This window comes from Ylistrum balloti, unplaced genomic scaffold, assembly GCF_031769215.1.
Source record: "Ylistrum balloti isolate Yb309-2 unplaced genomic scaffold, AGI_CSIRO_Ybal_v1 Utg369672, whole genome shotgun sequence".
Classification (NCBI taxonomy): domain Eukaryota; kingdom Metazoa; phylum Mollusca; class Bivalvia; order Pectinida; family Pectinidae; genus Ylistrum; species Ylistrum balloti.
The window spans coordinates 1,930-146,108 of NW_026781917.1; the positions used below are offsets into that span (position 1 = coordinate 1,930).

The following is a 144,179-nucleotide window of genomic DNA, read 5'->3' on the forward strand; positions in this document are numbered from 1 at the left end:
TAGGGATATTAAGTAAGGTCAGATTCTGTGTCTCTATGGTGTTGTTTATTCTGTGTCTCTATGGTGTTGTTTATTGTAGGGATATTAAGTAAGGTCAGATTCTGTGTCTCTATGGTGTTGTTTATTGTAGGGATATTAAGTAAGGTCAGATTCTGTGTCTCTATGGTGTTGTTTATTGTAGGGATATTAAGTAAGGTCAGATTCTGTGTCTCTATGGTGTTGTTTATTGTAGGGATATTAAGTAAGGTCAGATTCTGTGTCTCTATGGTGTTGTTTATTGTATGGTGTTGATATTATTCTGTGTCTCTATGGTGTTGTTTATAGGGATATTAAGTAAGGTCAGATTCTGTGTCTCTATGGTGTTGTTTATTGTAGGGATATTAAGTAAGGTCAGATTCTGTGTCTCTATGGTGTTGTTTATTGTAGGGATATTAAGTAAGGTCAGATTCTGTGTCTCTATGGTGTTGTTTATTGTAGGGATATTAGGGATATTAAGTAAGGTCAGATTCTGTGTCTCTATGTGTTGTTTATTTAGGGATTTAGTAAGGTCAGATTCTCTGTCTCTATGGTGTTGTTTATTGTAGGGATATTAAGTAAGGTCAGATTCTGTGTCTCTATGGTGTTGTTTATTGTAGGGATATTAAGTAAGGTCAGATTCTGTGTCTCTATGGTGTTGTTTATTGTAGGGATATTAAGTAAGGTCAGATTCTGTGTCTCTATGGTGTTGTGTATTGTAGGGATATTAAGTAAGGTCAGATTCTGTGTCTCTATGGTGTTGTTTATTGTAGGGATATTAAGTATGGTCAGATTCTGTGTCTCTATGGTGTTGTTTATTCTGTGTCTCTATGGTGTTGTGTATTGTAGGGATATTAAGTAAGGTCAGATTCTGTGTCTCTATGGTGTTGTTTATTGTAGGGATATTAAGTAAGGTCAGATTCTGTGTCTCTATGGTGTTGTTTATTGTAGGGATATTAAGTAAGGTCAGATTCTGTGTCTCTATGGTGTTGTTTATTGTAGGGATATTTTGTTAGATCAGATTCCCCATCTCTCTTTAATGGTGTAGGAATATATTATACTCCATGTAGGTTATAAATCCATTTTTTTCTGTGGTTGATCAATTTGTGAGAATGTCCAATGATTCAGAATCTGCTCTCGTTTCATTTAGCATAACCTCACAAAAGCATCCATTGTATGACCAATTTGACACACTGCATTTACACTATTCATCATATTCTTAACAATGTTTGTAATGCCACACATTCAGAGAGAGATTTTCTCAAGCTTTCTCATAAATCAGACTACATCCATATTCAACATGGATCTCAGTACATTTTCAGCACAATGGAGGTAGAAGCAGGATGTATCAGGGGACCACTTTAGATGATTGTTATAAAATGGTAATCTTTTGTCTCTACATGACGTCCCTAGGAAGCGGATAATTGGCGCCACTCAGTTACAAACCTGGAAAGGGTCATTGTATGTGGCAATTAAGGAGTGTCCATTTTGGATATCCTAGAGGAAAATACATGAGATACTTGAAGGCTAACAAGTGTCATTAGATCAGTACATTGAACTTCAGTGGATGACCAAGTCCATCTGCTGTCCAGTTCTGTATCTCTGACTCTAATTATTGACTTTTATCTGACCGGGGCTGAAGGGTCACAAACATATGAGTCGTATGTTACATTCCCTGCTCAATTATCCCCATGTCATCTCCCTATCAGTTTTCATTAAACACTTTTTCATGAGAAATCAAGGAAAATATCCCAAAGTCCAAAATAATTAAGACGAAGGCACTTGGTTATCAGCTCAAAGTTTGTAGTCAATATTCAGTATTGCTCTTTTAAATTGCCAGAATTTTGAAAAAATTAACTTGCTCATCTTTCAAAATTTGTTTATTTCAACAAGTTGATCAGAAATAGATTTATGAATTCTCTTTTCTCAAGCTCATTTTTGAACATCATTTTTTAATGTGGCACATTTCAAACTTATTCAGTTGAACAACTTCCAAGGTCAAAGGGATAAAATATGCAGAAAAAAAAAATAAAAAATTTTCTGTAAATATTTTTGTACCTTAAAACAAAGAGTAATGATATATTGTGTCTTGTTTGAAGATTGAAAATTAGAAAATATATTAGTTACTATTTCTTGTCAGAGGGATTAGATTTACAGAAAAATGTAACATTTTTCTAAAAGTCTGACAATATTTCTGTAATCTAGCATAGTGAAATTCAGATTTAAAATTTTAAAGTACATATGATAAAGATTAATTAAGGGCTGTAAAAATGTTTGTTTCTGAATAGATGTTGCAGTAAATAACCTCACCATATTCTCAAATTAGACCACTATTCTCTTAGATTAAATCAAATGGAAAATGTATATATAGATTTGAGAGGAAATACAGTTAAAATAACCCCTTGTTCCTGAATCCGTCTCCACTAGTGACGACTATGTCTTTAACGACAAATACATCTTGTGTTATTCTAGATTGGATTCTATGTATCAAAATCACGATCTCCGTGACATTTTTTTGTTTTAAAGTTCAGTACAATCTAGATTAGTTGGCTATAATTGGTAGCATTGTACTGCACGGTTAAGTCATTAGCCCTCTTCAAGTGTTAGAGTTCATGACATTCTGAAGCCTCCACATTCTCGTCGCTGGTAACAGGCGGACTTCCGATCAATGTCCCTAAGCACACCATTTTAAAACTTCCGGGATAAACAGCTCCATTGTAATATTCTCATGGAAGTTAACACCTCACTGAACAGCTACTGTGATAAATTGGTTACAAACAGCTTCAGTGAGGATGTATAATTCATTATTCAATTGTTTCTATGGCAACCAATATTCATTTTCAAAATTGAAGCAACTTTTGAAATTTTAATATTGCATTTTATATTATGTCTAAAATATTTAATTTATAGAATTGACCATTCCAATACATTTCTTTCAATTTTTCGTCTCCATTATCTTCAAAAGGCAGCAGTGACTCATTTGGTGGAGAGTACTGACCTGTGTAACTTTAGGTGAAGACCCAAAGTACATTGCTCAATGCTCACTACCCATGAAGTTGTGAATTGGACTCAGCTGTACTGACATGGTTGTGTCCTTGGGCAAGACACCGTATACTGATTGCTCTGGAGAGCATGCGACAGGTGGAGGCTGAAATTTGAAAGGTCAAAGGCCAATTAAGGTCAAAGTTAAAGGTCAATGTCTTTCAATCTTGTGTAGTGAAAGTTATGATTTCCATCATAATTCACTATAAAAGAAATGTACAGAACTTCAAAACCATGAAGCTGATCAAAAAAGTTAACAGTTAAATCAACAGTTAAGTAACGAATTTTAGAATTATTTTTTGAAATAGAAAAAGAGATACAAATAACATTACTGATGTGACATTTTCCTAAAATTAAGGCAATACTCACCCTTTTCAGGAGTGATTATATAACAGCATTTTATACCCGCTATATCATTTAGTCACCATTTCTATAGTGTGATGACATCGTAGCTCACCATATCATGTAGTCATCCTTCCCATGGTGTGATGACATTGTAACTCACCATATCATATAGTTATCCTTCCCATGGTGTGATGACATTGTAGCTCACCATATCATGTAGTCACCTCCCCTATAGTGTGATGACATTGTAGCTCACCATATCATGTAGTCAACTTTTCTATAGTGTGATGACATTGTAACTCACCATATCATGTAGTCACCCTTCCTATAGTGTGATGACATTGAAGCTCACCATATCATGTAGTCACCTCCCCTATAGTGTGATGACATTGTAGCTCACCATATCACGAAGTCACCTCCTCTATAATGTGATGACATTGTAGCTCACTATATCATGTAGTCACTTCCCCAATGGTGTGATGACATTGTAGTTTACCATATCATGTAGTCACCCTTCCTATAGTGTGATGACATTGTAGCTCACCATATCATGTAGTCACCCTTCCTATAGTGTGATGACATTGAAGCTCACCATATCATGAAGTCACCCTTCCTATAGTGTGATGACATTGAAGCTCACCATATCATGAAGTCACCCTTCCTATAGCGTGATGACATTGTAGCTCACCATATCATGTATTCAACCTTCCTATAGTGTGATGACATTGTAGCTCACCATATCATGTAGTCACCCTTCCTATAGTGTGATGACATTGTAGCTCACCATATCATGTTGTCATCCTTCCCTATATTGTGATGACATTGTAGCTCACCATATCATGTAGTCATCCTTCCCATGGTGTGATGACATTGTAGCTCACCATTTCATGTAGTAACCCTTCCCATGGTGTGTTATTTGTCGCTTTCCTTTAATTGTCATATCACTAATAAGGCCTTCATCACCACATACCTGGTGTGATATTTACTGATGCTTCCTAGTACATTATCAATTCATTGATTGCTGTGGTAATTAGTAAACTATCTATAATATCAGGTACTATTGATAAGGCATGGATTGTAATAAACTGTACGTGTACATGTAAGGATGGGTCACATGATTTACATAACAACTGACCAGGTGTAGATTGACCCAGGTAAGAAGGATATAAATATCATGTGATGAAGGTAACAAGCATATCTCAATATTCAAGTATTTCACAGAACAGACCTCCAGCCTCAGTTGTTAACGGTGCTATCACTATTAATATGGAAAATATACTCTGGATCCAAAATTTACAATGATATCAGTTCTGTCCTGAAAAATTGTCAGAAAAAACTAAATACAGATATAGACAAACTGATACAGATATAGATACACTGATACAGATATAGATACAGATATAGATACAGATATAGATACACTGATACAGATACAGATACACTGATACAGATATAGATACACTGATACAGATATAGATACACTGATACAGATACAATGATACAGATATAGATACAATGATACAGATATAGATACACTGATACAGATACACTGATACAGATATAGATACAGATATAGATACACTGATACAGATATAGATACACTGATACAGATACAATGATACAGATATAGATACACTGATACAGATATAGATACACTGATACTGATACAGATATACTGATACTGATACACTGATACAGATATAGATACACTGATACAGGTATAGACACTCTGATACAGGTATAGACACTCTGATACAGATATAGATACACTGATACAGATATAGATACACTGATACAGATACACTGATACAGATATAGATACAGATATAGATACACTGATACAGATATAGATACACTGATACAGATTCAGATATACTGATACAGATACACTGATACAGGTATAGACACTCTGATACAGGTATAGACACTCTGATACAGATATAGATACACTGATACAGATATAGATACACTGATACAGATACACTGATACAGATATAGATACAGATATAGATACACTGATACAGATATAGATACACTGATACAGATACAATGATACAGATATAGATACACTGATACAGATATAGATACACTGATACTGATACAGATACACTGATACTGATACACTGATACAGATATAGATACACTGATACAGATTCAGATATACTGATACAGATACACTGATACAGGTATAGACACTCTGATACAGGTATAGACACTCTGATACAGATATAGATACACTGATACAGATATAGATACACTGATACAGATACAATGAAACAGATATAGATACACTGATACAGATATAGATACACTGATACTGATACAGATACACTAATACTGATACACTGATACAGATATAGATACACTGATACAGATTCAGATATACTGATACAGATACACTGATACAGGTATAGACACTCTGATACAGGTATAGACACTCTGATACAGGTATAGACACTCTGGTACAGATATAGATACACTGATACATTGATAAGTACACTATTTCAGATCTTTGGCTCTTATTATATTTCAGGTGTGCTGTCATTGACAGCTGTATGCTTTTGTTAGAGTGGCAGAATGAGAATGACTGTGGAAGGCTGTAGCTGACTACAGTCACCGAGTCTTTGTAGGAGTCAGCAGTGCTGAAGCATTCATCCTCGTGCTTCAGGACGAGAGATAATCACGGTGATAATGGATGTTACCATAGAAGAAAAGTGTATCTACTTTCTACCCCCAGAGTGAAGGATGGGGTGTACATCTTCTAAAACCGTTGCTCCAGAGGAATCGTCTACTAAATCTGAAAAAGGTAAGAAAATATAGAATTTACCGGGAGATCTTATTGACATAGGCAATATTTTATACAAGTGCTAATTCTTGGATTTTTGTATGTTTCCGGATCAAATATCATTACAGATTTATCAGCTTTATTCACCATCTGAAACATTCATCATCTGAATTAGTGTCATTTAGCAGAGCTATTTTCACAGTCCTGTTTAACCTTTTTTCTGTCTAGTTATTAATCCCGCCTGAAGATGGTTCAGGGGAGGATATGAAACTCAGACTAATTACTTGAAAGAAAAATACTTAGGGGGATATGATAGCATATGTAATCTGTGACTCCTTCCAAAAGAGTTCCCATAATAGGTATCTGGTAAATTAATTTTATCGATGATAAATAAGATCTACTTTCTTTTTTTTTTAATTTGATTTCTATGTGTTGTTTGATTTATTATTTTTGGCATTTATTGTTGAGTGTTTTTTTTTTTTTATTATTGTAAATAGAAACTCATTCTCAGCTACAAATTCACAGTTGCAACATATGTAACAAGCAATAGTTTAATAAGTTGAAGGAATATTGACATACAGTGTGATTGTTACTACTTTTGATGGTTAAAATGTTTTGTGGTTTAATCAAAAGCTTAAAGCCAAAAACCTGTATTTTTCACTAAAGTCTTGAAATAGGCAATGGAATTCTGTATCAATTTCTTTTTTGGGTGATCTGGTTCACAATTCTTAAATTTATCCTTGGAAATGGTGCAAAATACATTCCCTCAAAAATTACAACATTTGCATCATAGAGAATGAATTTCCTTTTGATTTAATGATAAAGTATTACCTAGAAAAACAGTTCCCATTCAGTTTATCAGGTAAGTAAAACATATTTTAAAGTGGTGTATTGTTAAAGTTTTACCCTATTTAATTCTTGACTTCTTAAAGAAGCACTATTCATTTCATAGCTTTTGCTTGTCCAGTTTCATTCAATTTATTGCATAATATAATCTGTAACAGCTTAAATTGAGGCTATCATCATGGTACTTTATGTATGAATTTCATCATTTTTCACTTTAACACTATAAAATCTTAGCTTTGATCATTTTCAGAAAGTTGAATGATACACTAAATACAAGGAAGATAAATTATCTTTCACATGAAATTATGATGCGATATTATCACTCACCATCAGTGAAATTTAACAAAAGCAGCTGTAAAGAGACATATCTCAGCTGTAAGGAGACATAAGATATGATCAACATGTTAAAGTTTTAAACCAGTATTTACATCGAAACTGTTGCAAAATACATTTGTTTTGTCAGTATTTGCAAAAAAATTTCAGTTGTTTTTATTTTTTTTTTTTTTGGTGGGTAGGGGGTGGAGAAGGGGAAGGTCGGTACTGTAAAATCATATATTTTTGTGGGATTGAATTTTTGTGTTTTTTCAAAAAGTTATTATTTGATGGAGCCTTGCTTTTGTGGATAATTATAGCTCAATAAGTCTTTATACTTAATTTACCAGTTTGTGGGTATATTAATTCATGGATTAAGAGTCACTATGAATTAATGAAAATAAAGCCCCTACGAAATCAATGATTTAACAGTATGTATCATCATAGGGCTTGGGGAAAAAAAGAAAAAAAAAAGACAAACAGTGGATTTATTCTGCAAATACTTCTGATCAAAACTGGATTTTCAAGCTTTCTTTTTGACATTTATGTAGATATAAATAAACTTGTCAAGGTCAACTTTTCAATTATAAAGGATTGGATTAAGAGGCAAAAATGCCCCAGTCAATATATCAATATTATTATTCTGAAATGAATCTGGAATTAGTTTATCAAAAATATTTTTTCACTACCCAAGTATATAATTTTTGACACCGGTGCAATTTCATGATTTTTTAAAGACTCAGATAAATACACCAAACATGGCCATGGTGATTTTACTTTTATGAATGATAATTGAAAATGACATTATAAAACCATACAAAGTACTTCCTACCATACCTTTAGGGTTCCAGGTAATACTCAAATACACTAGAGATCTGCCTCGGCCATCATCATCAAATGCTTGTGTTTCAATGGCAGTATAATAGACTGTTTGATGAGGAAATTAATATTGATATAAAATTTGTTATTTATTATGGGATTCATTATCTCTCACTACAATGTCAGCTTCATTTCTGCACTATCACATGGAGGCTTACACAAACACAGCCTCCTTCAAAAACACACGTTTAGTGCATAGGCACTCACCTCACATACACCAGGAGGGCACCCTTCAATGATCCCAGCTGTTAATAGGTCATTAAATACTATAAACCAAATTTCCAAAAATAGACAGGTACTCTGAAGATAAAGTTTACATTTTAAAAAAGTGCTGTCTGTTGTATGACTTCTGCTAAAACCACTTCCTTTTTGCTTTAAGCTTTTGGTGAAAGTGCGAAAATAAGCCTGACATTACAGTATTAAGGTATGCGAGGAAGAAGAAAAAGATAAATGACAGGGACTGTGAGATCTCTAGAGTAATTACTAATTTCTGAATCATTAGTGTCACCTACAATACATGACAATAAAGCCCTTTTTATTGTGATGCAGAGTTACTTCCCTTTTACACAATAATTTACCGTACATACATGTTCACTTCCTGTACAGCAACATATAGTTCAAGAAAAGTGTAGAATTTTAAATGGATTAAGGTAAAGGCTCAGAATTTGAATTTGAAATTTAGAAATTCACTATTTTTTCACTTCTAATTTTGACACTGTAGTATCTATATTTGTTTCCAGAGCTCAAATCAAGCTTTTTCATAAAACAATTGCAAATACACTGTGTACCCATGATATAGATAATTACAGTGCTATTATCAAGTTTGAGGGTATCCTACCCAAGTACATTATGTCAAAATTGTTTTCCTCTATATCTAACAAAGACATTGCAAGAAAAACTCTGATTGATACTAATTTTAATCTATTTTATTGTGAAAGTTTTGTCTGAATTAATCTATATGTGGATGGAACATGATTTCATTTAATGCATATTGCATGTCCAACTATCATTTGTCATTTACTGAAAAAAAAAAAATTGGTATCAATAATACCAGATCAGACTCTTGTTTATTTACACTGTTCCTCATCTGTTAATGATAAATGGTGTTTGTCCTCAGATATTGAACCTTTACCTGAAAAAGTGCAGGTATGAACCTGTTTACTCAGGATTAGTGCAAATCACGCTTTTTTCTGAAAGTCAAAATACATGGGGAAGTATATTTCAAGTACTTGGTTAAGGTGCTTTCAACAACTAGCAATTTTGATGTATGGTGAAAACAAGCACTCATTTGCTTCATTTTTGTACATCTAGCTGGTAATTCTGTGCTGAACATCCAGTAATCACTACAGTCAGTCATCGAAGACAGCTTTAGATGATCCAATTAGATCTAAATTGGTATAGCTAGACACAGTGTGGGATGTGAAAACAGTGACGAAGGTCTTAGTGTCTCTCACCGAATCTCATTAAGTGGCACTGCCATGTCTCCTGAATTAGCAGGGTTTGTGTAAGTAAATACAATAGCTAATAAAAGACAGAAGGGGGTGGTATTATGGAGGTTCCTGGGGAAGAGGAGGTGGGGGAGGTGGGTTCAGTTTCAATCACTGCCATATCACTCTATTCATCAGGTAATCAGTCCATATCTGGCAACAAGATCGCATCTGGTAATAAGACCATGTCTGGTAATAAGCCCATAGCCTGACCAAGGTAGAATATAGTCTGTTGATGATGGCCTGACCAGAGTACAATATGGTCTGTTGATGTTAGCCTGACCAAAGTACAGTATGGTATGTTGATGATGGCCTGCCCAGGGTACAGCATGGTATGTTGATGATAGCCTGACCAGGGTACAGTATGGTCTGTTGATGATGGCCTGACCAGGGGACAGTATGGTCTGTTGATGTTAGCCTGACCAGGGTACAGTATGGTCTGTTGATGATGGCCTGACCAGGGTACAGTATGGTCTGTTGATGATGGCCTGACCAGGGTACAGTATGGTCTGTTGATGATGGCCTGACCAGGGTACAGTATGGTCTGTTAATGTTAGCCTGACCAGGTTACAGTGTGGTCTGTTGATGATGGCCTGACCAGGGTACAGTATGGTCTGTTGATGATGGCCTGACCAGGGTACAATATGGACTGTTGATGATGGCTTGACCAGAGTACAATATGGTCTGTTGATGATGGCCTGACCAGGGTACAGTATGGACTGTTGATGATGGCCTGACCAGGGTACAGTATGGTATGTTGATGATGGCCTGACCAGGATACAGTATGGTCTGTTGATGATGGCCTGACCAGGGTACAGTATGGTCTGTTGATGATGGCCTGACCAGAGTACGATATGGTCTGTTGATGATGGCCTGACCAGGGTACACTGTGGTCTGTTGATGATGGCCTGACCAGGGTACAGTATGGTCTGTTGATGATGGCCTGACCAGGGTACAGTATGGTCTGTTGATGTTAGCCTGACCAGGGTACAGTATGGTCTGTTGATGATGGCCTGACCAGGGTACAGTATGGTCTGTTGATGATGGCCTGACCAGGGTACAGTATGGTCTGTTGATGATGGCCTGACCAGGGTACAGTATGTACATGATGGCCTGACCAGGGTACAGTATGGTCTGTTGATGATGGCCTGACCAGGGTACAGTATGGTCTGTTGATGATGGCCTGACCAGGGTACAGTATGGTCTGTTGATGTTAGCCTGACCAGGGTACAGTATGGTCTGTTGATGTTAGCCTGACCAGAGTACAGTATGGTCTGTTGATGATGGCCTGACCAGGGTACAGTGTGGTCTGTTGATGATGGCCTGACCAGGGTACAGTATGGTCTGTTGATGATGGCCTGACCAGGGTACAGTATGGTCTGTTGATGATGGCCTGACCAGGTTACAGTGTGGTCTGTTGATGTTAGCCTGACCAGGGTACAGTATGGTCTGTTGATGTTAGCCTGACCAGGGTACAGTATGGTCTGTTGATGATAGCCTGACCAGGGTACACTGTGGTCTGTTGATGATGGCCTGACCAGGGTACAGTATGGTCTGTTGATGATGGCCTGACCAGGGTACAGTATGGTCTGTTGATGATGGCCTGACCAGGGTACAGTATGGACTGTTGATGATGGCCTGACCAGGGTACAGTATGGTCTGTTGATGATGGCCTGACCAGGGTACAGTATGGTCTGTTGATGATGGCCTGACCAGGGTACAGTATGGTCTGTTGATGTTAGCCTGACCAGGGTACAGTATGGTCTGTTGATGATGGCCTGACCAGGGTACAGTATGGTCTGTTGATGTTAGCCTGACCAGGGTACAGTATGGTCTGTTGATGTTCTGTGATGAGCCTGACCAGGGTACAGTATGGTCTGTTGATGATGGCCTGACCAGGGTACAGTATGGTCTGTTGATGATGGCCACCAGAATAGTGTGTAGGGGACAATTATCTGATATATTAAGGGAAGGTACGTTTATGATGGCCATCAGAATAGTGTGTAGGGGACAATTATCTGATATATTAAGGGAAGGTACGTTTATGATGGCCATCAGAATAGTGTGTAGGGGACAATTATCTCATATATTAAGGCAAGGTACGTTTAGGATGGCCACCAGAATAGTGTGTAGGGGACAATTATCTGATATAGATGTGTGTGTGGGGGAGGGGGGTGGTATGTTTAAGGGCCACCAGAATAGTGTGTAGGGGACAATTATCTGATATATTAAGGGGAGGTACGTTTATGATGGCCATCAGAATAGTGTGTAGGGGACAATTATCTCATATATGATGGCCATCAGAATAGTGTGTAGGGCGACAATTATCTTACATATTAGGGGGGATACATTTATGATGGCCATCAGAATAGTGTGTAGGGGACAATTATCTGATATATTAAGGGACGGTACGTTTATGATGGCCATCAGAATAGTGTGTAGGGGACAATTATCTCATATGGATGTGGGGTGGGGGGGGGCATTTATGATGGCCATCAGAATAGTGTGTAGGGGACAATTATCTCATATAGATGTGGGGAGGGGGGGTTATGTTGATGATGGCCATCAGAATAGTGTGTAGGGGACAATTATCTCATATAGATGTGGGGAGTGGGGGGGGTATGTTTATGATGGCCATCAGAATAGTGTGTAGGGGACAATTATCTCATATAGATGTGTGTGTGTGGGGGGGGGGGGGGAGGGGGGATGGATGCATTTATGATGGCCACCAGAATAGTGTGTAGGGGACAATTATCTGATATATTAAGGGAAGGTACGTTTATGATGGCCATCAGAATAGTGTGTAGGGGACAATTATCTCATATAGATGTGTGTGTGTGTGGGGGGGGAGGGGGGATGGATGCATTTATGATGGCCACCAGAATAGTGTGTAGGGGACAATTATCTCATATATATGTGGAGGGGGGGGGGGGGGTTACATTTATGATGGCCACCAGAATAGTGTGTAGGGGACAATTATCTCATATATATGTGGGGAGTGGGGGGTATGTTTATGATGGCCATCAGAATAGTGTGTAGGGGACAATTATCTCATATATATGTGTGTGTGTGTGTGCATTTGTGATGGGAATAGTGTGTAGGGGGGGGAATGTTTATGATGGCCATCAGAATAGTGTGTAGGGGACAATTATCTCATATATGTGTGTGTGTGTGACAATTATCTCATATAGATGTGTGTGTGTGGGGGGGGGGGGGCGGGATGCATTTATGATGGCCACCAGAATAGTGTGTAGGGGACAATTATCTGATATATTAAGGGAAGGTACGTTTATGATGGCCATCAGAATAGTGTGTAGGGGACAATTATCTCATATATGTGGGGCATTTATGATGGCCACCATGGCCATCAGAATAGTGTGTAGGGGACAATTATCTCATATAGATGTGTGTGTGTGGGGGGGGGGGGGGGGGAGGGGGGATGGATGCATTTATGATGGCCACCAGAATAGTGTGTAGGGGACAATTATCTGATATATTAAGGGAAGGTACGTTTATGATGGCCACCAGAATAGTGTGTAGGGGACAATTATCTGATATATTAAGGGAAGGTACGTTTATGATGGCCATCAGAATAGTGTGTAGGGGACAATTATCTCATATAGATGTGTGTGTGTGGGGGGGGAATAGTGTGTAGGGGACAATTATCTGATATATTAAGGGAAGGTTTATGATGGCCATCAGAATAGTGTGTAGGGGACAATTATCTCATATAGATGTGTGTGTGTGGGGGGGGGGGGGGGGGGGAGGGGGGATGGATGCATTTATGATGGCCACCAGAATAGTGTGTAGGGGACAATTATCTCATATAGATGTGGGGAGTGGGGGGGGGTATGTTTATGATGGCCATCAGAATAGTGTGTAGGGGACAATTATCTCATATAGATGTGTGTGTGTGTGGGGGGGAGGGGGGGATGGATGCATTTATGATGGCCACCAGAATAGTGTGTAGGGGACAATTATCTGATATATTAAGGGAAGGTACGTTTATGATGGCCATCAGAATAGTGTGTAGGGGACAATTATCTCATATAGATGTGGGGAGGGGGGGTATGTTTATGATGGCCATCAGAATAGTGTGTAGGGGACAATTATCTCATATAGATGTGTGTGTGGGGGGGGGGGGAGGGGGGATGGATGCATTTATGATGGCCACCAGAATAGTGTGTAGGGGACAATTATCTGATATATTAAGGGAAGGTACGTTTATGATGGCCATCAGAATAGTGTGTAGGGGACAATTATCTCATATAGATGTGTGGTGATGGGGGGGGCGGGCGGCTGGGCTGCAGGCAAATATGATGGCCACCAGAATAGTGTGTAGGGGACAATTATCTGATATCTTAAGGTAAGGTACGTGTATGATGGCCATCAGAATAGTGTGTAGGGGACAATTATCTCATATATTAGGTGGGGGGGTACGTTGATGATGGCCATCAGAATAGTGTGTAGGGGACAATTATCTCATATATGCATTTATGATGGCCACCAGAATAGTGTGTAGGGGACAATTATCTGATATATTAAGGGAAGGTATGTTTATGATGGCCATCAGAATAGTGTGTAGGGGACAATTATCTCAGATAGATGTGTGTGTGGGGGGGGGGGAGGGGGGATGGATGCATTTATGATGGCCACCAGAATAGTGTGTAGGGGACAATTATCTGATATATTAAGGGAAGGTACGTTTATGATGGCCATCAGAATAGTGTGTAGGGGACAATTATCTCATATAGATGTGGGGAGTGGGGGGGGGGGGGGTATGTTTATGATGGCCATCAGAATAGTGTGTAGGGGACAATTATCTCATATAGATGTGTGTGTGTGGGGGGGGGGGGGTTACATTTATGATGGCCACCAGAATAGTGTGTAGGGGACAATTATCTGATATATTAAGGGAAGGTATGTTTATGATGGCCATCAGAATAGTGTGTAGGGGACAATTATCTCATATATATAGTGTGGGAGGGGGGGGGGGGGGGGTATGTTTATGATGGCCATCAGAATAGTGTGTAGGGGACAATTATCTCATATAGATGTGTGTGTGTTTGGGGGGGGGAGGGGGGATGGATGCATTTATGATGGCCACCAGAATAGTGTGTAGGGGACAATTATCTCATATAGATGTGGGGAGGGGGGGTATGTTTATGATGGCCATCAGAATAGTGTGTAGGGGACAATTATCTCATATAGATGTGTGTGTGTGTGTGGGAGGGAGGGGGGATGGATGCATTTATGATGGCCACCAGAATAGTGTGTAGGGGACAATTATCTGATATATTAAGGGAAGGTACGTTTATGATGGCCATCAGAATAGTGTGTAGGGGACAATTATCTCATATAGATGTGGGGAGGGGGGGTATGTTTATGATGGCCACCAGAATAGTGTGTAGGGGACAATTATCTGATATATTATGTTTATGATGGCCATCAGAATAGTGTGTAGGGGACAATTATGTTTATGATGGCCATCAGAATAGTGTGTAGGGGACATATATTATCTCATATATAGTGTGTAGGGGACAATTATCTCATATATTAAGGGGGGTGTTTATGATGGCCATCAGAATAGTGTGTAGGGGACAATTATCTCATATAGATGTGTGTGTGTGTGTGATGGCCATCAGAATAGTGTGTAGGGGACAATTATCACATATAGATGTGTGTGGGGGGGGGAGGGGGGATGGATGCATTTATGATGGCCACCAGAATAGTGTGTAGGGGACAATTATCTGATATATTAAGGGAAGGTACGTTTATGATGGCCATCAGAATAGTGTGTAGGGGACAATTATCTCATATAGATGTGGGGAGTGGGGGGGGGGTATGTTTATGATGGCCATCAGAATAGTGTGTAGGGGACAATTATCTCATATAGATGTGTGTGTGGGGGGGGGGAGGGGGGATGGATGCATTTATGATGGCCACCAGAATAGTGTGTAGGGGACAATTATCTGATATATTAAGGGAAGGTACGTTTATGATGGCCATCAGAATAGTGTGTAGGGGACAATTATCTCATATAGATGTGGGGAGGGGGGTTATGTTTATGATGGCCATCAGAATAGTGTGTAGGGGACAATTATCTCATATAGATGTGTGTGTGGGGGGGGGGGGGGGGATGGATGCATTTATGATGGCCACCAGAATAGTGTGTAGGGGACAATTATCTGATATATTAAGGGAAGGTACGTTTATGATGGCCATCAGAATAGTGTGTAGGGGACAATTATCTCATATCTATGTGTAGGAGGTGGGGTTACATTAATGATGGCCATCAGAATAGTGTGTAGGGGACAATGATGGCCATCAGAATAGTGTGTAGGGGACAATTATATAGATGTGTGTGTGGGGGGGGGGGGGGGGGTTATGCATTTATGATGGCCACCAGAATAGTGTGTAGGGGACAATTATCTGATATATTAAGAGGGAAGGTACGTTTATGATGGCCATCAGAATAGTGTGTAGGGGACAATTATCTCATATAGATGTGGGGAGTGGGGGGGGGGGTATGTTTATGATGGCCATCAGAATAGTGTGTAGGGGACAATTATCTCATATAGATGTGTGTGTGTGGGGGGGGGAGGGGGGGATGGATGCATTTATGATGGCCACCAGAATAGTGTGTAGGGGACAATTATCTGATATATTAAGGGAAGGTACGTTTATGATGGCCATCAGAATAGTGTGTAGGGGACAATTATCTCATATATGTGTGTGTGTGTGTAGGGGGTGTGTGGATGTTTATGATGGCCACCAGAATAGTGTGTAGGGGGGGGAAGGTACGTTTATGATGGCCATCAGAATAGTGTGTAGGGGACAATTATCTTATATTATGGGAAGGGGGTATGTTTATGATGGCCATCAGAATAGTGTGTAGGGGACAATTATCTCATATTGATGTGGGGAGTGGGGGGGTATGTTTATGATGGCCATCAGAATAGTGTGTAGGGGACAATTATCTCATATAGATGTGGGTAGTGGGGGGGGGGGTATGTTTATGATGGCCATCAGAATAGTGTGTAGGGGACAATTATCTCATATATATGTGGAGGGGGGGGTTACATTTATGATGGCCACCAGAATAGTGTGTAGGGGACAATTATCTGATATATTAAGGGAAGGTACGTTTATGATGGCCATCAGAATAGTGTGTAGGGGACAATTATCTCATATAGATGTGGGGAGGGGGGGTTATGTTGATGATGGCCACCAGAATAGTGTGTAGGGGACAATTATCTGATATATTACGGGAAGGTACGTTTATGATGGCCATCAGAATAGTGTGTAGGGGACAATTATCTTACATATTAGGGGGGATACATTTATGATGGCTATCAGAATAGTGTGTAGGGGACAATTATCTCATATAGATGTGTGTATGTGGGGGGGGGATGGATGCATTTATGATGGCCATCAGAATAGTGTGTAGGGGACAATTATCTGATATATTACGGGACGTTACGTTTATGATGGCCATCAGAATAGTGTGTAGGGGACAATTATCTCATATAGATGTGTGTATGTGGGGGGGAGGGGGGATGGATGCATTTATGATGGCCACCAGAATAGTGTGTAGGGGACAATTATCTGATATATTAAGGGAAGGTACGTTTATGATGGCCATCAGAATGTCATGGAGATCGTTTAATTGTTACAGATTGTGATATAACAAAGAGCAATGGCGTACATTTATGATTGATTTATGTGTAGGATGAAAATGATTGGTAATCTGATGTGATATCTCTGTAAACTGCTCTTATTTTGATGATGCAGGTGCTGAATTCAGCCCTAAGTGACCAGGCTGGGACAGAGTGTTAGAGGATTTGTCTTGCCTTGTTATGGTTTTGTTTCTTTACGATACCAGTTGGTAAAAGTTCTTAATTCAGTTTGTATTCCGATATGAAATTGCATTCAGATATCACTTCGAATGGAGTTATTTTGAAAAATTAACGATTAGTACCTATTATGCCCCTCTATCCTCCTCATATTTTGTGAAGACACTGAAGTCTGTAAAAAGTACCTGGTAATGACAACTTCAAGACAACCTAGAGGAGGCATGATTTGAGTTTTTGAAATCTCATTTCTGTCTTTATCACAAGCCACAGGACCAGCATCTACAGAAGGGACACTAAGATATTGTAACATGTAACGCTGTTAACGTTTTAAAAATAATTTGTTTCCTTATGGTAGATATGTAATGATAAGGTCTACCATCGAACGTCAGTAAAACAAAATATCACAAGTAATTGAATTTTACCTTAAAAGTAAAACAAAATATCACAAGTAATTGAATTTTACCTGAAAAGTAAAACAAAATATCACAAGTAATTGAATTTTACCTTAAATGTTATTAGAAGAATTGATCACAAGTCTGGAAAAACTTTAATAGAAAATCTCCACGAACCATTGTCCAATAAACGAAAATAATTGATTGAAGAGAGCTCTTTATACCATTGGGAATTATCCTGACACCTAGTAGATAAACCACAACTTGACAGGACGTTGGTTACTCGGGAAATTCTCCAATTTTACTCATTCACGGAATAAGAGATGTTGAAATCTGAACACAATGAGAAGCGGAGTTGATATTGATATGATAGTAGAGCAAACCTTTGCGGAAGTGGGCCACATATCAGAAAAATTGATATAAATACTGCAGTCAGAATAAACAGCATGTTTGTGTGAGAGACACATAATTCTATTATACACCTCCTGTTTGTGCCTAGCTTTGTCTATATTCTACATCAAATTGTGCATGGAATAAAATCCAGTGATAAAAATCCACTGGTGTAGTTGTAATATATAAGTATTGATTATTTATGATCTACGTTCGGTGCCAAAATGATTTCTATGCAAACTGTTATGTCATAATTAGGTAGTGAAAGGAAAATTAATAGATCACATGCATCATTATGTTAGACAATCCAATCTCACATCTGATGCTGGAGTTCAGACTTTACTAAAGCAGGACAGCAGGTGGAGCTCAGAGTAAACTAAAACAGGACAGCAGGTGAAGCTCAGAGTAAACTAAAGCAGGACAGCAGGTGGAGCTCAGAGTAAACTAAAGCAGGACAGCAGGTGAAGCTCAGAGTAAACTAAAGCAGGACAGCAGGAGGAGCTCAGAGTAAACTAAAGCAGGACAGCAGGTGGAGCTCAGAGTAAACTAAAGCAGAACAGCAGGTGGAGCTCAGAGTAAACTAAAGTAGTACACCTGGACAGCTGAAAGTGGAGTTTGGGAGTAAACTAAAGTAGGACAGCCAGACAGCTGATGGTGGAGTTTGGGAGTAAACTAAAGTAGGACAACCAGACAGGTGGTGTTGGAGTTTGGGAGTAAACTAAAGTAGGACAACCAGACAGCTGGTGGTGGAGTTTGGGAGTAAACTAAAGTAGGACAATCAGACAGGTGGTGTTGGAGTTTGGGAGTAAACTAAAGTAGGACTGCCAGACAGCTGGTGGTGGAGTTTGGGAGTAAACTAAAGTAGGACAATCAGACAGGTGGTGTTTGAGTTTGGGAGTAAAATAAAGTAGGACAGCCAGACAGCTGGTGGTGGAGTTTGGGAGTAAACTAAAGTAGGACAACCAGACAGCTGGTGGTGGAGTTTGGGAGTAAACTAAAGTAGGACAGCCAGACAGCTGGTGGTGGAGTTTGGGAGTAAACTAAAGTAGGACAATCAGACAGGTGGTGGTGGAGTTTGGTTATAAACTAAAGTAGGACAGCAGGACAGCTGGTGGTTTAATAAGGAGGAAAAAGTAGGACAGCCAGACAGCTGGTGGTTTAATAAGGAGGAAAAAGTAGGACAGTCAGACAGCTGGTGGTGGAGTTTGGGAGTAAACTAAAGTAGGACAACCAGACAGGTGGTGTTGGAGTTTGGGAGTTAACTAAAGTAGGACAACCAGACAGCTGGTGGTGGAGTTTGGGAGTAAACTAAAGTAGGACAATCAGACAGGTGGTGTTGGAGTTTGGGAGTAAACTAAAGTAGGACTGCCAGACAGCTGGTGGTGGAGTTTGGGAGTAAACTAAAGTAGGACAATCAGACAGGTGGTGTTTGAGTTTGGGAGTAAAATAAAGTAGGAAAGCCAGACAGCTGGTGGTGGAGTTTGGGAGTAAACTAAAGTAGGACAACCAGACAGCTGGTGGTGGAGTTTGGGAGTAAACTAAAGTAGGACAGCCAGACAGCTGGTGGTGGAGTTTGGGAGTAAACTAAAGTAGGACAACCAGACAGCTGGTGGTGGAGTTTGGGAGTAAACTAAAGTAGGACAGCCAGACAGCTGGTGGTGGAGTTTGGGAGTAAACTAAAGTAGGACAATCAGACAGGTGGTGGTGGAGTTTGGTTATAAACTAAACTAGGACAGCAGGACAGCTGGTGGTTTAATAAGGAGGAAAAAGTAGGACAGCCAGACAGCTGGTGGTTTAATAAGGAGGAAAAAGTAGGACAGTCAGACAGCTGGTGGCTGAAGGTTTAGTTTACTGAAGAATGGCAAAAAAAAGATCCCTAGCAAATCTGATGACTGAGAATGAAAATGTTAAACCTGAGCACAATATTTCTAACCCTCAACTCTCTCTCTCATCCTTAATTTGGTCATATGAGCCTATAATATAATATCTTTCTGTCTTTTTTCTTGTTTTGTTCCGTTGATGACTCAGAGCTTCAAACTTTTTTGTAAATCTAGATGTTCAATGATATTCCATTACTCTGTTACAAATTATTTGATGGATTTAAGCAATGTTTTTTGCTGTCTGGTATTATATTGAAAAATACAAGCTATAACTGGAAATGAAATATGGATGGTAAATTATAGAAACCAGAGGACATTTCTGTAAAGCTCTGGATTTCTGAGATATTCTGTTCTATGTGTTAGGATCACACTACTATCTAAACCTTCGCTGGAGAAACATTTTATCAATATTTTACATCAGTGGTATGTATGTACTTATATATGTGATGTCTATAGCCTTGAAATACATGATAATCATTTCAGACCTGTACTTCAGATCCATAGTAATTACTGTAATGATGCTGAAAGTTGCACCGTTAGACAGCAGCTGATGTATGAAACTGACGTGTGATGTTCGGTGAGGGTCACATGATCTTATTTGTGAATGACATAGTACACATAACCTCCCTCATTAAATCCATTGAACAAAGTGGAAAGGTGAAGTTTGGGTTGTTGTCATGACAACTGTTTGTAAATGTTTTGATTGGAAGACCACGTTATTTGTGGTACTTCTGTTCTTCCCGACAACTATAGAGTATAATGTTTCATGTCTTCCATTCATATATTGTGACAATGTAAATTATTGTAAAAGTTCTAGTAACAAATAAATGGCTGAAGAAATAATTTGGTGATAAAATGTGATAACATTACTGACAGCCTAAGACAGAACAGGGATGTCAATTTTTGTCTTGTAAACATTCATTTCAACTGGTCATAAGTGTTTTCATCAGGATGACTGACTGGCATGCTCCTAAATTTATCAATGATGCATGTCTTTTAAGCAGTCTTCTAACTGCTCTGTGTCTCCTGTATATGGGTTCTACCCTGCTGTAGCATTTCTTTAGATTAAATTGTGTGTCCAACCTATCAACTATGAAGCATTAGTGCTACATTTTAGCTTGTCACACTCCTGGTCAGTCCTGGTCAGTTCTGGTCAGTCCTGGACAATGAAGACACTTGTCACACTTCTGGTCAGTCCTGGATAGTGAAGACTACAAGACTACTTTCCACACTTCTGGTCAGTCCTGGACAGTGAAGACACTTGTCACACTTCTGGTCAGTCCTGGACAGTGAAGACACTTGCCACACTTCTGGTCAGTCCTGGACAGTGAAGACACTTGTCACACTTCTGGTCAGTCCTGGATAGTGAAGACACTTGTCACACTCCTGGTCAGCCCTAGATGATGAAGATCACTTGTCACCAACCTGGTCAGTTTTTAGTCAGTGAAGATCACTTTTGTCAGATACTACAATTTTGACTGGATTTTGAAGTGAATCAACAGCACAAAATTCTCCCTTTCATATCTGTATTTTCAAACCCAATTTTATCCCAGATGAAACCTCACAAATGCTGGGATGAGACATGTTTACAGTTGTGATCCTTCTGTCTGTCCAAATGTAATCAACTTGAGTTCTGTAGCATCAGCTTAATTCAAAATACGATAAAGGTTTCCTTAGCTAAAGTACATGTCTGGTTACATATAAGCCTGAATAAATATTGATAAAGATTCTTGTTTTTCTAAATTATACCTACTAGTTCTTGCTGTCCTGTTCTTTTTTTTAACTCCTTTCTTAATTTGAAAAAATTAAAATTAAGATTTTGTAGAGTTAGTAAATTAATGCTCATTTCTTAATCAAGAAAATTTGAAATCACGATTTTAGTCACCAGACATAACTCCAAAATTTTGTAACAATTGCTCAAAATTACATAAAAATTTGTTTAGGATATTGCTTTCTTTTGTCAAAAGATTGAAGTCTATGTTAAGAATAGATTGATAAAAAAAACACACTTCCTGTCACATTCCTTGTGCCATGCTAATTGATTTAATTCACAGAACATTATGACAGGACTTCCTGTCCGAAGAGTCACTTATTGCCTTTAAAGATGATGTGTGTTATCATATATAGAAAGAGTGCAATCCGTCACTTTAAAACAGCCTATACATGCTTGACCAATTAGAGCTTGACGTACATTATTATTCATGGCCACACGTAAAGCGAGATAAAAAGATTATAGATACCAAAACTCACCAGGATCTGATAACCTTTCGAAATATTTCTTTCAAAAATGCAATGCATATATAAAAAGGATATATTGCTGTTTACAGGAAAGAAATATTGGTTTAAATTATTTTATACAGATATTTGCCATTGTGCTATACATATGATATTTTTCACAATCACTGTATACAGAAAGTATAAATAGTCTCATAGTTACTGTGTACAGGAAGTGCAATGTCCATGAAGTTACTGTGTACAGGAAGTACAAAGTCCATTAAGATACTATGACCAAGAAGTACAAAGTCCCATTAAGTTACTGCTTATAGGAAGTACAAAGTCCATTAAGATACTATGACCAAGAAGTACAAAGTCCCATTAAGTTACTTCGTACAGGAAGTAAAAAGTCCCATTAAGTTACTGCTTACAGGAATTACAAAGTCCATTAAGATACTATGAACAAGAAGTACAAAGTCCCATTAAGTTACTTCGTACAGGAAGTAAAAAGTCCCATTAAGTTACTGCTTACAGGAATTACAAAGTCCATTAAGATACTATGAACAAGAAGTACAAAGTCCCATTAAGTTACTGCTTATAGGAAGTACAAAGTCATTTTAAGTTACTATGAACAGCTATGAACAGGAAGTACAAAGTCCCATTAAGTTACTATGAACAGGAAGTACAAAGTCCCATTAAGTTACTATGAACAGAAAGTACAAAGTCCCATTAAGTTACTATGAACAGGAAGTACAAAGTCCCATTAAGTTACTATGAACAGGAAGTACAAAGTCTCATTAAGTTACTATGAACAGAAAGTACAAAGTCCCATTAAGTTACTATGATTTGGAAGTACAAAGTCCCATTAAGTTACTGCTTACAGGAAGTACAAAGTCCTTTTAAGTTACTATGAACAGGAAGTACAAAGTCCCATTAAGTTACTGCTTACAGGAAGTACAAAGTCCCATTAAGTTACTATGAACAGAAAGTACAAAGTCCCATTAAGTTACTATGATTTGGAAGTACAAATCCCATTAAGTTACTGCTTACAGGAAGTACAAAGTCCCATTAAGTTACTATGAACAGGAAGTACAAAGTCCCATTAAGTTACTATGAACAGGAAGTACAAAGTCCCATCAAGTTACTGCTTACAGGAAGTACAAAGTCCCATTAAGTTACTGCTTACAGGAAGTACAAAGTCCTTTTAAGTTACTATGAACAGGAAGTACAAAGTCCCATTAAGTTACTATGAACAGGAAGTACAAAGTCGCATTAAGTTACTATGAACTGGAAGTACAAAGTCCCATTAAGTTACTATGAACAGAAAGTACAAAGTCGCATTAAGTTACGATGAACTGGAAGTACAAAGTCCCATTAAGTTACTATGAACAGAAAGTACAAAGTCGCATTAAGTTACTATGAACTGGAAGTACAAAGTCCCATTAAGTTACTGCTTACAGGAAGTACAAAGTCCTTTTAAGTTACTATGAACAGGAAGTACAAAGTCCCATTAAGTTACTATGAACAGAAAGTACAAAGTCGCATTAAGTTACTATGAACTGGAAGTACAAAGTCCCATTAAGTTACTGCTTACAGGAAGTACAAAGTCCTTTTAAGTTACTATGAACAGGAAGTACAAAGTCCCATTAAGTTACTATGAACAGAAAGTACAAAGTCCCATTAAGTTACTATGATTTGGAAGTACAAAGTCCCATTAAGTTACTATGAACAGGAAGTACAAAGTCCCATTAAGTTACTGCTTACAGGAAGTACAAAGTCCCATTAAGTTACTATGAACAGGAAGTACAAAGTCCCATTAAGTTACTATGAACAGGAAGTACAAAGTCCCATTAAGTTACTGCTTACAGGAAGTACAAAGTCCTTTTAAGTTACTATGAACAGAAAGTACAAAGTCACATTAAGTTACTATGAACTGGAAGTACAAAGTCCCATTAAGTTACTGCTTACAGGAAGTACAAAGTCCTTTTAAGTTACTATGAACAGGAAGTACAAAGTCCCATTAAGTTACTATGAACAGGAAGTACAAAGTCCTATTAAGTTACTATGAACAGGAAGTACAAAGTCCCATTAAGTTACTATGAAAAAAAGGAAAAGGTCCCATTAAGTTACTATGATTTGGAAGTACAAAGTCACATTAAGTTACTATGAACAGGATGTACAAAGTCTCATTAAGTTACTATGAACAGAAAGTACAAAGTCGCATTAAGTTACTATGATTTGGAAGTACAAAGTCCATTAAGTTACTATGAACAGGAAGTACAAAGTCCCATTAATTTACTGCTTACAGGAAGTACAAAGTCCTTTTAAGTTAATATGAACAGAAAGTACAATGTCACATTAAGTTACTATGAACTGGAAGTACAAAGTCCCATTAAGTTACTGCTTACAGGAAGTACAAAGTCCTTTTAAGTTACTATGAACAGGAAGCACAAAGTCCCATGAATTCCTACATACAGGAATTACAAAGTACCATTAAGTTACAGTGTACAGGAAATACAAAACCCAATTATTAAGTGAATTTGTACAGGAAATACAAAGTCTCATAGTTACTGTTTACCAGAAATACAAAGTCTCATAGTTACTGTTTACCAGAAATACAAAGTCTCATAGTTACTGTTTACCAGAAATGCAAAGTCTCATAGTTACTGTGTACCAGAAATGCAAAGTCTCATAGTTACTGTGTACCAGAAATACAAAGTCTCATAGTTACTGTGTACCAGAAATGCAAAGTCTCATAGTTACTGTGTACCAGAAATACAAAGTCTCATAGTTACTGTGTACCAGAAATGCAAAGTCTCATAGTTACTGTGTACCAGAAATACAAAGTCTCATAGTTACTGTGTACCAGAAATACAAAGTCTCATAGTTACTGTGTACCAGAAATACAAAGTCTCATAGTTACTGTGTACCAGAAATACAAAGTCTCATAGTTACTGTTTACCAGAAATGCAAAGTCTCATAGTTACTGTGTACCAGAAATACAAAGTCTCATAATTACTGTGTACCAGAAATACAAAGTCTCATGGTTACTGTGTACCAGAAATACAAAGTCTCATGGTTACTGTGTACCAGAAATACAAAGTCTCATGGTTACACCATACAGGAAATGCAAAATCATATTAATATTGTATACAAGAAGTACAAAGCCTCGTAGTTACTGTGTACCAGAAGTACTAAGTATTACTTTTAAACTGTAAACAGTAGTACAAATAGTTTTTTAATGTATGTATGCAGGAAGTACACTGTATCATTATTGTGTACAGGAAGTTCAATGTACCATTATTTCTGTATAGAGAAAGTACATTGCATCATCTTTATTGTATAAAGAAAGTACAAAGTCTCATAATTAATGCATACTGTTAGTGAGGAGATACAAATTTTCATAGTTACTACAGGAAGTGTAAACTTTACAGGAAATAATAAGTCTCATTTTTGTACTGTAAACAGGAAGTACAAACAGTCTTATAGTTTCTGTATACAGGAAGTGCAATGCATAATTATTATTGTAGACAGGAAGTCTACAGGAAATATGAAGTCTCATAGTTACTACAGGAAGAACAAAGTGTCAGAGTTGCTACAGGAAGCACAAACGCTTATAGTTGCCACAGGCTGTACATTTTGGCTTATAGTTACTGTATACAAGAAAGGGGCAACAATGGCTCCTTGGGTAAAAAAGCTTGACTAGGTAACCTAAGGTGAAGGTCAGAGGTGTGTAGTTCCTTGCCTGCTGCCTGTCAATGTTGGTTTTGTTCAAGAAACTGAGAAATGGATCAGTCCATGTTGTCCTTCTGCAAAACACTTTACCCTAATTGCTCTGGATGGCTTGCAATGGGCCTCCCATATACTGTTCACTGAGGTAGTCACAGCTACTACATGGAAACCCTGCTCAAAATGACCCCCTTCATGGGTCGATAAACCCTGCAAACCAACAAACTGCCTGAGTGAGTATACAAGTGGTATACACTTAGTCTTACATTTATTGTGTACAGGATCTACATGCTGCTGATTCTACTTAGACTGATACAGAATAAGTTTCCCAACGAGAGTATTTTAAGATGTATAGTGCAAATAAGATTCTAGAATAAACATTCATGTGTGATTTATTACAGTTTTAAGTATACTTAAAAAAATGATATTTTTTTATAAAGTCAAGGGACAGACATATTTTGGGAACTTTGCCATGATTACTCAGGTTACCAGTTAAGCTAAACAACAAATGTCAATTGGAAGCCATTCAGGAATTTCTTTCATAATTTGGAATTGATTTCCCAAAGTGATCTGCCTCTGATTACTCACATTTTGATGAGGGGGGGACACTCAAATAATTTCCTAATGGAGTATTGTCTCGTTCCAATTGGTTCATAAACATGTTTTAGAATTGACAGTAATGTCTAAGGGATACACAATACAATATACAATATTGATTAAAAGCTTGATATCATTTCACAATTAACTTGGATTAAACTATTTTTTTAAAGTTAAATCTGCAACCCAGGTGTCGGCATTATCACCTGCTCCGATGTCTATAGCGTCTGACAAAGATAATTTTCTGACAGGTAAGTTGGTGTGATACAGACTCCTTTTGTATCTCTGCACACACATACTGAAGTATACCATGACACATGTGTACAATGTCACATATGTATAATATCACATATGTATAAAGCCACATATTTATAATGCCACACATGTACCAAATATCAAATCACATATTTCACCTGTTGCAGATATTTCTTTGATCAGACATAGTTACAATTTCATTTGTCATTGTATACGTTAAAATGGATAGCATAGAGGATGAAAAAGTAATATGATGGTGTTATGAAAAAATAAAGTATGATTTTACAGATACGAACTTTTGAAAAAAACAGGTAATGTAAAAAATAACGAATATAAATATTTTTAATTTTTTGATGGAACACCTGAGTGAATTATTAATATTTTGACTGGAATTCCAAGCTTAAGGTTGAATATGAAGTCATCATCCCTGGTTTGAGATATTTGTGTGTATTATCCTGGGTATAGAAAACTTGTGCTTAATTAGTCATTGATCCAAGCAGATGTTTCAACACATCGTTTAAATATCACTCTATATAGAATGTTATTGAGTATTAGAAAAGAACAGAAAACGTCAGGAAATATAAACACCATTATATGTTTTAATCACAATTGCAACTTCAAAGCACAATAAATATTAGCACACTATTCAAATACCTTATTCATAATTATTTCATGCCTTATATAGCATGTTAGCATACACTAATTAATCTGCAGTTATTGTGAGTTGTCACTAGAATCTTGTCGATATAAAAACCTTAATAGGGTTGACAGAGATATTTTTTTTGATGTATGAGACTAAAATTGTTGTGTTTGATCACTAACGAGAAATGATATTAATGAATTAGTCTGTTATGTACGATCATGTGATTTCTCCACAAGTACACAAGTAACACATGATGCTGTTTGCATCTATAATTAGTTGTGATGCTATTAAGCCTTGTTAGATTGATAATGAGTTTATGCAAATTTTTAAATCATAACTTGTAAGAAAATTTAGAGAAAAGTTGAGAACATTCTGCTGTTTTGTGTTCCAAACTTTGATCTTCAATAATTATACATGCATTTTTATTATGGAATGTGAATATTTTCGTAAATACAGTAAATTTCATTTTGACATGCATAAGTGGTGAAGCTTTGAATATAGAACTCTTTGAAACATAATGAAACAAATGCTCCGAACCCTCAAACTCATGAAGAAAATATTACAGATTAAAATCACATTTACTTAAAAATGATAATTGAAAATTTTTTTTTTTTTTAAAGTGATAAGAAATCAATTATACTAATAACTAGCTTTCTGTTGCACTTGGTCTCATGGTGTTTGGTTCTAATCTTAAAACGCTTCCAGAATTTTAGGATTGGTTTATAAGATATTTGCTAGAGTGTAGTTTTCCCATGACATTCCTAATAAAACTAAAAGAGGATTTTGAACTTGAGGGTCATCCCGTGTTAATAAGTACAGACCATGATTTTCGTCCTCCTAGAAATGTTTATACCAGTTTGATTACGTGAATTGAATTGAAGTAAATAACATAAAAATTTGTTACCATTAATTGTTGCTGAAAAACCTTGATATTACCATTGTGAGTGGAAAACATTTTGTCTGATTCAATAATATATATTCTATACTTGTATAACTGTCAACAGTTTTCCTATCAATATTTTTTTCAAAGCATTCTATAAATTGATTCTACCTGATATTGCTATCTCATTTGGACTTCAGTAATAATTAAATCCTTTCTAGGGATAATCTACCAATAAGGTGTTGTCAAGAAACACAAGAGATATTTAGTTAATGGATAACAGTTAACAGTGAAACACTACAAGAGCTGTTGGAATGTGGAGGCAATACATTTTAAAGACTGTAAGAGATATTCTATCTAGAAATATCAGAACGAAAAAAAATAGCATGCGTTCACATCTTACAGACATCAACCACAACCTGAAAAATTGTAAGAGATGTCAAAAACTAAAAACACTGATGTTGGAAAAAGAAACCAAACGCATGTAATATTAAAAACTCCAAACGATATTTAAATGAATAAAATTATTTCAGTCAAATATTTTAAAAAAAATAACATATCTAGATACGTTGAAAATTTAGAGATATCAAAAGTCAAAATCTTAAGAGATATTCAAATCAAGAGACAACAAAATCAAAAGCAAAATATATAAATTTGATTGTTAAAACAGAGCATTCAAATGCATAGAGATGTTGAATATAAAAAGCTAAAGATGTATTCAATTTTAGAGACATCAAAAGGCAGAAGCTAAAGATATGTTCAAATTTAAAGACATCAAAAGTCAAAAGCTAGAAAATTCAAATTTAGAGACATCAAAAGTTAGATATGTTCAAACTTAGAGACATCAAAAGCTAGATATTTCAAATTTAGAGACATCAAAAATCAAAAGCTAGATATTTCAAATTTAGAGACATCAAAAATTAGATATTTCAAATTTAGAGACATCAAAAATAAAAAGCTAGAAATATGTTCAAATTTAGAGACATCAAAAGCTAGAGATATGTTCAAATTTAGAGACATCAAAAGCTAGAGATATGTTTAAATTTAGAAACATCAAAAGTCAAAAGCTAAAGGGATGCCACAAAATGCAAGAGAGAAAAGCTAAAGAGATGCCACAAAATGCAGGAGAGAAATTACCTCCTATGAATAAATATCAACAAATGCCATTTAAATCTAAGACGTCTATGATGAAAGTCATTGATGACTCACAACATGGAGAGTACTGCTGTGTTTATATGTGGCTTCCACCTTGTCTGACAAACGATTTGAAAAAAATTACATTAGTACATTTGTGTATTGATGTCAATGTGACAGGAGCAGAAAGCTTATCATATTTTCATTTCTCCACTCAACTGAATGTGACAGTTTTAGAATGATGTTATAAAAACTTGTTATTGTTGTCACTAAAGATTTCTAAATTTGAAGAATGGGATCCTGTTGTTTGACAGGCTGTTAAGGAACTGTTAAGAATCTTTACTTGGATGAACAGGGTTGGCATTTTCTTGGTAAACAGTTTTGTTTTTCTCATACAAATATTACAACACTTCTTGTTTGTCCCTCAAGTCTTTGAAACAGATCTGTATTGAATAACAAAGCATTTTTGTGGGTAGTATTTCAAATGGAAGGAAGCCGACAGCTAATCGTCTTTCAGGAAGTTCTGTACTTCGAGGATATATGTGATTAATAGTGGTTAAGACACAAATAAATATGTTTATTGCAGTTGGCTCAGAATGACATATAGTTCATTGATTCTGATCTTTCAACTGTTGCTGCGGGCAACCTAAAACCGTAGTCTGTGTATGTCTCATTTTCTTATGAAATTTTACATTGAAAATTAACCTTAAAGTTATTTAACAGGAACCATCTTTGAATGGGAAATACAGGAAACAGAATGAAGTTAAAATCAATGTTTGAGAACTTAGAAACGTAATCTAAAAATTTAACAAAAGAAGAAGATATGTCATTGTCCAATGATTTTACAATCAAACAGTATGACAAAAGAGAAGATATATAATTGTCCAATGACTTTAAGTAATTTTTTTAACAAATTGTTCATTTTATCAGATATAAATTGATTGTTTTTATCAAAGAAGCATTTTGCAGTTTTCTTTGCATGATCACATACACGACCAAAGCTTGCTGAAGGATAACTGCACTTTGGTGACATTTGCAATTTTTTTTCTTGCTTGATCAAAACAACTTTGCAAGTCAATCAATATTTTTTCATTGAATTTAGAATAAACATCCAACTTTGCTAAAAATCAAATAATTTTTTTTTTAGATAATACTTGACTGAGATAAGTCTTTATTTTGCTTTTTTAGATAATACTTGACTGAGATAAGTCTTTATTTTGCCTTTTTAGATAATACTTGATTGAGATAAGTCTTTATTTTGCCTTTTTAGATAATACTTGACTGAGATAAGTCTTTATTTTGCCTTTTTAGATAATACTTGACTGAGATAAGTCTTTATTTTGCCTTTTTAGATAATACTTGATTGAGATAAGTCTTTATTTTGCCTTTTTAGATAATACTTGACTGAGATAAGTCTTTATTTTGCCTTTTTAGATAATACTTGACTGAGATAAGTCTTTATTTTGCCTTTTTAGATAATACTTGACTGAGATAAGTCTTTATTTTGCCTTTTTAGATAATACTTGATTGAGATAAGTCTTTATTTTGCCTTTTTAGATAATACTTGATTGAGATAAGTCTTTATTTTGCTTTTTAGATAATACTTGATTGAGATAAGTCTTTATTTTGCTTTTTAGATAATACTTGACTGAGATAAGTCTTTATTTTGCTTTTTAGATAATACTTGACTGAGATCAGTCTTTATTTTGCTTTTTAGATAATACTTGACTGAGATAAGTCTTTATTTTGCTTTTTAGATAATACTTGATTGAGATAAGTCTTTATTTTGCCTTTTTAGATAATACTTGACTGAGATCAGTCTTTATTTTGCTTTTTAGATAATACTTGACTGAGATAAGTCTTTATTTTGCTTTTTAGATAATACTTGACTGAGATCAGTCTTTATTTTGCTTTTTAGATAATACTTGACTGAGATCAGTCTTTATTTTGCTTTTTAGATAATACTTGATTGAGATAAGTCTTTATTTTGCCTTTTTAGATAATACTTGACTGAGATAAGTCTTTATTTTGCTTTTTAGATAATACTTGATTGAGATAAGTCTTTATTTTGCCTTTTTAGATAATACTTGACTGAGATAAGTCTTTATTTTGTCTTTTTAGATAATACTTGATTGAGATAAGTCTTTATTTTGCCTTTTTAGATAATACTTGACTGAGATAAGTCTTTATTTTGCTTTTTAGATAATACTTGATTGAGATAAGTCTTTATTTTGCTTTTTAGATAATACTTGACTGAGATAAGTCTTTATTTTGCTTTTTAGATAATACTTGATTGAGATCAGTCTTTATTTTGCCTTTTTAGATAATACTTGACTGAGATCAGTCTTTATTTTGCTTTTTAGATAATACTTGATTGAGATAAGTCTTTATTTTGCCTTTTTAGATAATACTTGACTGAGATAAATCTTTATTTTGCTTTTTTAGATAATACTTGACTGAGATAAGTCTTTATTTTGCTTTTTAGATAATACTTGATTGAGATAAGTCTTTATTTTGCCTTTTTAGATAATACTTGACTGAGATAAGTCTTTATTTTGCTTTTTTAGATAATACTTGACTGAGATAAGTCTTTATTTTGCTTTTTAGATAATACTTGACTGAGATAAGTCTTTATTTTGCCTTTTTAGATAATACTTGATTGAGATAAGTCTTTATTTTGCCTTTTTAGATAATACTTGACTGAGATAAGTCTTTATTTTGCTTTTTAGATAATACTTGACTGAGATAAGTCTTTATTTTGCCTTTTTAGATAATACTTGATTGAGATAAGTCTTTATTTTGCTTTTTAGATAATACTTGATTGAGATAAGTCTTTATTTTGTCCTTTTTAGATAATACTTGACTGAGATAAGTCTTTATTTTGCTTTTTAGATAATACTTGATTGAGATAAGTCTTTATTTTGCCTTTTTAGATAATACTTGATTGAGATAAGTCTTTATTTTGCCTTTTTAGATAATACTTGACTGAGATAAGTCTTTATTTTGCTTTTTAGATAATACTTGACTGAGATAAGTCTTTATTTTGCCTTTTTAGATAATACTTGACTGAGATAAGTCTTTATTTTGTCTTTTTAGATAATACTTGATTGAGATAAGTCTTTATTTTGCCTTTTTAGATAATACTTGACTGAGATAAGTCTTTATTTTGCCTTTTTAGATAATACTTGACTGAGATAAGTCTTTATTTTGCTTTTTAGATAATACTTGATTGAGATAAGTCTTTATTTTGCCTTTTTAGATAATACTTGACTGAGATAAGTCTTTATTTTGCTTTTTAGATAATACTTGATTGAGATAAGTCTTTATTTTGCTTTTTAGATAATACTTGACTGAGATCAGTCTTTATTACTGGATCAAGGTTATTGTATCTATAAACTTCAGTAGGATCATGGACACTATTGAACCTTCAATAACACAAAAAACCGTTGTGTCCAAATGTTGTCGATGGTAGGGGCATTTGGTAGATGTTTTGTTTTATCCTTATTTTCATCTGAAAATTTTGTGAAATGATTTATAAGTAAATTTAGACATTATAAATGCTGCGATAATGTTTAATGTGTATAGGAAAGTCTGACACATTCTTGTATTAAAAACAAATTCTCCATCTTTCCTTTGCACTTTTACACCTGTGACGTATACATCAGAGTCATTTCTCCCTCTGTATGTGAATCTGTGTGTATCTCCTAACTTGCAGGTATGTGTTATGGTGTTGTCATGGTGATTCAGAAGATCTGGTAAATCTGTGGTCCTGTCACTGGATTTAGGTTAAAATGGGTCAGAATACTCGGGTGTCAAATTAGATGACAAATATATCCATAGTTTTATATTTCAATATTTGTTGATCTACCCTCTCCCCCCCGCCCCCCCCTCCCAACCGAACCCACCACCCCTCCTTCCAAGTGAAAGGGGGGAAGGAAACCACAAAATCAAAGCAAAATAAAACTACAGCAGCATATTTTACCATAAGCTTGATCCATTTATATATAGTATTCAACCAATTCTGATATAATTGTCGATTTTCTTATTTGTTAAGTCCCTGGGGAAACAAGTTGTCAATCACCATAATCTCTTGAAAAGTTTACGTATATATAAAAAACATTGATCATTTAATACCAACAGATTGCTTATCAACAGGAGACATTTCTATAATAATATCTTTCATTTTTTATGGTCTAATCTGTCAACATAAATATGAGTTCTTAAGAGGTCCTATAGCATGAAAGTCATGTTTTCATGGTCGTACAAAGCCTGGCAGGGAAAGTTATTGTCATCAAATAAAGCCTGCAGAACATTGTTATTTTTCCTGCCTCAGCTGGAGACTGAAAAAGATAACTGAGGGCTGCGTATGCAGTCACTACTTCTGATCATGTCCATCAATAAGCCCATGCTTGGTAATAAGACCACCCCTCAACTTCAGCAGTTTCAGTAGAAATGCCAAGAATCATTATTTCATTGTTTTTTGCTAAGACAATTTCAATAATTTGAATGTCGGAGGATTTGTGTTGGCCCCCTTGGGATTGCTGTAGATTAAATATGTTGTTTCATCATGTGTGAACAATTAGATATTCGTAGATTGTCTGAAAAGGAAATTCCTCAATTTCCACAGTGCCACAAATGTACTTAACACTACCTCTGGAAGTAAATTCCATTAAACACTCCATGTAAAGCACAAATTTAAGAATTAAGTCCATCTCTCTAGACTTTTCACTAATTGTATTGAAAGAATCTAGAGAGAGCTAAATGTATGGTTTCAGAACATTCTATGTTATGTTACCTTGACAACAGCCAATCAAGTGTTTGTCCCTGGTGGATCCCTCAGGATAATCTCACCTTAAAAATTCTGTCGTGTCTCACAGGCATATGTTGGAGATAATTTTGTACCTCTTGTCTGTCCTTGATTCCAATTAAATATTCAATGAGCCCCAATGATGCTAAATTATGCATATATATATATATATAGCAGATTCCCCTTAGAAGCAATCAGATGGAAGAATTGTTCTAGGTATGTCTGGTCAATAATGACATGTGTTGACTACTCATACCATAATTTTTCTGTATTTGCCTTCCATCATATCATCAAAACGCCGTAATGGGCAACTAAACAATAGGAAAGTTTTTGTATAAAGATATATAGTATATTTTTTTCTCTGGACGGTTAAGATTTTTACATGTTTACCAAAAACCTGAAGTAAAAGGATGTATTTCTTATAGTGATATCATTCCATTCCATTAAATAACATTTACGGTATATAAATGGATACAAATGAATGATTGACAGATATTAAGAGTTCATTATAAGGAGATACTTTACAATCATTAATTTTCATGGTTGATTTATTTGTGTTGCTTTTGTGGTACACTTAATACACAAATATATGTTCACTAACTGTAACAATGTGAATAAGTACACCTATTCAGTTATCATAATTCATGAAATCAATTGTCTGCTGAAAACGATGAAAACTGAGCCCCACAAAAATAAATCCTTTTACAGTAATATATATATATATATGTATATAGATTTCTTGTTTGTCTCTACCTAGCAATAAGTGTATCCACATCTATTGCAGTATAAGTTTGTCTCTACCTAGCAATAAGTGTATCCACATCTATTGCAGTATAAACACTGACATGTTATTTATTGTCCTGCATCATGCCCAGCTCTCTACTGCAATAAGTGTGTTGATCTTCAGGGCTTACTGACGGAAAAAAGGTTATTTATTTTATAAGATTGTAAGAAAAGCTCATAAGAGAATTGAAAAATTCCAAGTTTGTTTTGAGATTTTGTATTTCAAAATGTGAACCAAATGAATTGAGATGTTTTGTTACAGGATTCAGTAAATTGCTGGTGAATTAGGAAATGTGAGAATTAAATCCCGAGACACTGAGTGTGGTTCAAACTGATTCTTTAATTAAACTTTGAGAAAGTTTCAAAATGATCCTCAAACAGTAACCTTGTTGCTATGACGATTCTTAATTCTTTTAATGAACACACTTTTCCAAATCAAAACATCCTAATGGCAACCTGTGTGAAATTGATCAAAAGAATTTAGGGAGAAATATAAAAATTTTACTAGAATTTACCTGTTGTAAAGAAAGATGGTTATCATTTCTTATTTTCTGGGACAGTATAGCTCTCTTTTTCAGGTATAATGTTGACTGTCCTCAAGGAAGATGACTAATGCCCCTAGTTTTTCAGGGAGTATAATTATCTCCCCTTATCATCTGGAAATATTGCTACTTTACATCATACTTTAGTGGATATGGTTACTTCCCTTTATTGCTTGGTAAGATAGTCACAAGAATCCACTAAGTGACTTGAAATAATTTTCAGGAAATTTTATTACCCTGATAACCTCCCATCATTGTGGGGAAATATAGTTACCTCCCCTTAATATAAGGGAATGTAGTGATATCTTCTCACTATCAGGGAATATTGTTACTGTACCTCCACATAGAGTCAGAAAGTATAAAGATATCATCTCAATGTCAATGAATATTGTTACTATATACCTCCCCTTAAAGTCAGGAGATATTGTGATATCCTTTAATATCAAGGAATAGTGTTACCTCCCTTTAATGTCATGAAATATATTGATATCTCCTTTCTTTCATGGAATATTGTTATTTCCCATTAATATCAGGGAAAACATGTATAGTGATATCTATTTACTACCAGGAAATGTATTACCTCCCCTTAGTGTCAGGGAAAACATGTATAGTGATATCTATTTACTACCAGGAAATGTATTACCTCCCCTTAGTGTCAGGGAAAACATGTATAGTGATATCTATTTACTACCAGGAAATACACTTTATATTACCTTCATTTTCAGGAAGAATGATTTTTATCTTTGCAGAGGAATTTGTCTTTGATTATTTTTGTCATGAAATCATGCTATGATAGTTAATGTATCCTCCCCTTAGTGTCAGGGAAAACAGGTATAATATAATGTTGGTTATTATGTAGGCAAAGTAAGATATAAATGGACATCATACAGTTGCTGTAGTAGATATAAATGGACATCATACAGTTGCTGTAGTAGATATAAATGGACATCATACAGTTGAAAACTGTATAGTGATATAAATGGAAATCATTACTTAGTTGCTGTAGTGATATAATTTACTACCAAGAAATACACTTTATATTACCTTCATTTTCAGGAAGAATGATTTTTATCTTTGCAGAGGAATTTGTCTTTGATTATTTTTGTCATGAAATCATGCTATTAGTTAAATCTCTTTATCACTTAGGGAGGTAAATATAATGTTGGTTATTATGTAGGCAAAGTAAGATATAAATGGACATCATACAGTTGCTGTAGTAGATATGTATCATGTTTGATAAATTTTCTTTTAATTTATAGCTAATATCTCAGAACTCTTGCATTTTACAAAATTTTCAGTGATACGCTCAGCCATCTTGATACAGAAATGGTATCGTCGCTATATGGCACGCCTGGAGATGCGACGACGATGTACTTGGAATATATTTCAGTCCATTGAGTATTCGGGAGAACAGAACCAGCTCAAGGTCTGTGTGAATATCTATGTTTTCTTGGAACTTGTTGTATTCTTGTGCTTTGACATACTGTAAAAGTAATAATTTTGAGGGATTTTATTTTTCATAAACTCTGAGGAAGGAATGAGACCACAAAATTAAGTACATCAAAAGGAAAACTCACAGAGAAATCCATCATCATGTCTTAAGTTTGGGAAAAATTACATTCTATTTCTTTTAAGCTTTCGGTAAATCTCAACACAATTTCTAAAGCATAGAAGAAAACCTCCACTTTACAATAATGATGTATTTAAAATGGCAACAATATGATATCAGCCTAACGCAACATGCCAAAATAATCTGAAAAAATTATGATGTTTTGAAGAATTTTTAGATTTTTCACTTAACGAACAATACACACTTTCATTGAATCTGTATGATAACTGTGAAACAACAATGTTAAAACAAGGGAAAGAATAGCATAGTTTACTGAGTTTTCTTTACTTTCTTTTGATATTTGTGAGATCCATTTGTTTGTAAACAGATGATGTTTTATTCGTGTATTTTTTTTCCCAGCTGTACAACTTTTTCACAGACATGTTGAAACAGATGACTCCAGATGGGACTGGTCAGCCGAAAATTCTGCGGGCTTTGTCAGACAGCAGCAGGCGTCCAATTAACTGTGGTCAGTATATACTCTTTCTTGTCAGTAATTTTTCATTGAAGATGATTTTGAGACTTTGTCAAAACAGATTCTCCGCTCCCTTCTAAATTCTGTTTCCGATACTTTAGGAAATAAAATTCAGAGAAACTGTGTTTGCATGCTATCTTTTTCTTTTGGATGCAAATACTGAGTTTCAGCGTATTAGAACATAATCTTTCAAATTAAACTGCTTTCTAGTGAGATGCCAGTAAACACTCTGCTGGTATTCTGACTGACTGAGGAGTGACAAGGTGATGTTACTTCATTTACAGTCCAATGGCACTAGCATGACTTCATCTCTGCTGGCAGCTTCCTCAATAGTTTTATGTATGGGATTTGCATACTTGATTAGAAAAAAAAAATGCAGTAAAAATGTCTGATTACTTTTTAACACAATTTTATTAACTTTTTTTAGTTTTAAAATTACATTTCCATGACAACAAATGAATTTAACATGATGAGAAAATAAATTATTCACATTATTCACAGAATTCTTCATCAAATTGGCATTCAAGCTGACAAAAATTTACAATATTCCTAAAAAAAATAAACCAATAAAGATAAGAATGCTCTAAGTATTTCCTCTTCATCAGTAAATAATCATTTTGAAATGATCCAACTACCAGTAGAAAGAAAGGGCCTGCAGCTTTTTATTGTGAAATGCAGCATCAAACACTGTATGATATTGCATTGGTAACTTAAAATTGCACATACATCAAGCACCTCAGATTTCTGAATAAAAGCATATATGTCATAGCATTGACCAATAGTGGATTTTTTATGTTTTTTTTTTTAGTTTCCTTTGCCATCTTCACACAAAAGTACACCATACTAGTACAAGTTTTCCCAGTCAAAGCACATTCAGTAATCTTATAAACAGAACGGATTTGATTTGAATTCTGTCTGGATTGCCTGCACGCTCTATATTGTCCGTCGTTTAATAATATCATACTGGGTTTAATGTCAGGAAGGCTCATAAATAGAGTATTGAGTTTGTGGTCGCGTAAACTATTAACACAGAGCAATATCTTCTATAGTCAAACCTTCAATGAAATGCCTGCTTATTTTGTCCCCTCCAGCTGGAGTTTGAAGTAAACCTGCTGTTTATACAATTATATATATAGATATACATACATATATGTTTTTTTTAAATTCCTATTTGAATTTGCACATGCTGTACAATCTGTTTCTATACCGAAATGATACTCAATTAAAAATAAAATATGTTTTACATATTTTTTAATTGAAATTTCCATACAATTCTTTATGAATTTTGCGCCTGTCTTGAGGACAGCAAGACACACATATCATTTGCCACTGTTCTATCTCTTTGGCTTCTTTTGCCTGCTACTATCTAAGCACTTCCTTTCCTGGCCTGTAGCTATGAGATTTGTTCTGTACTGCCCGTAATTATCAACTGAATTAAATCCTCCCCACATGAGTAAACTGCTGATGATTACAGCTGACAAGGTGGAATTCTAAAAGGACAATCGTGATCAGAACCTCTCGACAGCATGCAGAGATATCAACACAACCTCCACATTGATATTACTAATTGCTCAAGATTTCATATCTACCTTTACAATCACATGAAAGAGCTGATTGGATTAAGATAAAGGTGTAATTCTCGAGGTGACAAAGAGGAAGCCATTCAATTTTTTTTTTTTTTTATTTTGATCAAAATCTGATCTCTTTTCATTAAGTTCTATATTAAGGATATCTGAAATATTCTGTATCAACCAATCAGATTGGTTCTCTTTTGAACATTTGGATTTTTCGAAAACAAGATGACAATAATCTTTGATACATTTTTCAATGTGTTAAGTAAAAAGTAATGAGCATTGTTCTAAGACGGTAACTCTGAAGAAAGAGTAAAATGGTTAAGCACAGGCCATGTTCATTGAAAAAGAAAAAAAAATACAATTTAAAATCATGCTCTTGTCACAACAAAGTTATCACTTAAATTATGGTGCTGTTAACTGTACAGATATCATTTCTCATGGCAATCTCATAGCTTGATATGTATTTCATAGTAAGATCTCATCTGTTGTATCTTTTTACATTTCAATTTTCTTTGATGAAAAATATGGTCACCCTTACTATAAATAGAAATTTGGAATCATAACCTTTTAATACATATTCCTGAGTTTTTATCTTATTGTCATGAAATTAAACACACATGGTCGCTTTTCCCTTGTACCATTACATAAACAATGTTATGTTTTAATGTTCTTGAGAAAAGAGAAATTGCTTTTTAAAATGTTATGGTGACTTTAGTTTTGTTGTAGGTAAATGGTTAAATGTGATTTTAGGTTTTTATTTTAAAATTTCACATATATCCACAGTAAGCTCTAATTCCTTCTAACTTCTAGAGTCAAAAACAAGGTCGCTGCTACTATAAATAGAATATTGATGTTTTCGTTCAACAGATATCTTATTTTATCCAATTAATATCAATCTTCTATTCATAACCATCATCCCTTATATCCTCTGTATGTGTACATATTACCAATTAGAGGTTGGTGATTTTTGTCAATGTGTGTTGTACTTTCACTTTCAAGCGTCAAAAACAAGGTCAATGTTACTATAAATAGACATTTGATATCACCATCTGGGATTTAAAGTCATTGCTACTATAAATAAAGATTTGATTTCGCTTTTTAAGGTTTAAAACTGGGTTAATGTTACTATAAAAAGAATTTTGGTTTATGTTCATACAAACCTATTGTCTGCAAATCACATCTCAGTCACATGTTCTATACATTTGTCATCTGTAAATATTTCAATAAGTGAAAGTATGTCTAGCATGTTATCTGTGATGTACTGTTGTAGGTTAGATTAAAGTTTTATGACAGTGTCACCTGCATGTTCGCCTGCGACACTCCTTTTACGTGTTACTGTATTAGATTAGAACAACCTTGATAGACTGGCTTTATAACAAAATTTGTCATGACCTGCATCTTCATCACAAGTATTACAGTCTTTTAACTGACTGCTTGAAACTCATTCGAAGCAAACATTATTTAATTCAGGTTCAAAATTGGATTCCACACTTGTATAATATCAGACTAAATTTCCGTTCTCTTGAATGACCTTGACCTTGTAGGGCCTGGTCTTGCTATCCTGTTGGTAATTTGGTTCATTCCCTCGTTCCTTTGTTCATTCCCTCGTTCCTTTGTTCATTCCCTCATTCCTTTGTTCATTCCCTCGTTCCTTTGTTCATTCCCTCGTTCCTTTGTTCATTCCCTCGTTCCTTTGTTCATTCCCTCGTTCCTTTGTTCATTCCCTCGTTCGTTTGTTGGCATGTTCGTTAATTCATTCTTTCTCTATATAACTCAATCCTAGCTGAACTTCTATAAAATCATATATTTTTGTAGGAACTCACTTTATGTTGTTTTTTTTTTTCAAAAAACATTCATGGACACTTGTTTTCATGGATAACTTAAGCTCAATGAGTATACTTAAAATGATTTTAACAGTCATGGATATATCAATAAATGGATTAAGAGCATCCACGAAATAAATGAAAATTACTCCTCACAAAAATTAATGATATTGCAGTATCTCTATGTGGAGCCATGCCAATGGATGTCAATGTCGTGTTGAGGTGTGTTTCACATGTACATGTTTTATATTTGTAATTATCTTTTGTATTGCCTGCTATTTACTCTATAATTAGTGATTCAATTTCTCTTTATGGATCAAGAAAAAAATTGTCTTATCTTGTGGTTTCCCTGAATACAAATTTTTTCCTGAAGTATTTCTGAGGATTTTGTTTTTATGATTGAATTGATTTAAAAGGATACAGGATGTTATCATAATGCAAAACTCATGTTTTTTTATCTGTGTTTTGATAGACAGATGGTTTTGTCTCAAAACGCCTAGAGACATTCATGTAGTGAAGCAAGCTTCTTATGTACCATTAAAGACTGATGTTTGACACGCCACACCTTTGCTATATATATAGAAGAAAGGCTTGAACACACAGAGACAATTCATAATTTTATCCTGCTTGAACAAAAATTGTAAGAAAGTTTATTTCAGTATATAAAAATCATTTTTATTAGCCGAGATGAAAGTGTGTGAGAGGTCTTACTGTATGTTGAAAGTGAGACAATGCATGAGATTTGCATAGTCACACAGGTGACCCAAATGATATTTTCATGGCACACAATGGGATCAAAACCACATGACCAAGGTGAAAGTATTTAGGTTACTACAGCACATGCTAGCCAGACATTAGCAACCACCATACTTCTGAGCAATGAGAGAAATTGAACAGTAGACTTCAAATGGGTGACAGAACATTCTGTCTCCAAATAGGTGACAAACACTCCAGGATATTGACCGTCATACTTTAAACAGGTGACAAAAACACAAAAATATTAAACATCATTCTTATAATAGGTGACAAAACACTCCATCATATTGAACAGTATATTTAAAACAGGTGACAGAACACTCCAAGATATTGAACACTATATTTATAACAGGGGACAGAACACTCCAAGATATTGAACACTATATTTATAACAGGGGACAGAACACTCCAAGATATTGAACACTATTTTTAAAACAGGTGACAGAACACTCCAAGATATTGAACACTATATTTCAAACAGGTGACAGAACACTCCAAGATATTGAACACTATATTTCAAACAGGTGACAGAACACTCCAAGATATTGAACACTATTTTTAAAACAGGTGACAGAACACTCCAAGATATTGAACACTATTTTTAAAACAGGGGACAGAACACTCCAAGATATTGAACACTATTTTTAAAACAGGGGACAGAACACTCCAAGATATTGAACACTATATTTGAAACAGGTGACAGAACACTCCAAGATATTGAACACTATTTTTAAAACAGGTGACAGAACACTCCAAGATATTGAACACTATTTTTAAAACAGGTGACAGAACACTCCAAGATATTGAACACTATTTTTAAAACAGGTGACAGAACACTCCAAGATATTGAACACTATATTTATAACAGGGGACAGAACACTCCAAGATATTGAACACTATTTTTAAAACAGGTGACAGAACACTCCAAGATATTGAACACTATTTTTAAAACAGGGGACAGAACACTCCAAGATATTGAACACTATATTTCAAACAGGTGACAGAACACTCCAAGATATTGAACACTATTTTTAAAACAGGTGACAGAACACTCCAAGATATTGACCACTCCAAGACGCTTTCTCTTGCTGTTGACTGCATGTATAACTACACCAACAGATCTATAATCTCACACAACAAAACCAGACTTTATTGACAATTACTGGCTGTAACACAGTGTTTGGAAGGATAATTTGAATTATGGCCATTGCAATGTTGAGAAATCTGTATTGTGATGGTTTTCTCATTTAGAAGTCTGTAACAACAAATTTTCATGTATATTGAAGTTCAGAAATCTAGTCTGGTGCCTGAAAGCACAATACAAGTTTGCAATAGACAAACTTGTTAAAAGTGATTGTCATCATCACTGAATAAAGTGAAACATTCATTCACGTGTTGTTAGGAAAAAGTTAGGTAAATGAGGAGAGGTGGAAGATCGACAAAATAAAAATAAAAACATGTAGTGTTTATCATAGAGCACAGGGTCATAATTCAATTTTTTTTTCTTAACAGTTCAAATCTCTCTGGTTTTATTAAAGATTTGAGGTAAATAAGATGTGTTTTGGAAAAAAAAGAAGATAAAATGGACTATTATTGCTTTTTCTCAGTCTAAATTATCAAGTTATTTGTATGTATGTAAAGATGGCCACACATTGTATACATCCTGGTATGATTTGTTTCAGACAGATTAAATTCAGGCTGATGAAAACTGTGTGGAAATCTAAAAGCCACCGTCATAACCTCATTAGGAAATATGTTTATTTACATGATATGAAGTTTGACATTTTTACTGCTTATCTGTGCGTTGGTTTCATTGTTGCGACACTACTTCTGGACTTCTGATTGTTTCATCATTTCAATCTGATGTAGATTAACATAGGAGAGACCATTGATGGTCTCCATGTGTCCTTGAACTTTTCCAATGGTATATATATATAAATGGATATCCCACGAAAGATATAGACATCTACCAATCAGCCGACACACAGCAGGATGCAACGACGGCTTTTTCCAAATCTTCCCCCTGTATACTTTTTCATCTGAAACCAATCGAATACAAAGAGAAGCCAAGGAGTCAGAAATTATAAACATTTTAAAACCAGACTTGAATATTAATGTTTAACCGCATTGTAAAGTTTGCAAAATATAATTATGCCCCTTTTATATTATGACGTCATCAACAGATAACATGTTGTGACGCCACACCATTATGTACAGTTACTATGCACCTGAAGATCTAATACAGTGAAAGCACTAGTGCAAAATGTAACGTCTTTCTTCTTTTGTCAAAAATCATTTTTATATATATACATGTATATATATATATACATATATTTATCACATCATTCGCCTTTTGTCCAATGAGTTCACCCATGTAATATTTTTTGCACATATGCCACTATTGTTATATGCCCTGGAGCGTTTTCATTGGCTACACCTATCAGAAATCAATTAAGACATAATAAAATAGACCATAATGCTCCATCAACAAAATGGCTGCTTACATTTGAATTTGTCCTTTACAATTTTTTTCTTAAAACCATGTAATAAAAAGTATCTTAAATTTGTTTTCATTTCATATGAAATTTTTATAAGCCAAGGCTCGCAAAAATGAAAAACTTTTAAAGTTTGTTTCATAAAATCTCATATGAAATAAAATGTCATTGAAGATTTTATATATATATATATATATATCTCAATGTGTAATTTGGTCATAATCACCAATGTATCAATAATTCTTAACAAAAATCTTCCCCTCTTCCCCTAGATCAACATGGTGGGTATCATAGACAAAGCTGACAACACCTGGCCTTGGTATCCATTTAAATCTTTAATTTGTATACATTTACTTCCTTGTTCATCTATTTCGAGTCATGGTTCACCTGTTTTGATATTACAGTCATATGTTGTTTTTATCAGATGTCCGAACTTTGGAAGCAGAAGATGCCGGCCTCCTCCTTCTGAGTAATCCCGATGATATTGAGGTCGGGTCACATTATAATGGCATACATCTCACGTTTCCTCTTAACCAATCACAACTCCAGGATCTTATACAGTCTTTCAAAACAAAAAAGGTGAGATTTTATCAACAGCTTAATTTATGTCACTCTTACAGTTATGTTCTAACATCATGACCTGCAAAGTATTAAATTCATCACTTCAACAGAATAACAAAAGGTAACATGACAATTCTGACCCAACTCTTATCAAAAGAATCATCATACCTTGACAAGAAAATAAAATAATAATGCACCATCTTCAGAAAACTTGATAGTGGTGGACATTTTTCTTGTAATCGTCAGTAAATTAAAATGAATTGGTTACTTGGACATGAATAAAGATACTGCAAAATCACAATTTTTTGTGGAGGATTAATTTTGTAAGTACTCTCTTAATTCATAGATTCATATGTCCACAATTTGTTAAATTACAATGTAGTTTTAAGCATGTTTACTGAGCACTATTTATTGATGAAATCAATTGTCCATGCAATAAAGATATTTTGAGAAACCATGAAATTTCGGTTCCACATACATGTTATATACAACTTGACAGTAAGAAGTGTTGATTAGTGCAAAAGGGTACTTATATCATCAAATAGTCACTAATCATATGATTTCCTGGCCTGTGGTTGCAATTGTGTTAGCTTTCGCAACCTCAAATTTCATTTCAGAATATTTTATTGTCTTGATGTTGGTGACATATGGAATTGGGCAACAGGCAGAGCCTATGAAAGCCCTCTCCATACAACTTAAACAAGTACACAGACACATCAATCAAAATTTAAGACATTAAATAATAATGATAGCATTCCAAGAAAACCTCAACCTCAACCTCAAATGCAGGTTGGAGGTGTGTGGTTCAATGATAACTATCTTTCCCAGGAAGTACAGACAAATTAAAGAACCTTAGGCAATACACTTAACCCCAATTGCTCTGGATGGTATGCAGTGGGCCTCCTGTATGGTGTTCAGTGAGGTAGCCACAACCACTGAATTCCTTGCTGTTCATGAGGTGATAAACACCGCTACCAAAGCACAGGCTTATTACTGATAAATATGGTATGAACCCCTCAAGGACGAAGTGGATGAATTAAATGAGGATTAAAGGCAGCAAAATTCACTCAGCATCCATAAGATCATTTTGTCAAATAAATAAAAAAGTGAAATAAAAAATATAGCTTGAAGACATGTTATATGATAAGAGAGCATGCAATCTGTGATCCTTTATATAAACAAGAATACAACAAATGGTGTTATGTCATGTCATGTATACATGCAGTATGCATAGCTTAGCTCATCGAGAGACATGTGTTATTTACTGTACAAAACCGTAAAATAAAACCACTGTTAATTTGTCAACATTCATGCTGACCTAAATCTCATTTTGGATATCAAAACAACTTCAAACCACATTTGGAAATAAAAGAAAACATTTGTGTTTAAAGAAACGAGAGCACAGCATGGATTCGGTATTCCCAATTTGATCAAATGTAATTGCTTTCGAGAAAGCCATACAATGACTATTCCTTGAGATTTTTTCGGAGATGGAAGACGGAGATGGAAGACGGAGATGGAAGACGGAGATGGAAGAAACATGGCACTGAAAGAAATCAGGTTGTGGTTTCTCAATTTACAAATAAGAGAAAAAGAAATTGTAAGATTCTTATTACAATTGAGCAAAATAAGTAAATGTTGGAGATTTTCATGTTCCTTGCTGTAATCAATATCATCCAATTTGGAGATGTACATGTGGGTGGCCCCGAGGCTGAGGGTCTGTGCAGTTGTCGTATGGTGTACAGAACATGTGACCAACTTCGTATAATTACCTGGTTTGACACTAGTCTGAGCAATTGAGAAAGGATAGATCAATGTCATTTCTGGATCTGATCATTTCTACAGCAATCGGGGAAAGTGTATTATAGATTGAGACACAATTTGATCTCGGAAAGCTGGCATTATATAGACACATGCAAAGCACACAAAGCTATCTCCATGTCCCCCACTCTCTCATTGTAATATAACTTTAATTGAAACAGCTCATTTCTGTAAGTATGTCCTCTATATATTTACAGCTGTGATGCATAACTCTACATCCTCTTAATAAAGACCTTAGGCAAAGTCAGTAAGCTTGCTTCAGATTTAACGCAATTTTAATTAATCATTTTATCTTCATCCTCTCCTTGGGAGATCAAATAAAATTTTCAATACCGTGTTTATGATGAAGATATTTTTTATCTTGTATAATTTTTTTTATCGTATTAGAATTCAGATCTAAATTGAGATGCTAGAGCTGATTCTGTTCAAACTGAAAAGCATCAGAGAGGTCAGTACTAGTGACCAGTGTTTCAAGGTCTCATGACTAAATGTGGCCCGGACATTTGACATTTTAAACTGATATTTGGTATTAAAGGATATTCATTATGATTACAAAGTTTGCTGCTATTGAGCCAGAAGAAATTTGGAAAAATGAGAAATATGGAATATTTCTTCAAGTTTGTCAATGCTTTTAATTTTTTTCTGTGACAGAGAAATCTTTAACAGGGTCACTGTCACTATTTTCAAGAAAATTGATATTTAGCTTTTTCAGAGAATAAAGAAATGGAAGAAAAATACCATAAAAATAAAATTATATCAGTATAGAAAATCTTCCATCAAAAAATCATCCTTTTTGTTTCAAGCTTGTGAAAATAGTAAAAAATTAACCATAAAAACAAATAATCTTCACAGTGTGCCGATATTTCTACTTCTTACGACAGAGAATGAAAAATTCATATCAAGATTGAAACATTTGCTATCAAACTAAGAGCAGAGACGAAATACTGTAGATTTGTTTATTTTTATTCGGGATTTATTTTATTTGGTTTTATAGGTTCTATCAATCCATGATTTCATATGTTCATGAACAGTTAAAATTAGTACAAGTTATTCATATTCATCCACAAAATGAAATGTCCACATAATATCAGTTTTTCTTACACCACGAAAATTGTGTTCCACAAAAATGTATGATTTTACAATACTGTGATCTGGCAGAAACAACATTAATCAAAATCCACAAAAAAAATCCTTAAGCAGAGTTTGTAAAACCAAAGTCAGGCATACTGAGGGAAGTGACAACATCGGAAAAGGAAATCGCACTCGTTGATACATTGTGCTAATGATGAATGTGCAATACACACTGATCTCGTTAATGGGGGAGGCTGCCATCGCATCACACAAAGGGATTAGGGACCAGTCTACGTTAACATAAGCACGATCTCTTATAATTGTACAACCAAATGGCAACACGTTTAATTGTACTCTGGTTTTGAGCTGTAGCAAAAATACCTAGCCTAAAAACAAACATTTGTAACGTAGTGACCATATGTAACAAAAATCTGCCCACTAGATCTCAAATACTACACCAGTGTCACAGACTGAAATGTTCTCACCAAAATGTGATTTCCTGTCCATCTCTGTACAGATTCTGTTGAAATTTGCACCATAAGCCTTATAATGATAGTTCTACCTACCTAAACTAAAATTTAAAATGTTCAATAAGGTTTTGCTAATTCTTTTTTGAAAAAAGCAACAACATCATAATATATCTCAATCATTATTATCAAAATTATGGAAAACCTGAAATTCTCACCTCATAATTAATGAAAATTTTTGAATTTTTATCAGAATTTTTTTAATATTACCCCCAGGTCTCAACAGACTTACTCTGGTAACTTTTGTTGTGTAAGGTCTACTGTATTTGTGCTATTTTGCCTTTCTCAACAGTCTATATTTGTAAGTTTCTCTTGATCATAGTGAGCTACAGCCTAGGATTTACTTAGTTTGATAACCCAGTTATTTTGTTAGTGTCACCACAGGATGGAACAGCTTATATGCCAACTCTAGATATGAATTGTCCTATTGAGTTTAGTAATCAGAGAGCTGGGATTGAGCGAACTAGAACTAGCTGACATATTATACAGACATTGTGATCGTTGAGTTTGGTATAAATGAACTAACTGACATAGTGAACAGACTTTGATTATCAGTAAGCTGGGATTAAGTGAACTAGCTGATATAGTGTACACACTTTTGTGATGAGTAAGCTGGGATTGGTTGAACTAGCTGATATAGTGTACAGACTTTGATTATCAGTAAGCTGGGGTTAAATGAACTAGCTGATATAGTGTACAGACTTTTGTGAAAAGTGAGCTGAGGATTAAGTGAACTAGCTGATGTGGTGTACACACTTCTGTGATGAGTAAGCACGGATAGGTTGAACTAGCTGATATAGTGTACACACTTTTGTGAAAAGTGAGCTGGGATTAAGTGAACTAGCTGATGTGGTGTACACACTTCTGTGATGAGTAAGCACGGATAGGTTGAACTAGCTGATATAGTGTACACACTTTTGTGAAAAGTGAGATGGGATTAAGTGAACTAGCTGACATAGTGTACAGGCTTTGATTATCAGTGAGCTAGGATAGGTTGAACTAGCTGACATACTGTGTGTTCTGTAGTGATCAGTGAGCTGGGATGGAATGAACTAGAATTGACATAGGGTACAGGCTCACTCTGGTTGTATTTCTTGGTACAAGTCTTATGTCAAATGATTGAAATTTACTCCATTTTTTGGGAACACTTTTTGAAAAGCCTTCTTAGATCTGTGGAATCATGGTTTCAATATGCTATTGAAGAGCAGGTTTTTTTCTCTTGTCTGTAACAGTGAAAATGAAAATCTCTAAATTCATGTGTCACCCTTGACTCCTTAGCAAATAAAAGATTGAGGTTGGGGAATATCAGTGTGAGCCCTTGCTCACTTTGTTTTTTTTATTTTTGAGGGGTTTTATTTTGTTTATTTTTTAGGGACAGATTAAAATTGTATAACATAGATCTATTGAAAATAAAATTTAAGGAGAGAAGCATAAATATTGTATATCACTTTAGGATTTTCATGAAAAGTACATCCTTCCTGCCTCCAGATTTTGATAAAACTCTAAACCATTAAAAAACCCCTTCATAGATAACTATACCAGTAGTAAACTGGAGGTTTCACATTTTTTATCTAAGTATTGACTTCAAATGACCTTATCCAGCTGTTTTAGTATCAAAGTAAATCCCGATACTCCATGCCGTATAGAATGCGTGCCTTTAAAAGTGGTAGATGTTGTTTGGACTTCAGACTCTTGTTTACATCTAATATTAATACATAGCTTCATACAACACATAACGAGGAATTCAAAGAGAATATTTGTTAAAAGATATATATTGTCTTTATGATCAATAGATTGGGGAAGCGATGAAAAGCTCCACAAACCTTTGTTTATTTGTGTGGAGTAGTTGTCAACAGTTCATGTGAGCCTTAAGGCTTTACCTGCAGATCAACCATATTGAATTCCTCTCCTCTGGGAACCATTGACTGACGATAAAATGGATTTTTATCACAATCTCCACCATTTAATGCTGCTTTCGTTACTTTGATGACAATAATTGTCACTTACATGTAGATGCAATTTTTTTTAGCCTTACATAATGTGAAACAGGTCCCAATAACCAAGTCATTTTGACTACGAAGGGTTTGACTGATCGACGTTAACATAGTAAAAAAGCTTTTATGTAAAAATGTACAACATTTTGGCTGCTTAGCGTCTCAATTTGTGCTCTGTATATGTCTAGAAAGGACATCATTCCTCAATAACTACAGAGACAGACGGATTTTGATGTAACCTTGACTCAACCAAACTCTAACATGAAACATACAATCTAAACACATAAAACAGTTTTATTGAAAAAGGTCCCCTGTGTTAAAGGTCAAAGGTTACTTATTCGGGCACTGGAAGAGTCGGTCATATTTACAATGGATCAAAACCACTGTCCTGGAAACAATGAAGTTGGGTTTTATTAATGCTATAATGAAATACAGAGAATGTCATCTCATGGTAAAGAGATGGATATGTACATTTCGTATTGGAATGTCAGCTTTCATTTCTGTTTTTGTATTATTGGAATGTCAGCCTTCATTTCTGTTTTTGTATTATTGGAATGTCAGCTTTCATTTCTGTTTTTGTATTATTGGAATGTCAGCTTTCATTTCTGTTTTTGTATTAGTATTATTGGAATGTCAGCTTTCATTTCTGTTTTTGTATTATTGGAATGTCAGCTTTCATTTCTGTTTTTGTATTATTGGAATGTCAGCTTTCATTTCTGTTTTTGTATATAAATGGATAAGTTTAACAGATTCAATTCATTTAAGGTATACCAATTGATAATCACTAGAGAAAGACATATTACAGTTTATATGAAAATATCCTAGCCTTGGCTCATTGATATTCTCTTGTTTGAATTTATGTAATAAATGATGTGAAAACAGGCAATTATTACAAAAAGAGAAATTACCAAAAAAAAACAAAAAACAAAAACACAAAAAATATAATGAAAGTTCTGACCTGGAGAAGACATTGTAGTAAATAACAACTTTTCAAAAAATTAATATTCAAACATCCTACTATCTATAATGGGATTTACCATACTTGTTGTTTTCATGCTGTAATATTAGCCTTTGAGCTCTAAGCTAAGAGTCAGTGACTTTAAGTGGGCGAGTAGGGCAATGTACTAGTATACAGAACAATACAGTATCATAGGGGTGTGACATTTCTTCAGAGTGGGAGTAGATATGGGTGGGCTTATTATCAGACAAGGACCCTTACTGCCAGATAATTACAGAAAAAAAAGGTTAAATATCCCTATCATTTTTCTTTTCTTTTTACATTATCATTTGCATCTATTAAGAAGCCCTTATACTGTAAACTAATTGATTTTGGTGGCTGTTAATTTTCACTATTTTAATTTCCAAGACTATTTCACAGCAAAAAATGGCTGTTAATTTTCACTATTTTAATTTCCAAGACTATTTCACAGCATAAAATGGCTGTCAATTTTCACTATTTTAATTTCCAAGACTATTTCACAGCAAAATATTTTTGAGAACCTTGATTTTTTTATGATTGTGTTTTAAAGATACTGTAAATAAACTTATTTCAGTGGTGATTTTTTTTAGCACTTTTGTGCAATAATTGTGAATTTTACATTTTGTTTGCAAGCAACTATTATGGAGGTGCAACTTCCTCAGTGCAACCTTTTGTCAAATGTGATACTGCTCTAAAATTTGAATGCAATATATTTTGTACATTTCACAATTCATGAACTTTGCGAAAATTAACTGCTCACAAATATTTGTTGGTTAACAGCATTTTGTATTTATATATTGCAGTGTCTACATGCCAAATACTTGTTACAACTTCTTCATGAAACTCGAGCCGCGCTCAAGCAGAAGAGCAACATCAATCATGCGACCATTTCCATCTCCAAACAAATTACCGTGTGTGGTGACCTCCATGGCAAACTTGACGACCTTTACATGGTCTTTCATAAGGTAAAAACATGTTAAAAAATACAATCTCCACTTGACACAGAATGTGAAATATGCAGGAGATATCAAACATGTCATCAAGATTTTCCGTATTATCACGTCCGTTTTAGTACTTTAATTCTAAGAAATTCATGGGCATAGAATCTCATTTGAGCCTTAAATTACACTAGCTATGACTTTCTAAATTTTTCGTTATTAATTTGATCCTAAGTCATATCCTGATATTAATATTTTGCTTTGACGTTGTTTGATGAATTAAGAGTAGTGGACACTTATCTCAAAAACAAATTTTATAAAGCATGTAAGACTAATCATAGCCTCTGCTGAAAATCTGAGGTGGTGGTTAGATCCAAACCCCGCACGGTGTGTGTTTCACTGGTGGTAGAGAGGTTGTGAAGGCCAAACCTCTTTAGGCTGACATTGACACCCTCTCCTTCCACCCACCCCTGGATTCTGAGTCTGAAATAAAAATATTAGAGAAGTGTAAAAGTATGTGATGTAATACATTCTAAAAGTTTTTGGGAGGTTATCCATTATTGTGTTATAATTGTCAAAAATTTTATTCTTTTTTCTCTTTCAGAATGGTCTGCCTTCAGTTGACAATCCATATATCTTCAATGGAGACTTCGTAGACAGGGGGAATAACTCTGTAGAGATATCTGTGATACTTTTTACATGTTTTTTGTTAAATCCTAATGAGGTGTATATAAATCGTGGTAACCACGAGGACCACATCATGAACATACGGTATGTATATGGTTCACTGTTAAAAATTTCACCTGTCAAATCCATTATATAATCTGAAAACAAGGGCTCACTCTGCCTCTAAATTTCATTTCACCAAATTTTCTAGTCACTGAAACAGCGCATCCCTGGTGTATCATGGCAATTTCATAATTTCCAAAATTGCCAAAATTATTCCATTTTTAGCTATTTGCAATGTTGATGACCAACAGTATGAGCCCTGGAAAGCAGATATTTAAAATATCTTGAAAACTGGAAAATTCTGATATCCACTTACTTCTTAAAAAAATAACTATAAATGATATTTGGTACTGATGATACGCCATTTTGCTTCTTTGTACATTGCAGTAGAAGTACTTAAAATATAAAAAAAAAAATATGTTTGAAAAGATCCTATTGTTGGGAGATTCAAACTCGCCGCAATCTATTTTGAGAAAATTCATAACCTAGAATGTCAAACACTCACTTCATATTAATTTCCCCTAAAATAGTCATAAAAACAGGTCATATTTAAGTGGAGCTTTAAACACAATATTTTGTTAAAAATTCTATTGGGATCAATGAATTTCAATTCAAAGTGTAGCACTCCATGGATCACTCACAAATGTACAATAGAGGAATATTAGTAATTTTTAGAAAAATCTTCCTCTTTGGAATGGATGTAAAGATTTTGAATACATTTGGTAAATAACGTTCTTAGATTAAGGAAGATATAGGTAAACCTCTGTTTTATATGGTAAGCTAACCCCTAGTAGCAAACAACTTTAAATGGTTAATCATCCCCTTTTTGTTCCAGGTACGGGTTTGTAAAAGAAGTAAACAAGAAGTACTCAGTGAGTATGTAAATTCAACACTGTTGTAGTGTATTGTATATAGGTATAATGAGTACAGGTATTAATCCAGCGATTGAAAGAAACTGGCATCATATAACCAAAGTCCTCACACGACAATATCATATGCTGCATACTGTAATACCATTAATTTTTGTGGGTTCTTTATTTTCCTTGATGTTGTTGGTACTCTTAATCCACAAATTCATATATCTATGTAATGATAAAACTGACAAAAAGTTTTTGGTGTTTGTAAGTTTCGTGAATAATAATTATCCATGAAATTCCATGCCTGAAAATTTGGCCCCTAAAAAATATGGTGCTACTCTAAAGTATGCACTATTCTTTTCATAAAGACTGGCCTTTAATGTCCAGCATCTTTCCATAGATTTTGTTCAACATGATATTAACATTGTAAGGACAATAACAAATAATATAGGAAAGAAAATGTCAACTTACAATGGAATTTGCACTTAAACTATGGACATTTTTGAAAGAAAAAACATTTATAAACTCAAATATGAAGAAGCATTGAAGACCTCTGGTACATGCTAATGGAAATATTCCTTATAGTATTTTGACTGAAATCAGTTGGAAATATCAGGAATGTTATTGATAAACAGAAAGTGTTTTAATGGATTCAAATGCATTGTTTACACTTTAATCTTGATGGTATGACAAAACACCAGTAAATATATCCAGTTTCTGCAGGCATGTTCTGTTAAAACAACATGTTTCATATCTAAGAGGCAAAAAGCCCAAAGAACCAACACATTACATACCGATATTACACACTGTCAAGGGATGGGCTTATTACAGGACAATGACCCAAGGGACACACCACATTACATATTACTCACAGTCAAGGGATGGGCTTATTACAGGACAATGACCCAAGGGCACAACACATTACATATTACACACAGTCAAGGGATGGGCTTATGGGTTTGTGATTTACTACTGTTAAGGCTTTGTCGTGTTGTGTTGTATTGATGAAGGGGTACCATCTGTATTCTGTCTTTCTATCTGTCTGTGACTCTAAATAAGCCTTTGTTTAGTTTCATTCCTTTGTTGCTTTGCATACATTACTGTTATAAATGGTTGTTGTAAATTATTTTTTGTTGTTTCCTCAGCGGAAATTATCGGTCACTATGACGCGAGGTTTGACCATATTGATCCTTTAAAAGGCCCATGGGGCCAATACAAAATTCAAATCCAAAAAAGATGATGGGCTTATTGCAGGAAAATGAAACTGCATCCATAGGCATTTGATTTATACTTCATCAGAGATGGGTGGGCTTATTACCAGGCATGGGCTTAATATGAAATATGGTAGCTCAGGTTGAGTAGGCTTTGTATCTACAGCAAAATTGAAATTTCAGCATATATGTTACAAATATTTTTAGAATCCATATCAGGTCTTCTGACTTGAACTTTGTAAAACTAGGTTTCTTTTTTTTTTTTTTTTTGCTTCCATTTCTTTCTGACCTAGCACTCTGCCGGTAACTTTGTGTATGTGGATCAGAATCATTTCTGAAGTCCAGAAAACTGAATTTTGTCAAGTAGAAAATATCAAAGGTTAAAGTATTTAGCAGGAGACTGCAATCCTAGCACTTGGAATTAATTAGTTTTTTATCTCGTTAGCCTTTGCTGTTCACTTCCGTAGGTAACTAATTATCAATAAACAAAATTCTGCCTACTGACTTAATTCTATTGTTACCCAAACTACTTGTTGTATTGGTTGTTGGAAATCAATCCATCAATTTATTAAATTAGTTTATCATTGATTGCATGAAACCTACACCACCAAACAGTACTCAATGCCACTCAGTACTCATTGTACTGCTCATTACACTGTACTACTCATTACGCATAATCACTCAGTACTCAATGCCACTCAGTACTCATTGTACTGCTCATTACACTGTACTACTCATTACGCATAATCACTGAGTACTCAGTGCCACTCAGTACTCATTGTTCCACTCATTACTCAGTATCACTCATTACGCATAATCACTCAGTACTCAGTGTCACTCATTACTCAGTATCACTCATTACGCATAATCACTGAGTACTCAGTGCCACTCAGTACTCATTGTTCCACTCATTACTCAGTATCACTCATTACGCATAATCACTCAGTACTCAGTGTCACTCATTACTCAGTATCACTCATTACGCATAATCACTCAGTATTCAGTATCACTCATTACTCAGTATCACTCATTACACAATACCACTCATTACTCAGTATCACTCATTACACATAATCACTCATTACTCAGTATCACTCATTACACATAATCACTCATTACTCAGTATCACTCATTACTCAGTATCACTCATTACACAGCACCACTCATTACACAATACCACTCATTACTCAGTATCACTCATTACACAGCACCACTCATTACACAATACCACTCATTACACAATACCACTCATTACTCAGTATCACTCATTATACAGCACCACTCATTACACAATACCACTCATTACACAATACCACTCAGTACTCAGTATCACTCATTACACAGCACCACTCATTACACAATACCACTCAGTACTCAGTATCACTCATTACACAATACCACTCATTACACAATACCACTCAGTACTCAGTATCACTCATTACACAATACCACTCATTACACAATACCACTCAGTACTCAGTATCACTCATTACACAGCACCACTCATTACACAATACCACTCAGTACTCAGTATCACTCATTACTCAGTATCACTCATTACACAGCACCACTCATTACACAGCACCACTCATTACACAGTATCACTCATTACACAATACCACTCAGTACTCAGTATCACTCATTACACAGCACCACTCATTACACAGCACCACTCATTACTCAGTATCACTCATTACACAATACCACTCATTACACAATACCACTCATTACTCGGTATCACTCATTACACAGTATCACTCATTACACAATACCACTCATTACTCAGTATCACTCATTACACAGCACCACTCATTACACAGCACCACTCATTACACAATACCACTCAGTACTCAGTATCACTCATTACACAGCACCACTCATTACACAATACCACTCAGTACTCAGTATCACTCATTACACAATACCACTCATTACTCAGTATCACTCATTACACAGCACCACTCATTACACAATACCACTCATTACTCGGTATCACTCATTACACAGCACCACTCATTACACAATACCACTCAGTACTCAGTATCACTCATTACACAGCACCACTCATTACACAATACCACTCAGTACTCAGTATCACTCATTACACAATACCACTCATTACTCAGTATCACTCATTACACAGCACCACTCATTAAACAATACCACTCAGTACTCAGTATCACTCATTACACAGCACCACTCATTACACAATACCACTCAGTACTCAGTATCACTCATTACACAATACCACTCATTACTCAGTATCACTCATTACACAGCACCACTCATTACACAATACCACTCAGTACTCAGTATCACTCATTACACAATACCACTCATTACTCAGTATCACTCATTACACAGCACCACTCATTACACAATACCACTCAGTACTCAGTATCACTCATTACACAGTATCACTCAGTGTTGTTTATTGTCTATTGTTAATGTGAATTGTGTTTTTCCCAACAAAATCTGTATCTAAAGCAATATCTTATACATTATACTATATATAATGATGGAATGTGTGCAACTGTATCAAAATTTTCAGTTTTCAAACTTTTAAAAAGGAAGAAGGAAAATATGACAGTTTTGAATGTCTTTTTCCAAATCACAATCATTATGATGTATGTCATGTATTTGAGAGGTTCAGTGTTTTCGTTGTCTCAAAGGATGGACTGAAATTGCAATTTCAATTGTAATTAATTGCAAGAATAAATGAATAAAGAAAAAAAATGCTTTGAAAGAAAAAAGAAAGAAAAAGAAATAAAAAATGTGTGCCATGACTTCTGTGAAGAACAATGTGTATCCTTTTGGTTTATACTTTTGATAAAAGAGTAAAAAATTGGAATCGATCGAGGAAAAATATGTACCATATGTAAAGTGATTTTACACTGGAGATACACGTGACTATCACATATCAAAATTAGAGTCTCACACCAATATTTTGTTACTATATGACAGCCATGAGCTTGAGACATATCTAAGAAGGCTTGAGTTATCTCCCTGTAAGAATTACAAAGTAACTTCTATTCGTGTTTCATTTTAATCTTTAGGCCCATGCCAATTGCATCCTTAGACTCTTTGAAGACCTGTTCAGTTGGTTGCCTCTGGCGACCATTATTGACGACAAGGTACTGGTGGTCCATGGTGGCTTCTCTAATACAACAGATCTGGATGTCATAGCAAAGATTGACCGACACAAGGTAAGGTGTAGTAAGACAAGGGGAGTAACTCCTGATGGGTTTAAGTTTTAGTAATACAAGGGGAGTAACTCCTAATGGGTTTAGATGATGAGTAATTCTGATCTGGACTGAATTGCCTACAAATTTAAGCCTAGCTACATAACAACTAAATTGTCTGATGTCCATCTGTCTTCTAACCATTCTTTGATTGTGAATTTACTTTCTGAAAGATAAGTGACTGAAATAACTATATCTGAAAATAAATAAAATAAACTTTAGTTATGATGCCTTATTTGAGAAATAACTATCTTGGATGAATTTCTGTCATTTGTTTATGGTGAAGTTGGTTAGTTCCTTACCATCTTGTCCACTACGTATGTCAGTGCTAGTATTTTCCATACTGGTCATTATTTGTCTGAAGGTGACCTAGTAGTCATCAAAACGTCACACTCTAATTTTTTACTGGTTATGTAATAAGAACTTCTATTCTACTGACGTTACTAGCCTGCAGAAAATGTTTTAAAATGCTGTCATTTGCGATCAGTTATGTAACCTTGAAACTTAATCGAGGTCTCTGAAGGGTCAAATATACTAAAAATCATAACGAAATTTTCTACAGTATCAAAAGTTCTATCATCATAGAATCTGTAGGTCTTTTACCATAAAGTGGTTCCAGATCATATTTACATTGTACTTTCAATTATCAAATTTCTGATATGACTCTATCTAATGTAAACTTAAAAAAGAAGATCACAATTTGACTGCTCATAAAACAAGTATGGCCAAAAGCAAATGCGTTAAATTCCTAACCAAGTTTTCCCCTATTAACCATGGGGCAATAGAGGAATGATGTTGGGTCTGTAGTTTGTTGGCTATAGAAGCAGTACCATATTCAACCCGTGTCCATATCCAATAAGTGATCAATTCCCCTGTTATTTTCTGGTCAGATGGTACTCACAATCATGCACAAGAAAGAAAACTTTTGAATCTATTTAAGCAAATCTGGTTCCCCAGCAGCAGAAGGACACTAATTATTACCACTGGTTTTTACAATTTTATTGCCCCCTTTAATGAAAAATTTTACTGGATCTGCTACATCTTATTAATTCATCCTTTCAATTCTGGATCTTTAAGTGCCATTGATGTTTAATGGGTCAAATACAGTATAATATGGTAAAATATGATATCATGTTGGATCAAGCAAAAACCACCGCATATATAATGATCATAATATCATCAGATTTATCACAAAGTCCAAAATGCATAAATGTTGATTCTATTTTTTTGCAGTTTCTGTCAACATTACATCCATCCCGGGGTTTTGATGATGAAAATCTGACAGAAGTTGAATTGCAGGAATGGAAACAGGTATAGTATCACTCTTGTCTGAAACCAAAATGAATGAATATTGTTTGAGATGTTTAAACTAACCAATGATTTCATCTGATACTTAACCATACAAATACTACATAGGGTGATGTGTACACATCACATGGTGTGTATTTAACAAACACTTTGCAGAACAAAACTAGATTATTTTTAATATATTTACATAAATTTATTAGGAAAGAAGAGTAATGCTCCTTTGTTCTTTAAAATTAAATTTAAAAACTGATGATTTCTACATATTGTTATTATATAGTCACCAATAGCAGCCATTAATACCATAGTCAAAGTTTTGAAGTAAGGCCATACCTGGTAATAAACTCCCCATACCAGTATCTTACTTTGTATAGAAACACAGTTCTACTGCAATATCATTAATTTTTGGGGAGTGTTTATTTTCGTTGCTTTTGTCGGTACTCTATATCCACTTATTCATATGGCTGTGAACTGTTAACACCAGTTAAAGTAGATTTATTCAGCTAAATTTATCAACGAAATCAAGTGCCAAAGAAATAGGATTTTTTTGAAACACCATGGAAATTGAGTCCCATGTAAATATATCGGAGTATATTGTTGTCACACAATCAGAGCCCTCATTCTTACTCTGAGTCACTCAGATGTTATATTTGCCAGAGGTATCACTATTACTATATATTATTCCTATGCTTTGAATTATTACACTGTTCTGAAGATGGAATACCTACTTTGCTCACATGTCCACTGATAAATTTTGCTGATACCTTCCTGTGGATGCTGTCCAGTCATCACTACCTCCATTATCTATACTTAGTAGGTTATATATCATCAATATGTCCATCAATCTGTTTCATTATCAACTGATGGTTTGGTGGCATGGGTTTATATTTTTTCTCTTTAGTTTCATTCGCTAACTTTTTAAAAATATTTTAGGTCCTTGATCTTCTTTGGAGTGATCCTCGAATGCAAGATGGCTGCCTCCCCAACACATTCCGAGGAGGAGGAAGTTACTTTGGTCCTGATGTTACGACAATGATCCTAAACAAACACAACTTACAACGACTCATTCGATCTCACGAGTGTAAGGTGGAGGGATACGAATATACTCACAATGATAAGGTACACCACCCTCATTCCAACGTCAACAACCTCAGAAATTTGTTTGAAGAAACATTGCAAATTCCTTAAATCTAATTCACTGCAATAACAGAACCCATAGTTTCCACAACCTGCAGATTAATGATGTTCTTAAGGCAGTCTCTTACATATTAAGTTGACAAAAATAACTACAATGTAGAGTGACATTTTCTGTAGATAGCTAGGTGATTCCTTATTACAGCTTACACATAAACATACTCCTTGTGTATAATGCCTGCTTCTGTTTTCTGATAGGTTATTGTGTCTTGGATGTGAACATCTGTACACAGTACTCAAATTGTGTTTGAATTATCTCCCTTAATTTGTGTATTTAGAACTGTTTGACTTCTCTCCCTTTGTAGTCAGCTAAACTTCATGCATTTATAAAGGATAAATTTCAGGTTGTAAGGTCACCATCAGTATTTCTTGCCTGAGTGGCCGATTGGCTTCATTCCTCAAGGGAATTAAATCAAACGTCGCGCACTTGGCCAACTTCTTTATTGTACATAATTTGAGGAGAAAACATCAGGGAATTTGTATCCATAGCAGTGCCTTGTTTAATATCAAAATCATTTCATGTACTGGCAAAAATGTTGTCATATTTATTGTCATAAATTTTAATATCATAAATACCTGTTTATTTTGTGCTGGAGTATTTGTCTTTGGTGGGGCTGAATCATTGCTACATAGATTTATACAAACAAGAGATTCATGATTTCACATCATGAGATTTGGTGCTATGTTATGATTTTAAAGATAAGTTTATTCTATATTCCAGGTTCTGACAATATTCTCTGCCTCTAACTACTATGAGGTTGGCAGCAACAAAGGTGCTTACATCAAAATGACCGGCCCTGACCTCTCTTGTCACATTGTCCAGTATATGGTCAACAAACAGTCCACCAAACGCAAAATTACCTTTACCAAAAGGTATGTCAATCATTTTTGGCTGAAAAGTATTACTGCTGAAACATGAAAAAATTAAATTTGGTCTGAAGCATCCATGTGTGAAGAGGAAACAATCTTGTATTAAAGCTGGTCTCCGTCTCTTTTGGCTGGGCTCAAAGCAAAAAAGGAAATAAAGCAAATTCTTTAAAATCATTCTTCTTTTGTAGGAATGCCTCGATTTAGTTCCAGTTTAGTCTGAAGCATCCTTGGGTGAAAGGGAATCAATTTAGCATATATGATAGCTTTGGCCACCTGGGTCAGGAGTCATAATCAATATGGGAAACAGATACATTTAAATCTTTCTTATTCTGCAGGAATCTCAAGATTCTATTCAAATTTGGTCTGAAGCATCCATGGGTGAAGATCACCAGTGTGTATAAACACAGGGTCTGACCCCCTGGGGGCAGAGGGACAGGTTCTGGTATGGGAAATAGAAAAGTAATTTTTAAATCCTTCTGTAGTAATCGGTTAAAGTTAGCAAACAAATTTGATCTGCAACATCAAGGGAAAGAGGAACTCAGTTTTGTATAAATGTTGGGTATGAACCCCAACCAAGAGGGAGAGAGGGAGAGGAGTAGAGTGACAGGGGAAATAGAGGAATCACATCAGAAAAAGGATAGATAGATGTCATCTTTGAAATCCATTTTCTGTTACAATGAAAATGTTTTGATCAAATTTTACTTCAAATATTCTTGGGGGAAGGGGATTCAGTTCTGTGTAAACCAAGATTCTGCATAGGATCAGTGCACAATTTGAGGTAAAAGTTCCAAATTATTCTTTTACTTCTTGGATGTGGGCATTTTGTCAGGTTTTTGTTTCAAACTCAAAAATTCCTCACCTTTTGGGAAAAAATGTAACAATATAATTGTGAATAAAAATATTATAAGGGAAAGCTGAAATATCCAGGTGAGCAATACAGGCCCCATGGGCTTATTATTCTCACCTGACCTGGAAGGTACATAAACTGAAACTCATAATCACTGTAACCAAGAGATACTTCAATTATTTTTTACTGCACTGACGTAGAAGATGCAGGTACTGATGTCTTCGTGCCATGGCTTCATTGTCAATGAAGCATAAGCCTTCTGGCTTGCATTTTTTTTCTTGAAGAACTTCTACACTTTTGAAAAGAACTTCAGAAGAATTTTAAATACCAGTGATAAATGCAGGGAGTTTGTATTTGTGTGGGAGAATTTCAACTTTAGTTAGCATGAAGCATCTTTGGTAAAGAAAATGCTTTGTAGTTTACTGTAATGTGACTACCTTGGAGAAGAGGTGTTGGACCAAATACAAATTTCATAACTAGCTCATTTGGTATCCATTGAGATATTTGAAATTATCATTATAGTTGATGTCTTAATTGTATAGAATATACAACAATCATTGTAATGTTTATTACCTGTAGGATCAGCCAGGTAGAAAAAATAGCCATGAGGGATCTCAAGAGGAAGATTCTGGGCTGTCAGACCGAACTAATGACTCACTTCAAAGCACATGACTCTGAGAATAAAGGTATAGTTACAGTAAAAAAGACTACTTCTCTAGAAAAGCTGAAAATATTTTTACTAAATAGTACTAATAGTAACATATAAGATTCAATCTTTTTGTATTTAAATGACATACTTCATGCTGTGATCCATTTCAATATTTCTATAAATAATTCATGCAATTTTTTTTTGTACATGTACACATCATCAGACCATTCTAATTTACAATAATTTTGATGTTCATGTTTTGTCTGCTAAGATGTAAAATGAAGTTAAATGGGGATAGATTTGATAAAGTCTATCATAACTTATTTTTGTTTAAACCCTAAACAATCAGTACACCTAGGAACAAGAATGATTTGTCATCAAAACGCGACATATTCTATCCTTGTTATTTAGGTTAAACAATGCCAAATTCACATCATTTTCATTGTGGATTTATGTACCACTGAAACATTTTATGTATCAGAGCTCTATATCTAACCTGTTCAAGTCTTGAAAAACACAATTTAAGGCTACTGCAATTAACAAGCAATAACCCCACAATAAATTCTGAAATGTATTTGGTAAATGGGCTTATTACAGGGGAATGAAACAGTGTTTGTTTAAAATCCTGCTGAAAATTGATAGATATGGATGAGCTTATTACTAGACAAGGGCTTATTATTGATAAATGAAGATGAATAATAACCAGTTTTTCACTGTAGGTATTATCTCGGTGATAGAGTGGTGTAATGTACTGGAGGGAATCATGCAGATGGAGCTGCCCTGGAGGACGATGCGACCTCACCTGGCCAAGTGTGATGTGAATGGTGCCGTTCTTTATGGCACAACATTCAGTGATATGAAGCTATATCATGGCTTTACTGAGGTAATACAGTTGTCTGTGTAGAGGTCACCTTTTTCTGTAGAAAACAGCTCTATCTGTAGATGTCACAACTGTCTTCACAGTTTACAACTACTAATTGAGCTCAGTATCCTAATTCGATGAAATATGCCCCAGGTTATGTATAACATCACCAACTGAATTGTAAACATGACTGAATTGTTGCAGAGTGGACACAGCATCACAGAGCTCCTGTACAGAAACAAGGATAGTCTGGAGACCATCTTCAGGATCTTTGACAAAGACAATTCAGGTACAATTAGAAGATGTAAAGCTCAAACATGACTTCAGATTTAACTGTAAAATTGTACTATACATATCAACTTATAAACCTCACTGGAATCATAATCTAGTTTTGAAAGGAGAAAAAAAATTTTTAATTTTACCTACCACATGATTTTAAGACCAAACTAAAATTCAAGAGAAAAAAATGTTTGTAATGCCCCAGCTCCCATGCTTTTAAGTATAATTGTTTGGTGAATTTACAAATATGAACTTTGACCTCCTTAATGTGTAGAACTTTATATTATGATCTGTTGGGAGGTTCACCATTTGGAAGGCAAAGTAATGATCCAAGATGGTTGATAATGAATTGTTTCTAAAGTCATTGTCTGCCCTAGTTTTTAACCCTTTTTTTTTTTTTATTTCTAGGTACCATCTCGATGGAAGAGTTTGAGGAGGCTCTTGATGTTATGATAAACACCCAGGAAATATCTGTATCACGAGACCAAGTCAAAGACATTGCACATAGTCTCGACTTGAATAATGATGGATTCATTGACTTTAATGAGTTTTTGGAAGCTTTTAGGATTGTTGATCCATATGGGAAGGAAACACGTAAAAGTTTATCAGGTAACTCGGAAACTGACTCCTTAGGGACGGATGACAATGAACTGTGTACACCTGGCAAGAAAGCCGACGAACTAAGGTCACGCAAAATATCTAAACTTCATAATATTGAGGAAATGGAGATATCAGAGGCATGACATAAATGACATTTAGAGAAATCAAAATCTCTGATTCATTATCTTCAAATGAGTGATATCAAAGAAAAAGAATTTTTTGATGCGTTATTCCCCGAGATGTAACCCTGATATCAATGAAATGGAGATATCTGAATAATATTAGGGATGTAGACCATTATCATCTCTGAAGCAAGTTTCAAAGTGTAGGCGGATATCATTGAAGTAGAGATCTGTGATTGAAATCTCTAAGGTGCAGTTGGATATCAAGGAAATGGAGATCTCTGAAGCAAGAAATGGAGATCTCACAAACAAAAAGTGGAGATCTCTTGAGCAAGAAATGGAGATGCCTGAAGAGTAATATCTTTCATGTGAATAACTCCAGGCTTTAATGCAAGATACGGTAGGATGTGATTTCCTATGTGTTAATTTTGTGACATCTAGGAAATTGGCAATCTTCAAAGTTTAACTCTTAATGCTCCAGAACTGAAGTTTTCCTTAAGTCTGAGAGTTTTTTTTCTTAATCAATTATTTAAAATATTTTTTATACCTAAATGGAAGTAAAGTATCATCTATTTATCATTTAAACCGTCATCATTTTTGTACAAATTAAATGTTTTTATTTCAAATCCTTTTTATTTATAATCTGAAGTGAACTAACGATATTGAAATTACAGGAAAAGTATTTTTCAGTATAGTGTTTGTGTTGAAGCAGCTCATATCAAAACAAGAGATCTTATCTCACTTATCGTGTCATTCATTTTTTCTGTCTCAATACATGGTACATGTATATATGCATTGAATACCAGTGCTAATTTGTGCTATCTAATTTTAAACATTCCACAACCTTTGGGCAGATTAGTGTAAAGATGAATTTGTGTAAACAAAAACAATTGCTGTAACAATGCAATTTTCAGTAGGAAATCTTCAGAGTGAAAAGTACTAAAAAATGATAAATACTGAAATATGTTTACAGTATTGAAATCAAAGAAAACATCTCTGAACCCCAAATGATATTAAATACAGGTGATAGCAGCATAACGGTGTTGTCTTCAGCAGGTTTTGCTTTTTCTACAGAAACACTGCCTAACACTTCTACAAGGTGAAGATCAAAAGAGAATTCGTTAACTTTGAGAACAAATGCTTGATGATTTGTCTTGTTGGAATGCAGAGTTCTCTGATGTTATTGGCATGTATCGATTGTGACGTTCCACAAACAGATGATGGAACAATCATATCTTTCTCACAAGAGTAGACAACTCTGCATTACGAAAAGATGGAATATGGAAATCCAAATCATTTAAACATTAACTGATTGTGATAGGAAGTGTTTATCTGAGCAAACAGAATGTTTGTTCAAAATACCATAACGAATTTCATGGATCATTAAACAGCATCAGTTTTAGAATACATCTACCTTCAGAGTTCACAGATGGATAATTACATATTTATTACATCAGTTCACATCAATATATCAAATGCTATAATATTCACACAGGTATGTGTTGCTTTTGTTAACCAATTCAATCTAGCAGAACCCAGGCTTGCTAAAGGTTCCTATTATTTCAGTAGTATTGTCGTAATGAATTTTCATTTGCAATGTGGCATCATTGATTTTACTTTGAACAAAAAAGTTAAATTATATTGGTTTGAAATTATTTAGAAATATTTGCAGTATATCTTGTGACAAAGAGAACATACATTTCCAAAGCAATTTGAAATCAAAGCATTCACATTTTGTCAAAGAATTCCACCATGAAATGCAAGATCCTTTTTTGTATCTTACTAAATGTTTTAAACTTTGTTTGACCAGAATGGTCAGCGATGTTAACATTTAATTATCATATTTAACTGGGTATTTGCAGAGGAGTTGATATTTGTATGTGGAGCCTAAGTATGCCAATTTTAAAACCTAAACACTTCACAATTGGGATTACCCAAGAATTTTCAAGACACTTCCAAAAATCAGGTTGCTCTGGTAGTACTATACTCATAACAAAATTCTTCGGGATTGATATTCACCAATATAATCAAAATGCATTGCAGACAAAATTTATACCTGGACTGGTCTTTGTAGTCATGAGCATGTACTAGTTTTTGTTGTAGTCCACTTTATTTGCTTCTTTTTTCATACCAGCCAAAACAGTGCTATGATAGAGACAATAAAGATTTTCTTATGTCAGCAAGTCTTATTCTCTTCTTTACTGAACAAATTGTCTTCAGTATCTTAAATAACATTAATGAGACATTCTTATTGTTTGAGAAGATTTCAGAGATGTTTCAATAACTGAAATTTTTTTTTTCTTTTTTATTTCAACTTAAGGAAAAGTATACCATATAGAGTACTTGCATACTTTACCTTTGTCAGATCAAAATGATTATTGGTTGTTAGGATCACAGACGTGGTCGAAACATCCTACACACCGACTGGTAGTAGAATAAGGATCACAGACGTGGTTGAAACATCCTACACGCCGTCTGGTTGTAGAATAAGGATTACAGATGTGGTCGAAACATCCTACACACCGACTGGTTGTAGAATAAGAGTTAGACGTGGTATAAACATCCTACACACCGACTGGTTGTAGAATAAGGATAACAGATTGAGTTGAAACATAACATGTGATAAATAAGTGTCCATAAATGTTTTTATGCTAAATTTTTTAAGCATGAACACATACTTGCAATACAGCTGTGTGACAGAAAATCACACCAGGATATCCTTAACCATCATGCCTCAGTTCTTTAAAGAACGGTTAGAAATTACCAGCAAAAAGTCAAAATGTTCAAATATGAATAACAATCCAGAACATATTTTGAGTGCCACTTATGCTTTTGAAGTCTTTTCAGTGATGATAATTTGAACTTTTCATTAACCACTGGTTAAACTTGATGTTTGTGCAACAGCGTCCAGTGAATAAGACCCCCTAGTGCTTCCATCCAATGTTTTTTACTGAAGATTTGCCATTTTCTTTGGATAAATTCCAGTAAAAGAGTCACCTGACCCTAGGACTAAGATAAATCACCTCTACTCATGGTTTAGTCTATCACTTTCTAAGCAAACAGTGAAATTCTATAGTTGGTACCCCTGAACAAAACATGGGGAATACTGGGGCACGATAGTTATTTTACTGGAATAACTGACAATTTTAGAGTATAGCAAGCACCAATATTTTAATCAGACTGACTTGCAATTTAGAACATGATGCACTAGCTAATAGTGGGTGAAACCCCCAAATGAAGTGGTCAGCTATTATTCAGCTAACCTGAAATAAAAACAAACAGCCAATTTTATTTTAATTAAAAAGTTTTATATGTAAAATTCAGTATCTACACACCAATTTAAATAATTATAATCATGATGCAATTATCCCTAATACAACAAAATGGGAATGTGCTGCCCTTAAGATAAATCATGTCACCTCCATAAGGTCTCCTAGTTCATCTGTCACACCTATGACTAAAAATCTTTGCACATCTTCACCCCATGCTATTATTCTAAAAGACATTCATCCCATACAAATCATCCATAAAAATAAAATTGAACACAATCATACATAATCTGTGAAAGTTTACAGGCATCAAGCAAACACGCACATGATCATTTTAGTAACATCCTCAGAAAGAGAAACACAATAAAAGTTTTGTACAGAGAAGGTATGTAGTACTATGTACAAAGGTGCAAACAATAACAGGAAGGAGGTATGGATAAATAATAAGACAACCATATCAACTCTACATTATGGATAAAAAACATATCAAGATTTATTTATGATCAACGTTCCTACATTAAGTTATCCATGGCAGCAATAAAGCTTTGGTTTTAAAACAAAATAAAAAAAAAAATGCCAGAATAATCACGTAGTCAGTTGATTAAAGGTGTTAAAACCTTAAAAGATCAACAGTTAAAAAACAGAAGAGGGAAGAAAAGTGCTGAATGTAACATTAAAATACAAACATGCATTGAAAACTAATAAATAAATAGCTGTCAAGTTGTAACAAAATGTCCCCCTCCCTTGATTACTATGAAATCATTAAAAGTTACTCTTTGGAGGACAAATCTAAATAAGTTATGAATTTGTTTTCAATAAAATTTCATTATCAATTAGGAATTTTATACTAATCAAACTTCATTAATCAGAATTTTTATTTTAGGGAGAATTTTTTCACAAATCCATGTTAGAATGTTTTCTGAAAACTGACAATTCTTTTTCAGTGAACAATTTTCATAATGTTCAGACAGAAAATGGAAAACTTCTTTTAAAAGATTGATTCTATCAGACATTATATTGGAAACTTCAGGTATATCGCATAAGGCATGAACTTTTCTAGTACTGCTGAAATAAATAGTATTTTGCATGTCTTGGAAAAATAGGGAATCCACTACTGGTCATTGTCTTGTATGAAATGAAAATTGTAACTAGCACCATCCAATTTTGGATTAAAGATAAATTGTTTTGTTCATGATTTTTTTTTTAAAAATGACAACAGAAGGGGTTTTGCATTGATTACAGGAAAACATTCCATTAATCATAAATATTAAAAAAAATATCATTTGACTCAAAAATTTCTGTATTCATTCAACCAATGCCCCTGTAGATAGCATTAAACTTAAGTACAAAACCTCACAACTTTTCATTTCATTCATATAAATTCCATTGAATTGTAAAAAAGCAGTGAAAAGATAAAAGAGCAAACTGATGTTTAAAACCAAATTTTCCCCGTAATATCACTAGAAACTAAGTTGATGAAAACAATAAAATGAGGCAGTTTGTATTGCACCTAGGGCTAAAACGCAAAGGACTGCTACTTCCTCTCGTCAATGTATGGTTGGAAGGAACTCAAAAGAAACCAGTTCATAGTAACACTCTGGTGCTGCATGGAGACCAGAAGCATACACAACTCATAAAAACTTTGGTCCAACCTACATTCTCTCCCTTGAACACATAATTGGCAGTTGGTCTAGCTGGTTGTATCGTCACGTCAAATGGTTTGACAGACCACAGCAATTAATGAAAGAACTTGGTATGACATACTCCTGAGTGGGCCACATGCAGGGAAGCGCATAGCCCCCTGGGTTGGGACTGGGGACTTCCCCTTGTACAGCTTCAGGACTCGAGACTCCTGTCACTTTGTCTATAACGACAGCTGAGCTGGTGGTGGGTACTTGCTGAAGTTGGACACTTCATGATGTCTGCAAAGAAATGTGGAAAGAAATTACAGCAAAACTCTTGCTTGAAGTATCAAGTTTCATAAGCTTGAATAAGTATTCTAAATACCTCATAAATCCATAGTTAATTGATGACCGAAGATTGCAATGTTTTTGGTATTGGACTTTTTCACTGAAGATCGACATGAAAAATCTACACAATAACTTCTCAGTTTACAAAGACTTATCCTGTGATCATTAAGATATTTGTCTAGTTATCAGGTCATTAAGTGTTCCTTGTTATGTACCCTAATTAGTTATGTATATACTCACTTTGTGTGTTTGTACTTCTCCATGACGGCCTGCTGTGGGTGTTTTGGGGCATTGCAGTAGGCATTGTACAGATCCTGCAAACATTCCACCAAATGGCACAACTCGTACCCAGTCACCTTCACCATACTGGCTGGCTGTAAACCAATTAGTTAAGGATATAAAAAGTTCACAAACACTGAATTGCATTAATATTGGTCCCATTTTATTTAAAAAAAAAAAAGATTTTGTCATATGTAGTATTCTGAACCATGCTCATAAAGTTACTTTCCTTCAATGTAACGTCACTGTTTAACCACACCAACTTACCCATGGTTGTTCATCTCCCATCGAGTAGCGTGCTAGACAGGTGGCTGCTGCAGACAGTAAACTTGGGTTGTACTTCAGAAAGGTTTCACAATCTACCAAGCTAAGCTCTATCAGCAACTGCAGAAATTGACGAAAACCAAGTTGAAATACATGTCCTGATTGTTGGTGTGTAACTTTCCCCCAATATAGGCAATATAAGGTATTTAGAAGTGATTTTTACCGTCTCTTGCTCATGGGTCTCCTTTTGAAATTTATCTTTTATAGACTGTCTAGCTTTTCGTTATTTGGGCTTGAATATTCTGAATATTTTCTCCAAGGTTAAGAGCACACGTGCACACTATCCTATAAGTTTTCCTAGTCCCCTTTTGTCATTAGGTCTTGGATACTTTATATTTTGTCCAAAGTTTACCAAGATGTTTTTATCAGGAACATTTACAAAATATGTAAAATCTTAAAAGGAAGTGATGAACATGTTTTTGCTAAGAATGAGTCAATACTTGTATCTTACCATTGCCAGTGATTTGGTTTTGTCGTCACAGCTAGCTTGTTTGAGGAAATGGTCGCAGAACCAATTGGCAGTGGGAGGAGATATGTCAAATTTAAGAACTTTCAGAATAAGATGTTCCATCCTAAGCACCTATAACAAAGAGTTGAATCATTGAAACATGCTGAATCAAGCTTGACTTTGAAGCATTTCAACCAGAGTAATGAAGGGAAATGTACAGTTTGCATTGCTTGAAAGATGAACACTCAAGCCTTTAGCAGGTTAGTTAAAATCCCAAATATGGGCAATATCTCTGCATTTGAGGGATAGTTCCCGATATGAGTAATCAGTTATTCAAATGTAGGGACATTTGAAATAAACATTTGCTAAAAAACTAAAAATGGGATCATGGTCATTTGGCCTTTTTGTTGTAAATGGTTAAAAGGAGTCTGTGCTTCTATTTCCTTCTCTTAAGCCAATACAACAATTGACCTGTGTAGCAAGTGTTTATGATTGTATAAAAAAAATCTAGCACGTTTGAGGAAAATTGAAAGTATATCGTACTTGTTTCTTCGTGTAAGTATCATCAGTGATGTAAGCAAACTCTCCAACATCTGGGGGATAGATTTCTTCATATTTCCTGTAAATAAACAAAAATCTATTAAAACAGTTCTGTGAAAAGAAAATTTATTAAAATTAGAGCTGTATTATTTTTTTCAGATTATTAAAGTAATACAATATCTCACTTGTTTTGTTTCGTTTTCATTCACCAAGGATGGCACCATCTTTTTTTCATTTCCACATTCAACATTGTGTTACTTTCCTTTTCTAACCACAGCATTTCATTAGGGGAACCATCAAACGTGTATGTATGGCAGACTTGTGTACCATAATTTACCCTGTTACCATGGATAACATGAGGATTTGTGAATTTCTTGTTTGAATTAAACAATTTTCTTATTTGTTTATTTTAGTATTTTGATTCTGTGTTGAAACATTTGCAGGTGTCTTTCCTACAATGTCATTGTTGATACAATTTGTTCTTTAAATTACAAAACAGCTGATAGGTGCAAAGAAAGGAATACAATATCATCAGTGAAGCACTGTGTTCATACATTGTATACGGTTGAATTTTTACTTGTTCCCCGAAGTTACCAGCCCTTTTCAACAAGGTAACACTATCATTATATGTCAGATGAAAGTCTGTTCTGGGTACAGATCGGGTATTAAAATTTGGGTACCCAGTCCCAAAATTTTGTACCTGTGACAGCCCTAATTACAACAAAAGTTCCTCAGAACTGTATGTGTCGCCTGCATAAAGTGTCAACGTCACCCAGGAATCAAAGTGGATGTGCAACGTTCAACCATAAAGTTGTAATACCAAATTTCATTTCTACAACTCAAAGCATAAAGGGAAAACTGCGCAAAGCAATATTCCTGAGAAATTTTCCAAGTTCAAAGGGACATATCACTGTCAAGAAGGTTTACAGACTGCCAAGAAGCAAACTAGGTGCGTAACTTTTGACCAAGAACTCGTATACAAAATTGCATTTTGATAACTCGAAACATAACCAAGAAATTTTCCAAGTTCAATGGGGCATGACTGCCAAGAAAGCCGTGAATCGAACCTTATATGTAATGTTCAACCATGAAGCCATTTCTCATATTTCATTTCAAAAACTAAGCATAATCAAGCACAAAAAAAAAAAAAAAAAAAACGTTCTTAAAAGAATTTTCGTAAGAATTTTCGAAGAGGCACAACTCTGCAAAGAAGGGTCACAGACGGCCAGGAATCAAACTTAATCTGTGTCCTTCCAACAAGAAGCCATATACCAAATTTAATTTCAATAACTCAAAGGATAACCCAAAAAAGTCAGGAAAACAATAGAAGGGTCACAGACAGTCGGATGGACAAAGTGATCCCTAAGTGTCCGCCAGCTCTACAGGTGACAAACAGGCCTGTGTTTACTTGTTTTTATCATAAATTTGATGGAGATCAACGGTTAATTTAGCTAAGTTCTAAAATAAGCGATTTCTAATTGCAGGTCGATTTATGTTGGTGGTATCACAATAAAGTTAATTTCTTTACAAAAGCTTAAACTTCAAAGTTTACAGGAAATACCTTGCTTTCAAAGCAGCCGACTTATATTGAAACTGTTGGGCAAAGTACTTTTACAGCATTACAAAACCACTATAGCTCTATATGTACATAAGATGTAGCTTCAACGTGAAACATTAATCTGGCACCAACTTTTTTAACATTACATAGCCGTCATTTGCAAAAACTGCTATCATCACAAGAGACGATTTTAAGTTGCAGACCTACAGCAAACTACAAAACGTTCCATCCCATCATATTCAGTGATTTATCTACATGTTAAAATGTTGTCACTTTCAATCAAAAACCTAACATAACCTATTTATAGCATGCTGAATTTTAATGAGACAGAATCATGTCATTTGTTTCAGGCCTTCCCAATAGGTTAGTAATATACATGCAGACAGACACTTACGATGCGAGAAACATGCTGGCAGCACCCACCAGCTGAAGCTTTCCTCTCTGGACAGCCATTGTGGAAAGAAAGCGATCAATGTAGTTGATGGCAAGGAACAATGTCTCTCGGTGCAGGTTGTACTCCTCCGATACTTCCACTAGCCAATCTACCAGAATACACCTCATAGAACTGGTGATGTCTTGTTGCTTTTTCATGTAGCCAGACTTTGGTCGATTTTTCAACTGAAAAAATAAAATTAAAGTTATCAATGGGTGAACAAGTCATTCCGTCTTTCATTCATTTGTCATTTTGTGAATATTTCAAAATTTTACTGAAAGCATTTTTAATTTGTTAGGACCTGTAGAAGCATTCCCAAAAACTTCTTTATATCTTTCAAGACATGAAAATGGGGGGAAATTTGCCAAATTAGGTTAAGAATATAATTATCTAAAACAGGAAGTAATGACTGGATTCAATCCCAACAAAAAGTCTAAACTTTCCCCCTATATTTCTGTACTTCAAATGAAAACATTTGTTGTATGCTTCTTATTCAGAATTTTTCTTAATATCTAAATGTCAAATTACTTTCTAAAATACTGAAGCCAATTTTCTTTTTGAACCTTTAATATAGGACTTACTTCAGCTTCTCTTAAATGTGTATAAATTTCTTCTGCATATTCTGGTACAGTTGTGATGATTGCTTCTCGGTTTAATGGTTTCTTTTCTTCGGCTACCTCATGTGAAATATCTAGCACCATGGGAGAATCTGAAGCAAAATTTGCTCAATTATATAAAACTCAGGATGTGGAAATTTTATTCTTTCCTCTCTCATTGTGCTTGTAGTTTTAGTTTTGCAAGTATTCTACTAATTCCTGATCATGTCAGTCCCAAAATCATTTTTTCCGTGATGGGATGTGTATATATGCAGGCTTTTTACAAGGGAACAAGTCTTTAAATGTCTCTTCAGACTTAATTTAATCAGAGTGAACATGGAATTTTTGAAGCTTCAAAAAAAAAAAAAAAAAAGAATAAGATTGGAAATTGTTGCAATTACAAAACCATCGACAAGTAATGGTAAGGGTCAAACCGGGTAAATATATTTGTAATTTGGTAGACCTCTTTCTTGACTGAACCATATGCATTTTCCTTTCACCAAGCATTATAAAATGACACAGAACTTGATATTTGTGATGTCCTTAGAAGAAAAAATTGTGTGGGACATTGTTGAATCTTACCAATACTCTCGTCTATGCAAATAAGGGAGTTGTTGGCAGCTGTGGAAAGAGGTTCGTGTAGACGATTTAAAGTTGTTACTGCATCCGTCAATTGTACTTTAGTTTCAGCACCTGCCACCATATTGGTAGACACTGGCTTGAGTTCGTGCAAAGTCTTCTGGTCATCAACAAATATAGAAAAAGGCTGTGCCTCCTTTTGTCCGAAAGTCTTTGCTGGTCTTGAAAACGTGTTTTCATCTTGAAATGCTTCTGTTCCAGCCTGGAAATTAAGAATAATATTATCCGACAACGACCAACTTACTTTACCGCATCCTGAAGCGCAAAATGTGTGGACTTCCGAATTCGTTTCACAGCAGCGCCTAAACGTCCAGACAAAGGAAACGTCGTTCAAAAATATCAGCGAATAAAAATATGATATCCGTATATTTTCATCTAGACACAAAAATAGTTAATGTTGGATAATTTTCCCAGTTGAGCTCACGCTGCTTTGTCTCGGAATTAAAAGCTTTGACAATTAGGTTCTAATGTATGACACTAGGCCAAGCTCAGTATGTCTCAGGACACGTAGTCCGTTGAAATGGAAATATTAATAAAAAAAACTTGCCTTGGCTGCTCTGAAAGGCTGCACTCGGACTTGGTTGGTTATCACACCCAAAGCAGCCCTCTTTGGTGCATTATTTCTCGGTACATTTTTCGCCCGGCGTGATGTTTGGTTCTCCGAGTCTTGGTAAGCGTCAAAGACGAACGTCGACATTTTGAAGTCAAAGTGTCACCAATACACTGCCTCCGCTTCAATGAAAATAAAAATAACGTGAAAGCACACAACGTCGCCTTCTCGTCTGCAGCTAGATTATACTCCAACAGACATGCAGGCTTGATTGAGGCTCGAGAATCAGTTCTTGTCAGGTCAACTCAAGAAAAGATTTTGAACCGTGTTTAGCTCAGCTGAGTTAACTTGGATTGAAACGAGGCAAGCCGGTTGAATTCCCCGCTGGTGACGAATTAGACCAATCGGATAGCTTACTTTGTGATCACATGATACACAAGGCAGACCGAGGCATTCAGTTCGGAATGATATTTACCTAAGAATTTTACAACCCATAACGACTGATATTTTAGAAAGTATCCGAATGATCAAAACATAAAGCGGACTTTTCAAGATTAGATAGCAGCCCTCTTTCGTAAAGGCGAGATATATCATTCCACAGGAATATTATTCACAACACAATCACAAAATATTTTAAAATGTCTAATGTCTCTGAATCATGATTAGAATATTGAAATTTCGGAGAGAGTTCCTTTTGAACCCCCCACCGAAAATGACTACCAGTAGGCTATAATAAGTATCTAAAAGGGTTTATTATAAGCAGAGACGTATATATCACGATATATACGTCTCTGTTATAAGGGGTACCAAGAAAAATTGGGACATGGTCTTAAAATCAACCCTTTCAGACACTTGTATTATATTTACCAGGTATAATAACCCATTGGTAGCCACTTTGGGGGGGGGTTCAAAAGGAACTCTTACCGAAATTTCTTGAGATTGAATTAAAATTCATCTATCATTATTCGTTTTTTTGTGGGTTTTTTGTTGTTCCTTTTTGTCTTTTTTAAAAAATGAATAAATGAACTATTTTCGCACTTAGAAATCTTTCACGTCTCTTACTTTACACCATTATTTTTTTTTTCTATATTTCAAGATTCGAAGGGAGACTGGCAAAACTTGTTACTACCAATTTGTGAATAAAAGAAAGTTACATAATCGGCGAATGTGTTCATATAGATTGGCATCTTCATTCGAATCTATGTCATACTTAGTATTTTCTTCATTTTTTTCTATCAAATGTTGAAGTGCTGAAACCTTCATGTAATAAGTTTGAAAAGTGGCTTTGTCCAGATCGAGCTGTCCCCTCGGTCATTATTTTGATAATTTCAGAAAAAGTTACTGAGAGGCCACCTGAAATTCCATTTCATGTGTCTGTTGATGCTTTTAGTCCTAACAACAATACCATACAGTGTGATAAACAAAACTAATCAGTATTAGAATATACGCGTTCTCTTTAACGAGACCCCAGCTCAGCTGTCGCAAATTTAACGAATGATTTTTACAACCACATCAATTCTTGATATCATGTCCATGAAAAAATCTGAAGATCTTCAGTTATGCATGTCATACAGAAATTTTTAAAAAATATACCAAAGGACATAATGACAATTGCAGTTGAAAATGTCTACTGATGAAAATATCATTTTAAAATCGTTTAAGTTTATTGAGTAGGAAGAACGAAGAAGGGACAACCTGGAGATAGTTGATTTATCTTTTCTTTGAAATCAATACCACCCCCCCCCCCCCCAAAAAAAAAAAAAAAGTCAACTTATTTGTTAAAGTTTTTGTTAAATTTGTCACTTAAACAATGAACATTGTATAACAAGTGTTTCATTAATGAATTGTACTCATTACGTAGAACAGTCCTACATGTAGTTGTAATGGTCTTCCTGGTTATAATACTAGTTTCGTTTTTTTTAAGTGATCTATTACAATTTTATCGCTTTGTTGATCAAGCAACCGGTGACAATTTTACACCTTCATTTACAGGTGTGTACAGGTAAGTACAGGTACACGACCATATACCCCTTAATAACTGACACCCTAGAGGGAAAGGCGGGGTGTTGACACGACGGGGGTGGCGAGTGCCGTCCCCAGGGTCACACCTGTACCTACTATCTATGACATAATCATAGGATAATGATGTATAGATGACAAAGGAACAGCGACACGACAACTACGGGAGTTTGGGTATCAATTCTAGAAACGATTTACTGTAATAAAACCTCATAACTGATAGCTTGGGTGTTTTATGGGATTTACAAGACCCGATATTAGCGGGATTTAGTAATAGTGTTTGTTTCTAATCTATTTCAGAAGCGAACCGGATGTAAACTCACACAGACAACAATGCTGTTTCACCGTAAATCACCAGTAACCAACTCGATGATTTTGATAGATTTAACGAAAGATCATAAGATTTTTTTTAAAAAAATGGAACCACCAATTTGTATATGTAATATATGTTATATTGACAGTGTAGAAAATAATAAAGATGTTTACACTGATTTCAAATTTTACAAAAGAGAAGATTCAAACTTCCGATTTCAGACACAGGATATTGTCAATTTCGCGGTGAAGATTACCATAATTTCCTAAGGAACCAAAATAATAACTATTAAAACTAAATGATTAAATAAATCCGTAAAGGAGGTACGATTGGCCGTAAATATCAGTTCAGCCATATATTCAACATATTGTTGCGGTATAAATATGATGTCATTTTAATAATGCGGCGTTAATTTAAATTATATTTGAGATTTCTATATCAGTTATATGTGTAAATAGTGACTTGTTTTAGTTGTTTTCGTCTACTCAAATCAAGTTTGTACCAGTCAAGTGTTCATGTGCTTTAGTCTAATCGAATAAAGTTTGTACCAGTCAAATGTTCATGTGCTTTAGTCTAATAGAATCAGTTTGTTCTAGTCAAATGTTCATGTGTTTTAGTCTACTCGAATCAAAGTTTGTACCAGTCAAATGATCACGTGTTTTAGTCTACTCGAATCAAAGTTTGTACTAGTCAAATGTTCATGTGCTTTAGTCTACTCGAATCAAAGTTTGTACCAGTCAAATGATCACGTGTTTTAGTCTACTCGAATCAAAGTTTGTACCAGTCAAATGTTCATGTGTTTTAGTCTACTCGAATCAAAGTTTGTACCAGTCAAATGTTCATGTGTTTTCGTCTACTCGAATCAAAGTTTGTAACAGTCAAATGTTCATGTGTTTTCGTCTACTCGAATCAAAGTTTGTACCAGTCAAATGTTCATGTGTTTTAGTCTACTCGAATCAAAGTTTGTACCAGTCAAATAATTACGTGCTTTAGTCTACTCGAATCAAAGTTTGTACCAGTCAAATGATCACGTGTTTTAGTCTACTCGAATCAAAGTTTGTACCAGTCAAATGATCACGTGTTTTAGTCTACTCGAATCAAAGTTTGTACCAGTCAAATGATCACGTGTTTTAGTCTACTCGAATCAAAGTTTGTACCAGTCAAATATTCATGTGTTTTAGTCTAATCGAATCAAATTTGTTCTAGTCAAATGTTCATGTGTTTTAGTCTACTCGAATCAAAGTTTGTACCAGTCAAATATTCATGTGTTTTAGTCTAATCGAATCAAATTTGTTCTAGTCAAATGTTCATGTGTTTTAGTCTAATCGAATCAAAGTTTGTTCTAGTCAGTAACGCAAGAAATCGATCAAGTATTTTATATCACTACTGAGTTTGAGTTGACTCATTGAGTTTGCGTTCGTGTTAAATATAAGAGTTACGTGTTTCAAATAACTCATGCTTAAATGATATGACGTCACATTTTGTTGTGATTAAGTCCTTCGTTAAGATGCTTTGGATAGCACGCGGCGGATCTCTCGCAAGGTGTTCAGCGAGATAATCACCAACTACACGGAAGCACGCCTCAAAACGACACACATTGTTCATGGCACAATAAACCAATTAAAATAACAAATAAATGTTATGAAATACGTTTACCGTTTCTTTAATGTCTGCTCAAGCAATACGTGATTCTGAAGTATACATACTGTAGGATCTTGATCAACCACTTCCCTACAAAATGCCTCCTGGAACTGTCTTTTTATAAGACAGTTTGACCAAGCGACCTGAATCGTTACTTATAAAAGTATATTAGTCATACAATTTAAAATGCCAGGTCTTATAAGACTTAAGATGAATTAAACATCATCTGAAATAAATAAATTAATAAATCAATCAAAATATTTGCTGTTTATTGTCTGCTATTCTGAGCATTATTATTATTACTTGATCTTGCTATTGTATATGGTCCAACCATTAGTGTTGTCTGAAATTGAAGTGACTGTCGATAGTTGTCAGTATAAGAATTCGCATATGATCATGTCACGCCACAAAATAAGTCGTTTCCTGTACACTAAAATAAATAATTTGCCAAATTCTTTACACAACCTTTTAATGGAATTCGGAAGATGATGACGTAGATTTTTTTTGTATTTTATGACTCGGTCCATTCTTTCACGTAAAATGAATTTGTCAAAATGTATCATCGAGAGAAGCCCTTTGTCTATTTATTGATCAAATCGTTATCATGGAGTAATGTAAAAGAATAAAGTGTGTAATTTTTTTCTGTACTTCGATTTCCTTTGTTGACAACTAGCTGGTAGGATTCTCTGTGTCCCGTAAAGTTGTTGATGATTTATCTTAATGACATCAAAACGACAAACATCCGAAACATTTTATCTTACGGCGTAGATTGTATCTTACAACATGTGGTGATTCTTGTGAATGTACATTGTACTGCAATATTCTTTCGTGTTGGTGAAATGATTATATGCCCAAGATGAAAAAAAAAGAATCTGAAAAGTGCTTGTTGATGAACAGATTATCGTACCATCTACTGCAAACAAGTATTACTGGTTCAGTGACAGATAGATACAGCTGGTCACGGGGCTAGCGGTGTGTTAGACTTCAAACTTGCTTAACAGGTTTCCAAAACCAATGGTTGTCTGGATTTTTATTTAAAGGGGATATTACATCCAAGTTTAAACTGCTCTGTACCTTTTAAGAACTCATTCTATTGACTTTAAAACTACTGTGGTGCAAGCCATTTATGTATTGTATTTGACGTTAATTTCAGCTTAAATTTATTTATTTATTCATTACACTGTTGGCAAACATTTGAAATAAGTATTTTATTCAGCTTGATCCTGTATTTTATTTGTCTAATTTCCGAAGTTAATTTTATAGATTTATCGAAGAAAATCTGTTTGGATTGTGTTATAGTGAGGTAGTAAAAGTTGCCTCCCTTCCACCAAATTGACGAATATTTCAGTGAAAAATGTTTATATAAGAATTAATCATTTGTGTTACACATTTAGCTGTTTTATCCTTCCGGGACTCACCAGTGATGCTAGGGATAAAGAGACTGGACCCCTACCCCCACCCAACCACCAGCCCCGCCCCCAAGGATCTATTCCGACAGCCTTATTATTCGTTTTTTTGTTTGTTTGTTGACGGTTTTGCGTGTTTTTATGAGTATTTAAATCTCCTATGGAGGTGTCCACCCTGACCTTTCTAATGATTTCTTTGAAACCCGGTAGACTTTTTTGTTACTATGACATGGAATTGTGTTTTCCTGAATATTGTAAATCAAGCAATTGTTCTAAGTGCTATAACCTTCGGGTTTTTTTTTCTTCAATATTTTCATTTTGTCCGGAGAGGTCATCCCTCAATATTTGACGAATTTATTTGAAAATCATACGCATTAAAACTATGATATGACATTGTGTTTTCTGGAACGGTATCTAGATTTAATAATTTACGTACATGTAGTGTTGTTTTCATCACGTACTTGTTGTCCACAGATTTCTTCTCTCAGTTGGCGACCGATTTTCTCAGAACTGATTGTTTAATCTATTTTCAATAGATATCACACTACTCCCCAGCCTTGCATTAATCCCTCCATTTCCCTGACTTGTTTCCCTCTATTGTTTTATTATGATTTCATGGCATTGTGACTTTTCAGAAGTATTTTGTTAGATTTACATTCGCCATGATAAAAATGTTACTAAAGTTACCTCCCTTCCACCATACACTGGTAGAGTAAACAAACTTACTGAAGTCGTAAACAAATTTAGATCTGATATACTAAACCATCTTTAATATATCAGTGAGTCAATAAAAACGTCATATAAAAATAGCGAATCTTCATTTATTGTAACTGTTTAGAAAATTAAATCATTGCATACACAAACAACATTAGAATTAAACTACAAGTACGCTGACACAAGATACAGTCACAGTCAGTCACTGATGGACGACACCAAAGATAAATGTCACAGTCAGTCACTGATTGATAATACCAGATAAATGTCACAGTCGGTCACTGATGGACGATACCAAAGATAAATGTCACAGTCAGTCACTGATGGATAATACCAGATAAATGTCACAGTCGGTCACTGATGGACGATACCAAAGATAAATGTCACAGTCGGTCACTGATGGACGACACCAAAGATAAATGTCACAGTCGATCACTGATGGACGATACCAAAGATAAATGTCACAGTCGATCACTGATGGACGATACCAAAGATAAATGTCACAGTCAGTCACTGATGGACGATACCAAAGATAAATGTCACAGTCGGTCACTGATGGATAATACCAGATAAATGTCACAGTCGATCACTGATGGACGATACCAAAGATAAATGTAACAGTCAGTCACTGATGGACGATACTAAATATAAATGTCACAGTCGGTCACTGATGGACGATACCAAATATAAATGTCACAGTCAGTCACTTATGGACGATACCATTTGACCTGAATCGACTTCTTCATTTCAAGTTTATTGTTATTTTTTTTCACAGAGATTATCATCTCACAAAATATTCTCTACACATCGCAAATTTACAAATACACTGAACCAATATCTCAAGAGCCTGAATTGGTAGAGTAAGGTCAATTGACACACTAGGCCAAATAAAATGCAATGTCAAGGATAAAGGATACACTCAATCAGGTACGTCTCTGACTCAATCAAAGGAACTAAAATGTCGAGATCAAAGGACAAGCACCGTGTACAAGAAGTCATTTGCCTCACTCGGTCACAGAAGCGACAAGGTCAAATATCAACAACGGTATGGAAATGTCAAGGTCAAAGGGTAAACCTTGTCTAGTGGATAAACTACTGGGTATACATCGTTACACACTGGATATAGACGACTATTGAAGTCAGGTGGCCTGGGATATAGACGACTATTGAAGTCAGGTGACCTGGGATATAGACGACTATTGGAGTCAGATGACTTGGGATGTAGACGATTATTGAAGTCAGATGACCTGGGATGTAGACGACTATTGAAGTCAGATGACCTTGGATATAGACGACTATTGAAGTCAGATGACCTGGGATATAGACGACTGTTGAAGTCAGATGACCTGGGATGAAGACGACTATTGAAGTTAGATGACCTTGGATATAGACAACTATTGAAATCAGATGACCTGGGATTAGACAACTATTGAAGTCAGATGACCTTGGATATAGACGACTATTGAAGTCAGATGACCTGGGATATAGACGACTATTGAAATCAGATGACCTGGGATGTAGACGACTATTGAAGTCAGATGACCTGGGATTAGGCGACTATTGAAGTCAGATGACCTTGGATATAGACGACTATTGAAGTCAGATGACCTTGGATATAGACGACTATTGAAGTCATGTGACGTGGGATATAGACGACAACTGAAGGCATGTGACCTTGGATATAGACGACTATTAAAGTCATCAGATGACCTGAGATATAGACGACTATTGAAGTCATGTGACCTGGGATATAGACGACTATTGAAGTCATGTGACTTGGGATATAGACGACTATTGAAGTCATGTGACTTGGGATATAGACGACAATTGAAGTCATGTGACCTGGGATATTTCACTTTAGGTTTGGTCTATTGAGTCATTATTTATCAACGTTATAGACGAGATTATGAGTCTCGCCTCACTTACATAACTGTGACAGGTAATAGCCAAATTCTATCTTTACCAGAGTTGTCGTCCTTTAAAGCCACAATGCACGAGGTGTTTTATAGGGTACCGCAATGCAGTGCGGGAGAAATCGAGTCAAATCATTTACCACACGGGAGGTCACCGCCCGCCCGTAATTACATAATTCTCAAACAAATGATGTAACACACAAAATCATCGGTTTCCTTCAGCCACATACTTGACATATGGCGGGCTACTTAGCAACAGTCACATTGGACAACATAAAACATTATGGTACAGACCAAACTGAACAGATTACAAATTGCGCGGCACCTTTGTGCAAGGCTTTATACCACCGATGTCTCGGGCGGTCAGGCAAGGTCACTATCAAGGCTAAAATTCACAATCACAGTCAGAGTCATACTACATCTCCTTCACCAAATCTCCTTCATAAACATCCTTCTTGATACAACACCCTCCATCATACATCTCCTTCACCAACTCTCCTTCATAAACACTCTTCTTGATATAACACTCTCCATCATACTACATCTCATTCACCAACTCTCCTTCATAAACATCCTTCTTGATACAACACCCTCCATCATACATCTCCTGCACCAACTCTCCTTCATAAACACCCTTCTTGATACAACACCCTCCATCATACATCTCCTTCACCAATATTCGTTGATAAACACCCTTCTTGATGTAACACTCTCCGTCATACTACATTTTCTTCACCAACTCTCCTTGATAAACATCCTTCTTGATATAACACCCTCCATCATACATCTTCTTCACCAACTCTCCTTCATAAACATCCTTCTTGATATAACACCCTCCATCATACATCTCATTCACCAACTCTCCTTCATAAACATCCTTATTGATATAACACCCTCCATCATACATCTCCTTCACCAACTCTCCTTCATAAACAACCTTCTTGATATAACACTCTCCATCATACTACATCTCATTCACCAACTCTCTTTCATAAACATTCTTGATATAACACCCTCCATCATACATCTCCTTCACCAACTCTCCTTCATAAACATCCTTCTTGATATAACACCCTCCATCATACATCTCCTTCACCAACTCTCCCTCATAAACATCCTTCTTGATATAACACTACCCGTCAAACCACATCTCCTTCACCAACTCTCCTTCATAAACACCCTTCTTGATATAACACTACCCGTCAAACCACATCTCATTCACCAACTCTCCTTCATAAACACTCTTCTTGATATAACACCCTCCATCATACATCTCCTTCACCAACTCTCCTTCATAAACATCCTTCTTGATATAACACCCTCCATCATACATCTCCTTCACCAACTCTCCTTCATAAACATCCTTCTTGATATAACACTACCCGTCAAACCACATCTCATTCACCAACTCTCCTTCATAAACACTCTTCTTGATATAACACCCTCCATCATACATCTCCTTCACCAACTCTCCTTGATAAACATCCTTCTTGATATAACACTCTCCATCATACTACATCTCATTCACCAACTCTCTTTCATAAACATTCTTGATATAACACCCTCCATCATACATCTCCTTCACCAACTCTCCTTCATAAACATCCTTCTTGATATAACACCCTCCATCATACATCTCCTTCACCAACTCTCCCTCATAAACATCCTTCTTGATATAACACTACCCGTCAAACCACATCTCCTTCACCAACTCTCCTTCATAAACACCCTTCTTGATATAACACTACCCGTCAAACCACATCTCATTCACCAACTCTCCTTCATAAACACTCTTCTTGATATAACACCCTCCATCATACATCTCCTTCACCAACTCTCCTTCATAAACATCCTTCTTGATATAACACCCTCCATCATACATCTCCTTCACCAACTCTCCTTCATAAACATCCTTCTTGATATAACACTACCCGTCAAACCACATCTCATTCACCAACTCTCCTTCATAAACACTCTTCTTGATATAACACCCTCCATCATACATCTCCTTCACCAACTCTCCTTCATAAACATCCTTCTTGATATAACACCCTCCATCATACATCTCCTTCACCAACTCTCCTTCATAAACATCCTTCTTGATATAACACCCTCCATCATACATCTCCTTCACCAACTCTCCTTCATAAACATCCTTCTTGATATAACACTCTCCATCAAACCACATCTCATTCACCAACTCTCCTTCATAAACACTCTTCTTGATATAACACCCTCCATCATACATCTCCTTCACCAACTCTCCTTCATAAACATCCTTCTTGATATAACACTACCCGTCAAACCACATCTCATTCACCAACTCTCCTTCATAAACACTCTTCTTGATATAACACCCTCCATCATACATCTCCTGCACCAACTCTCCTTCATAAACATCCTTCTTGATATAACACCCTCCATCATACATCTCCTTCACCAACTCTCCTTCATAAACACCCTTCTTGATATAACACTACCCGTCAAACCACATCTCATTCACCAACTCTCCTTCATAAACACTCTTCTTGATATAACACCCTCCATCATACATCTCCTTCACCAACTCTCCTTCATAAACATCCTTCTTGATATAACACCCTCCATCATACATCTCCTTCACCAACTCTCCTTCATAAACACTCTTCTTGATATAACACTCTCCATCATACTACATCTCCTTCACCAACTCTCCTTCATAAACACCCTTCTTGATATAACACTCTCCATCATACTACATTTCCTTCACCAACTCTCCTTCATTAACACCCTTCTTGATATAACACTCTCCGTCATGCGTCATTTCTTTCGACAATTCTCCTTGGAACTAACATTTTTGATATCACTTTACCGTGATAATAACCCTTTTTGATTTTTGGCGTTGTATCTCTTTAATACCTTAAAGATGATTTTAATACCATACATCCAATAATATCTTCCGATACAAATTCAGAATTACATTCTGTAGAGATTATTAATGAACCACACATGTAACCATCTCTGCATGATACTAGGCTAAATTAAAATTGATTTCGTTTAATTGTGACAAAATCCTTCATTATACTCTACTAATTTAAACAGCATTTATTCATACTGTTCTCCATGATACCGTTTCAGACAAGTCTTTGAAAGGAAGAGAACATGAAAAAGTTAAATATCATTTTTCAAATAAGGTAACACTGTAAACCAAAGTACGAGTTATCGCCCGTGTCCCACTCTTAAATACTCGCGTCCCGAAGTGTCATGTTTACGGCCCTGTGATGGCACGTTAGAAAATAGCGCAATCAACCAATTGTATTATCTACATACCCGTTTTACTGCAATCATTATTTGCTCTTACGAAAATGTCCTTTGTTTCTTGAAGTCAATAACATTTTTGAGTAAATTTGATTTATTGAAATGAATATTCACATAGAAACAATTACATATAAGATTATGATAATAAAAGTGAAAGTTTTGAAAATGAAATATCTTGGCTTCTTCATTGAAAAATCTGAACAGATATTTTCACTTGTTATATTTCGGTATCCTTGCAGCTCGTGAAAGGAGAGAGACTGTGATCTGGCCCTACTACCATATTGACCGACATGCGCGCCTTACTCCGTACATAGAACGTAAAACCTACCTGTTTGTCTTCCAATCACAGACACCGTTATACAATCGAAAGGCTGTATACAACACACGCTATCGATCACCTAGGCAGCTACAGCATACTCATGAAATATTCAGGGGTCAAAACGAGATTAGATTTCCGTAGGACGTAAGAGAAGACCGCTGCTATAGCAGACTTAAGATGTGTTGGTGAGGCATACACCACACAATCACAATATACACGAAACAACAGTCTTGTTTAATTTAAAGTTACATCTTACAAAAGAAAAAAATGTAGCATACTCACAATCTCGACTTCATCAACAAACGAGATTTTCGTTCTTCTAACACTATCGTCCCGTCATCATTTTTAACATATTTCTTTCGTAATAATAACCTAAAAATAACTACCCATGTCCACAAGTTGTTTTGATGTTTCACTATTTTGCTGGAAAGAGACTTCCTCCGAGGATGGTTTTCGGACAATGTTTAGAACGGCAAAAATCTCACCCCTTTACTCCTTTTATGTAGAACATAACGGATTTGATTCTCTCTCAATAATTGGGATTTGTGTTCATGATATAGAGAAAAAAATGAATTTTTCCACGAGATAAAAGGTACAAGACTCACACACTGTAAACAAAATAAAGTCGAGCTTTCTTATATTGTTGAGTGCTCAGAGGATTGCTTGTTCATACGTTCATATTTATCTAAAGACAATGTCAATAAACCGATTACATTTAAGTCAACATTACATTGACAAGACAACGACAAATTAATCGTCATTCCCACTTGGAAGATCTTGATCCTAAATTTCTGGATCCAATGTTCTTAGGTTGTAACCGCACTTATCCCACTCCACTCACTCCAAAAATACGACATAAAATAAAATCTAAAATTCATCGGATATTTCATACTTGGGATACATTTATTTTGCTTACGAGGAAATGGGAATAAGTAGAAAATAGAGTGAAGTGTGGCCAATATTGAGGGGAATTACTGTGGTATAGCATCTTGTTACCATTGTATTTAAGTGTTTGCGGTTCTAGGTCAGCATATATTGTACAAACGACACACAAGTGAACATCATCCTTCAAAAAAAAAAAAAAAATTAGAATTAAATACAGTAGAGCAATATAATGAATTAAACAGCATCATGCAGCTATTTCGTCCTTTATTGAAATTTATGTGGCGACGGGTGATGAAAATTGGTTGAAACAAATATCAAAACGGGAAGGTGGCAATAATTCTGTTTAAAACACATTACTGATGTTTGTAAGTTTACCCAAATTCAGACCTAGCCTCCAAAAATACAATTCTATCTTTAAATCAGAAATCTAGTGGAAAGTCCACTACGTAAATACGTTTTTATTGAATGTAGTTTTTATCTTTTATTATCAAGGAGTAATTATACTGCAGACAGAATACAATAATACAACTAGATATAAGTCTTACTGAAGCAATCTTATATGGGGCAATGATAGTTATTCTAGATAAAAAAAGAAATTGTCTTAACTGTTCAAAGTTATATCAAATTAAGTAAGCGATTTGATAAACATAATCTTATACTTTTTTTTAGTGAGTATTTATTTATGTGAAATTTATTGAAATAACAGGCAATTTTCTGTACACTTTACTGGATACCATTGCATACTGTAATTTGAACTTGACCACAAGTATCAATTACGGCGACATAAACTTTGTATATAAAATATATTCTAAAATCTATCCTATTCACCACATGTATAAATCATGTCGAATTGTAAAATTAATTGTTTTTCACAATATCATCTGTGATAGGTGTTCCAAGACCCGAAGTTCCGTTTGCTGTTGAATGTACTTGGGAAAGGAATTGATATAAGCTCGTATCTTGTTTTCCTATCCTAAAATACAAAAATACTAAATACAATTGTAACAAAGTCTCCGTGAGTAAGTCCCGGTAGATATAAGTACATGTTAACTTTGCAGACATCTGTTGCCAAGGGATATACCGAGAATGTTTGGTGACACACCAATAAAAGGTCACAAAGTTACAACAGATGCCTTGTGTGTTTTGATGAATAATTAACCCGCTCTCCACTCGATTTAGAATATTCCAGGTTTTGGTTGTAAGGTACTTTTGGGGACTAGGACTGTTCTACGTGTGTACAAACACTGAACAGAGCTATGTATATATCTGTATTTATTTGTTTATTTTCTTTTAAACATTATATATCAATATACGTATCTATAAAATAACTATGTTAAAACCGTTATATATAAAGTAAAAATATAATCTTTACAAAAAATCTGAAATACTTAACTAATTTCCTTATAAAGAAATGTAACGTTCGATTTCACAATCCATAAAACGACACCAATGGCGTATTAAAACACATTAATGCTCCACTTCCCACAATCATAAAATACAACATTTTAGTTTAGAACTCATTCGTCCACAATACTATAACAAAATGAGTAGTCTATTCCAACAAAACGAAATTAATGTCATCAGTTAGATTCCAATTTCACCCAAACCATAATAACACATTTGTTTACCTCCATACCCACAAAAATAAATAAATAGATAGATAGATAAATAGATACTTTTGAAACAACACATTACTGAATAATGTTTTTCAGACTTCATTGAAAACCAAGACCACAATATCTTAATATCAATTACATTTCACAATTTAAAATATAAATTTTATATTTCAGACAACATTTATAACACATTGGATTACAAAATTGTGTAGAATTTCAACCCAACAAAGAAATCAATATCACATTCCAAAATATATGACACTAGCAGCGATACCAAATTACACTACAAAATTTATTGTGTCAAAATAGCACACGATCATAACAACACCAAGACAATGCAGTAAAACAATGCTAGAAACTGAGATGTCATGAAAACACAACACTAGAGATTCCGGTGTCATCACAACACAATTATAGTAATCTTGATGTCATGACAACACAATACTAGATATTCCGGTGTCATGACAACACAACACTAGATATTCTGGTGTCATGCCAACACAATAATAGATATTTCGGTGTCTTGACAACACAATAATAGATATTCCGGTGTCATGACAACACAATACTAGAGATTCCGGTGTCATCACAACACATTTCTAGTTATCTTGATGTCATGACAACACACTACTAGATATTTTGATGTCATGACAACACAATACTAGATATTTCGATGTCATGACACCACAATATTATTTAACTTGATGTCATTTCAACACAATACTATATATTTCGATGTCATGGCAACACTATACGAGTTACTGTGATACCATATCAATACTTAACTAGAAATTTTAGTGCCATGACATCATAATACAAGTTACTTTGATGCCATGACAACACAATACAAGTTACTTTGATGTCATGACAACACAATACAAGTTTCTTTGATGCCATGACAACGTAATACTAGTTACTTTGATGCCATGACATCACAATACAAGTTACTTTGATGCCATGGCATCACAATATAAGTTACTTTGATGCCATGACAACACAATACAAGTTACTTTGATGCCATGACAACACAATACAAGTTACTTTGATGCCATGACAACGCAATACTAGATATTTCGATGTCATGACACAACAATATTATTTATCTTGATGTCATGACACCACAGTGCGAGATATTTTGATGTAATGACACCACAGTATTATTTAACTTGATGTTATGACAACACAATACTAGTTATTTGATGCCATGACACCACAATACTGGTTATTTTGATGCCATGACAACACAATACTAGTTATTTGATGCCATGACATCATAATACAAGTTACTTTGATGCCATGACAACACAATACTGGTTATTTTGATGCCACGACATCACAATACTAGTTACTTTGATGCCATGAACACACAATACTAGTTAGTTGATGCCATGACATCACAATACTAGTTATTTTGATGCCATGACAACACAATACTGGTTATTTTGATGCCATGACATCACAATACTAGTTACTTTGATGCCATGACAACACAATACTAGTTAGTTGATGTCATGACATCACAAAACTAGTTATTTTGATGCCACGACAACACAATACTGGTTATTTTGATGCCATGACATCACAATACTAGTTACTTTGATGCCATGACAACACAATACTAGTTAGTTGATGCCATGACATCACAATACTAGTTATTTTGATGCCATGACAACACAATACTAGTTACTTTGATGCCATGACAACACAATACTAGTTAGTTGATGCCATGACATCACAATACTAGTTATTTTGATGCCATGGCAACATTTACTAGTTACGTTGATACCATAACATTACTATAGTAGTTACGTTGATGTCATGATAACACTTTACTAGTTCCTTAGATGTCATAACAACACTATACTAGCTACCCTTATGCCATCTCAAAACAATTTGAGTTAGGTTGATACGACAACGCTACTAGTTACAAATATAGATATTATTATGATTTCAAGACAAGGGATGACACTAGCAAAAATCTGATCAAAAGTAAAATATTGGAATAACGAAATATGTTACAATTCCTTAATACAAAAATAATGAAAGCAGAAAGAGAATAATAAAAAAGAGATGAAATTGGAAAATAATGATAAATAGGCAATAATCCCCCCCCCAAAAAAAGACAAACAAAAACAAAAGAGCAACCTGATTCGATATATTATTAAAAAGAAGTATGGTGTTGTACTGCTGTACATCATGTCTCGTGACTAGGTCTACCATTAGGGGATTCTGTACCAGTGTAAGATTTTATTTGTAAGTGTATCATATATTCCACCACACAAGGAGGTTTACGTTTTGCTGTATTTGTGATTACACTGTTAACACTGAAATGTACATTGCGTGTAATGTACTATACCAAACAGAACAGGCTTGACTGTACATTTATGTAAATAAAACCTTTATTTAACATAGGTCTAACATAAAACTTTCTATGTTTTATTTATCCTGATTGGTTTTATCACCAAAAGAATAATCTTAAACATTCCCAAGTGTAGTAACGTCTTTATGAGATACAGCAAAATGATTGTATAGAAAAACAAACTTTTTGTGAATGAAAATATCATTCACTTCTTAGTTGAAAAGTAAATATAGAAAACAATCCGAGATAATATATTTAAATTGAAACCTTACATAACGATTATTGACAATATTGCACGATGATTTGTGATAGAATGCTCAGCACATATCCCGACCATATATTGATACCAATATTGCAGACATTAAACAAACAATTTGCAACAAAATAACCACTAGTACTAAAGATACATATTACAACAGCAGTAATGACTCTGATAACATGTCCATACTGTAAATGTCGTTATAATTTTATTAAGTATATTTCTGTATAGAAAACATTATAGAGTACTCAATACAATACAAAATAACGTCCTTTACAGTATAGAAAACAGTGTACAGTTCTCAATACAATACAAAATAACGACCTTTACAGTATAGAAAACAGTGTACAGTACTCAATACAATACAAAATAACGTCCTTTACAGTATAGAAAACAGTGTACAGTACTCAATACAATACAAAATAACGACCTTTACAGTATAGAAAACAGTGTACAGTACTCAATACAATACAAAATAACGACCTTTACAGTATAGAAAACAGTGTACAGTACTCAATACAATACAAAATAACGTCCTTTACAGTATAGAAAACAGTGTACAGTACTCAATACAATACAAAATAACGACCTTTACAGTATAGAAAACAGTGTACAGTACTCAATACAATACAAAATAACGACCTTTACAGTATAGAAAACAGTGTACAGTACTCAATACAATATAAATAACGACCTTTACAGTATAGAAAACAGTGTACAGTACTCAATACAATACAAAATAACGACCTTTACAGTATAGAAAACAGTGTACAGTACTCAATACAATACAAATAACGACCTTTACAGTATAGAAAACAGTGAACAGTACTCAATACAATACAAAATAACGACCTTTACAGTATAGAAAACAGTGTACAGTACTCAATACAATACAAAATAACGACCTTTACAGTATAGAAAACATTATACAGTACTCAATAAAATACAAATAACGACCTTTACAGTATAGAAAACAGTGAACAGTACTCAATACAATACAAAATAACGACCTTTACAGTATAGAAAACAGTGTACAGTACTCAATACAATACAAAATAACGATCTTTACAGTATAGAACACATTATACAGTACTCAATACAATACAAATAACGACCTTTAGAGTATAGAAAACAGTGTACAGTACTCAATACAATACAAAATAACGACCTTTACAGTATAGAAAACAGTGTACAGTACTCAATACAATACAAAATAACGACCTTTACAGTATAGAAAACAGTGTACAGTACTCAATACAATACAAAATACCTTTAAGTATAGAAAACAGTGTACAGAACTTTACAGTATAGAAAACAGTATACAGTACTCAATACAATACAAAATAACGACCTTTACAGTATAGAAAACAGTGTACAGTACTCAATACAATACAAAATAACGACCTTTACAGTATAGAAAACAGTGTACAGTACTCAATACAATACAAAATAACGACCTTTACAGTATAGAAAACAGTGTACAGTACTCAATACAATACAAAATAACGACCTTTACAGTATAGAAAACAGTGTACAGTACTCAATACAATACAAAATAACTCAATACAATACAAAATAACCTTTACACCTTTACAGTATAGAAAACAGTGAACAGTACTCAATACAATACAAATAACGACCTTTACAGTATAGAAAACAGTGAACAGTACTCAATACAATACAAATTAACGACCTTTACAGTATAGAAAACAGTGTACACTATCATACTCAATACAATACAACATAACGACCTTTACAGTATAGAAAACAGTGTACAGTACTCAATACAATACAAAATAACGACCTTTAGAGTATAGAAAACAGTGTACATTACTCAATACAATACAAAATAACGACCTTTACAGTATAGAAAACAGTGTACAGTACTCAATACAATACAAAATAACGACCTTTACAGTATAGAAAACAGTGTACAGTACTCAATACAATACAAATAACGACCTTTACAGTATAGAAAACAGTGTACAGTACTCAATACAATACAAAATAACGACCTTTACAGTATAGAAAACAGTGTACAGTACTCAATACAATACAAAATAACGACCTTTACAGTATAGAAAACAGTGAACAGTATCATAACATAGCGTCAATAATGATACTAATCCAACAATATTTTAATATATTTTGCTATTATGGAATTTTTATAAGACTATAAAAATAACAAATGTTAAACTGATGATTCAGAAGCCAGATACAATTTGGGGTTTAAGAACGGTACTTGTTCCCCACTCCCTCCTATAAAATAAAATCTTTATGATTAAATGATGAGTGTTGAAGGCAATATCTTAGGAATTTTCAATAGAATAGAGAATACGGCTGTTGTAGAAATTATACAAACGATTTCCAATTCGGTAACAGAAGAAAAATTAGAACAAGACTATATTTGGCTATGTATATGTGTTATTTTCACCTAAATATGTGACACTGAAATATTGCCATTTCTCAAGTTTAAACATTTCCGCGATTCTTTTATTTGATAAACGTCTTTTTAATATATTTCTATTCTTAAAATAATAAAGCAAAACTATTTTTCTTTATCTGATTATTTATTTAACAATAAAAACAACATACAGAATAGAAAACATTTTGATACGATTATATTTTCAACCTTGTTAGTTTAAAAGAATAATTATTTATTTTTTATTTCCTTTATAGTAATTTCATTTAAGAATCTCGAAATGAAATAATTCCATTTGTTTGCTTTATATGGTTTTAAAATATCCCCCATGCATTTTTAAAATAATCTTCATCATTTCTCTTTTGTTCTCAATTAAACATATATAGAATAATCAAATTTCTATCCCTGCGTTACACTATGAAATGCATTTTCACAAGCAGGTTTTACATTATCTGACGATACCCTAAACACTTAATAGTCGTACAGTGTTGGTTTAAAGAGGTTTTGATCGGATTTCTCCTCGTAAAAACGGAGACGGAAAAAGAGGAAGAAATACTCCCCAGCTGTAACTTTTTTCCCCAAAAGACGAATGGCCTTTAAGATGTAGACTGACGCTGGACTCTTAAATTCGTATGGACAGTTATGACTTTGGGGTAACGGAATTATTTCTTTGATGGGTAGCCGTTGGCGAGGACCATTAGGCTCGACCTATAGTCACGACCTACAAGCACAATGTTGTATGTGTGAAGGACGATTCACGTGAAAATAAACACAGGATTGGATGAGTATGTGCTGAGAATTTACGACCTAACGCCAGATAAACAGATATCAATAAATAAAAGATTATTCTTTAATTTTTTAACAGAAACTCCTCAAAGACTAGCAATTATTTATCAAATTAGAGAATGTCTATTTCTTTCGGTAATACATTTATGTAGGTTTCGAATACGTAATTCTGTGTTATTCAAAATGTTTACGTCATCTTCATTGATTGTTGTTTATTTACATTGTTTACTCAACAATATTTATAGAATCTCCAAATGATCTGTCGATTTGTCTGAGATTTTATAATGATAAGAGTCTCAGCTTTGTATGTTGTTTATTTATAAAAAAAAATATACAATAAATTCTTCAAATATTTCTACTCAAATATTAATGTACTTAAAGAGTACATAAAAAGATACTATTTATTAGTAAATAAAGAGAGAAAACAGTTTTAATTATTAACAATTCGCAATCAAATTATCTCTCTCCTGTATCTAATTTATATAGAATGGTGTTGTTTGTTTATGACACAATCGTTTTCGTATTTGTAACCACGTAACAAGTGCTAGTAGTATAATAATTGCTGTATTTGCATCAGAATATGGTAAGTTAATTGGTGAACATATTTTTCAGAAAATATTTAACGAATACCTCTGAAATATGTAAATTTAAGCAACTCAACATGTCAGAATGTATTTTTTTGTATAAAAATAATTTTAAAAAATCAATCGCGTATACTTTGAAAAAAATATGATAAATAAATAAAAATAAAAACCCACATATAAATAGAACGGATATATATATTGCAATCTATCATCAACGTTTCGTTAATTTGAGAGAAATATATATGTACACTGCAATCCGACTCTCTCATACTGATGTACGGCGTATAATACAATATTATTACAAGCGATGTGTTTTATTGCGCGAAACCTTTTAGGAGAGATATATAGAATACAATATCAGTGGCATATTACGGCAGCTTAGATATCCAATTGTGGTCCTGCCGCAACACGCGTGATGTAGGAGACTGCATCGGTCATTTATTGTACTGCCGTGATGCCGACAGGACTCAACAATGTATCGTACACAAGACAATTGACATATAAAAACACTAGTTTTAGACAGTACCGATAAAGTTACAATGATCTATCAGTATCATGTTATATCGAATATGTAGGTCTGCACATAAATCAAATTTAAAACAATATTGGCTTACATAATACCAGTGATATGAAATATCGTGTGCAATATTACCACACAAAATTATATTTTAAAATATAAAAGTCAAAAAATAAAAATTTGAAAGTAATATTAAAGACAAAAAAATGCACACTTATGAAAACAAACAAAATTCGAACTCATATCTTGGTAGGAATAAATTTTAACATATTACAATTTTTTAAAAACTCAATAAAAATGCCTTTCAATAACATTTCAAAATATATGCAATCATTCAGATTGTCTATAAAAATTTCCTTACAAAAGCTGATACCACCAATTCTATCACCAACGAGCTGTTTCCATATTTGGTCTGTGTTAAACCGGTTCTCGAGTGAACGAGCGTCCGTCTGGCAGATCGCCAGAGGGTTCAAATCACTTGCTGTATACAACACCACGGTAATACTTCCCGAACTTTCTCATGAAATGAGATTTTTATATCGTAAACATTCCAGGAAGAATTTTTGGCGATACATCTCCAACGAAAACATATTTCACATTAAAACTACCACAGGCGGAGGAATTTTAACCATTTGTCGATGACGGTAACGAATTCATTTCACTGCTAAGTTCTTGGAACACGGTACATTCAAACATTTCTTCGAATGAAAAAATAAGGCATAAACCTATATGGTTAGGATGGGTGTATGTAGCGTAATTTAGTCAGAGACTTTGAAAAGCTTGGATTTGTCGTTCATTTATATATAGGCAGGTTCTCAGCGATGGGTTTAATAATTCAAAAAGGCCAGCTGTATTGGAGCGTCTAACGTTACTGGGAGGACATGAATTGTTGATAATGCCGGCGGAATTATACACAATCCCAGTCTGTAATGTGGGAAAAATCATTGTTCAATTCCACCGCTATTAGAGGCAGGTGTTCCAGAATTATGTAAATCATAGCTACTTTTTCCCGATAGCTCATTTTTAAATCATTAGTTGAAGTCTCATGCAAAAAAAGTTGTCTCTTATTTTAATCTTGTGCTCGAGTGACGTAGTACAGTTTAGCACAATGTACGGCGGAGTTTCTCTGTGTGTATACAACCAACATTCATTTTATTCTACGTTATAATACCAATATGTTAAAAGATGTTTATATATCATATGCTTGTCATTTTTGACCAGAAATGAAAATTGTGTATTTATTTATAAATCTATTTGCTTATTAATTTTTTTCTTTCCTTCTTTAAATGCAATAAAAAACATTCACTTTTTAGCAATAAATGTAAAGTATTTACCAGACGTCCTTATATATCACATAAATAATGGAAAAACAAAACACGATATTTTGACTATAAATATCCAAATGCTGTTCTGAGAATAGTCAAAACTAAAAAGACATCAATAATTGAATATAATATTACAGATGTAACTTAAACATATACTGCAGATAATTCGTTCTTCGTGTAATATCTATTTTCACTTAAAGCAGCCGTTCTTTCCAGAGACAGAGGTAGGATCGGCCACAAACTTGTATCACCACAGGGTTCATTTACAACAATTGTTCAAAATGTCATATGAAAAATTACATATTATAAATAAAGCTAAAACAACATCAAACAAACAGTAACAAAATAAGCTGATATAATAATGTTACACAAAATATGATATGTTACAGCACACATTTAACTATTCAACATTATTACATTAATCTTTCATACCGAAATAAAACAACGCATACAAATTACAATGAGTATACAGAGTTAGATATCTTAACAAGTAGATAAAATACAAGAAGAAAAAATATACATATGTATATTGTAAAATTAAATATTTTCACGGGTCTCAAGCTTCGTGGTTTTGCAAAATTATACGTTTTCGTTGGCACTCTATTTGGTTGACCAAAGTTGCTAGTGCTTTGATCTATGTCATCTTCTATCCGTGTGTTATTTCGTCGACATATAAATTCACGAATTTAGAGCACCTGAAAATTCAAGGAAAATAAATTACACACGAAAATTGTTGGTTTTATCGTTAACAGTAGCAATTATTCCATAAACAAAGATTACCTTAATTTTGTTATTTTAGATATATATCTAAATTCTATAAACTGAATGAAGAAATACATATCACACTACTTTTCTAACTATGGCACTCGATAAAGGTATAATAAGTGCAATGCTGAAATGCTCTATAAATAATTACATTATAATTGATAAGTAATCGTATAACTCATTGATATACCAAACAGATCAAATGTCATTAGTTGAGTGAATAAGTGTAGGTTGAATGCAAAAAAAATCTTAAAGAAAGAAGCTCCATTCACCAATGACAACAATAAATCATTCAACATACTGGAATAAACTTTACCCTACTGTCAAAATTATATCACAACGTCAACATACAGGGATAAACTTTACCCTACTGTCAAAATTATATCATAACGTCATTATACAGGGATAAACTTTACCCTACTGTCAAAATTATATCACAACGTCAACATACAGGGATAAACTTTACCCTACTGTCAAAATTATGTCACAACGTTAAACATACAGGGATAAACTTTACCCTACTGTCAAAATGATATCACAACGTCAACATACATGGATAAACTTTACCCTACTGTCAAAATTATATCACAACGTCAACATACAGGGATAAACTTTACCCTACTGTCAAAATTATATCACAACGTCAACATACAGGGATGAACTTTACCCTACTGTCAAAATTATATCACAACGTCAAACATACAGGGTTAAACTTTACCCTACTGTCAAAATTATATCACAATGTAAAGCATACTGGGATAAACTTTACCCTACTGTCAAAATGATATCAAAACTTCAACATACAGGGATAAACTTTACCCCACGGTCAAAATGATATCACAACGTTATTATACAAGGATAAACTTCACCCTACTGTCAAAATTATATCACAACTTCAACATACAGGGATAAACTTTACCCTACTGTCAAAATTACATCATAACGTCATTATACAGGGATAAACTTTACCCTACTGTCAAAATTATATCACAACGTCAACATATAGGGATAAACTTTACCCTACTGTCAAAATTATATCACAACGTCAACATACAGGGATAAACTTTACCCTACTGTCAAAATTATATCATAACGTCATTATACAGGGATAAACTTTACCCTACTGTCAAAATTATATCACAACTTCAACATACAGGGATATGTCACAACTCAACATACCCCACGGTCAAAATTATATCACAACGTCAACATACAGGGATAAACTTTACCCTACTGTCAAAATTATATCACAACGTCAACATACAGGGATAAACTTTACCCTACTGTCAAAATTATATCACAACGTCAACATACAGGGATAAACTTTACCCTACTGTCAAAATGATATCATAACGTCAACATACAGGGATAAACTTTACCCTACTGTCAAAATTATATCACAACGTCAACATACAGGGATAAACTTTACCCTACTGTCAAAATTATGTCACAACGTTAAACATACAGGGATAAACTTTACCCTACTGTCAAAATTATGTCACAACGTTAAACATACAGGGATAAACTTTGCCCCACTGTCAAAATGATATCACAACGTCAACATACAGGGATAAACTTTACCCTACTGTCAAAATGATATCACAACGTCAACATACAGTGATAAACTTTACCCTACTGTCAAAATGATATCACAACGTCAACATACATGGATAAACTTTACCCTACTGTCAAAATGATATCACAACGTTAATATACAGTGATAAACTTTACCCTACTGTCAAAATTATGTCACAACGTTAAACATACAGGGATAAACTTTACCCTACTGTCAAAATTATATAAACACAACGTCAACAAACAGGGATAAACTTTACCCTACAAAATATATCACAACGTCAAATACAGGGATAAACTTTACCCTACAAAATTATATCACAACGTCAACATACAGGGATAAACTTACCCTACACGACTACTGTCAAAATTATATCACAACGTAAACATACAGGGATAAACTTTACCCTACTGTCATTATATTGATAAACTTATACTACTACTGTCAAAATGATACATCAACATACAGGATAAACTTTACCCTACTGTCAAAATGATATCACAACTTCAACAAACAGTGATAAATTACCACATGATGACAATATATTGGGACCAGTCCTACCACTTTGTAGCATGCAGGACTATGTTATACCATATTGTCAACGTATACAGATAAATTATACCGTTTATTACAACTAGATACACTACTTAAACACAATAGATACACTACTAAAACACAATAGATAGACTTCTAAAACACAACAGATACTCTACTAAAACACGATAGATACACTACTAAAACACGATAGATACACTACCAAAACACGATAGATACACTACTTAAACACTATAGATACAATACTAAAACACAATAGATACACTACTAAACACAATAAATACACTACTAAAACACGATAGATACACAATAGATACACTACTTAAACACGACAGATACTCTACTAAAACACGACAGATACACTACTAAAACACGATAGATACACTACTAAAACACGATAGATACACTACTAAAACACGATAGATATACTACTATAACACAATAGATACACTACTAAAACACGATAGATACACAATAGATACACTACTTAAACACGACAGATACTCTACTAAAACACGACAGATACACTACTAAAACTCCATAGATACACTACTAAAACACGATAGATATACTACTATAACACAATAGATACATATACACGATAGATACACTATAAAACACAATAGATACACTACTAAAACACGATACTACTAAAACACAATAGATACACTACCAAAACACGATAGATACACTACTAAAACACGATAGATACACTACTAAAACACAATAGATACACTACTAAAACACAATAGATACACTACTAAAACACAATAGATACACTACTAAAACACAATAGATACACTACTAAAACACAATAGATACTAAAACACTACTACTAAAACACAATAGATACACTACTAAAACACGATAGATACACTACTAAAACACAATAGATACACTACTAAAAACACACACTACTAAAACTCCATAGATACACTACTAAAACACAATAGATACACTACTAAAACACGATAGATACACTACTAAAACACGATAGATACACTACTAAAACACAATAGATACACTACTAAAACACGATAGATACACTACTAAAACACGATAGATACACTACTAAAACACAATAGATACACTACTAGATACACTACTAAAACACCATAGATACACTACTAAAACACAATAGATACACTACTAAAACACGATAGATACACTACTATAACACAATAGATACACTACTGAAACACGATAGATACACTACAGATACACTACTAAAACACGATAGATACACTACTAAAACACGATAGATACACTACTAAAACACAATAGATACACTACTAAAACACAATAGATACACTACTAAAACACGATAGATACACTACTAAAACACGATAGATACACTACTAAAACACGATAGATACACTACTAAAACACGATAGATACACTACTAAAACTCCATAGATACACTACTTAAATACGATAGATACACTACTAAAACTCCATAGATACACTACTTAAACACGATAGATACACTACTAAAACACGATAGATACACTGCTAAAACACGATAGATACACTACTAAAACTCCATAGATACACTATGTAAACACGATAGATACACTACTAAAACACGATAGATACATTACTTAAAACACAATAGATACACTACTAAAACACAATAGATACACTACTAAAACACGATAGATACACTACTATAACACAATAGATACACTACTGAAACAAGATAGATACACTACTAAAACACAATAGATAGACTTCTAAAACACAACAGATATACTACTATAACACAATAGATACACTACTAAAACACGATAGATACACTACTAAAACACAATAGATACACTACTAAAACACGATAGATACACTACTAAAACACAATAGATACACTACTAAAACACGATAGATACACTACTAAAACACAATAGATACACTACTAAAACTCAATAGATACACGATAGATACACTACTAAAACTCAATAGATACACTACTAAAACACGATAGATACACTACTAAAACACGATAGATACACTACTAAAACACAATAGATACACTACTAAAACACGATAGATACACTACTTAAACACAATAGATACACTACTAAAACACGATAGATACACTACTTAAATACGGTAGATACACTACTATAACACAATAGATACACTACTAAAACACCATAGATACACTACTAAAACTCAATAGATACATTACTAAAACTCCAAAAATACACTACTAAAACACAATAGATACAATACTAAAACACGATAGATACAATACTAAAACACGATAGATACAATGTTAAAACACAATAAATACACAACAGATACACTATGAAACCTTAACCATGTTTTAAATGTTGCTGGTATCTATAATGGTCTTATTTTTCATATTTTCTTTCCGCAGTCTACATGTAAATATTTCTTTTGTTCATATTTTGTCCTAGTTTGATTGAATTAGAATTTAGATTAGGATGTTTATATATTGGTATTCTCTTGTATTTTATTTATAGATATTTGTCTAAAAATAGCATCGGATAGTTATCACCTGCGGCTTCTCTTCAACGTTTTAAAATTTTTACTTTTCATCAATTAATTTAATACCACGCTTAATCCTTAAAACTTATACGCCCTTGATTCATTTAGAATTTAACAAAAAACAAAAACAAAAAACAAACCCCCCCCCCCCAAAAAAAAAAAAAAAAAAACGATATATCTCATTTTTGTGATTCTGCTGTTCAACAATCTCCAAAAATATATTATTATAGCAATCAGTTTCGATTTTTCGAAATCCCAGATTTGTCAGATGTTGCAAACCCAAAGCTTAATAGTTCTTTAATCTATAAATAGTATAAGCAGGTTAATGTCTGATCACCTTATCTTAGAAATTAATTACGACTTTTAGAACAAAAATACCTTGTCTTTTAAAAACTTATTAAGACGAATATAAAAAATAATTTATATGAAAAAAATGCACTGATACCATACGGACTGTCCTAATCACATAGACCACACGAAAGAAGCAAACATTCGAGCTTACTCTTGGCAGATAAAACATCGCTCCCAATTGTAAAATCAAAGTCGAAAACGGTGCCTGAAGTCCTAATCTTAGACCTTTTCTACGTAATCGGTGCAAGGGGGAGGCTATTAATGTCAGTATCAAAACAGTGTAAAACGATATCAATAGGATTACTTAGGTAAAATAAGATTAATTGGAATCACAACCATCTGCCTTTTTGGATATCATGCAAACTTTCATGACAGATATAGATTAAAGGAAGCAAGGGCTATGATGAATAGAAATTCAGAGATGTTCTTCTGAACACATTATGCCAGATTATCCACCATTCAATTAATCTCTTGTGGTTTTTAATTGGATTAGATTATAATGCTAGAATTTTTCTGTTTCAGTCGATAGAGAACCAGATGAAAGTCTCTCGTGAGCAACATCAATAGGTTGTTTTTGGATTTCCAAAACAAAAGAGTTCTTATTAACTCCGTGGAGAGGATACAGAGTTCATGACAGGAGATTGTAAAAGAATTCTAATCAAAGAGGGTGTCCTAACTGACACCTCACAACCGATCAATCTGCTCGTATTCGGCTCCCTCCAAATTAGCCTTGTCGGGCGACACTGCTAACACGCGGAGTACGGCATTATCGACAGGAACCAGACAGCTTATACATAGCTAATACTGCACAAGATTCACATATACTTCTATGCCCTTATTGATGATATGATGATGTACATCCTGATATTTGAATTTAAATTTCCCTGTCGGATGGTAAAAACGAAAACAAAAACCAAAAACACAAAAAAATACCAAAAAAATACTCCGATAATTATTATGAAAAAGGTGGCCTTTTCCAGATGAACAACTAGATTGTGAGTACCAGATGGCTTCGGTGATTAAGACTGCAGTAACGGAACAACGTATTGAATTCGATATTTTGCAGCTCACGGCATATGGTACACCATGGTCTAAAAAGTGTTTCAGTAAAAGATGTTTTAAGGTAAAATAATTTGAAATTTTACCGAAACTTCTTAGCAAAATGCTACTTTTCACTAAAATCCTCAAACGGGTGTTGTTTTTTCCTCTTTTCGAAATATCAGGTGACTATTTTTTGGATGTCTTATTCCATCCTCGAAAATATCAAACGCCTTAGACTTGTAAAAGCCAGGAGGTTCAAAGAAGCAGGCCTGGGTGATGAAAAGAGAACCAAACATCGTTTTAGTATAGAACTAACTCCGTTTATCTCTGTGATGATGGAAAAAAACAAGATACAGAAACAGAAGGAGAAATTGAGCATGCCAACAAGAACGTATCGTTTCATGGATATTAAAAAATAAAGAATGGAGATCACATTATCTCACTGATGTTTGTAGTCAACAATTAGATTAATTTATTCTTAATTTCTGTTTCTTGTATGAATATTGATGGCGTTGATATTTTTTCGTGAATACAAATCAGCTGAATTTTTTTTATAGTATTTTTATAAGTTCTTAAGTTTGTCATTTTTTATTACGCATTATACTTCTTTCTTTCAATTCTCTTTTTTTCAAAACTCAATTTAGAATAGTCAACTTACGAATTATCATCGGTAAATTTTGTGAATACTCATAGGTAGTGATGTTTGAATTACTAATATTGTGTTGAAACTTTGTGAATACATATTTCCTGAGTATTTGTGAATACAATCTAAATGATTACTTACCAGGAGTCAGTTCATGAAAATGCCAACACAACGCAACCCAGAATCTATGATGTAGCAGAATATTTAGAATTACGTCATGTAATTACTGAAAAAAAAACCAGAAAAAAATCATACTTTCAATAAAACTAATATACATCGGGGACGTATGTTGGGAAGAAAGGAATTCTTTATCCACATTTATCTGAAATAGAGATGTATTTTCAATTATAAAAGATGCAGCGACTTATAACGACGTAATAGCTTTTAAACCGCTCTAGATCCATACAGACTAAAATAAGATGGATGTGCATCAATGAAATCGATATATGACAAAAGATGCAACGCAGTCAGCGCGGACAAAATGTAAAGATATATATTCAAATAAACAAGCTTTTTTATCAATAATATACGGTTATGAGAACATTTTTTCTGGTTAAAGTGGCATTCGCCAAAGTCGAGAGGGAAATTAGAGTTTAGGTTCAAACGGGTGTTTATTTGTTTCCTCTAAGTACAAAAGATACTATACAATAGTTCAGTGATACATTGGTGGATGTCTTTTCTCCAGGAATGGTCTGCCATTCCAAGCCAATTACTACCAGATCAATGAGACAGCGACATAAGATAAACTAGCCCGATAATGGCGATCACCGGTCCTGCCTCATCTATTATTCACAATATTAGCGCTAGCATTATTTTATTACAGGTGTAAGACCACTCTAGTCTTCGATTTATACAGAAATTGCATAACACAGATGATACCATGTTCTGTAGTTCTGGGTATTTAAATTCAGCAAGCTTCGAAATTGAAATATATGTTTTTGCCTGAATGTAATTTCATGTTTCGATATATTTATATTTTGATGTCAGTGTACGGTCGTCATATCAAAATGCGCGTGCTTTATGTGTACGAAGAAAAACGTTAGTCTAACGACGAACACAGATTAATAAAGCTTGCATGCTTGACTACCATTCGTGAAAGGTTCTACAAATTAGCTGTACAACCCTCAAGATCATTGACCACATGGAGCGGCAATAGCTAACACAGATACAGTTATGCCAATACCATTTTATAGATATCCCTTAAGTCATCTGTTAAGAAAGATTGGACGTTAAAACGCGTTAGAAACGTGATCATAATGCTTGGAATAAGCCACACATGTATATTCTTAGTGGTGCATTATTTGGTCTTCCAGGATGTAGACCCAATCACAAGATGGAAAATTTTGTGTTTTAGATGAATTAATATTTCTGTTATTTCCTAAAATGAAATAAACCCGCAAAAATATCTATCTAGGAAATATGATTTGTTAATAAAATCATTATCCGTTTCATGATTTCTGCGAAAAACACTCCCCTTTACCAACACGCTTTTATTGAAACCGCACAAATTCCACCATAAATAGGCAAACTTTACAATAAGCTAGTTGTAGAACAAGCGTTAAGGTTTGGCTATTATGCAATATTTACAAATAAGCAATGCAATAAATATTAGCATATCGGTTAATACATTTCAGTTTCTGACATTAACAGAAACACGATAATTTTTAATCGTAGTCGATGAACGACTTTTATTGGTTTCCGTGTTAAAACTTCGTTTTAATGATAGTTTATGGAATACTGCTTTCTTTATTCTTTGGCATACTTTTCGCGACATTTTTCTATTTTGTTATGACACTGAATTTTTTCCAGATTTGATTTTAGTCAAATTTGTGACATGAACATATTTCTGACAAATACAAAGTCATTGTATGAACCATAAACACAAACTATATGTACAAAGCCAAACAAAATTGCCTAGAAGTATCCACATAATACATGATAGACTCTCCTTAAAATGTCTTTGGCAAACCATCTATTTTACAGAAAAAAATAAGTTTTACTTTAATCAAGGTTAAAGACTGCTAAGCTAAAGTCGTATAAGGACGGTGTTTTCTGTAGATTATTAAATAACGTATGACGGAGGTAACAATTCAATTCTGTATGTTAAAAGTCAATTCACAAGATGAAACACGAGACAAATGATTCCATTTTGAAGGGATACTAAGGTTTTTTTAGAGTTCAAAATTTCGCTGTTTACCCTAAATTGTAAAGGTTGTTAAAATATATTTATCTTTTATTTAATTTTCTTGTATCTATTTTCGCGATTTATATTAACCTTGACAAATACGAAAAATAAAAAAACCCTCAAAAACAACAACCTTTGCAGAATGTCATTCTTATTCGCATTACGTTTACATGATGACAGATACAACTAATTTGTTCTCAGGGTATGGCGTTGGTATAATGAAATCAAACGTGAGTAAGTTGTCCTTCTGATCGCTCCTAAGGATAAAATAAGAAAAAAAATCCAGCTCGACAAAGATCAAGGTTCATAAGTTCATTACCGAGAAAGAATTTCCATCAAATGCGGTTAGACCTATATAGTTAGTAGTTTTCGAATTATATATTATTTTAATTTCAGAAACATCCACAGTGTTTTATGAGGTTATCACATCTGCTCTCCTGTTCTTTCAAATTCTGCGTCATTCTTTCCGTTTCTTTTTCAGCTTTGAAGAAATGTACTGGTCACTATAATTGTTTCTTATATATTTGATGACCATCGCTGACTAATCGAACAGTGCTGAAAACCCCACTTCCATTTAGAGTTTTTTCGTTGTGTTTTTAATGCATCACCATATCATATCTACCGTAATGAATTGTAAAAAAAAAAAAAAAAACATAGATCTGATCCGAAATCCATTTTTTGTTTGTTTACTAAAGCTTATCTCTATATTTTTTCAGTCTGTCAGCATTTTGATCGATTCGATTTAGTTATTTCAGTTTTTGTTGTTTTTACTTTTGCTGTTTTTTTTTTTTTAATATTGTTGTTTTTTTGCTTGTGTTGTAATTGTTATTGTTATGTTTGCTAGCGTTGTTATGTTTGCTAGTGTTGTTGTTGTTATGTTTTGCTAGTGTTGCTATTGTTATGTTTGCTAGTGTTGTTGTTGTTATGTTTGCTAGTGTTGTTATTGTTATGTTTGCTAGTGTTGTTGTTGTTATGTTTGCTAGTGTTGTTGTTGTTATGTTTGCTAGTGTTGTTATTGTTATGTTTGCTAGTGTTGTTATTGTTATGTTTGCTAGTGTTGTTGTTGTTATGTTTGCTAGTGTTATTGTTATGTTTGCTAGTGTTGTTGTTGTTATTGTTATGTTTGCTAGTGTTGTTATTGTTATGTTTTCAGTGTTGTTGTTGTTATTTTTTGTTGTTATGTTATGTTTGCTATTGTTGTTATTTTTATGTTTGCTAGTGTTGTTATTGTTATGTTTGCTAGTGTTGCTATTGTTATGTTTTCTAGTGTTGTTGTTATGTTTGCTATATGTTATTGTTATGTTTGCTAGTGTTGTTGTTGTTATGTTTGCTAGTGGTGTTGTTGTTATGTTTGCTAGTGTTGTTGTTATGTTTGCTACTGTTGTTATTGTTATGTTTGCTAGTGTTGTTGTTGTTATGTTTGCTATTGTTGTTGTTATGTTTGCTAGTGTTGTTATTGTTGTTTGTTATGTTTTATTGTTATGTTGTTGTTATTGTTTGTTTGTTATGTGCTATGTTGTTGTTATGTTTGCTAGTGTTGTTATTGTTATGTTTGCTAGTGTTGTTATTGTTATGTTTGCTAGTGTTGTTGTTGTTATGTTTGCTAGTGTTATTGTTATGTTTGCTAGTGTTGTTATTGTTATGTTTGCTAGTGTTGTTATGTTTGCTAGTGTTGTTGTTGTTATGTTTGCTAGTGTTGTTGTTGTTGTTTGTTATGTTATGTTTGCTAGTGTTGTTATTGTTATGTTTGCTTGTTGTTATTGTTATGTTTGCTAGTGTTGTTATTGTTATGTTTGCTAGTGTTGTTATTGTTATGTTTGCTAGTGTTGTTGTTGTTATGTTTGCTAGTGTTATTGTTATGTTTGCTAGTGTTGTTATTGTTATGTTTGCTAGTGTTGTTGTTGTTATGTTTGCTAGTGTTATTGTTATGTTTGCTAGTGTTGTTATTGTTATGTTTGCTAGTGTTGTTGTTATGTTTGCTAGTGTTGTTATTGTTATGTTTGCTAGTGTTGTTATTGTTATGTTTGCTAGTGTTGTTATTGTTATGTTTGCTAGTGTTTGTTATTGTTGTGTTTGCTAGTGTGTTGTTGTTATGTTTGCTTGTGTTGTTGTTATGTTTGCTAGTGTTGTTATTGTTATGTTTGCTAGTGTTGTTGTTGTTATGTTTGCTAGTGTTGTTGTTGTTGTTGTTATGTTTGCTAGTGTTGTTATTGTTATTGTTATGTTTGCTAGTGTTGTTGTTGTTATGTTTGCTAGTGTTGTTTTTGTTATGTTTGCTAGTGTTGTTGTTGTTATGATTGCAAGTGTTGTTGTTATGTTTGCTAGTGTTGTTATGTTTTGTTGTTATGTGTTTGCTAGTGTTGTTGTTATGTTTGCTAGTGTTGTTGTTGTTATTGTTATGTTTGCTAGTGTTGTTGTTGTTATGTTTGCTAGTGTTGTTGTTATGTTTGCTAGTGTTGTTGTTGTTATGTTTGCTAGTGTTGTTATTGTTATGTTTGCTAGTGTTGTTATTGTTATGTTTGCTAGTGTTGTTGTTATGTTTGCTAGTGTTGTTATTGTTATGTTTGCTAGTGTTGTTGTTGTTATGTTTGCTAGTGTTGTTGTTGTTATGTTTGCTAGTGTTGTTGTTGTTATGTTTGCTAGTGTTGTTGTTATGTTTGCTAGTGTTGTTATTGTTATGTTTGCTAGTGTTGTTGTTATGTTTGCTAGTGTTGTTGTTGTTATGTTTGCTAGTGTTGTTATTGTTATGTTTGCTAGTGTTGTTGTTATTGTTATGTTTGCTAGTGTTGTTGTTGTTATGTTTGCTAGTGTTGTTATTGTTATGTTTGCTAGTGTTGTTGTTGTTATGTTTGCTAGTGTTGTTGTTATGTTTTCTAGTGTTGTTATTGTTATGTTTGCTAGTGTTGTTGTTGTTATGTTTGCTAGTGTTGTTGTTTGTTTGCTATGTTAGTGTTGTTGTTTGCTAGTGTTGTTATTGTTATGTTTGCTAGTGTTGTTGTTGTTATGTTTGCTAGTGTTGTTGTTGTTATGTTTGCTAGTGTTGTTGTTGTTATGTTTGCTAGTGTTGTTGTTGTTATGTTTGCTAGTGTTGTTGTTGTTATGTTTGCTAGTGGTGTTGTTGTTATGTTTGCTAGTGTTGTTATTGTTATGTTTGCTAGTGTTGTTGTTGTTATGTTTGCTAGTGTTGTTGTTGTTATGTTTGCTAGTGTTGTTATTGTTATGTTTGCTAGTGTTGTTATTGTTATGTTTGCTAGTGTTGTTGTTGTTGTTATGTTTGCTAGTGTTGTTGTTGTTGTTATGTTTGCTAGTGTTGTTATTGTTATGTTTGCTAGTGTTGTTGTTATGTTTGCTAGTGTTGTTATTGTTATGTTTGCTAGTGTTGTTGTTGTTATGTTTGCTAGTGTTGTTATTGTTATTGTTATGTTTGCTAGTGTTGTTGTTGTTATGTTTGCTAGTGTTGTTGTTGTTGTTATGTTTGCTAGTGTTGTTATTGTTATGTTTGCTAGTGTTGTTGTTGTTATGTTTGCTAGTGTTGTTGTTGTTATGTTTGCTAGTGTTGTTGTTGTTATGTTTGCTAGTGTTGTTGTTGTTATTGTTAGTTTGCTAGTGTTGTTTTGTTATGTTTGCTAGTGTTGTTGTTGTTATGTTTGCTAGTGTTGTTATTGTTATTGTTATGTTTGCTAGTGTTGTTGTTGTTATGTTTGCTAGTGTTGTTGTTGTTATGTTTGCTAGTGTTGTTATTGTTATGTTTGCTAGTGTTGTTGTTGTTATGTTTGCTAGTGTTGTTATTGTTATTGTTATGTTTGCTAGTGTTGTTGTTGTTATGTTTGCTAGTGTTATTGTTATGTTTGCTAGTGTTGTTATTGTTATGTTTGCTAGTGTTGTTGTTATGTTTGCTAGTGTTGCTATTGTTATGTTTGCTAGTGTTGCTATTGTTATGTTTGCTAGTGTTGTTGTTGTTATTGTTATGTTTGCTAGTGTTGTTGTTGTTATGTTTGCTAGTGTTGTTATTGTTATGTTTGCTAGTGTTGTTGTTGTTATGTTTGCTAGTGTTGTTATTGTTATGTTTGTTAGTGTTGTTGTTGTTATGGTTGCTAGTGTTGTTGTTGTTTTGTTTGCTAGTGTTGTTATTGTTATTGTTATGTTTGCTATGTTTGCTAGTGTTGTTGTTATGTTTGCTAGTGTTGTTGTTGTTATGTTTGCTAGTGTTGTTGTTGTTATGTTTGCTAGTGTTGTTATTGTTATGTTTGCTAGTGTTGTTGTTGTTATGTTTGCTAGTGTTGTTATTGTTATGTTTGCTAGTGTTGTTATTGTTATGTTTGCTAGTGGTGTTGTTGTTATGTTTGCTAGTGGTGTTGTTGTTATGTTTGCTAGTGTTGTTATTGTTATGTTTGCTAGTGTTGTTATTGTTATGTTTGCTAGTGTTGTTATTGTTATGTTTGCTAGTGTTGTTGTTGTTATGTTTGCTAGTGTTGTTGTTGTGTTGCTAGTGTTATTGTTATGTTTGCTAGTGTTGTTATTGTTATGTTTGCTAGTGTTGTTGTTGTTATGTTTGCTAGTGTTGTTGTTATGTTTGCTAGTGTTGTTATTGTTATGTTTGCTAGTGTTGTTATTGTTATGTTTGCTAGTGTTGTTGTTGTTGTTATGTTTGCTAGTGTTGTTGTTGTTATGTTTGCTAGTGTTGTTATTGTTATGTTTGCTAGTGTTGTTATTGTTATGTTTGCTAGTGTTGTTGTTGTTATGTTTGCTAGTGGTGTTGTTGTTATGTTTGCTAGTGTTGTTATGTTTTGTTATGTTTGCTAGTGTTGTTGTTATTGTTATGTTTGCTAGTGTTGTTATTGTTATGTTTGCTTGTTTGTTGTTGTTGTTATGTTTGCTAGTGTTGTTGTTGTTATGTTTGCTAGTGTTGTTATTGTTATTGTTATGTTTGCTAGTGTTGTTGTTGTTATGTTTGCTAGTGTTGTTGTTGTTATGTTTGCTAGTGTTGTTATTGTTATGTTTGCTAGTGTTGTTATTGTTATGTTTGCTAGTGTTGTTAGTGTTATGTTTGCTAGTGTTGTTATTGTTATGTTTGCTAGTGTTGTTGTTATGTTTGCTAGTGTTGTTATTGTTATGTTTGCTAGTGTTGTTGTTGTTATGTTTGCTAGTGTTGTTGTTGTTATGTTTGCTAGTGTTGTTGTTGTTATGTTTGCTAGTGATGTTATTGTTATGTTTGCTAGTGGTGTTGTTGTTATGTTTGCTAGTGGTGTTGTTGTTATGTTTGCTAGTGGTGTTGTTGTTATGTTTGCTAGTGTTGTTATTGTTATGTTTGCTAGTGTTGTTGTTATGTTTGCTAGTGTTGTTGTTGTTATGTTTGCTAGTTGTTGTTATGTTTGCTAGTGTTGTTGTTGTTATGTTTGCTAGTGTTGTTGTTGTTATGTTTGCTAGTGTTGTTGTTGTTATGTTTGCTAGTGTTGTTTTTGTTATGTTTGCTAGTGTTGTTGTTGTTATGATTGCAAGTGTTGTTGTTATGTTTGCTAGTGTTGTTATTGTTATGTTTGCTAGTGTTGTTGTTGTTATGTTTGCTAGTGTTGTTATTGTTATGTTTGCTAGTGTTGTTGTTGTTATGTTTGCTAGTGGTGTTGTTGTTATGTTTGCTAGTGTTGTTGTTATGTTTGCTAGTGTTGTTATTATTATGTTTGCTAGTGTTGTTATTGTTATGTTTGCTAGTGTTGTTATTGTTATGTTTGCTAGTGTTGTTGTTGTTATGTTTGCTAGTGTTGTTGTTGTTATGTTTGCTAGTGTTGTTGTTATTTTTGCTAGTGTTGTTATTGTCGTTATCTTGGTTCATTGCCTCCATGTCCATTATAGTTTCCTTTGTTCGTGTTGTTTTGATGGTACAAAGAGATACACAAGTCAATACTAATTTAGAATTAAATACAGAATAACCAAACACTGATTGAAACTGTGTCATATTTTAACAATATGGTTTGATCGATGGAGTATGTAAATTGACAAGAAAACATGCTGTTCTTTCTGGAAACTGAAATTTTATCACGGATAATGACTCTCGCATTTCAGAAAGATCCGCCGAGTTTTGCGTTGCTTATTTTTTTACTAACGCGGATTCGACATATGAATACAATAAAATCCATTCCACAGAAGTGTCAAACGTTTCTTCGAAACATGAGAAATGGGATTTTTATTCGGTCATTTGAAAAGTTTCCGATTTGATGCTACTTGATTACAAAACTATTTTAACAGCTCGGACTGTCTGTAGGGAACAGCTTTTTAGCTCAGGCAAACAAACTAACCCAATTACGCTGATAGCAGCCGAGGAAGTCAAAGTCGCGCCTTCTCTCAGATGGACGCGCGGGCGACCTGCAGTGTCTTTACGTTGGGATCGTTCCTTCACTTTTTTCTTCGATTTACACCCAATAAAATTCCTACTCGATGTCAGGGATGAAACGTTGGAAGCAGCGCATGGTTTTACTGTGTCAGATTCGGGAATAGCTCAGCATTACAACTCCTCCCGCGGGGAGGCCTAATTCGCTTTCTCTGTGTAAACTGTAATGGGGATTTACATGTCAGAAAGTTGCGTCTAAAACTTGCATCCTCTTGATAATAGAGCGGTTTCCTCCATTTGTACATGTGGTGTAAATGGTGTATGAAAATAATCGTCATAAACCCATGCGAGCGCACTAAGCGGAGAGATTAGACCCATAAATATTATTTATATGTAATAAATACACCCCCGGATTAGTCGACAAGTCTAAAGCATCCGGTTTGGTTAACAATAGGTGGCACAAAAGTCATGGAACATTGTCCTTGTTCTGGTAGTCACAGTTTATATTTGTCTATATTTGGGAATTAAGAAACTTCATATCATTGTTAAACATGACTTTTTTTCTTTGTGATGAGTTTTTCCCCAATGATTTTGTCAGATTCTACAAAAGATATATAAATTCTAAGAACGAGATTCAATAAAGTAATACACACACACACACACATATATACGTATATATATATATGTCTAAAAGACAAGAATATCTTATTGTGAGAATTCCTTTTCCTCTGTGTGTTAATGGTGGTTTCAGACATACTGGTGTGTCGTGTTATTAATTCAAAATGAAATACATTTATTTTATTACGTACAAGGTATTAACTAAATTGATTAGTATCCAGTAAGAGAAAGACATGTTGTTAATGAATTTCAAACATATTATCGTATAAAATACATAAAAAATCCCTTTTAATTTCTATCATAGAGAAATAACTAAGTCTTAGTTTTTAATGCGTTTTACGAAAATATGTTCCATTTTCTTTTATGATGTACGAAATCAGTGATAATAATTTAGAATACAAAATATTCATTTGTAGCTGTCGTCAAGACTACTGAATAAGGATACATGAATAGCAAGGTAAACTTTACACAAGAACAAAAATATAACAGACCGCCTTCCGTTTCTTTTCTTATTTCCATGATATTCACTCAATGTTGGTATTTTTACATATATAAAAAAAATGCTAGAGATAACCTGATATCATTTTGAATTCTCAAATTTTGCATTCACTTGACATTTTTGAAGTCTACTTCAACATATATTGTACAAACGACACACAAGTGTATGCAAATGCATATTTAGAAATTGATTCAAGGGAACCAATTATTGTATCAAACAGCAACATACAGATATTTTCTCTTTCTAGGACTCGTCAGTGATGCTATATCATATAGCTGTTTTGTTTTTCTTGGACTCGTCAGTGATGCTACATCATACAGATGTTTCGTCCTTCTAGGACTCGTCAGTGATGTTACATCATACAGCTGTTTCGTCCTTCTAGGACTCGTCAGTGATGCTACATCATACAGCTGTTTCGTCTTTCTAGGACTCGTAAGTGTTGCTGTATCATACAGCTGTTTTTTTTTCTAGGACTCGTAAGGGTCTTAAGTTTGAGATCTAGGAGACGACCGAGAAAATAAAATCACGTGAAAGAAACGTCAACATCTGTTGTGCTGATACGCCGGACCCATGATTTGGCGATTTCCATGTAACTGATGACTAAATCACATGCATATTGAGGTCGTTATCAGTGTGTATTGAGGAAAAAAAAATGATGATGTTGATGATGATGATGATGATGATGATGATGATTATGATGATGGTGGTGGTGGGGGTGGTGGTTGTTTATCGTCTCCGTGACTGCCTGGAGACGATAAACCTTCAAACCAAACCAACTGAAAATCAAACTTTTAAATACACACATTATGATATTATTGTAGGGACTGATAAAAGTATTTCAGTGGAGATTTGATTCAGGGATTATTCATGATGTCTTAAAGAGTTGACGATTTTTGGTTTTCGGTTCCATTTTCGTCCTTAAGGAGCTGTTCTGACTTTTGAGTTCCTTTTTCATTGTGAGCCGTTTTATGACTCAGTTCCTGTAATTCTAAATATAGTATAAAAATGTGCTATTCACTTGTGAATCCCTTGTTAAATCTGTTGGACTTTTCTACTTTTATGTACCGTTTGTGTGGTTTTTTTTTAGTTTTTTAGTTTCAATGTCATCATTATGGTTTTACAGTTCTGTCCTGTATATATATATAGATATATATACCTTCTGTTCTTGTTATTTTTCTTGTCTTTTTTCTAATATTAATAGCTTGATTTCTTACACATCATATTTTTCCAGATCGAACAGAATATCGTCTAGTAGGATTTTTTAAGATAATTAAATTAGATTTATGGACGATAACAAAAATGTGATATTATATATCATGGAAGTGATTTTCGTTACCTACATCTAATTATATTAGAGTTAATCACAATACAGTAGATTTATACTCAAGAGATACAGATCGAATACTAAAACCTCATTTAAATGGCCGTGTTGTTTACTTACTAGGTTATAAACAAAAGAGAAAAAATGAAAAGGTGCATTAAATAATTAATATAATAAAATCATGATAGAGAAATACCTGATCGCTATACGAGGAAGATTATTCGCCTTTTTTACTATTGAGGCACTTTTGTATAATAACATCATGATAGAGAAATACCTGATCGCTATACGAGGAAGATTATTCGCCTTTTTTACTATTGAGGCACTTTTGTAAAATGCGTGATAGTTCTTCACCATTTGTTGAATATTCTGAAAAAAAATCATATCATTAATTGTTACAAATAGGAACAAAAGAACGAGAATATGCGAGCTATGATAGAACGAATTTGGTCCTGTGTGTTTCGCCGATTTTTTTTGCCTTGGTGATTAATAGATATTCCGTGGTTTTATCCCTCCAACCATCATCAATTTACACAAGTCATGAACCTCTCTGCATGTTAAAAATCAGAAAAAACAATGTAAACACCCTGGGATGCATTGTAATTCATCACTCATTTTGTCCCGGATTGTAATTAATTCCCAACCCTCGCTACCTTCTCCCTCGATCCTAGATTTAGTACAGAACCATTTCTATAGGCCATTTAAGCACCCAGTAGGGATTCACATCCGTCATATTCTAACATTCATATAACATATTTATTCTATATCAAATCAAACAGAGATAGCCAGATAGTTAAACTATATCTTCTTTGTTTAAAAACGGCAATACTCTTTAGTGACAACTTGTCATTTCCCTGAAATCTCTACATATGTCATTTTTCCACCTGCTTGGGCCCATCTTATCGATTTTAACACCGTTGCTGCCCCGTTACAACCGTCTTCCATCAATTAGGAATCGGGCTATGTCATTTCCGTTGTAGTGAAGGAAATTCTCCGACCGCTCCTGTCTTTACCCTATTCCTTCGCTATTTTTAATTCAATTTGCTTCACAACGATACCACATGCTTTCAAGAAGTAAATGGTTTTTGTTCCATAAATGGTGTTATTGAAATTAGAGGCTAGGGAGAAGCGAGGTGGTACGCTTGGCTCCAAAGGCACATTCGGGAGATTTATAGCAAAGGGAAGGAACCTACCAGGAGAAAACTGACGATTTAACGTCCCAGCTCACACAGGAAGTGATGATGTAGTATATTCTGTGATCGCCAACAAAAGGTTATCCGAACTATGGATGGACTAAACTCGAGTTGTGTTCTTTATGTCAGAAAGCTCATCGCAGATTAGGTCTACAAATCTGTTTTTGTAATTTTGAAATTCGATTTCCGAAGATTTGCTGTCATCAATGTGTCAAATACCCCGCGGCCCTCACAAGATAAGTGACGTCACAATGTTAATTGCTCTGTTCTGAAAGTCAGACAAGAATTTTGGTCAGCTTTTTAATAGCTATTTAAACGAGTAGTGTTAACATTTTCCTCTGAGCTGTGTCTCGTGATAAAACTCTCCCATTACTATATGTTAATTGAATTACATACATTTCACTGAAAACTTAAAACTACTTCGCCCATTACAATAGTGTTAGTTGCCTTCATCTACAGGAAAGATGAATTATATTGTTATATCGAAATAGATTTATTCCCATTTGTAAGTGTTAAGAGTCAAATAGATAAAAGTTAAAAAAAAATGGGTTTGTGTTCCTTTAAAGTATAATGGTAAAGAAAATCACAACCTTTTTATTGTCGTATAGCACAGTTTTATAGTGTAGCACATTTTTATGAACTACGAATATTTTAAAATATTGATTAGGTTACTTTTACAGATGTCAAGGTGAAATTTATACACCAGTCACACCCTATGTTCAAATAGAGACAGCTACTCTTTTACCAAGGGAATGCAATTTTAAGAGATACTTAAAGCTGGAAATGTTCACGAGTGGAAATTTTCGCGATTTTCTGATAAAACGGTAGAATGACATTTTCATAAATGAAAATTTCTTGATTTAGATGTAAAAGAACATTTCTCATTGTTTCACCGATTAGATTTTAACATTCACGTTAATATACCGCGAAATAGCGAAAATATTATCCCCGCGAAAATAACCGGCAGTACGATATTTTGTTTGTATGATAATTTTCATTACAAATTGCATCGTTCCTTACAACATGAAGAGGATAGATATCGGTACGTCAACAAAATAACAAAATGCGTGATTTACACCGAAACCTTTACAAAAATACTTGGATTAAGACAAGACGTTCCGGAAGGTGACACGTCTGATGTATCATCGATAACACACAGCACGTCAAAATAATTTAATCAAATTCATGTTATGTTCTCAAAAATAGAAACGAGTTATCAATAATGAGACTACTAAGCATAAAAATGGGAATCGGGTTTTAACGTCATATATCATAAGGACTTATCACGAAATCGATATTTACTGCGACAAGACTCCAATGCTGTATCGGAACCACATGTGCCAACTGAATTAGTATTATACCTTATTATGCGTTATCGGAACTACGTGCGGCAACGTTTTGATACGATTAATGGAGATGTTTTATTAGAAAAAATTGTAATCACATTGTTAGTAAACTTGATGCTTGAATATTCATGTTCACTAGATAGAAATATTTACCTTGAATACATGCAAAACACTCTGTAAACATGTGTTCTTAAAATACACTGTTGGTATATTTGTTTCATCTAAATAATTTATAAGCGGTGTGCCTTTAGTTCGTTCTTGTTTCTTTCTTCCAGTGTTTCCAATTACAACTGTTATGTGTTCTCATTACGCCGCCAGTGTGCACCAGTATAGGTGCAGACAGATGTTATCAACCACAAATTAACAACGACCTTTACTCGTTTTCTTGTCTGGAAATTCAAACTTCTACGCATGTGCAAGATGAAACTATTGAAACGAACTCTGACATTTAACGGCGTTTTAATTAGTGTCCATCAGTCCATTCAATTTCATCACTCTCGAGATGATCTCGGTCTTACACACGGGCATCGCGAGATCTTATCGAACGAGATTTGCCACGATTGTCATGGTAACGCGTCAGAAGCGGAAGTAGTATACAACGAGCGTGCAGAGATTAGAAATAAATAATTTACCGTTTAAACCACGCGGTGTGCACACAATTGACTCGAGGGACTACTGTAATCAGACTAGGCAGTTACCCTTGGTTAATTATCAACAAGACAATTCAAGTGATAGCCTTCAGTCTCACTATAGCTGTCTGCACTCAAACTAAAATGTCTTTACTTAGTAACAACATTTCACTATATATATATTTATATATTACTTAAATAATAATAATGAATTAATCAATTACACAAAAAAAAACCCCAAAAATTTCTGGAACATCTTAAAACGCTATTCGTGAGCCAATTTTCATTGTAGTGATATTTTGGAAGATAAGATAAGAATTAATAAAAAGTATTTTAAAAATTAATTAATTAATGATGTCTCATCATTAAAATGATCATAATAGGAAGAAAAATAATCGATTTTTTTTGACAAATCAGAAATGAAATAAAATCAGTATAGAAGAAGTGTTGGCAACACAGACTGATCATTATACTGCTACAGTATACGGTATTGTAATAATCTTAATCATATCAGACAAAATTAGGACAGACATTACTGAAATGTTTGGTGTACCTTTGGATGCTGTAATACTGATTGATTTCATAATAGATCATAAATACGTTGATACAGAAGGCATAGCACAAATGATTAAAACTAGAAACTAAAAAAAATCTATAAAATAAAAATAACAAATAGCCTCACAGATTTATGTATATATCCTGTTCTTACAATAGCTTACAATGATAATTTATCCATTATAACATATAGTTTATAGTTATGTTCATTAGTACCGCTGATTACAATATTATAATCTATACCATAATATCAGAGTTTTTAGTTAGTGGTCTTGACCTTTGTTTTATTTCTTCTTGTTTTTTGTTTGTTTTCTTTTTTTTAAGGTTTCCTGTTTGGTTGTTTTTTTTTTTTTTTTTTTTAAATTTTTCTTTGTTTTTTTGTTTTGTTTGTGTTGTTGTCTTTTGTTTTGTTTTCTTGTTTTTGCTTTGTTTCTGTTTGTATTTGTTTGTTTGTGTTTCACAAAAACAGTTAAAAAGAGGAGTTGGAAGGTATATGTAAGTATTCGATATAAAAAAATGTTTATTTTGTGTTTACCTGTTCTAGATAAAGAAAGAAATATCTTTTTTCTTTTGTCTGATTAGTATGAAAGGCTACACTGGTATAGGTAAATGACTTTCAATCACAATATTTTTATGAACCAGCAACACAGAAATATTCCGAATAAATCAGTTCCACTGTTGTAACTCACTGCTATATTGTTTCCATGGTGATATTATTGAATGATTTTATTTGCCTTACATTCTTAATGATAATAGAATCATGATTTTGCCCGAAAAAACGTATTGTATGGCAAAGCTTGTGAAATGTTTATAGTATTTGATAATATTTTAAAACGGTAATAATTACGATGTGTAACAAAACATGACAAAACAAAGGATATATATATATATATATAGAATATTGTGAACTTAATTCTTGATTTTCTGAAAAAGAAAGAAATTCGTTGCCATCAAATTACACAGAAACGTACAATAAAAGAATAGAGTTTACCCTTCTGTCCGTCCGTTCTTCCAGGCGTCCGTCCGTCCGTCCGTCTGTTTCATCAGAAATGAAAACACTATATGATAGTTCTGCTAAAATACACATAAGACTCGAAAACAACCTCTAAAAACGTAGAATAATGATTTTGCTAAAATACACATCATATACAATATCTAAATACTTTAAGCAAACAATTTATAACTTGTAAGATTATCATATTTTCATTGTCATTTTTCCCCTAAGATCACTTGGGTGTTGATTCCCGAAGAAAACCAGAATATCGATAAAAAATTTCAAAAATACTAGATATGAGCGATTGTTGGTTATATGTGGAATACGTTTAAAGTAACATATGAAGGCCGGCTTGTTTGATTTAAGTACAAGAAAATACTGACATGATAAAATCTTAATTCTTGCACTCAAGATTAACGAAACAAAGGCAAAATATGTACAAATAAAGATTTACATGTAAATAACAAAAAAAAACCAAAAAAAAAAAAAATTTGGAGGTTAAAATATGTGTTTTGTAAGTGAATCGTCTGTCACTTCATTGACGCCAACCTCCATACACATAAGTGTCAATCCAAGAAAGTAACGCCATGTTCTCAAATGAGAAGATGGTAAACAACAACAACAACAACAACAACAACAAAATAACATAATAAACCAACGTAACTAAACAACGTAAAAAATAATTATTGTCTTTTTTTTTCTTTAATTATTTTCAAAGAATCTCGGTGAACAGTTTAATAGATGGTATCATTAAATCGAGAAGGCGTTTACATACCAATGTTGTTCAACGACATATATTGTATTTTGATACATTGGTAACACGACAGACTTTGAAGTCACTCACTCTTGCCTTATGCACATATATATAATATATATCTGGTCAGACAATGTATATACACACATATATATAAGAAAATGTATATATATATTACTGTATGTCAGACGTATAATTTGGTATATTTAAGATAGAAAGTGATCGACCTACACGGTTCCAGGATTTGGCAGGAGACATGATGACGGGTACCATGTTTAATAAAAGAAAAGTTTGTTCATCTTGAACCGTGGTTCCTCGTTCAATGTTTTACGTTATAATTAAATTTAGTGTAATCTAATTTTTTCCTTATCGGTTTTATTATAAAATGTGTTTTCTTAAAGTTACTACTTCAACATAAATAATTTCATTAAAATTATAGAAATGAATAAAAAAAAAATAGAGATAATGGCCAAAATGAAACTCGTGAAATTTAATCAATAACTTTTCAATACTAATGGTCAGAGGTGAAATAATAAAAAACGAATTATATGCCTCATCCTATTTAGGCGAACATGTATATTTCTTCGTCGTCAATGACCCCTATATTAGTTTTCGTCGAATTACCCTTTTCAAACACAACTACCAAATACAGATGTAATGCATATTATTTTTTTTATTTGCACCGTCAAAACTCCATCTAAATAATGTGTCTATCGTTCGACCACACTCTAAAAACCAATTACATTTGTACCGAGTTCAATAGGTGCGCTGTTACAGTAACCAATTAAAGTATCGCTATATTTCAGGGGCATGATCACAGTGCAATGTCATTGTCTTAGATACGGAAGGTTAATACGTAAAGCAATGGGAAAGCATCGCCTGTTCATCGGATGCAGACTTATTTGTAAAAAGGGAAGAATATCTATATAAGTGAAAACATTTTGATCAATTTTTCAGTCGAACCTTATTATCTCGAACTCGTAGACACCGTTTGTTTCGTAGCATTTCGTCTGTCCCTGCTTCACTTTACATGAAAATTTAAACTCACTTAAATCGGATACGCGATTATCTCGAAGTTTTCCCATGGTCCCGCCGAGTTTGGGATCGACTGTAAGTTGTTCTTTTTGTATTTCTAAATAACTACTTAAATAAGGATTTAACAGTGAGGTTGTGTTGTCGTTATAATGATATCATTATTTGGTGCATACACAGAGTACTATTGTTGTGGGACAATAACATTAAAAAAAAAAAAAAAAAAACCGATATCACTTGTGTACCGGGAATCATATTACATTTTTTCTTCAAAAGGTCAAAGCCTAAAAATCATCACCATTATGATGTCATTCAGCCGTTATGTGTGCATGCCCTGGTTTCAATTAATCAAGTGAATTCCTAATTTCTTTAAAGTCATAATGTTGTATTTCATCTATGAAACTCCATCATTATACCTTATTTTTATCACATTTTCAAATGTTTATTTTCTGTGTGACGATATATATATATATATATATATAATTTTATGATTATTATATAATCATATAATTTTTTCTTCATCTTCGGGCACTCAAATTTCAACCAGACAAAACATGCTGAATTATTTACAGGTATCGATAGATTTTCATTGAAATTAGTATTACGTTAACTATATTGAGTATACGTAAATACACGGACATGATTTACTACATCGCGTGCAGCGTACCAGTACCTTTTATTAACTGTAAATATGCCATTAATCACATCCATTGAATGACTTAGATTGAAAATTATGATGTAATTTAAGATATCAAAAGTTCCTCCCGTCCAATAATGACGTGTCTCAGGAATAATGTTGATCTCTTTTGTATCAACAAACCAAGAAACGTTTATTCGCGTTTGATTTATTTTCGATATCGAACCAAATTTGAAAAAAGCTCTTCGTTATTGTATGAAAGGGATTAACAACATTGATTTGGGTGTGTTTGCAAACGAGGATCGTTTCGAACTTGTGATGTGGAAATCGCGAAAATAATCAACCACAAAAAATTTCCTTGCGATAATCACAATGATGTTGATAAACAAGGGTACAGAGAATAATATATTCAACTTAGTATAATGCTAAAAAAAACGGTAACAGTATGTAATAAGAACATAAATTATTGAATTGTTGGGTGTGCCCCGAGGATTGACCAAAATGTACATGGCAAGGTGTTATCGATGAATCAGAGGACGCTTACCCTTCAGGAACTACCGATCTTATTATTCTCCTCGTACTTTTTCATTTTTCAGAAATCTTCATGCAAGTCTTTCTATTTTTCAAATTTTACCCGGTTGTATATTGAGTTTAGATTAAGATTGTCGTGTCGTAATTATCATTGTTGTTTTTATTGCCTTTAATTGGCCAATAGAATGAAGGTGCTTCCAACGATCACAATAATTAACATGGCTTATGATGAGACCATGCCTGTTATGTCAATCCATTAGATGCATAAGTCTTACTGTTGATATAAGTTAAATAGCCATTGTTTAATTAAGAACTTTCATTAACAAGTGTTTGGGTTTCCTAATGTTCTGTTAATTTTTGAAATAAGACATTTTCATCAGAAATATATATATATATATACATTTTTTTTAATCTTGAAAGGTTATCAAAGATATGCGATGTTTTATTATACCTGCGACTTCAGTGACTCACTAAGTAAAATCGCGATGATAAATAACCGCGAATATAAATGGATTTACAGCAATATTTTCATGATCGTGTTAGATCAGTGTTGCGTCATTGTGACGATTTTTAATGATTGGTTGTCAATCCCTAAAATGTCAATGAAACAAGCTTCAGATGTCCTACAACATCAAGAAGGCCTATATATCATTTCCTAAATTATCATCAGCAGGTAATTACTAATTTAGTAAAACATTAAATGCTGTTAACACGTAGATTGTCTCCTTTTGTCAGATTTCGACACAATGCCAGTAGCCGATAGGTCCACATTCCGCCGGTCAACACCGCCTGACCTTTTTTATCTGCTTATTTCATTCCATTTAAGCTCTATCAACACAATAGGCCTTTGTGTCTATAGGGGGAGAATGCCAAATACCATCTCCATGTCGGGCAAAACATTGTTAGAATTTTATATGTCATACGTTAGAATTCCCTGTGTTGGGGAAACACATCCATCATGGAACTCTCTGGAGTGTCTTTGGAAACATCAAGTAGTCAATAAATTTGTATCATAGCTGACTTTCCCCCAAGTCTCTCTGGTTGGTTGTTATTAACAAGATAGCATATGTTTTTATTCCGACATGCAGATACCGGATTCGGAAAGGGCGTTAGAATTAATCCCACATTAGGAGCCGGATTGATACATGTGTCAGGTTACAGTGTCAACCTTGTAGAGAACCCCAAATATATGTCCTTTAATAGGTATAAATGTTTCAAACTTCCCTGAGTAGTGCATACAGCGAGATATTATAGGTACGGAAGGTTGATTACGTTTTCATCAGAACTGTTCTTTGCTTTTGTACATGTGATATACCATGTAAAATGATAGTCTTGATGCAATAGAGAACGATGGGGCGAATATTATATTTGTTTAGTAATAAACAAAAAAGCAAATAAAACAAGGTTATATTGAATTTATTTCTATCAGATCCTACCGTTGTTTTGATATGTTTGTCAGATCCTAGTGTTGTTTTGATGTGTTTATCAGATCCTACTGTTGTTTTGACGTGTTTGTCAGATCCTACTGTTGTTTTGATGTGTTTGTCAGATCCTACTGTTGTTTTGATGTGTTTGTCAGATCCTATTGTTTTTCTGCTATCTGTGTCAGATCCTGCTGTTGTTTTGATGTGTTTGTCAGATCCTACTGTTGTTTTGATGTGTTTGTCAGATCCTACTGTTGTTTTGATGTGTTTATCAGATCCTATTGTTTTTCTGCTATCTGTGTCAGATCCTGCTGTTGTTTTGATGTGTTTGTCAGATCCTACTGTTGTTTTGATGTGTTTGTCAGATCCTACTGTTGTTTTGATGTGTTTATCAGATCCTACTGTTGTTTTGACGTTTTGATCAGATCCTACTGTTGATGTGTTTGTCAGATCCTGCTGTTGTTTTGATGTGTTTGTAAGATCCTATTGTTGTTTTGACGTGTTTGTCAGATCTTACTGTTGTTTTGATGTGTTTATCAGATCCTACTGTTGTTTTGATGTGTTTATCAGATCCTACTGTTGTTTTGATGTGTTTGTCAGATCCTACTGTTGTTTTGATGTGTTTGTCAGATCCTATTGTTTTTCTGCTATCTGTGTCAGATCCTGCTGTTGTTTTGATGTGTTTGTCAGATCCTACTGTTGTTTTGATGTGTTTGTCAGATCCTACTGTTGTTTTGATGTGTTTATCAGATCCTACTGTTGTTTTGATGTGTTTGTCAGATCCTGCTGTTGTTTTGATGTGTTTGTAAGATCCTATTGTTGTTTTGACGTGTTTGTCAGATCTTACTGTTGTTTTGATGTGTTTATCAGATCCTACTGTTGTTTTGATGTGTTTATCAGATCCTACTGTTGTTTTGACGTGTTTGTCAGATATTACTGTTGTTTTGATGTGTTTATCAGATCCTACTGTTGTTTTGACGTGTTTGTCAGATCCTACTGTTGTTTTGACGTGTTTGTCAGATCCTACTGTTGTTTTGATGTGTTTATCAGATCTTAGTGTTGTTTTGATGTGTTTGTCAGATCCTACTGTTGTTTTGATGTGTTTATCAGATCCTGCTGTTGTTTTGATGTGTTTATCAGATCCTACTGTTGTTTTGATGTGTTTATCAGTTCCTACTGTTGTTTTGATGTGTTTGTCAGATCCTAGTGTTGTTTTGATGTGTTTATCAGTTCCTACTGTTGTTTTGACGTGTTTGTCAGATCCTAGTGTTGTTTTGATGTGTTTATCAGTTCCTACTGTTGTTTTGACGTGTTTGTCAGATCCTACTGTTGTTTTGATGTGTTTGTCAGATCCTACTGTTGTTTTGACGTGTTTGTCAGATCCTGCTGTTGTTTTGATGTTTATGACTGTGTTCGTCAGATCCTACTGTTGTTTTGATGTGTTTGTCAGATCCTACTGTTGTTTTGATGTGTTTATCAGATCCTACTGTTGTTTTGACGTGTTTGTCAGATCCTACTGTTGTTTTGATGTGTTTGTCAGATCCTACTGTTGTTTTGATGTGTTTATCAGATCCTACTGTTGTTTTGATGTGTTTATCAGATCCTACTGTTGTTTTGATGTGTTTATCAGATCCTACTGTTGTTTTGACGTGTTTATCATATCCTACTGTTGTTTTGATGTGTTTATCAGATCCTACTGTTGTTTTGACGTTTTGATCAGATCCTACTGTTGTATTTATGTGTTTGTCAGATCCTGCTGTTGTTTCGATGTGTTTGTCAGATCCTACTGTTGTGTTGATGTGTTTATCAGATCCTATTGTTGTTTTGATGTGTTTATCAGATCCTATTGTTGTTTTGATGTGTTTATCAGTTCCTACTGTTGTTTTGACGTGTTTGTCAGATCCTACTGTTGTTTTGATGTGTTTATCAGATCCTACTGTTGTTTTGATGTGTTTATCAGATCCTACTGTTGTTTTGACGTGTTTGTCAGATCCTACTGTTGTTTTGATGTGTTTATCAGATCCTACTGTTGTTTTGATGTGTTTGTCAGATCCTACTGTTGTTTTGATGTGTTTGTCAGATCCTACTGTTGTTTTTGTGATCCTACTGTTGTTTTGATGTGTTTGTCAGATCCTACTGTTGTTTTGATGTGTTTATCAGATCCTACCGTTGTTTTGATGTGTTTGTCAGATCCTACTGTTGTTTTGATGTGTTTGTCATATCCTACTGTTGTTTTGATGTGTTTGTCAGATCCTACTGTTGTTTTGATGTGTTTATCAGATCCTATTGTTGTTTTGATGTGTTTATCAGATCCTATTGTTGTTTTGATGTGTTTATCAGATCCTACTGTTGTTTTGATGTGTTTGTCAGATCCTACTGTTGTTTTGACGTGTTTGTCAGATCCTACTGTTGTTTTGATGTGTTTGTCAGATCCTACTGTTGTTTTGACGTGTTTGTCAGATCCTACTGTTGTTTTGATGTGTTTATCAGATCCTACTGTTGTTTTGATGTGTTTGTCAGATCCTACTGTTGTTTTGATGTGTTTATCAGATCCTACTGTTGTTTTGATGTGTTTGTCAGATCCTCTGTTGTTTTGATGTACTGTTGTTTTGATGTGTTTATCAGATCCTATTGTTGTTTTGATGTGTTTATCAGATCCTAATGTTGTTTTGATGTGTTTATCAGATCCTACTGTTGTTTTGATGTGTTATATGGTTTATGTGTTTGTCAGATCCTACTGTTGTTTTGATGTGTTTATCAGACTGTTGTTTTGATGTGTTTGTCAGATCCTACTGTTGTTTTGATGTGTTTATCAGATCTTACTGTTGTTTTGATGTGTTTATCAGATCCTACTGTTGTTTTGATGTGTTTATCAGTGTTTTTTGATGTGTTAGATCCTACTGTTGTTTTGATGTGTTTATCAGATCCTACTGTTGTTTTGATGTTGTTTTGATGTGTTTGTCAGATCCTACTGTTGTTTTGATGTGTTTGTCAGATCCTACTGTTGTTTTGATGTGTTTATCAGATCCTACTGTTGTGTTTATCAGATCCTACTGTTGTTTTGATGTGTTTGTCAGATCCTACTGTTGTTTTGATGTTTTTCTGTTGTTTTGATGTATTTATCAGATCCTAATATTGTTTTGACGTGTTTGTCAGATCCTACTGTTGTTTTGATGTGTTTATCATATCCTACTGTTGTTTTGATGTGTTTATCAGATCCTACTGTTGGTTTGATGTGTTTGTCAGATCCTACTGTTGTTTTGATGTGTTTATCAGATCCTACTGTTGTTTTGATGTGTTTATCAGATCTTACTGTTGTTTTGATGTGTTTATTAGTTCCTACTGTTGTTTTGACGTGTTTGTTAGATCCTACTGTTGTTTCGATGTGTTTATCATATCCTACTGTTGTTTTGATGTGTTTATCAGATCCTACTGTTGTTTTGATGTGTTTGTCAGATCCTACTGTTGTTTTGACGTGTTTGTCAGATCCTACTGTTGTTTTGATGTGTTTATCAGATCTTAGTGTTGTTTTGATGTATTTATCAGATCCTAATATTGTTTTGACGTGTTTGTCAGATCCTACTGTTGTTTTGATGTGTTTGTCAGATCCTACTGTTGTTTTGATGTGTTTGTCAGATCCTACTGTTGTTTTGATGTGTTTGTCAGATCCTACTGTTGTTTTGATGTGTTTATCAGATCCTACCGTTGTTTTGATGTGTTTGTCAGATCCTACTGTTGTTTTGATTGTTTTGATCCGTTGTTTTGATGTGTTTATCAGATCTTACTGTTGTTTTCAGATCCTACTGTTGTTTTGATGTGTTTATCAGTTCCTACTGTTGTTTTGACGTGTTTGTTAGATCCTACTGTTGTGTTGATGTGTTTATCAGATCCTACTGTTGTTTTGATGTGTTTATCAGATCAGATCCTACTGTTGTTTTGATGTGTTTATCAGATCCTACCGTTGTTTTGATGTGTTTGTCAGATCCTACTGTTGTTTTGATGTGTTTGTCAGATCCTACTGTTGTTTTGATGTGTTTGTCAGATCCTACTGTTGTTTTGACGTGTTTGTCAGATCCTACTGTTGTTTTGACGTGTTTGTCAGATCCTACTGTTGTTTTGATGTGTTTGTCAGATCCTACTGTTGTTTTCTGATCCTATGATGTGTGTCAGATCCTACTGTTGTTTCAGATCCTACTGTTGTTTTTGTTTGTCAGATCCTACTGTTGTTTCTGTTGTTTTGATGTGTTTGTCAGATCCTACTGTTGTTTTGACTGTGTTTGTCAGATCCTACTGTTGTTTTGATGTGTTTGTCAGATACCTACTGTTGTTTTGATGTGTTTGTCAGATCCTTGTTGTGATCCTACTGTTGTTTTGATGTGTTTGTCAGATCCTACTGTTGTTTTGACGTGTTTGTCAGATCCTACTGTTGTTTTGATGTGTTTGTCAGATCCTACTGTTTTTCTGCTATCTGTGTCAGATCCTACTGTTGTTTTGATGTGTTTATCAGATCCTACTGTTGTTTTATGATAATAATTGTTTAACTTTTCTGGGTTTTGGTGTTTTCGGTGTATTGAAATTATACGAAAATTATAAAATATGTTGATTTACATAGCAGTTGCACATCGATAATGTGTTTTCTTTTGCTTTTTTTTCGCTTGATAGGTTACAGAATTTTGGCTCTTACCATCTCTGATGTGTCTTAGAAAGTCGAAACCGCTTTATGATGTTGTTCAATTTATTATTTGACCCTACTCTTTTCTTATTCTAAATTTGTATTGAAAGGTGCTAATAACCTGTGTGTCTTGTACAATCTTGATCTGTCATTTGTCAATTTTAACTCTTACATTGATGGCGTGCTTGATCTATACCTAAGTCATGCTGGATCCTGTTATATACAACTGTTGTTTTCACGCTTTCTAACAAGCGTTGGAATAATTTAGTATTGTTTCCTTTCATTTCTTTTTTTTCATGGCAACAGTCTTGGTTTTCATGAACTCTTAATTCAAACAAGAAATAATGTAATTCTTTTCAAACTTATGGTGCAGCATTAATTTCAAACAAATGATTGCAATTTAAAATTTATACATTCGCAATAATTGTCAGATTAAAGACGTATATATATTCCAATTAGCACTCCCAAATTTTAGCGCAATATATTTAGAGCGAGGAGCGCCAAAATAATATTTCTGTTGGAATTATTGCAGTTACAGTAACTTCACTCACTCGCATCAAATAGAATAACATTTCATGGACTGATTATGTTGCATACACAAGAAGGAAGACATGTCTTTTGTGTAAAACTTATAGCTTTAAACAAACGGTTTCAAAACTATTCTAAAGAAAAGCTATATTCTTTTTACGATGCACTATCTTCCAAACAGAAAACAACGCCAATAAAAATCTAACGACACGTTCCTTCATTGACCTAAACAACACGACCGCGCATGCCTACAACACAGTGCATACATCGAGGAGACGAGATTTCAAACGAGAGCGTGGTATTCGCACGTGCCTTTCTGTTGACGGGAGACAAGATAGCTTGGTGTTGAATGAGTAATTAGAAAGCAGTCTATAGACAAACTATACGGGTAATTACCAGGCATTGTTCTCTACTCCCGTATGTATCTGCCTGCTCTTGTGATGCTGCTCTCCCTCCCCCAGTGCAAAGCGTGTCCGCATATTGTGCAATGGCGACCCGCTCCCCTGAGATCTTCCAGCTCACATTCTTAAACTTCACAGATGAATTATAACCATAAATCGTCGGAGTGTAATTCGATGAAATGACGGGGATGATGCTACGCTAATCTATTGTAATTACCTTGTTTGTATTATCCGCCATACTCAGAGGTCGGCCATCCGATCATTACACAAAAATGGCTTTATTTAGATTTGTATGAAAACATTGTGGTCGCCTGCCGCAATATCAATTGACTCCGTTCTTGTTCTCTTTACCTTGTTTGTACGTGTGAGAATGACTTCTTTTGATGTACTAACTCGAAAATCAAGGGAACTGAAAAGATAAATAACATTTTTTGCAAGTGATTCTGAGAAAATGTGATAATTTTAAGATATATTAATTTTTACTGCCATCATTTGTATTTGTTACAAGAAAAACGACAATATTTGACACGGAAAGTCCTACATGTTTATTTCTAATTTCATATAGAAATATAAATTGTACTTTGTGGATATGTTGATGACATATCTTTATTACCTTTAAAATGAATTAGACATAAAACTTTTTAATAATGAATTAAAGTTGAATGCAGCAAGGTCAAATGGGGTCAAATAGAAGGATATCACTTCAGGTTGTAGTAGATCATATTTCGTTTTTGATATCAGTTGGAAATCGAAATTTCCTTCGAGTTAAACAATTAAAGATCAATGTTCTCGTGGAAATGAAACTGGCTGTTCATGACATAAGCCTATATTTAACCGTGTACATGTTCTGTGTTAATATATACCGTGTGCGTTACCATAGCAACGAAAAAAAAAAGAAGAAATATATTAGCATGTAACGGACACCATACCTGACCATTGTTATTTGGGTACTTATATATCGTATAAATTACCAAGGTAACTAAGTTTAAATATCACAAAGAAATCGTTGAAGAATTACTACAAAAAGAACGAAAACAAATTTTTCGGGTTTCAGAAAACATTAACGTATCTGATGAGGATGATTAATAAGTAAACCCCGGACGTAGTCATTCTTCAATATCGATTTATAGAGTAAGGAAAAAATGTGTCTGTCTATGTTGGGTGAAATTAGTTACAATTTGGGCATCTAGAAAGGTCAAATGTCAATTCAGTACATTGAAAGAACACAGGATATATCAGAAAAAAAACAAAGGGGATAATTAGAACATGATTACGTGTTTTGGTCGTCTGCTCAGAAACATTAAAACTGAAAGGAATTTCACTATTTGCGTTATTTTAACGATAAGTTCCACGGCCAACAATAATCAGTCGCGACATCCGTCGCTGTACAGTGGCTGAAAGTGGGAATGAGCCAGCCGGAAGCAGTCGCTGTCATTTGGTTTCTTCGAATCTACATTAAAGTAGCAATAAGTCAAAGGAGATCTCGTACGAAGGTACACTGGTAGGCTTTGTCACCCCTTACGCTCACAATGAATACAGCAACCACAATGGTTAGAATGATCATAAACGTGTAGACGGAAAATGTACTTCCGATACTGTTTTGATAAATTTGTATCTAAACTTGGACAACTTCTCATTAGCATTTTGCAATAATTTGTAAGTAAAAATACGAACGTTTTTGGAAACGCAAATGAAGAAGTAAAATGGCTTAAACATCTCTACGAACATTTCTCCATAACATCATGAAGTGTTTGTTAATTTGACTCAATATGATCTTCAAAACGCTTTCTTAAAACTAAACTTCTCGATAACGATTTTCATTTGAGAGTGCATGGTTGTGTGAGAGGGTGTATGCTTACTCTCTCTCACATGTTCCGTAATGTTTAAAACTCCATTCATTAACAAGTTCTATATTAATGATTTTATTTATTTACAACAGAAAAAAATGATTGAACATCGTTTTAACATATGTAATATTTCACAATGAAAATAGAAATACCATTATGTGTAAATCCCCCTTATAAATAAATAATCACAATAAGAAACAGCGCCAGCAGCAGCCAACACAACAAAAACAACTGTATGTTTGGGTGTAATTACAGAGCTCCTACGATTAACAGGTAGGTTTCTTAAAGGGACATCTGTGAATAAGGATAATAAATAGATTTTCGAGTTCTATTAATTGATAAATACTCAGTTTACGATAATTATCTAGCAAAATTACATTCATTACATTGAAATGATTTCCATAAAAATCTAAATATATAATGAATTATTCTTGAAGAATAATTAGTGTTACATCTGTGTTGCGGATCTAGGCAGCTACAAAGTAAAATGATCTTGATTATAAAATACTTCCATTGTAGACGTTGAGTTGAATAATGGCCACGAAATTGGCTCTATTTGATCCTGTTTACATTTGTAACGTGAACTGCAAGCTTGAACACTCAACCTGGTTTTCATGAAACATATTATACAACAACTGTAATACTTGATGTCATGAATATACAAAACCAACATGCAATCGTCCACGTGGTTCTCCTCTGTACTTGCCAGCTTGCTTACAACCTAAACAAGAAAAGGAAATGTGGCACGCGCGAGGCACGCGACTCCACGTGACCTCCGACCAATCAGCCATATGTTTACATCCTGTGAACAATCCGGGCCATGGCTTGAAAATAAATGTCTGAAAGCTCCGGATAACCGGGGTAGAGCGATCACAGTTGGAAAGCTGTTGATGGGGCCAAGACTTGTCAGCTTATTATCATTGTCGATACATTTTATATTGCATTTGGGCTATTATTACTTTTACGAAATATCCTACACGGGAGGATTTTTATTACTAAAATGGTAAACTTATTTAGCACCATTTTATATTTGTGTAACGTATAAAACTTCTTTACAAGGTAAAATGATGTATTTATTTAGACATTCAAGGAATGTTTTGATTCAGATAAAACGATAAAGCTAACATGGCTTGGCTTTTTCGCGTTCGTACCAGTTGACTGGGCATGCCGGCTGCTCGGTACAAGGCGGGTTGGTATGATATTATATGGCAAATGTATCCTGTTTTTACACGACAAGCTCTTAAAGTGTCCTGCTATCACTATACAATTCTATCAGCCGATCTCAAATCTCCGTCACACGGGTACAATGTCTGCGTCAATTACAGGTAAAAATTGTCAGATTGATTATATAAAGTGTATAAAACGTCACAACAGCTTGTGTATAACGATCAGATCAAATTGGTCTAAAGATATTTGATATGACTTTAATGTTCATAATACTTTAATGGTTTATTTGTAATATTATTAAAATAAACAATCAGTCTATCATATGTTAATCTCATTCTATTTTGATTAGGTGGCATATTTTGATACTTTCCATTACTGTGAAATTATCAATTTTCGTGGGAATTTTATTTTCGTTCATTTTGTAGATACTCGAACTGTTATTATAATTATCATAAGCCGATTTATTAACTTATACTTATCCAAGAAATCAAGTGTTCATAAAATAGTCATATTTTTGAGAGAGAAAAAATTAAAAAAAAAGGAGGATAAAAGGTGGATTATGAGATAGAATAATTTACCGTCTTACTTACTCTGTTTGTGTATATCCAGCTTCCATTGTCATAGCTTTGCCTTATTATTCTACTTTGTTCATATAATTTGTATCTCGTCCTAGATATATCTATCCTTAGCCAATCTGCTGTCTCAGTAACCAGCAAAGTCCAAACACGTGTCAAGAACCATAAAATCATAGTCAACGTTGTAAAAATATCATCAAGGACTTCTGCATGTGACTTTAGTTCATTACATATGTAGATTAATTATTCAATTGTTGTTTTAATTGCTTTGTTATCATGTTGTGCCCTTTAAATACCACCCACGTTGATCAAATACAGAACAGCAAGATCCCAAAAGAACTGATTATGAATGAAGCATTTCTTCGAAATCAAATGCAGGATTCATTGTCTTCGTGCAGTAGTAGAAATTACTGTCGCCTTCGTGGTTATAGCGAGGAAATTTACATTCTATTCCCCTCGGACGCTCGTGTGCTATTTACTGATGAAAACACCTGTCATTTATTTAACTTTGTAGATTTTGTCATTTTCAACATTCGAATGCATTGGTTTTCATTTCCGTCCTTTCTCTTTGCGATTGATAGTAAAATGTACTTGTACCAATAGAGAATTTCCTGTTAGCAATATCATGAGGAAGAGATTGAAGAAGAGAAACGGGAGGGGGAGGGGAGGGGAGAGGAATACTAGAGAAGAATGCTTTTATGAGTAAGAGATGAAATCGACATCTTGTCGTACAATAGATAACTTACGATAAACTCAAAGGTACGCCGGAAGGACGCGAAAGACTCAGGAAAGATAGTCAAGATACTTATCGATCGCTCGTTTTTATAAGGTTTAGATATTGTTTTAAAAGGTGATCGAGGTTCGTGATAGCTTTGACAATATGTCACAGGGGTTCGTCGTGGTTCTTGTGATCGCACCTGGTTCTGTCACAATACACACGTTGTTTTCAGAATCAACACGAGTTATTACACTATAACAGACAGCCAAAGTCACATCATTGCTTTGTTTCACTTTCTACTATTTGAGAATGTAATCTGTTTGTAATAACGTCAAAATGGATATGTGCAAGAATGTGTAACGAGGAGAAAAATTGCAGGCTGTATTATATGTCAATGTCTTATTGAATCATGTATGAGAACAATTGAATTTAAATATCAGGTGTTCAAATTCTTGGCATATCTGGCTTAATGTCATGAAACTTTTACATACTTAAGGATGTCTGCCGTTTAATTCAATATGGAATCATAACAATTATATATCTATTGTAAACTATGTTTGAAAAATTGATAATTACGTGTATGTGGCAATGGTGCTATAAATGGATATATATATATATATATATATATATATACATGATTAATGAAATAATAGCAACAGTACGGACATCACAAACATAGAACATAAAACAAATACAAAGTTGTAAATCTAAATCGGAGGCGGTTGTGTGAATTAATGTGTCTCCTTGGGCTGATGGACGCCGAACGCCCTTTATAACGGACAAACAACCATCCTAAGTTGTTGTATGGAAGATGACGATATATAAATGTATATGACTCTCGTTTATATCAATTCGTTTTATGTAATGATTTTAGCTAAAGGTTATTATACGCTTTTCTGTTATGCCGGTAATAAATTAATTACTTGTAATTGGAATAAGTGTATGAAAGTGCAATATATTTAAGCAATATTAGATAAGCTTATAGATATATATAAATGATTCAGCATTGCAGGAAAACATGTTGCACGTTACTGCAAACGTTATATTTGACTACAATACTTCTTCGTTCTCTTTCAAAACACCAATGATGCTATTACATTACACTTCTTGTTAATAGCCTCAAACTTATGAGAAATATTTTTAAAAAACAGATCTTAAACCAGTTTCCATTTCATGTACGATTGATAATTTTTCATGGCGAGACAAAAAGAAAAAAAAATGTCGTCGGAATTCACAAAAAAGAAACAAATGTCAGACTGACATAAATACGAATTTGGCGATGTTCCCACCAAGATTCCCTTTGTTTTGATGACGTCACAGTCTGGATCACGTCATGAAGTTATAATTGACACACTTGGAGCATATAGCCAGATACAATATCCGCTGAAAGCGCTATGAAAATGTGACGAAACGAAATTGCCTCCCTTGTTTGAATTTGGTCATCCGTATTCTGACGCTAAAGTCTGTCAATAGATCACCTTTCTGGGATGTGCGACAGAAGTGTCTTAAATTCGTTTTATTTCAGATGATAATTTATGAAACGAGTCGTAGAATGTTAAGCTTTAAAGAGCATTCAAAAAAAAAGATACCAGACCAGTTACATAAGCTATATCATGAAATTTATAATACTTGTAGTCACAATTTTTAAAAGTATGACACTCCTATCAACCAGCACATAACACCTATTCCGTGGTTGTGTACTTGGTACATATGCTACGTTTTTAATTAATTTGAATTGGTTCAGAATACATGCATGTACTTGATGTCGTTCTTAAATCATCTGTTGTATGCAAATTTATTGAATCATAGAGCACCTCCCCGTCTAGATATTGGCTTTTCTTTCTCAATAGCTTTGCAAGTTTAAAAATTAAGCCCATTAGCATCAATGTCGAGACCTAGAAGGAAGAAACAGTCGTATGATGCAAATTAGCTTTGCTATATCTAACTCTAACTGTAAGTTTGTATTGAAAGGAGTTATTAACTTGTGTGTCTTTTGTACAGTCAATTGGAATATTCACTTCTTGGCCCCTAAAAACAATATGTCATTAGGTATTTGGTGCGGTGAACGTTGGTCAGAAACAAGAAAGTTAATTTATGTGTTCTGCATATAACTAGCAATAAGGATGAGTCAGTTTTTTACGATATTGAACAATAACCTCAGTCGTAGACTACTGGTAAACAATCAGTTCCTGGTGCAATCAAGCGTCGCTGATACCAGGCCTTACCAGGTCTTCAAAAACCACAATGATCATTTTCTTGTGTCACCTCTTTTCCAGACCAAACTAGTCGATAATTGATGAAGGGCGATGGTCGTTGGCGACAAATCAGCCACAAAATCACTTTACAACTGTAAACGGACTCCTGCATCTGTAATTAAAGTGTTTTTCGTTTCCCTAAAATGATTTGCAGTCGCCAAGGAATCATTTTCATAACTATTTTTACTGCTTTCGCAGTAAACAGCATGTAAGACAATATCGAACAGACTTCGTTCAATTCGCTGGTATTGTTATCACTTAATTTTCGGCAATCATTCATGAAGACATATAACTCAGGATTTCATTGTCAACAAATTTGACATGGATATTAGCGGTGACGCATGTTTATACGCTTAGAAATATATGATCTACATATGTATATATTAATTTATTATTAATATCCTGATTTTTTTCGTTTCCTTTCATGTTTAATCGTTAGGTAGTATGTTTACGAAAATACACAAAAGCCATCACGATGGCAAAAATGGGACAGTTATACTTAATTCGAAGTCTGAATTTCTAAATTGGTCAATCATTCTACTTTGACAAAAGCAGTTTATTTGACAAATATTTGTGATATTTTAATAATCGTTTCAATGAATTATAATTTGAATTCCTAATTAACAATCAGGATACAGCACAACATTGTTAATTCGATGTATGAACAAGTAATTGAAGTAATAGGGTGATGTCGGAATTCATCTATTTCTTGTATAAATGGAGAATATTTGATATTGGTATTATCTACATGACACATTAACCATGCTGTAGACAGAACGGACTAATGTAATTGATTTAATTAAACTAAATGCCATATTGAATAAAAAAGAAGCATGCAAGAATGACGACGTATTAATGTTCAGATCGATATTGACATTATATTCTCTGCTGAAAATGGACTATGTTCCACCTGAAAATCGCGTAAATGTAGACCAGCAAAATTGTACCCTGGTATGACATCACAACAACAAAGGAATACCTACAGGTGAGCATATTCGTTGTTCAAAATCTACAACGATAAAATGATGGCAAAAATTGATAAGGGAATTATCTCCATGATCTTGTTCAAAACGTACAGAGAGGAGAATACAAAGAAACGCTCCGGAGTAGAAAGGGTAAGCATTTTCTACATAAGTACGACACCAGTTATGTAAATCTATGTCGATACAGCTAATGTCATGTCCTCAATATGAAAATCGTGCTTTAATGAGAAGTTATTCAAACAAAACAACCATAGCAGATACTAGAAATCGAACAAGAAGGACAGCTTTCTAAAGACCATATTTGTCACCAATTTTACGTCATCCATCAAACCTTGAAAACGATGTAGTTGTGTTAACCTCTACTTAACGAGCAATGCTAATTTGTATCATAATAATAAACTTTGATATATGGTGTTTTATCATGCAAACATCCAAGAAAAGTTTTAGATATATCATATAGGACACAGATTAATTAGAAAATGAAAAATGAAAAAAAAACTCTATGTAAAAAAATCTTCATTTCAACACTTATTTGATATGATAGAAAAAAACGGAAAACATAGCATAATTGATAAAATCGGGTGTTCTGGAAGGGAAAGCGTCTTCTGCTTCGTCCAAGTCGTATATAATTTGGTCAATCAAAGGAATGCGAACATAGACAAATATTTTTTAAATACCAAGAGATTGCAATATGCTACGACGAATTTGCGAAAGTGGAAGACCCTGAAATGAAAGCAACTACCTTTTCCATAATTCTTTTTAAATTGACTTTTATAAACGAAATATAAGGATCACGTAAGACAATAATTATAAAAGATAAACAATAAAAAGCTTGAGTAGGTATGTAGTTTGTTCCTATTCAATAATAGAAAAATCCTACAACTTCAAAAGATAACAAAGTGGCTTGAAAACTACCCATACCTCGCACAAACTGTTCTCAGAATTATCTGTAAAGACAAGTTAGATTAATTTGCTTGTTGAGAACTGTTCTCAATATCGAGAACCGAACTTGACATCCCTCCAGGACGTATGATCTCAGTTTGTCAAACTTGATGGAGATTGACCTATCTAAAAGCCATGTGCAGTCAAAAATGCTACAATTGTTGGACTTTTCTAGATATTGCTAATGTTACTATGTGTATGATAAGATTGTGGAACGTTTGAACTCATTTATGTTATCTTTCTTAATTTTACAGTAACTTTTATTTACCTTGTGAACATGAATTACAATTTTAATTTATATAAAAAATGAAATAGTATGAATTTCCCTGATGTTTTTTTTTAATTTTAAGCAGCTTTTTTCTGTAAAAACAAATTCTGTTTGTTGTTCATTTGTAAATATTTCAAACAAAATGAAAACATCACTAATGATAGCAGCGTTGGTGTGTCTCGTCATAAAGCAGACATTCATATTGCACAGTTTGGTGATTGTGGTTTGATCTTGATCTTGATAAAACACACACCTGATTTACCATTGTCACACTCATTGTGTTTTTTATCAGGTGTGGTCTGAGCGCACCCCACCAATGCGACGTAACACCGTGCCAACCTTCTATGAAACGGAATACGGGATTAACTCATCACGCCTCTTTCTTGACTTTACAACTAACAACCAAAGCACAACCATAAATGCGCAACCATTTCCCAACGAAAACGTGTCACACAAACTTACAAGCTCTCGTCCTTGTTAGTGACAAGATCTTCATGTAATGATAATTTGTTTGTTTCGTTTATTGTATCAATGTTGGTCGAACTAAACAATGACTGTTGTTATATTTAGTGATTATTATGTTTAAGTAATGTATTGTCTATTTAATCATTTAAACAATGATGTTTAACACGTGCCATCAACACGTACACAAGCTAGTCATTAAAATTAATTTGTTAATATCCCTAAACAGGATTATCGCGACAGTGTCAAATTGCAAAGTAGCACTACGAAATTTAGAGAAAAAAATAGCTGTTTGTTATTCTTTGTTTGACATTTATGGATATTGTAAAGATTCACATTCTTGATTACTTTAAGAATTTTTTATGATGACGGTAACAAAAACGTTTAAATTGTGATTTTTCACGTATGTAATCAGATGAGAAATCTGAAGCCGCTTGTTGTAATGACACACGTCTGTTTGAGAGACACCACGTGGTACAGAAAGCAGGTACCATAACGTCATAAAAAGACTGCATCTTGCATGTAATTAAATCTGCACGTATTCAGCACGTATTATTTTCTTTTCTATAATGTATTTGTTTTACTTTAATAACTCTTTTGTCTTTTCGGACACGTGTTTGTCTTCTGTTATTCTTTGTCCTGACTATTGTTAAACTGTCAGAGTTTTGTTAGTCCTTTTAATTGGTGTTTGAATCTTCGGTGTGTTGCATTCTATGATCTCATGAAGCAGCGTCCTCTTATTTCATTATTCGTAGTTTGAACTTAAAATAAATCAAGCAAGATCATGTGTTATTGTGTCTAACTGTTTCTATTAACTTTTCATCATAAACTTTTGTTTTTGATACTACAATTAATTATCAAATACAGTTTTAGTTGTGAGATATACTAGTAACCAATATGTTATATATCATTTGTATACGTTGTTTACGTCACTGTCATGATGCTTTGTTGTGAGATATACTAGTAACCAATATGTTATATATCATTTTGTATACGTTGTTTACGTCACTGTCATGATGCTTTGTTGTAATTTTAGTGACGATAAACATTTCTCTTATTTTCCCATATTTCAATTTATTTGAATGATAGCACGGTTTAGGACATACCCATTGCTTGAAATTAATTTGAAATCATTCAATATTAATTCTAATGAAGCCAATTAAATTTTGAGATTTGTACACTTCCCTTTCCACTTAAAATTTTATTTTCCTCGATCGCCGTCTAGGTTTCAATAGATTTTGAGATTTGTACACTTCCTTATCCACTTTTTAACATATCTATTTCGACCGATTTCATTTTCCTCGATCGCCGTCTAGGTTTTACGAAATAGCTGTATGATGTAGCATTACTGCGAGTCCGAGGACAAAATAGCTGTATGATGTAGCATTACTGACGAGTCCGAGGAATAGATAACTGGTATGATACAGATTAACGCATTACTAAGTTCTAATATATCCAGCTCTTAATTTGTATCAAATGGTGCTATTGACTTGTGTGTACAATCTAGCTTAGATAAGATTAGTTGAATGGTCATGCGTTTTCCTCTTCTTTCCTTGGAAAAATACTTCAGTAGTACAAAACATACGCTCTGTATATCACTAGATATTGCTAAGAATGTAAAAAAATAAAAATTGATCGATATGACAATTGTTCTAAAATAGGATAATAAAGATATTATGTAATTAAGTTATATCGTTAACAATCATAAACTGCCATACTGCAGGTTCTTGGTCTTTTTTCATGATACTTTGCATATTTTGGAAAATCGTACTTAATTGATCAGAAGACCTTCGATAGAAATAGTTATATTGTGTTAAGATGATATTGTTGATCAGCTTTACTAAAACATAAGATTTTATGTTTTGAGGCACAATTGTGTATTTACATCTTTTTAGATATTTGAAACTATTCATTTATATTCATTTTGTTTTAGTAAGAGCGCCGTTTAATTTTGTTTTAAAACTGCTCGTTCAAAAACATCATTAAATGGCATACATTATTTTGACTACTGTACCTATGTCATATTTCAGCAGCTTCTGTGACTGCTAACTCTAACCCTGAAGGAATTAAGGGCAATGTGACATAACAGCGCCACTGTAGCTCGTAAGCTACCATCACTATGTTCTAGCCATTACAGACTTACTAGTAAAAAAACTGTTATGTTTTAGAAGAATTCGCTGAAATCCAGCACATAGTGCAATGCTCTTTGTAAGTGTCATAAAATGATCAAAATACATATGTATGTCTTCAGCAGTCATACAGGTTTATTGCCTAAAACTATGCTCATATTTTGAGATTTACTTGCAAAGAAAAATATATGAGTTGGGCTGAAAATCAATTCTAGGAGTAAAAAAGGAAAAAGAAAGAAAATCAAATAAAAGTTTTTTTAGATCTTTTATCTGTCTAGAAGTTGCTTACGGTATTGACGGAAACTGTCGGCTTACAAAGAAGATTATAGCTTTTCAGAAAGCCTTAAGTCATAACAAAAGAAATGATCTTGAAATGAAGCATAATGCTTGAATAAACGTTTCCAGTTAAAATAAACGTTACTACTTCTAATAGGGGAGTTATTTCATCAGTATGAAGAGAAGCTAACAGCTTAAAGTAGACATTTTCAAAAGCTCCAGCTGGAAACTTATGTCCGGCATAGAAACCTACCATCTACCAAAAGTTACATTAATCAAGTATTATTTCACTAATTGAATGGTGTATAAAATGTACTAAAGTACTTAACATGTTGTTAATATATATTGCTGTATGTAATGTGTTATGTAAACCTCGTGGACTATTTAACATGTTGTTTACCTATAATGTATTGCTGTATGTAATGTGTGATGTAAACCTCGTGGACTATTTAACATGTTGTTTACCTATAATGTATTACTGTATGTAATGTGTGATGTAAAACTCGTGGACGACTTAACATGTTGTTTACCTATAATGTATTACTGTATGTAATGTGTGATGTAAAACTCGTGGACGACTTAACATGTTGTTTACCTATAATGTATTACTGTATGTAATGTGTGATGTAAAACTCGTGGACGACTTAACATGTTGTTTACCTATAATGTATTACTGTATGTAATGTGTGATGTAAAACTCGTGGACTATTTAACATGTTGTTTACATATAATGTATTACTGTATGTAATGTGTGATGTAAAACTCGTGGACGACTTAACATGTTGTTTACCTATAATGTATTACTGTATGTAATGTGTGATGTAAAACTCGTGGACGACTTAACATGTTGTTTACATATAATGTATTACTGTATGTAATGTGTGATGTAAAACTCGTGGACTACTTAATATGCTGTTTACCTAGAATGTATTACTGTATGTAATGTGTGATGTAAAACTCGTGGACGACTTAACATGTTGTTTACCTATAATGTATTACTGTATGTAATGTGTGATGTAAAACTCGTGGACGACTTAACATGTTGTTTACCTATAATGTATTACTGTATGTAATGTGTGATGTAAAACTCGTGGACGACTTAACATGTTTTTTACCAATAATTATTTTGGTTAGAGAGTATCACTGTTGAGTGTCAGTTAATTGTATCTTATTGTATTAATCGGAGGAAATTGTGTTAATCTCATTTTATAGCACCTATCGTGATGATCATGGTGCCCACTTTACCTGTGTCTGTAACCAGTTCAATGTGTTCTCACTGTAGTGTGATGC

At 34.0% G+C, this 144,179-nt stretch overlaps 3 protein-coding genes across 3 annotated transcripts; 1 reads left to right on the forward strand and 2 right to left on the reverse strand.

Moving 5' to 3' along the window:
* Positions 1–6,124: 6,124 nt before the first annotated feature.
* On the forward strand, positions 6,125–65,824 carry LOC132563018 (serine/threonine-protein phosphatase with EF-hands 2-like). Its single transcript, XM_060227782.1, has 15 exons — positions 6,125–6,208; positions 37,112–37,239; positions 37,783–37,891; positions 44,970–45,124; positions 52,302–52,463; positions 53,041–53,207; positions 54,001–54,037; positions 58,290–58,439; positions 59,709–59,786; positions 60,714–60,899; positions 61,696–61,847; positions 63,271–63,377; positions 64,060–64,223; positions 64,407–64,491; positions 64,890–65,824. Exons 1-15 carry the CDS (start codon positions 6,148–6,150, stop codon positions 65,222–65,224), a joined length of 2,076 nt encoding a protein of 691 aa, XP_060083765.1. The 5' UTR covers positions 6,125–6,147; the 3' UTR covers positions 65,225–65,824.
* A 2,698-nt stretch (positions 65,825–68,522) lies between these two features.
* LOC132562960 (G2/mitotic-specific cyclin-A-like) lies at positions 68,523–76,082 on the reverse strand. Its single transcript, XM_060227741.1, has 9 exons — positions 75,807–76,082; positions 75,203–75,461; positions 74,606–74,733; positions 73,986–74,209; positions 72,037–72,112; positions 71,497–71,625; positions 70,989–71,105; positions 70,683–70,816; positions 68,523–70,394 (listed from the first exon to the last, which is right to left on the reverse strand). The coding sequence occupies exons 1-9, from the start codon at positions 75,954–75,956 to the stop codon at positions 70,337–70,339; spliced, it is 1,275 nt and encodes a 424-aa protein (XP_060083724.1). The 5' UTR covers positions 75,957–76,082; the 3' UTR covers positions 68,523–70,336.
* An 8,454-nt stretch (positions 76,083–84,536) lies between these two features.
* LOC132563061 (cyclic AMP-inducible protein BP74-like) lies at positions 84,537–85,697 on the reverse strand. Its single transcript, XM_060227825.1, has 3 exons — positions 85,587–85,697; positions 85,038–85,193; positions 84,537–84,779 (listed from the first exon to the last, which is right to left on the reverse strand). The coding sequence occupies exons 1-3, from the start codon at positions 85,695–85,697 to the stop codon at positions 84,537–84,539; spliced, it is 510 nt and encodes a 169-aa protein (XP_060083808.1).
* Positions 85,698–144,179: the final 58,482 nt, after the last annotated feature.

Excerpts from the sequence above, each read along its gene's own strand:
- LOC132563018 (XM_060227782.1), top strand. The coding sequence starts at position 6,148 with ATGGGGTGTACATCTTCTAAAACCGTTGCTCCAGAGGAATCGTCTACT. Across the intron at positions 60,900-61,695 it reads AATATACTCACAATGATAAG|GTTCTGACAATATTCTCTGC; the intron begins GTACACCACCCT and ends TCTATATTCCAG. Across the intron at positions 64,492-64,889 it reads CTTTGACAAAGACAATTCAG|GTACCATCTCGATGGAAGAG; the intron begins GTACAATTAGAA and ends TTTTATTTCTAG.
- LOC132562960 (XM_060227741.1), bottom strand. The coding sequence starts at position 75,956 with ATGTCGACGTTCGTCTTTGACGCTTACCAAGACTCGGAGAACCAAACA. Across the intron at positions 74,210-74,605 it reads CACATTTAAGAGAAGCTGAA|TTGAAAAATCGACCAAAGTC; the intron begins GTAAGTCCTATA and ends TTATTTTTTCAG. Across the intron at positions 70,817-70,988 it reads TGGGAGATGAACAACCATGG|CCAGCCAGTATGGTGAAGGT; the intron begins GTAAGTTGGTGT and ends ATTGGTTTACAG.
- LOC132563061 (XM_060227825.1), bottom strand. The coding sequence starts at position 85,697 with ATGTATGATGGAGGGTGTTATATCAAGAAGGATGTTTATGAAGGAGAG. Across the intron at positions 85,194-85,586 it reads GTGTTTATGAAGGAGAGTTG|TGTTATATCAAGAAGGATGT; the intron begins GTGAATGAGATG and ends TTTGACGGGTAG. Across the intron at positions 84,780-85,037 it reads GTGTTTATGAAGGAGAGTTG|TATGATGGAGAGTGTTATAT; the intron begins GTGAATGAGATG and ends AATGAGATGTAG.